Source organism: Euleptes europaea, chromosome 18, assembly GCF_029931775.1.
Source record: "Euleptes europaea isolate rEulEur1 chromosome 18, rEulEur1.hap1, whole genome shotgun sequence".
Taxonomy (NCBI): domain Eukaryota; kingdom Metazoa; phylum Chordata; class Lepidosauria; order Squamata; family Sphaerodactylidae; genus Euleptes; species Euleptes europaea.
In genome coordinates, this window is record NC_079329.1 from 25040472 (window position 1) to 25163992 (window position 123521).

General features: G+C 46.0%; 7 protein-coding genes across 8 annotated transcripts; 4 read left to right on the forward strand and 3 right to left on the reverse strand.

The window, feature by feature from the left end:
* Positions 1–215: 215 nt before the first annotated feature.
* On the forward strand, positions 216–3027 carry LOC130490816 (gastrula zinc finger protein XlCGF57.1-like; the record flags this gene model as incomplete). Its single annotated transcript, XM_056864624.1, has 2 exons — positions 216–1857; positions 2945–3027. Coding segments are annotated over 2 exons (1725 nt in total), but the record flags the coding sequence as incomplete, so codon positions are not given.
* Positions 3028–15709: 12682 nt separating this feature from the next.
* GIP (gastric inhibitory polypeptide) lies at positions 15710–20910 on the forward strand. The gene is made up of 4 exons (XM_056864625.1): positions 15710–15780; positions 18149–18280; positions 19255–19374; positions 20814–20910. Exons 1-4 carry the CDS (start codon positions 15710–15712, stop codon positions 20908–20910), a joined length of 420 nt encoding a protein of 139 aa, XP_056720603.1.
* Positions 20911–28279: 7369 nt separating this feature from the next.
* SNF8 (SNF8 subunit of ESCRT-II) lies at positions 28280–40865 on the forward strand. The gene is made up of 8 exons (XM_056863963.1): positions 28280–28333; positions 31810–31860; positions 32712–32850; positions 34259–34363; positions 34650–34722; positions 36710–36851; positions 39342–39416; positions 40690–40865. The coding sequence occupies exons 1-8, from the start codon at positions 28280–28282 to the stop codon at positions 40825–40827; spliced, it is 777 nt and encodes a 258-aa protein (XP_056719941.1). The 3' UTR covers positions 40828–40865.
* A 3909-nt stretch (positions 40866–44774) lies between these two features.
* On the reverse strand, positions 44775–62479 carry UBE2Z (ubiquitin conjugating enzyme E2 Z). The gene is made up of 7 exons (XM_056863955.1): positions 62115–62479; positions 55073–55145; positions 53276–53463; positions 48677–48788; positions 46776–46888; positions 46145–46235; positions 44775–44971 (listed from the first exon to the last, which is right to left on the reverse strand). The coding sequence occupies exons 1-7, from the start codon at positions 62477–62479 to the stop codon at positions 44801–44803; spliced, it is 1113 nt and encodes a 370-aa protein (XP_056719933.1). The 3' UTR covers positions 44775–44800.
* Positions 62480–68459: 5980 nt separating this feature from the next.
* ATP5MC1 (ATP synthase membrane subunit c locus 1) lies at positions 68460–76950 on the reverse strand. 2 transcript variants are annotated; one of them, XM_056863969.1, is made up of 5 exons: positions 76866–76950; positions 74923–74971; positions 72813–72890; positions 69990–70165; positions 68460–68704 (listed from the first exon to the last, which is right to left on the reverse strand). In XM_056863969.1, exons 2-5 carry the CDS (start codon positions 74959–74961, stop codon positions 68590–68592), a joined length of 408 nt encoding a protein of 135 aa, XP_056719947.1. In that variant the 5' UTR covers positions 74962–74971; positions 76866–76950; the 3' UTR covers positions 68460–68589. The 2 variants fall into 2 exon arrangements, with proteins under 2 accessions (XP_056719947.1, XP_056719948.1); XM_056863970.1 differs by lacking the exon at positions 76866–76950 and adding an exon at positions 76779–76796.
* Positions 76951–82197: 5247 nt separating this feature from the next.
* Positions 82198–112573, forward strand: CALCOCO2 (calcium binding and coiled-coil domain 2). Its single transcript, XM_056864626.1, has 12 exons — positions 82198–82220; positions 94768–94968; positions 96115–96211; positions 96725–96858; positions 100145–100270; positions 101509–101667; positions 101867–101994; positions 103195–103285; positions 107028–107123; positions 107560–107683; positions 110638–110666; positions 112400–112573. The coding sequence occupies exons 2-12, from the start codon at positions 94777–94779 to the stop codon at positions 112571–112573; spliced, it is 1350 nt and encodes a 449-aa protein (XP_056720604.1). The 5' UTR covers positions 82198–82220; positions 94768–94776.
* Positions 112574–116821: 4248 nt separating this feature from the next.
* LOC130490154 (uncharacterized) lies at positions 116822–117391 on the reverse strand. Its single transcript, XM_056863968.1, has one exon. The coding sequence runs from the start codon at positions 117389–117391 to the stop codon at positions 116822–116824; it is 570 nt and encodes a 189-aa protein (XP_056719946.1).
* Between the last annotated feature and the right edge of the window lie 6130 nt (positions 117392–123521).

The window sequence follows — 123521 nt, forward strand, 5'->3', positions numbered from 1 at the left end:
AATCCTATAGCTGCAAAGACTGTGGCAAGAGCTTCTCACAGATATCAGACCATTTTCAACACCAAAGGATTCATTCAGGAGAGAAGCCATTTATCTGCTTGGAGAGTGGAAGGATGTTCTCTCAAGGAAGAAAGAGCAATGCACTTTTTGCAAAGCATAGTACAATGAGGGCAAATAAATGCTTTCAGTGTGGCAAGTACTTCAAATACAGATCACAGCTCCTTGTGCACCAAAGAAAACACAAAAGGGAAAAAGCTTTTCAATGCTCAGAGTGTGGAAAGAAATTCAGTCACAGAGGCACTTTTCAAAGTCATCTAAGAACCCACATGGGGGAGAAGCCTTTTGGATGCTCAGAGTGTGGAAAGAGATTCAGTCAGAGTGGCAATCTTCAGGAGCATCTAAGAACCCACATGGGGAAGAAAGCTTTTGAATGCTCAGAGTGTGGAAAGAAATTCAGTCACAGAGGCACTCTTCAAAAGCATCTAAGAAGCCACAAGGGGGAGAAGCCTTTTGAATGCTCAGAGTGTGGAAAGAGATTCAGTCACAGAGGCACTCTTCCAAAGCATCTAAGAACCCATACAGGGGAGAAGCCTTTTGAATGCTCAGAGTGTGGAAAGAAATTCAGTCACAGAGGCAATCTTCAAAGTCATCTAAGAACCCACACAGGGGAGAAGCCTTTTGAATGCTCAGAGTGTGGAAAGAGATTCAGTCAGAATGGCAGTCTTCAGGAGCATCTAAGAACCCACACGGGGGAGAAAGCTTTTGAATGCTCAGAGTGTGGAAAGAAATTCAGTCACAGAGGCACTCTTCAAAAGCATCTAAAAACCCATACAGGGGAGAAGCCTTTTGAATGCTCAGAGTGTGGAAAGAGATTCAGTCACAGTGACACTCTTCAAAGTCATCTAAGAACCCACACAGGGGAGAAGCCTTTTGGATGCTTAGAGTGTGGAAAGAGATTCAGTCAGAATGGCCATCTTCAAAGTCATCTAAGAACCCATACAGGGGAGAAAGCTTTTGATTGCTCACAGTGTGTAAAGAAATTCAGTCACAGAGGCACTCTTCCAAAGCATCTAAGAACCCATACAGGGGAGAAGCCTTTTGAATGCTCAGAGTGTGGAAAGAGATTCAGTCAGAATGGCCATCTTCAAAGTCATCTAAGAACCCACACAGGGGAGAAGCCTTTTGAATGCTCAGAGTGTGGAAAGAAATTCAGTCACAGAGGCACTCTTCAAAGTCATCTAAGAACCCACATGGGGGAGAAGCCTTTTGGATGCTCAGAGTGTGGAAAGAGATTCAGTCACAGAGGCACTCTTCCAAAGCATCTAAGAACCCATACAGGGGAGAAGCCATTTGAATGCTCAGAGTGTGGAAAGAAATTCAGTCACAGAGGCAATCTTCAAAAGCATCTAAGAACCCATACAGGGGAGAAACCTTTTGAATGCTCAGAGTGTGGAAAGAGATTCAGTCAGAATGGCAGTCTTCAGGAGCATCTAAGAACCCATACAGGGGAGAAGCCTTTTGAATGCTCAGAGTGTGGAAAGAAATTCAGTCATAGAGGCAATCTTCAAAAGCATCTAAGAACCCATACAGGGGAGAAGCCTTTTGAATGCTCAGAGTGTGGAAAGAGATTCAGTCAGAATGGCAGTCTTCAGGAGCATCTAAGAACCCACACGGGGGAGAAGCCTTTTGAATGCTCAGAGTGTGGAAAGAAATTCAGTCACAGAGGCACTCTTCAAAGTCATCTAAGAACCCATACAGGGGAGAAGCCTTTTGAATGCTCAGTGTGTGGAAAGAGATTCAGTCAGAGGGGCACTCTTCAAAGTCATCTAAGAACCCACATGGTGGAGAATGCTCAAAGTGTGGAAAGAGATTCAGTCAGAGTGGCAATCTTCAAGAGTGTCCAAAAAGCCACACAAGGAGAAACCATGTAACTGCTTGGGAAAGGAGCTTTTCTCTTATTTCAAATCTCAGAGACCACCTCAGACCATTGAAGGGGCTGAGGCCATGTAAACTCTTGTAAAGAGCTTGCACCATGATTGAAGCCTCAAATAGATCCCACAGGGAACAAAGCAGGGGTGAGCTCTGAGGGTGGAAGGAGATTCAAGACCTATCTCCTTCAACATTGAGTAATCCATGCAGGTGAAGAACCTCATAAATGTTCAGTATGTGGCAAGAGCTTGAGGCAGAGATCTGATTTTCATGTTCCTCAGAGAATCCACATAAGTTCGTTCTGATGAGGATCTTTGAAAGCCCAGATGCTGGAGGCTCAGAAAATAGTTATGCAAAGAAGGGCCTTTTTAGTAGTTTTTCTCCTCTGTGAAACCCGCTACTTTAGGTAACTACCAACTGAATTCTTTCTGACATCTGCCAAACTGGCAAAACGTTTCTGTTTTCCAAATCCTGTGAAGAAGTAGACAAGTTAAGGATAGCAGGTATCTATAGCTACTGGAATAAACCTAATGTGAACAGCCAGCATCCTCAATTTACAAACATTTTTCTCTGACATAGAGTTCTAGAGAGGCATCCTGCAACCCTAATTCCTCCCTAGTCCATCCTGCTGCACCCTTTTTGGGGTCTCGCCACTTTGATTCCCAAAGAGTTCTGGCAGTAGGATTAATTTGGGTTGAGAGGGAAAAGTTTTGTCCCCCAACCCAACAACTCAGTAAGTGCACAAGGGTCAGACCCTTCCCCTCCCAGCAGCATACAATATTGTGGAAATGAGCTGGTCTCCTTGGAGTTGGCAGATGAACACTGTGGGGCGTCAGTTCCCAATCCCAGTTGTCCTCCCCACCCCCCACATACTCCTAAAGAGATAGTTTACAAGTTGTGGGATTTTTCTCTCTGGTTTGTGGTGTGTTTTTTTAATGAGTTGGGTTTCATTAGTGTTGGTGTGGCATATTTTTTTCAATGTGTCTAAAGTTGTATGAAAACAATCCTCTTGCAGATGCTGGGGATGGGGATCACTTGAGTTCAAGAGCCAGAGTGTTGACTTACAACTGTGTGGATCTGGGTTCAAATCCACACTAGGCCTAGAACCCCTTGGATGCGCTTTAGGCAAGATAGCTGTAAGGATTCAATGTGTGTGTGTGTGTGGGGGGGGGGAATTCTTCGACAAGTGTGGAAATCTCAGGACTGCCTTATATATTCATTTATTTATTGTTTGATTAAAATTTTTATATCCTGCTTTTCCTTGAGGTTCGAGGCATTGTACATTAATACTTAAAAAAAATAATCATTTAAAACTAAAAATGCCCATGGGCACATTTTAACAACTGATTTAATGAACCCACAGCCAATCTGTGTTTGTGTGTGTTGTGCCATCAAGTTGCTTCCGACTCATGGCGACCTTATGAATTAATGACCTCCAAAATGACCTCTTGTTTCCACCTAACGACAGCTGCAGGCATGTCAATGGTGCCATTGCAGCACTGGATTGCTGTAGCACTGTGACTCAAATCTCAGAATGCTGCCAAAGGCGAAAAAGAATGCACCGTGAAAAAAGACTGGGAGGGGGGGAGCGCAGTCCTTTTGGAAGCATTCCAGACATTTTCAACAGCAGACTGCAGCAATTCAGAAGAGCCAAAATGGGAGTTTTCATAAAAACGAGGGTTAAACCTCTCCAGGGTGCTTGGAGTTACTTACAAGCCGAGAAGTTTGGAGTAAATCTACTTTATTTGTACTTAATGTATAGACTTCAGTGCCCCAAGATGTGACTGTCATAACCTCCTAATTTGCTTCCCTTTACTCAGTGGTTCTGTATTATTATTATTTTTGCCATCCGCTGCATGCATTTCCTTTTGTAACCAGTGACTTTTTATACAACAATTTTTTTTCCTGTTTCTCAAATGGGTGCATGTTTGCATCTCTACAAGCACTTGGATAAAGCTTACCAAAGTACCAATGAAAGCAGCAGGACTTGCTGACTTGGGCATCTTTCTAACCAGTTTGATTCCCAAGGATTCCCTGTTTCCATGGCGGTTTGGGATGGGCGATAATCTGGAGAAAAGTTTCTTAAAGGCCTGCAGTAGAGAGCCTCTGGAGACCAGGCTATCGCCAGACAGACACACCTCTCACTCTTGGCCTGTTGGCGGCAGCAGAGACTCAGCGCCAGATGTCCTGGGGAATGTTGGAATCAAGCTGAAGAAGTGGACTCCTCAGTGAGATCTAGCAGCTTAAGTTCAGGGACAGCTGATTGCATGTTCCCGTGGTATATAGAAAGATGTAGACAAGCTGGAATGTGTCCAGACGAGGTCAACAAAGATGGTGAGGGGTCTGGAGACCAAGTCCTATGAGGAAAGGTTGAAGGAGCTGGGTATATTTAGCCTGAAGAGGAGAAGACTGAAAGGGGATATGATAACCATCTTCAAGTATAGAGGAGGGTGCTGAGTTGTTTTCTGTTGCTCCAGAAGGTCGGACCAGAACCAACGGGTTGAAATTAAATCAAAATAGTTTCTGTCTAGACATTAGGAAGAATTTTCTAACAGTCAGAGCGGTTCCTCAGTGGAACAGGCTTCCTCGGGAGCTCTCCTTCCCTGGAGGTTTTTAAGAAGAGGCTAGATGGCCATCTGTCAGCAGTGCTGATTCTATAACCTTAGGTAGATAATGGGAGGGAGGGCACCTTGGCCATCTTCTGGGCGTGAAGTATGGGTCACTGGGGGTGTGTGGGGGGAGGTAGTTCAGAATTTCCTGCATTGTGCAGGGGATTGGACTAGATGACCCTGGTGGTCCCTTCCAACTCTATGAATCTATGTAATGAGTGGCTGCATAGCCTGCTTTCAAACATTTGCAAACTCCATAACAGTCATATCCTGATAGTGTGGTTGATATTGATAGTCAACTACTAATATTAAGTCATATTAATAGTTCATTGAGTTATGTTTTTAAAAACCTTAGTGTAGTGGGCAGGGGCAGAGTGCCAGCTGCAGGGTGGGTGTGGGGGCTGAGGCAAGAAAAATGGCCCCTATGTAGGCAGGGCCTGCAAAAGTGTGCGTTTTCTTGCCCACATTGCAGTAAAATGGGGGGGGGCACAGAACAAGTACTCTTTGGGGATGAAGTCATGTGGATGCTCCAAAAACCTGTCTTTGTGGAAAGAGACAAAAAGCAGCTACATTTGAGTCCAGTAGCCCCTTAGAGACAAACCTGAAACCTGGCCTCACATCTAGTGGTTGTACTGAAGACCAACACAACTACCCTCTGCAACAGCCCAAGAGCAATATTCCCAGTGGAAATTCACCATTTCTGCAGATGGCTTTAGAAAAACGATCCTGCACTGCCCTCCACTGGCAGACAATATGTTTGTCCTGACAACTTTGCTTAATTTTAATGTTTTACATTTGCCACTGCTGAAGAAAGAAAAGAAGCTTTTCAAGCCTGACATAGCTTATGGGGGGTGGGGGGGACAGCTTTTAAAAGTGTAGAATTTAATATTTGGATTGCTTGCACAAACATGTTCTTGCCATAAAAGCTGTGTGTGTGTGTGTGTTAAGTGCCATCAAGTCACTTCCGATTCATGGCGACCCCGAGAATGAAAGTCCTCCAAAATGTCCTATCTTTGACAGCCTTGCTCAGGTCTTGCAAACAGGGCTATGGCTTCCTTTCTTGAGTCCATCCATCTCTTGCTGGGTCTTCCTCTTTTCCTGCTGCCCTCAACTTTTCCTAGCTCGACTGTCTTCTCTAGTGACTCTTGCTTTCTCATAATGTGACCAAAGTACGATAGCCTCAGTTTAGTCATTTTAGCTTCTAGGGTCAGTTCAGGCTTGATTTGATCTATAACCCACTGATTTGTTTTTTTGGCAGTCCATGGTATCCGTAACACTCTCCTCCAACACCACATTTCAAAGGAATCTATTTTCTTCCTATCCGCTTTCTTCACTGTCCAGCTTTCACACCCATACATAGTAATAGGGAATACGATGGCATGAATTAATCTAGTCTTGGTGGCCAGTGACACATCCTTACACTTCAAAATATTTTCTAGCTCCTTCATGGCTGCCCTTGCTAGTCTCAATCTCTTTCTGATTTCTTGGCTGTAGTCTCCCTTTTGGCTGATGGTGGAGCCAAGGAATAGAAAGTCTTGAAAATTTCAATTTCCTCATTGTCAACCTACAACCCATAAAAGCCATAGACTAATCATAATAGTTGGCTGGAAATCGAGCCCAGTGGTATGGACGTGGTCCTGGATGAATAGCATGCCAACAGAGTGCCAACAGACTCAGGTTCCCATAGAAAGGAGCCTCACAATTTGTCTATAAATCGAGTGTCATTTAGCACCCTGCTTCTGAGAATTGATCCATGGGGAATACAGTGAGCAGGCAGATTCCTGAACCTTTGCCTTGCTGCCAAGTCCACGGAAAAGGGTTCTACTTCATCTTGACCCTGTACAGCCAGTGTCTCCTGCAACCAAACTGCACAAAACTGTGCCTCATGCACAAGGTAAAGGTCCCCTGTGCAAGCACCGGGTCATTCCTGACCCATGGGGTGATGTCACATCCCAACGTTTTCTAGGCAGACTTTGTTTACGGGGTGGTTTGCCAGTGCCTTCCCCAGTCAACTTCCCTTTACCACCAGCAAGCCGGGTACTCATTTTACCAACCTCGGAAGGATGGAAGGCTGAGTCAACCTTGAGCCGGCTACCTGGAACCAACTTCCATCGGGATCGAACTCAGGTCGTGTGCAGAGCTTGGACTTGCAGTACTGCAGCTTACCACTCTGCACCACGGGGCACAACCCCTAAAACCAGTGTTTTCATATATTTTTTACGTGGAAGTACTGGTTTCAAGTTGCACTGCACCTCCTCAAAGGTGCTGGTACATAGTACCCATGCCATGAATACTGCCACAATAAAGCCCTACTTTTAGAGCATAGTTTAATTGTGGAACTCCCCAGGATGTGGTGATGGCTGCCAACTTGGAAGTCTTTAAGAGGGGAGTGGACATGTTCATGGAGGAGAGGGCTATCCATGGCTACTAGACAAAATGCTTTCTATTCTCTCCAGGATCAGAGGAGCATGCCTATTATATGAGGTGCTTTGGAACACAGGCAGGACAATGCTGCTGCAGTGGAGCTTCCTAGAGGCCCCTGGTTGGCCACTGTGTGAACAGCCTGCTGGACTCGATGGGCCTTGGTCTGATCCAGCAGGGCCTTTCTTATGTGATGTTCTTACCTTAAAATGTCTGCATCTATAAACAGTGATGTAAGGGATGCCCTCCCTTAGACCCCCCCCAACCTGAAAACAGTCATTTAAATGTCCCCCAAAGCCTCTGGGGGGCAGAGAAAGGGGCTAAATGAACTATCACTAAATTCAGCCACCGTACCAGAGGGCTGGAGAGTAGCAAATGTTACACGAATGTTTTAAAAGGGGTTCAGAGGGGAACCTGGAAATTATAGGCCAGTCAGGCAAATTAGTAGAAACTGTAATCCAAGATAGAATGATTAGGCACAGAGAGAAACAAAGCCTGTGGAGGGAAAATCAGCATGGCTTCTGCAAAGGGAAGTCCTGCCTCACCAACCGTTTGGAGCTCTTTGAGAAATCAAACAAACATGTAGACAGCGGTGATCCAGTAGACACTATATACTTGGATTTAAGGTACCTCACAAAGGATGCTTGAGTAAACAGAACAGTAGGAGTAAATGGAAAGTTCTCACAATGGAGGGAGGTAAGCAGCGGCGTCCCACAAGAATCGGTATCAGGGCTGATACTATTTAATTTAATTCGTTGCCAGAGGTTGTAGTTATGGCCCTAGGCATAGACGAGTTTAAAAGGGGATTAGATAGACTCATGGAAGATAAATCTACCAGTGGTGATGAAAGAGAACCTCCACACTCAGATGCAGTCAACCTCTAAATCCGAGTGCTAGAAGGCAAGGTCAGGGGAAGGTCTCGGCCTCTATGCCCTGTTGTTAGCCCTCCAGAGGAAGTAGTTGGCTACTATGCAAGACAATGCTGGAACAGATGGGCCACTGGTCTAGGGGTGCCAACTCTTGGAGATTTTTGGGGTGGAGCCTGAGGAGGAGGGTGGGGTTTGGGAAGGGGAGGGACTTCAATGGGGTGTAATGCCATAGAGCACACCCTCCAAAGTGGACATTTTCTCAATTGAGCTCTGTTGCCTGGAGGTTGGCAACCCTACGCTGGTCTGATCAAGCAGGGCTCTTATGTTCTGAAATCTCCAGGAATTTCCCAAGCCAGAGATGGTGACCCTATCTGATAGGGCAGAATCACAACTGTGAGAGAGATTTCCTTCAACAAAGAAAGATTTTTTTTCCATCAGAGGAAGTCTTTCTCCTTTGGAGGAAGGCTAAACAGAAGAAGAATTGGTTTTTATATGCCAACTTTCTGTACCACTTAAAGCAGAATCAAACCGGCTTACAATCACCTTCCCTTCCCCTCCCCACAAGAGACACTCTGTGAAGTAGGTGAGGCTGAGAGAGCTCTAACAGAGCTGTAACTTGCCCAAGGTCACCCAGCTGGCTTCTTGTGTAGGAGTGGGGAAACCAATCCACCAGATTAGCTTCTGCCGCTCACGTGGAGGAGTGGGGAATCAAACCTGGTTCCCCAGGTCAGACTCCACTGCACCAAACCACCACTCTTAACCACTACACCACGCTGACAGTCATCGGATCCAACTTAGAGAAAGGGAGACAGGGATACCAGATTCCAGCTGGGGCCTGGAGTTCCCCTGGAATGACAACTGATATTCCTTTTATCCCTTAGAAGCTCCTTGATCAATTGATCTTGAGCAGCATATATCTAGTGTTGGAGGGATATAAGGACTGAAACAAATCTTGCCACTGACAATGTAGCCTTGGGGTCCCTATCACTTAGTAAAAAAGGCATTATGTCAGTCACAGAGGCATTGGATTTGTATATTAAAAGGGGGGAAATATAGTGCGATTGAAGTTCCTCGTAAAAGCGGCATTCCAAAAGGGCATGGGCTAATGAGTCAATAGAGCCAGAAGAGCAAGGGCAGATCCTGTCTGAGTATGGTATATTCAGAATTCTGCCCTGCATTACCATACAAGGGTTAGCATTCAATCTAGCCAAGCAAAAAGCTCTACAGAGACGAGGAGTTGTTAGATAATATGTATAGGCAGGCAGACCACGTGGAGGGGGTATTCCGAAGAACTGGGATGAACAGACACGACGAGCACGAAAAGTAGTGCTGTTATAATCGAGCTCTTTAATGCGCTTTTTAATTTTGGCAAAAGCTTCAGTTTTCCCAAGATCTGATAACATATCCTGTGAGAAACCCAACAACGCCAGTTTCTCATCTAAGAGTTTTTGCCATGAGGATTTAAAAGGGTCATGCTTCAGAGAAGCTAGGAACCCCTCAGTGCTAAAGCACAGTTTAAGGTGTAGTTTAAAGGCGGCCAACCACGCCCTAGCTACAACTGATATTCAGGCTACAGAGATCAGCCCTCAAGGAAATGGCAGCTTCCAAGCACAGACTCTGTGGCATCCCATCCCTGCTGAGCTCCCTCCCCTGACTCCACCCTCCACAGACTCTCTCCCCAGTATCCAGGAATTTGCCAAGCCACACTTGACAACCCTAGCAAGGGAGTCATGCATTTATCGATTTATTTCCTTCATTTATATTTCGCCTTTCTCCCCAATGGGGACCCAACACAGCTGACATAATTTTCCTCTCCTCCATTTTATCCTCACCACAACCCTGCGAGGTAGATTATGCTGAGAGTGTGTTTGACGGGCCCAAGGTCGCCCACCAAGGTCTTCCATGGCAGAGTGGAAATTCAAACCTGGATTTCCCAGGTCCTTTATGCATGGGTACTTTTACTCACATTCTCCCCTGGACTGACTCAGTTGTTCCTTGGAGTTATGCATGAATTTCCACCCCTCAGAGATGACCTCACACCCAGCCCTTGCAATGTCCGGGTCTTCCCGATGCTGTTTAAACGCGATTCATTGATCTCCCCTGAGATCAGCCCAGGTCAAATCATCCTCATCTTGATGCATAAGCGTGGGATAGTAGAGCTGGGGAGGGGGAATACAGTTTTCTCACAGTAAGCAACACAGCCAATTACAAAGCAGCGTTTCAAGGAACAGGGACTCAAATGCTTCCTGATTTTTCTCTTCCAACCTGAGCAGACATTTGTCACATTAAAATGGTGCCAGTCCAAACAGATCAGCACTCGTCGGTATTGCTAAAGACTACCCAGACACACACCAAATGGTAGAAGATTTCTTTAAACACATCATTTATTTAGGAGTTATTTGTGACTGATTTAACTGCCTGTCTAAACGACTGCCTGGCTAACAGAGCAGTGGTGCAGCAAAGGGGGGTGAGATGTGGAACTCAATCGGGCCACGTGAGAATGCACATGCACGATAGTCTGATTGCTCTGTGCCGCACTGTGAGGAGGGAATACAGTGGAGCAACCTAACGAAAAGCTGCAACAGTCCATCGAACAAATAGTCCATCAAAAAATTGGCTTCCTGTTCGCCACTCACAAGCAGGACACGGGCTGATCTGGCAAGTGTCAGAGCATCCCTGTAATTCAGTGTTCTGTGCCTGCCACCCAGTAAGCCAAACACTCAAATGGTCACATCTCTGTCCATACTTTCCCCCCAGTCAAAGCCACAAACAGGGAAGGGAGGAATTGGCCATCATTTCAGAAGCACTCAGGAAAGTGCAAAATCAAATGCTTCAGGCTTGCCAGTGAGACTCCCCCCACCCCCCGGCGTGATATTAAAAGGATGCGGTATGGTGTTTGGAAAGCAAGGTTACCTTTCCAAAGCAAATCCCTCTAACGATAGCAGGAAAAGGGCAAACGACAGCTCCCAGCAGCAGGCCTGTATTTAATATTGCTGGATATTTATTTCATGCTATTAACTCCCCATCTCACCGAAGCACTTAATGAAGGGGAAAACAAATGCGCAAGTAACACTTGGTGGAAACGTGATCCTTGGAACACGAGGCCATAAAGTCATTGGGGCTAAACGCTTCCCACTAATTGATTAGCAACCCACGTACAGGGTGGCAGTTTGCTCGTTTTGTAGCAGCTCTATATTCTGGCATTAAAGCACCATTCAGAGGCAGGTGAGGCAGGCAGCAGATATCGGGAGACTGATTGAGAGAGGCAGGTCAGCCTTCTGATCCAGGAGGAAACACTCCGGATAGAAATGAAAGGGAGTTATGCAAGAGCACGATATCACTGCTTCCGTTATTAAAGTGGGGTTTCACCCATACATAATGAAACCGACTTATACTGACCATTGGTCCCTCAGGGCCAGTACAGGGGAAATCGGGGATTGAACCAGGGACCTCCTGCATGTAAAGCAGATGCTGTACCACTGAGCTACAACCCCAACCCTAAACTAATGAACAGATGAAGCTGCCTTATATTGAGTCAGACCCTCGTTTATCAAGGTTAGTCTTGTCTGCTCTGACTGGCAGTGGCTTTCCAGGGTCTCAGATGGAGGGCTTTCACATAACCTGCTACCTGATCTTTTTAAATTGGCGATGCTGGGGATTGAACTTGGGACATTCAGCATGCAAACCTGATGCTCTTCTAGTCAGCTATGCCCCACTCTCATCTACCCATTCATTCAATCTTAAATGTAGATCTCATAGAATCATAGAATCACAGAATCATAGAATCATAGAGTTGGAAGGGACCACCAGGGTCATCTAGTCCAACCCCCTGAACAATGCAGGAAATTAACAACTACCTCCCCTCACATCCCCAGTGACCCCAACCCTCCCCCCGCCATGCAGGATCCCACAATCAAAGCACTCCTGACAGATGGCCATCTAGCCTCTGCTTCAAGACCTCCAAAGACGGGTTCTCCACCACCCTCCGAGGCAGCACATTCCACCGTCGAACAGCCCTCACCGTCAGAAAGTTCTTCCTAATGTTTAGGTGGAATCGCTTTTCTCTTAGTTTGAATCCATTACTCCGTGTCCTAGTCTCTGGAGCAAAAGAGAACCAGCTAGTTCCCTCATCAACATGACATCCCTTCAAATATTTAAACATGGCTATCATGTCCCCCCTCAACCTTCTCTTCTCCAAACTAAACAAACCCAACTCCCTAAGTCTCTCCTCATAGGGCATGGATTCCAGACCTTGGACCATTCTGGTCGCCCTCCTCTGGACACGCTCATTTTTAATTAAAATCTCAATGTGGCTCGCAACATTGACAAAATACTGTCTTCAGTTACAAATCGGATCCAGCAAGGCATAGTGGTTCGAGTGTCTGACTAGGATCTGGAAGACGCAGGTTCAAGTCCCCACTCTGCCATGAAAACTTGCTGGGTGACCTTGGGCCTGCTACATGCTCTCAGCCTAAACTACCTCACAGGGTTGTTTGAGAATACTATGGCGGAGACGAGAAGGATGTAAGCCACGTTGGGTCCTCATTTGGGACAAAGGTGGGGTGTAAATGAAGTAAGTAAATAAATAAAATCATTCAGTTTAAAAAGGGAAAGTTATTTTTATGGGTCAATAGGCTGCCTAATGCCCTAATGTCAAATAGGAGCCCCGTGGCGCAGAGTGGTACGCTGCAGTACTGCAGTCCAAGCTCTGCTCACGACCTGAGTTCGAAACCGATGGAAGTTGGTTTCAGATAGCTGGCTCAAGGTTGACTCAGCCTTCCATCCTTCCGAGGTCGGTAAAATGAGTACCCAGCTTGCTGCGGGTAAGGGGAAGATGACTGGGGAAGGCAACAGCAAACCACTTGTAAACCACCCCATAAACAAAGTCTTCCTAGGAAACGTCGGGATGTGACGACACCCCATGGGTCAGGAATGACCCGGTGCTTGCACATGGGACCTTCACCTTTACCTTTTTAGGCTGTCTAATATCAACTACTTACTGTTTACATTATTTTAAATGTTTAACCAATTGTTCTTTTCTCACTAAATCAGGGGTCCCCAATCTTTTTGAGCCTGCGGGCACATTTGGAATTTTGACACAGCAAGAAGAATAGGAAGAGGAGGAGGAGGAGGTAGAAGAAGAGGAGGAAGAAGAAGAGTTGGTTTTTATATGCTGACTTTCTCTACCACTTAGGGGAGACTCAAACCGGCTTACAGTCACCTTCCCTTCCCCACAACAGACACCCTGTGAGGTAGGTGGAGCTGAGAGAGCTGTGACTAGCCCAAGGTCACCCAGATGGCTTCATGTGTATGAGTAGGGAATCAAACCCAGTTCTCCAGATCAGACTCCACCGCTCCAAATCATTGCTCTTAACCACTACGCCATGCTGGCTCTCACTGTACACATTGCTATTCTAAATAAATATTTAATAAAACCATCATTTTGTGGCCTGTTGTCTTTATAATCTTTTCAGTTTTATTTCTTTTGGTTTATTTCTCGCAGGCTGTACTTTTCATTAATTCTAGAATAAAACTTTTTGTTTTTTAAAAAAGACAAGTTGTTTTGGAGATAAATTATTTACGATGTGTGTATCCCTTTAAAATTCTGTGTGTTTTCAAATGCTGGTACCCAGGTCGGAATTAGAACATCACACAGAAATATAGAAGAACACATTACAGCAGCAGTAGAAGAGGTCAGGGATGCCTCCATCTTCTGTTGATGGTTACAGTGTGACATCTGAAGAGAGGTCACCCTTGCCCTGGAGGAGGAGGAGGAAGAAGAAGAAGAGTTGGTTTTTATATGCCGACTTTCTCTACCACTTAAGGGAGACTCAAACAGGCTTACAATCACCTTCCCTTCTCCTCCCCACAACAGACACCCAGTGAGGTAGGTGGGGCTGAGAGGATGTGACTGGCCCAAGGTCGCCCAGATGGCTTCATGTGTAGGAGTGGGGAAACAAATCCAGTTCACCAGATTATCCTCCGCCGCTCATGTGGAGGAGTGGAGAATCAAACCCGGTTCTCCAGATCAAAGTCCACCGCCCCAAACCACCGCTCTTAACCACTACACCACGCTGGCTCTCTGATAGCCTTATCGATGGTTGTCCAGCTCTCCAGTGGCTGCCATTTTGCTGTGGCACCTGCTGCAATCTTTTCAAAATTTCGAATGCTCTTATCGGTCCAACAGTGTTGAAGACTTCTGATCACTGCACATTAGCAACTTGTTTGCCATCAGTGACAATGGAACTTATGGACATAATTAAAACAAAGTTACTATGCCTCAACAATGATACTGTGGTTGCAGTAAAGCCCTGTACTTTCCTACCTTGTGAACAGCTGGACTGTTCCTAACCTGCCAGCTTAAAGGAGAATGGCCCCTCACAATGGCGAAAAACAGGAAAATTGGCAAAATGCAAGATATGTCAGAGCTCAGACAACTTGTGTGGATGTTGTCCATTGGGACCTGCTAATTAACAGAGAAATGGTTCTGGGGAAATCTGGATGGTTAATGGCTTTAATTATAGAAAACATACCGGATCTTCATTTTAGCAACTCGGCACAAGTTAAATTGCCATGAACGTAAACATACTTTAAAAGGGCATTTTCATGCTCCGTAGGTCAGTGAACCTTCTCGCAGCAGATCTAAATTGCTTTTAATCTGGTTTGATTAGGTGCCGAGCTTCCTGTTATGTTTCATGGAAATGGCTTCACTTTGTCGCACCCTCAGGTATATAAAGCATCCTCAGGGTGCCCGTAAGCTGCTGGATTCACTCTACTTCTCAAGAGCTGCTCTGAAAGATTCCAGAGGTAAGATTCCCAAGTTTGATTCATCAGTTGGAAGGCCAAACTATGTCTTAGATGCCAATGCATGGCTCCCTAGCCTGGTGGCCCTTTTGGAAATCAAGTGAGTAGCAAGAAGGGTGCTTAACACTTTCTCAATGCACTGTTCCCTCTTTACAAACTGATCCGCTCACTACAGAAGGGTCTTTTGCTGTTGTCCTGTCTGAGATCTTAAAACCTCAGCTGAGGGGGTCAGAATTTCATACATACAAGGCTTTGTTACTAAGCTATGGCTCCCCCCACCCTCATCTGGCTTAGGCTGGACCCGGCAACCCTACAGGAGGACTTTGGCCGCTATGCTCTATTTGTGAACCCCCCCCCGCCCCCGAGGCAATTGGTTGGCCACTATGTAAATCAGGATGGTGGCCTAGATGGCCCACTGGTACGATCCCGGAGGGTTCTTCTTATAGAATCATAGAACCATAGAGTTGGAAGGGATCACCAGGGTCATCTAGTTCAACCCCCTGCACAATGCAGGAAATTCACAACTACCTCCCCTACCTCTACCCAGTGACCCTTACTCCATGCTCAGAAGATGGCCAAGGTGCCCTCCCTCTCACGATCTGCCTAAGGTCATAGACTCAGTATTGCTGACAGATGGCCATCTAGCCTCTGCTTAAAAACCTCCAGGAAAGGAGAGCTCACCACCTCCCAAGGAAGCCTGTTCCAATAAGGAACCACTGTAACTGTTGGAAAATTCTTCCTAATGTTCCATCCATCCAACTTTTTCATTCATTCTCTCCTAATTCCCCTCCTTATTACAGCCCCCATGCCACAGGGTTTGTGTCCACGTAGGTCCCTTGATCCCTAGCATAGCCTTTTTGGTGGTCCTCCTTTCATCAACAAAAAAGCTGGTTGGATCCAACCCCAACAGGCTGACTGCCATAACTAACATCAGGGTTCACCTGGACCGCAAACTGCAGCGTTAGAATTTGTGACACCCTGCTTTTGTCCATTGTGTTTCATTTCTAAGGACGCTTGTTCTATAAACTCACATGCCACATGCTGCGTTTCAGTTGCAGAACGAAAGCCGGGAACAGGATGCCTTTCCAAGTGGTCTCCCTCCTCCTGGTCTCACTGAGCTTTGTGTTGATGGAGGAAAACGGCACCAGGTAAGCCTAGAAACCAACGATAAAGAATGCAGGAATTTTCCATGCCCAGGTTCACACTGCATCCTGCCTAATGCTCTCTTGCTAACCTCTTATCAAATAGTACCTCCTAAAATAAAATATTGCAATTATATTGTTAAGTACTGTTAACTAAAGGATGTATCTCAGAGGAGGTACTTTAACTTAAATTAAGAATTTAAACTAAGAACTTATTTACATATAATATTTTCTGTCCAGGTGCAGAGAAATATAACTAGAGAAATATAACTGAGGAAGTATTAACACGAAACAAGCTTATACCCAGGAACTTGTCTCAACATTACCTGTTGGAATACTACCTGTTGAACCATCTATTTGCCCCAGTAAAACTATATCATTTGTTAACTCTTTATTTACCCTATCAGACCTGTTAATATGACTTGTTGGAACTCTACCTGGTGAACACCACCTGCTGAATCAATAATTTGAATTGACATTGAATTGAATCACCTGTTGAATTCACCTGTAAGACTATCACCTATAAGACTATTGCATATACTGTTCATATAAGCTGATACTGTATGTTATATCCACAATTTATAAGTCTGTATATTAGCTGTGTTGAAATAATTTGATGTATATCTTATGGTGAGTCATATCCTAAAAGGTAAGGTAAAGGTCCCCTGTGCAAGCACCGGGTGATGTCACATCCTGACATTTCCAAGGCAGACTTTGTTTACGGGGTGGTTTGCCAGTGCCTTCCCCAGTCATCTTCCCTTTACCCCCAGCAAGCTGGGTACTCATTTTACCGACCTCGGAAGGATGGAAGGATGAGTTAACCTTGAGCCGGCTACCTGGAACCAACTTCCATAGGGATCGAACTCAGGTCGTGAGCAGAGCTTTTGACTGCAGTACTGCAGCTTAACACTCTGCGCCACGGGGCTCCTTGAGTCATATCTTACTTTTGTTGAAATTTTAAATAAATATCCTACTTTTGTTGAAATTTAAAAAGATTATATGTTTATATTTTATTTTAGGAGGTACTATTTGATTATAGCGTGTACAGCTGACAAATTTAGTACCTTCTTATTCCCCTTGTTTTCTTTCGCTCTTGCTAACCTCTGTCAAACAAAACATGTGCTCTTGTTTTACTCTGTTGTAACGGGCAAGCCATGCTAACTAGAACTAGCCAGGAACAGGATGCCTTTCAAAGTGGTCTCCCTGCTCCTGGTCTCACTGAGCTTTGTGTGGGGACCACAGCACGAGTTCAGCATCCTATTTGCTTCTGTGGGGACCGGTGGCATTAATGAACTTTGAAAACCTTCTGTTTGTCTCACTCCTGTCTCAATAACTTGGAACAAACATGTTGCCCACTGGGTGAAACAGGATGCTGTACTAGATTGGTGACAACACAATGGTGGTTATACCATGAATTGCCAATGTGCTGATTTCTCCTGTGTTCCTCCCACCCCCTGCAGTCCCTTTTGACCCCCATGTGAAAACCATGTCAACAAACAGCTGTGAGGGGCAGGGGGCAGTGAGGAGGGGGAATTGTACCCTCTACCCTCTTCTATCAGTGGAGCCGTCTGTTGTTGCTTTATAAGATGATGATGAAGAAGAAGAGGTGGTTTTTATATGCCAACTTTCTCTACCACTTAAGGAAGTATCAAACCAGCTTATAATTACCTTCCCTTCCCCTCCCCACAACAGATACCCTTTGAGGTACGTGGGGCTGAGAGAGTTCAGCGAGAACTGTGACTAGCCCAAGGTCACCCAGCTGGCTTCATGTGTAGGAGTGGAGATACCAACCCCGTTCACCAAATTAGCCTCCGCCACTAATGTGGATGAGTGGGGAATCAAACCCGGTTCTCCAGATTAGAGTCCACCACTCCAAACCACCGCTCTTAGCCACCACACCACGCTGGCTCTCAGTCTCCCTAGTCTCCCTAGTTTTATTAAGCTAGTATAATACCTGTAGTAGGTGACAACCTATCTTTGTGTACTCCCAGTCTCTTTTCTACATCTGATTGTTCCACAAACTAATGCCTTTTAGTATCGTAATATCATATTGACATTTCCGTTAGAAGTATGTCTAAATTTGACAAGAATCGTCACATTGGTTCCATAGAAACTGAGAGTTGGATCCAGCCTGCCAGCCTTTTCCCTCAGTGTCACCCAATCTTCCTCCTTACTATAGCCCCTTCCCGCATGGCTTTTGTCCACGCAGTTCCCATGATCCCCAGAACCTTTTTGTTTCGTCAGAGGGGACCCCCTCCTCTCTTTTTCACCAGCAGAAAGCTGGTTGGTTCTAACCAGCAGTTGAAGAGCTAGAGACATGGGAATTCCCAATCTTTTTGCTCTGTGCGGACACACATTTCCTCTCGGCTTCCAGGGCAAACGCAAAGATCCTGCAGAGGCGGTACTCCGAGGGGACGTTAGCGAGTGATTACAGCCGAACTCTGGACAACATGCTGAAGAAGAATTTTGTGGACTGGCTCTTGACCAGAAGAGAAAACAAGATGGAGTAAGTCTATAGCCCAGGTTGATTCAATTATATACATTCAGGAGAAGGGGGTGACCAAGCTGACATTTGGAAGGCTGGGTGGAAGAGAAGAGAGGCAAGTAAGAAGGGAACAGTCTTTCCCCAGTGCTCCCCTTCCCATCCCAGCCTAGCATTCCCAAGTATGTGCTAGTATTAAAGCACCATGCCTTACAATTTTCCTCCAGTGATGAAGAGTTGGGAAAGTCACTGAACTGAAGGTGCACCCACATTTTTTGGAACCAAGAACTTGCCTCCTCTCTGCTGACTGCCGTGCAAAACATGTGAAACAGAATTGTGTTCATCTAGACCCAGGGAAAGCAAAGAGAATGGATTTAGCAGCTGAAACATTTACAGCGCATTCCTGAGAGGAATGCCTGCGCCGGGGCTTAGGAGGCAACCCAGTGGCGTTGCCTCCTAAGGAGGTTTCGGCACTGCTGAAACCTCTACCCGGCGCAAAAAAAACCGTGCAACCTTCATAGGGTTGCACGGAACATACGCCAGCAAAAAGCTGGCGTATCTCAACAAAAAAAAGGGGGGTTCCTGAGCCGAAATGGTTCAAGAGGCAGACTAATGTCGGCCCCGGCTGGCGTGGGAATGCCCCAGGAACACCTCCAGGGGAGCCGGAATGCCTCCCGGGGTGCCAGAATGCCTCCCGGCTCGCCACTGCCACCTATGCTGGCAGCCGGCAAGAGGCTGTGGGGCGGCGTCCGGGCCCATTGCTGCGGCGGTGGCAGGCAGGGACTGGCGGCCGGGCCCGCACGCCGGCGCTGGGGCCACTCACACCGGCGTGTGCCTTCCGGACATCAAGGTTGTGGGCCCCTGTGCCAACGGAGGCCTTTGTTGGCTTCCTAAGGGCTTTGGGCACGCTCACTGGCGGCGGCGCACCTCAGGAATGGGCTGTAAGTGCTGTCTAATGGAATCCTGGCGTTTTACTCTCCTGTACATTTCCCCTCCAGTAACAGCGTTGACCTCTCCAAGAGAGAAGTTGAATCCCCAACACTAAATACAAACTCTCCAAGCTTTGAAGCTGGATCTCAGGGGACGAAGGATTTCTTTATTTGCCTTCTGCAACAAAGGTGAGATCAAACAGAGTTACTGGGCTAGGAAACGAGGCTACGTTCCAGCAGTTAGACATTATTCCCCACATTTACATGGGAATATGAAGAAGCAACCAGAACCTCACGGATTCACACGAATAGGAATGTGTATTCTAAGTTGTAGAGGCAGTCCTAATTAATAGTGCCAAACCCAAAATATCCTGTTTGTTCGTAGCATGATTATAATGAATCTGAATGAAAAAATTGCCAAATTGATAATATTTGGAAATCTTCTGATCTTGTTGTTATTATGATGCCTTGCTGTCTGGCTTAAAGCTCATAGAGGTCCAAGGAAAGGAAGAGACTGAGAAGATAAAGTAACTGATAGGAATCCTTTCTACCAGCAGAGTTATATATTTCTTGCCATTAAAGAGATTTGCAAGGACCTTTCCATGTGTTGGATCCAACCAGTTTTTCCGCTGGTGAAAAAAGGAGGGGTCCCTTTTGATCATCCAAAGATGCTGGGGATCATGGGATCTGCCTGAACAAAAGCCAAGCAGGGCTCTAATAAGAAGGGGAAATGGGCGAAATAGAGAAAAAAACATGGCTTGATCCAAGAAGGAAAAGAAGAAGAGGAGTTGATTTTTATACACTGCTTTTCTCTACCATAAGGAGTCTCAAAACAGCTTACAATCATGTTCCCCCCACCCCACCCACAACTGGCACCTTAAGAGGTAGGTGGGTCTGAGAGAGTTCTGAGAGAATTGTGACTAGCCCAAGGTTGCCCAGCAGGCTTCATGCGGACAAATGGGAAATCATACCCGGTTCTGCAGATTAGAGTCCACTGATCTTAGTCACTACACCATATTGGCTCTCCATATGTTCAGCTTAGATTAATCACATTGTTGTCTCACTGATTTGGGGACTGCTTTGATTCTATAGAAGCATGATGGCTTCAGTTGGCTTCCTAGTCTGATAACTGAGGCTGTGCCTGCTAGGCACAGTAGCAAATTTTGCTTGCACATGCTGATATACAGGCAAGCAGTGCTGCAGACTGGGGACAGGGCAGGATATGGTGGATGGAGCAAAATGTTTGCTTGCACCCCTGTTGGACTAGGATCTGGGTGGCCCAGGTTCAAATCCATGGTAGCTCACTGGATGACTGGTTTAGTTCCTCTCCTTCAGCCTGACCTGCCTCACAGGCTGGTTGCCATAAGGATCAAATGGCATTGGGGAGAACAATGTAAGCTGCTTTGGGATCCCACTGTGGAGAAAAGCAGTGTATAAATATCTAAGCACAAAATACATTTTTCAATTCCTAGGTAAGAGCACCAAGTTTCTAATTGCCTAGGCAATCAAGCACCAGTGATGTCTTCCATCTCCACCCATACAATCGCATTTTCACATCTTTCCATTCCCCTCCTTTCAATCGATGCTATCTCACTGACCACTGCAATGTCACAATATCTCTCTTGTAGCCTCATTCTGCCAAACGGTTCCGATCAGTGGAAGGACATCTGGAAGCAGGAATTTCTGGACTGGTTGATTTCTGCTGACCTCTGCAGGCCGATGTGAGTGAATCACTCTTCCCCCTTTTCCTTTTGATGGATGGGTCTGGTCAGATTGTGCAGGCAACCCAAGTCACCACGCAGGGGCAGCAATCTTTTAGGGGTGCCAATAGAGTTGCCGGGTCCCACTTCACCACCGGCGGGCGTTTTTTGGGGTGGAGCCTGAGGAGGGCAGAGTTTGGGGAGGGGAGAGACTTCAATGCCACAGAGTCCAATTGCCAAAGCAGCCATTTTCTCCAGGTGAACTGATCTCTATCGGCTGGAGATCAGTTGTAATAGCAGGAGATCGCCAGCTAGTACCTGGAGGTTGAGAAAAATATGCACAAGTACTACTGGGATATTGTCGAAGGCTTTCACGGTCAGAGTTCATTGGTTCTTGTAGGTTATCCGGGCTGTGTAACCGTGGTCTTGGAATTTTCTTTCCTGACGTTTCGCCAGCAACTGTGGCAGGCATCTTCAGAGTAGTAACACTGTCCTTCAGTGTTACTACTCTGAAGATGCCTGCCACAGTTGCTGGCGAAACGTCAGGAAAGGAAATTCCAAGACCACGGTTACACAGCCCGGATAAACTACTGGGATAGTAGTGGAAATATAGTACTAGGCTCAAACCAAATAATATAAATAATACACAAGCAAACTATGCAAACATATATTGTGAACAACGTGTAACATCTACAAACAAGTGAAAACAGCAGTGATAATGTGTACAAGCAAATCCAAGATAGAAAGTCTTGTTCAAGGTAAGTAAAAGTAAAACAACCTAGCGATAAGACTTTTACTTACCTTGAACAAGACTTTCTATCTTGGATTTGCTTGTACACATTATCACTGCTGTTTTCACTTGTTTGTAGATGTTACACGTTGTTCACAATATATGTTTGCATAGTTTGCTTGTGTATTATTTATATTATTTGGTTTGAGCCTAGTACTATATTTCCACTACTAGTACCTGGAGGTTGGCAACCCTGGGTGCTAATGAAGCAGCAACTAGTTTGAGAAATGCAGCATGGATTACTCTACTGTTGATACGTTGACTGCTGACTGTGTTGGCTCTCAGATAGTGGGTTGGATCCTACCAGTTTTTGTGCTGGTGCAAGAGGGAGGAGGAGCCATCTGGCCTGATTTTCCTACTTGCTCCAGCTCCATCCCATGTGGATTTTTTGCCCATGGGGGCCCCACAATCCTAAGGATGCCAGCCTCCAGGTGGAATCTCCTGGAATTACCACTCATCTCCAGACTACAGAGATCAGTTCCCCTGGGAAAATATGGATGCTTTGGAGGGTGGATTATTTGACATTGTACCCCATTGAAGTCCCAGTCCTCCCCAGACTCCACCTCCAAATTCCCAGGAGTTTCCTAACCTGAAGCTGGCAACCCTACCTCCGGCCCCCACTGGTAGTGAGGGGGTACCTGGCAACCCTATCCTAAACATTGCCTCGGGGTGTGTGTCAAAAGGCTGGTCTCCAGTACCAGCAGAAAACCTGGTAGGGTCAAACCCACTCTCAAATGTTACTGCTTTTGAAAACTCATTTAATTGCTGGCGTTGAATAACAGCCATTTTCTCCAGGGGAACTGAACTCTGCCGCCCGGAGATCAGTTGTAATTCTGGGACATCTCCAGTCTCAACCTGGATGTTAGCAAGCCTAGACCAGGGGTCGGCAAACTCATTAGTCAAAATAGCCAAATATCAACAGTACGATTGAGATTTCTTTTGAGAGCCAAATTTCTTAAACTATATAGGTAGATACACTGTTTATTAACTTAATAAACTGTAAATAAAGTTTTAAGTCTTAATTAAACTATAGGTACACTGAATAAAACTTGATATCATACTTAATAGTGATCTTATTTATTGATAAAAATTAAATTGTAAGTCCCTGACATTTCACCCTCCCCGTCCGGAGTCCTCGTCTGGAGGCCTGGTCTACCGCCATAAAAGCCTATTGGTAGACCTGGCCTCCGGCTGAGTCCCATTGGGAGGCCAGGTCTACCCATTGGCTTTCTTGGCAGTAGACCTGACCTCCGGAGGCCCATAGAAGCCAATTGGTAGACCTGGCCTCTGAAGGGGGACTTTTTCCCCATCCTCGGAGTCCAGGTCTACTGCCAAGAAAGCCAGTGGGTAGACATGGCCTCCCAATGGGACTCAGCTGGAGGCCAGGTCTACCAAAGGAAGCCCGCCCCGCCCAACAGCTGATAGGCGGGGGGGGCAGGAACCACCAAGCCACCCCGCCCAGCAATCGCGCGGCTAGAGGGGAGGCTTTAGCCTCCCAACCATTGAGGGAAAGGGAAAGGGGGACCCGGCCATTCTCCATGGTGTGGGGGGGAAGAGACAGCGCACCCGCTCGCCCGCTCTCTCGCTCTCTCAGGCGCCCTGGCTCCGCAGCCCGGCTGCCGGCGCAAACAGGCGCAAGAGCAGGGGCTCCAAACCAAGTTCAGAGAGCCGCACTCAACGGGCCAAAGAGCCGCATGCAGCTCTGGAGCCGCAGTTTTGAGACCCCTGGCCTAGACCATCACAATTTTGAGACTCTCTCTGTATAGTTGTTAAAATGGGGAAAAACCACAGTGACTTACTGTGAAGTAGAAAATCAGGGACAAGCATATTTTGTTAATTGAAAGGAAATCTAGAATCATTCTGAGGAGAATATAGATGGAGGGTTGGTTTCAGCTCTATTGGATACAGATGTGATTAATAATCATAGTGTGCTAGGACGGAGAGGGGAATGCCCCATCTAAAGCATTACAGAACACAATAGTGGGGCTATGGCTCAATCAAAGAGCACCTGCTTAGAATGCATGGAGGTCCCAAGTTCAATCCCTGGCATCTCCAGTTAAAAGGATCAGATAGGAGGAGATGTGAATGACTTGTGACCCTGGAGAGCAGCTGCCAGTCAGAGTAGAAAGTACGAACACTTGATAGACCTTCTCTCTTTTCCTTTCAAATCATCAGGCTCTTTATAAAACTTATTATTTTCCTCCTTCGATTTCCAGGGGTCAGTAGCTCCAGGGCTTCCTCAAGAAAGACGACGGATTCACTTCTATCCCTTCTTCATTTTGTACTTTTTGCTAATGAGAGTCACTTAATAATGTTGATGCAAAAATAATAAAAGAATCTATTCTCCAGCGGAGATGTGAGTCAGAGTTTTATTCAAGGAAAACAAAGCATGTTGCTGCTTGTTGTGTTCCAGAAGAGGACCCCCCATTTACCGTAATTAACAGGATTTGCTGATCAAGGGGCTGGCGAGCCAGTGAGGTGCTACTGATCAAAGGGAGGTGAGGATCCACTTTCAGCTGTGAAGCTCATCAGGTCGCTTTGATCCCCAGTTGGGATCCATATTCAGACCAGTCAACTGTACTGTGGAGCAGCGTGGTACAGTTGCTCATTTGCAACAGTGGGCCATGAAACACCCAGGTCCTGATCGTTGCTCAAACACACAGACTGACTTTATAAGATTTAAAACCTCCACCTTTCCACTTCACAGTTTTATGGCCATTCATAAAGTTGTTTTTGTTTTTGTTTTTAAAAAAGGCAGTACAATGACGAATACAATGACAATCAGTACACAGTTGAAAGTCTCTGGGTAAAAATAAAAGGAGTAAGAAATAATAGTGATATTATGATGGGGGTCTGCTATAGACTGCCACACCAGGCAGAGGACTTGGATGAGACACTCCCAGACCAGATTACAAAGTTCCCAAAGAGATGGGACACAGTGGTCTTAGGAGATTTCAACAGAGCATGAGAGAGACTATCTCTTGACATGTTGTTCTCCTTGGAAATATCTACGTTGAGGTCCTCAGCCAAGCTGAGCTCTGGGTACTTTTGCCTTTTTTAAGGAAGTGTTGAGAGTTCCACTACAAAATGGCTGTCCTGAACGGTCTTCATGAAGAATAGTTAAATTGTGGACTCCCTGCCCCAGGATGTGGTGATGGCTGCCAACTTGGAAGGCTTTAAGAGGGGAGTGGACATGTTCATGGAGGAGAGGGGTATTCATGGCTACTAGTAAAAATGGATACTAGTCATGATGCATACCTATTCTCTCCAGGATCAGAGGAGCAGGCCTATTATAGTAGGTGCTTTGGAACACAGGCAGGATAATGCTGCTGCAGTCGTCTTGCTTGTGGGCTTCCTAGAGGCACCTGGTTGGCTGCTGTGTGAACAGACTGCTGGACTTGATGGACCTTGGTCTGATCCAGCACGACCTTTCTTATGTTCTTAAGAAGAGGCTGGGTTTGACAGCATTAATGCAGAATATTTGAATTTTGCAACGCCACAGTGGTTCTGTTAGAACCGCACGTTTTGTGAAAACCCACAAACCCTCTCTTGCACATTGAAGCTGCTGGGAGATTTTCATTTAAGGAACGTTCCCCTAGAGGGCAATGTTACAGCGCATTAAACCCGTTTCGAGCCGAAAGGGAGAAGACACGCCTCCTCTAAACAGAGTGGCCATTTATGAACGGGAGGTTTTGCCTTGGATTTGCTGTTCTCTAGATGCACATTTCCCCCGTTCGAATTCTCAAAAATCTGAATGGGGGCTTACTGCTGAGTTTTGAGAATTTGGATGGGGAAAATGTGCATCTAAAGAGTGGCAAATCCAAGGCAAAACCTCCCATGCATAAATAGCCACAGTATTTTATCACCACAAACCCCTTTTAGACTACAAAGCGCACTCTCGTTTGCACTCCAAAGCTAAAACATCGCACACAGGACCAACCACCACTGCAGCCCAAGAAAGGTTATTCCCAGAATTCCCAGGGTGCAAAATTTGAGTGGGTTATAGATCAAATCAAACCTGAACTGACCCTAGAAGCTAAAATGACTAAACTGAGGCTACCGTACGTTGGTCACATTATGATAAGACAAGAGTCACTGGAAAAGACAGTCATGCTAGGAAAAGTTGAGGGCAGTAGGAAAAGAGGAAGACCCAACAAGAGATGGATTGACTCAATAAAGGAAACCACAGCCTTTAATTTGCAAGTTCTGAGCAAGGCTGTCAAAGACAGGACATTTTTTATTTTTGTAATTTTTTTTATAATACAAAGCAAAATAAACAAATACAATAATAACAGACAAAATAAAAAGAAAATACAAAAGAGTATCAATTATAATTATACAAAGTTATAAAATTCAACAAAGCAAAAATACCCTTTTGACCCTCCACCTTTTGACAGGACATTTTGAGGACTTTCATTCATAGGGTCGCCATGAGTCGGAAGCGACTTGATGGCACTTAACACACACAAAATTTGAAAACTGCGCACGCTTGGGTCCCTTTGCACAGGAAAAAAAAAATCTCCTTCGCCGCCAACCAGCAGCGCCAGCTTGCAACATACTGCAAAACATGCACGGGTTTCTATTATTATTTTCAGGCAGCATTTGGAGTGGATTGCTTAAGATCTTTGCATAATGAAAGCTCATACCCTACCAGAAAATATTTTTGTAGAAAAGGGCAAGAGTCCAGTAGCACCTTAAAGACTAAAATATTTTCTGGTAGGGTATGAGCTTTCGTGGCTCACGAAAGCTCATACCCTACCAGAAAATAGGTAGTCAAAAAGGGCAAGAGTCCAGTAGCACCTTAAAGACTAACAAAAATATTTTCTGGTAGGGTATGAGCTTTCGTGAGCTCAGAAGAAGTGAGCTGTGGCTCACGAAAGCTCATACCCTACCAGAAAATATTTTTGTTAGTCTTTAAGGTGCTACTGGACTCTTGCCCTTTTTGACTACTGCAAACAGACTAACAGGGCTATCCACAGAAAATAGGTAGGGAGCCCTGTTTTTATTTTTAAGTCTTGGGGGCACCTTTTTATCTTAAATTTTTTTTAATATGTTATTATTATTGTGTTTGTTTGATTTGTTTTATGTTATAAAAATTAATAAATTCTGGTAGGGTGTGTGTGTATAAATAAATAAATAAATAAATATCTTTGCATAATACCCTATGAACGCTCATACCCTACCAGAAAATATTTTTCACAGTGGGTAGCCCTGTTAGTCTGTCTGCAGTAGTAGAAAGGAGCAAGAGTCCAGTTGCACCTTCAAGACTAACAAAATATTGAAAATATTTGTGTTAGTCTTTAAGGTGCTACTGGACTCTTGCTCCTTTCTGCTACAGAAAATATTTGTGCTAGTCTTTAAGGTGCTACTAGACTCTTGCTCCTTTCTACTACAGAAAATATTTTTTGCTAGTCTTTAAGGTGTTACTGGACTCTTGCTCCTTTCTACTACAGAAAATATTTTTGCTAGTCTTTAAGGCGCTACTGGACTCTTGCTCCTTTCTACTACAGAAAATATTTTTGCTAGTCTTTAAGGTGCTACTGGACTCTTGCTCCTTTCTACTACAGAAAATATTTTTTGCTAGTCTTTAAGGTGTTACTGGACTCTTGCTCCTTTCTACTACAGAAAATATTTTTGCTAGTCTTTAAGGCGCTACTGGACTCTTGCTCCTTTCTACTACAGAAAATATTTTTGCTAGTCTTTAAGGTGCTACTGGACTCTTGCTCCTTTCTGCTACAGAAAATATTTTTGCTAGTCTTTAAGGCGCTACTGGACTCTTGCTCCTTTCTACTACAGAAAATATTTTTGCTAGTCTTTAAGGCGCTACTGGACTCTTGCTCCTTTCTACTACAGAAAATATTTTTTGCTAGTCTTTAAGGTGTTACTGGACTCTTGCTCCTTTCTACTACAGAAAATATTTTTGCTAGTCTTTAAGGCGCTACTGGACTCTTGCTCCTTTCTACTACAGAAAATATTTTTTGCTAGTCTTTAAGGTGTTACTGGACTCTTGCTCCTTTCTACTACAGAAAATATTTTTGCTAGTCTTTAAGGTGCTACTGGACTCTTGCTCCTTTCTGCTACAGAAAATATTTTTGCTAGTCTTTAAGGCGCTACTGGACTCTTGCTCCTTTCTGCTACAGAAAATATTTGTGTTAGTCTTTAAGGTGCTACTGAACTCTTGCCCTTTTCTACTACAGAGAATATTTTTGCTAGTCTTTAAGGCGCTACTGGACTCTGGATCTTTGCATATTCCACCAAGGGAGCCCAGTTTTTGTTTTTCAGCCTTGGGGCCACCTCTCCAGGTCTGGTTCCTGGTGCCTCTGCTCGGCTAGCCTTGCAGAGAGGCAGCAAAGGCCTCTCGCCCCAGATCTGGGGGTGGGGGGGAGGGAAGGCAGCCCCCCAAGCGGCGATCCCAGAGCCAGGAGGAAGGCAGCCAGCCAGCCAGCCAGCCAGCCAGCCCGGACCCGCTTCCTGCCTGACGCAGGCTGGTGACGGGCACGGGGCGGGAGGCTTTGCAACGCAGGCGGCTTTGCATCCTCCCCCTGGCCGGGCTTCCTGGCTCCCCGGGAGGAAGCAGCCGCGGCGCGCGGCTCCCCGTGCAAGCATGCACCGGCGGGGGGTGGGGGCGGGGGCCATCGCCAAGAAGAAGCTGGCAGAGGTGAGGTTTGCCCCCTCCCCTCCCCTCCGGGCTGGGCTGCTCCCCCTTCCCCTCCTGTCCTCCAGCCCTGCCCTTGCAGGAGGGGAGGAGGAAGGGGGTTCCCGGGGTCCGAAACCCAAGCGGTGTTCTCGCGTGTGGGTGTGACAGCTGGGCCTTGCAGAAAGCGGGGAGGAAGACTGGGGCCATTTATTCATGGAAGGTTTGGCATTGGATTTGTCACTCTTTACATGCACATTTTCCCCCATCTGGATTCTCAAACCTCTGCACGGCGGCTTCTTGTTGAGTTTTGAGAATAGGGATGGGGGAAAAGTGCATCTAAAGAGTGGGAAATCCAATGCAAAACCTTCCATGAATAAATGGCCTGGGTGAAAAAAGATGCTGGGACTAACTGAGATGGCGAGGCTTACAGCTTTGAAAAATCAGAATGATAATGATCAATTTTTTTGGGGGGGGGATGGGAGATTTGGAGAATGTATTGTGACAATTATGCTTTAACGCCCTGGTTCCCAACCGGGGCTCCGCTAAACGAAGGCCCGCGAAACAGAGTTATAAACCCATAATAAATTAATATTTTCAATTAAAAGTTCTCTATTATAAAATATCTATATTCAGATATTATTCTAAGGTTCATGTTTAACTGACAGTTGTGATTAAAGTTTATTTTCAAATTCTCTGAATTTTCATTTTGAACCTTGGGGTCCCTGCACCGAACAAAAAAGTCCTAGTGGTCCCTGGTCAAAAAAAGGTTGGGAAACGGGACCATTTGGATACTCTTTGATCTAATCCCTTATTTATACTTTGTATAAATTTCTATATTGGGTATTGCTTTAATAATGTTTGATACAATAAGAACAGGTTAATTAAAATAATATTTGGATTAGTTCCGTTAGCAAAAGTCTATGCAATTTAATTTTAGATGGAAGAGGGAGAGGGGGAAGTCCTTTGATTGTTAAACTAAAAATATTACTTGCTTTTTCTTTTTATTATTACTACTATATCTGTTTCTGTTGATATATTAAATGAAAAAAAATAAAAAAATAATTAAAATAAAAGAAGAAGAAAGCTGGTAGGAAGAAACGACATCCCTTTGAAATGTGGTGCTGGAGGAGAGTGTTGCGGATACCGTGGACGGCCAAAACAACAACAACAAATGTGTGGGTTCTAGATCAAATCAAGCCTGGACTGACCCTAGAAGCTAAAATGGCTAAACTGAGGCTGTCGTATTTTGGTCACGCCATGAGATGACAAGAGTCACTGGAAAAGACAGTCATGCTAGGAAAAGTGGAGGGCAGCCGGAAAAGAGGAAGACCCAACAAGAGATGGATGGACTCTATAAAGGAAGCCACAGCCCTCAGTTTGCAAGACCTGAGCGAGGCTGTCAAAGATAGGACATTTTGGAGGACTTTTGATTCATAGTAGAAAAGGGCAAGAGTCCAGTAGCACCTTAAAGACTAACAAAAATATTTTCTGGCAGGGTATGAGCTTTCGTGAGCCACAGCTCACTTCTTCAGAAAGCTCATACCCTGCCAGAAAATATTTTTGTTAGTCTTTAAGGTGCTACTGGACTCTTGCTCTTTTTTACTACTGCAGACAGACTAACACGGCTACCCACTGTACATTTGATTCATAGGGTCGCCATGAGTTGGAAGCGACTTGATAGCACTTCACACACACACACACACACACACACACACACAAATCCAAGTTGTATCTTGATGATTTCTTCTGCCCTGAATGGCAGATTGGGGCGTGGCAGGCTGTCGGGCTTGAAGGGGTGGCTTTTTGAGTTGCATTCCTAACATGGGGAAAGACAGAATGCCTAGAAAAAAATTTGATTTCTTAAGGACCTCTGTAATAGGGTTGCCAGCCTCCAGGTAGTAGCTGGGGATCGCCTGCTATTACAACTGATCTCCAGCTGATAGAGATAGTTCCCCTGGAGAAAATGGCCACTTTGGCCATTGGACTCTATGGCCTTGAAGTCCCTCCCCTCCCCAAACCCTGCCCTCCTCAGGCTCCGCCCCCCAAAAATCTCTCACTGATGGCACAGAGGGACCTGGCAACCCTAATCTGTAACTGTTCTTCCAGCTTCCTCAGGGGTACTCCTGGGAAATTGTTTTCCACCCACTGGGTAGACACCGTGCATACTTGCGCACCTGTATCCCACAAAGCTGACGTTTTGACTTGATTTAAGAAGCAGCAAATAATACATTTCTTCCCCACCCAGCTGACCATTCTGGTCTTTTGCTCAGGAGTGAGATGACAGGTATGTAGGGTTGCCAACCTCCAGTTACTAGCTGGAGATCTCCTGCTATTACAACTGATCTCCAGCCGATAAACATCAGTTCACCTGGAGAAAATGGCCGCTTTGGACATTGGACTCTATGGCATTGAAGTCCCCAAATCCCACCCTCCTCAGGCTCTGCCCCAAAAACCTCCCGCTGGTGGCAAAGAGGGACCTGGCAACCCTACAGGTGTAAGTAGTCCCCACGTCTTTCAGCCCTGTATTGGTTGGTTCGTCTCTACTCCGATTAGGTGCTTTCCATATGCATTGTCTTTGGTTGTCGGACCATGCTGTTCGATTGGCTGCTGTTTGTCCCCCTGGAGTGACCGACCATCTGTCATTTCCTGCCTGACCCCTTTCTTCACTGACAACCAAATCAGCTTTTCAAATAATGTATCATCTGCCACCTGGTTATTGTTTAAATAAGGCCTGCATCATGATTCTAACAGTATCACTCTGTAATCCTGTAAGGAAGGAATGCAGCAGCAGGTTTTGTACCAAGGCAATGTCATGCTTTAGGCCAGAAGTTGCCACTTGGGCAGCAAATAGAATTTGTCTCAAATCCAGCAATCTGACAAGGAAATATTGGGCTGACTCTTGGGATGCCTGTATTGCTTTTGGCAGCTCAAAGTGGGATAGCTTGCCCGTACAGTATTTCATTTATTCTGTACTGAGATGCACTTTACCTGTTCTACAAAGTACCCCAAAATTATTATTATGAGTCCACCTGACATTATCTGAAAACAAAACCTAAATTAAAACACACACACTCCAAAAAAGAACCCAGTTGTGAGAATGACACATGAACACATGAAGCTGCCTTATACTAAATCAAACCCTTGGTCCATCAAAGTATTGTCTACCCAGACCAGCAGCGGCTCTCCAGGGTCTCAGGCAGAGGTCTTTCACATCACCTACTTGCCTCGTCCCTTTAACTGGAGATGCTGGGGATTGAACCTGGGACCTTCTGCAGGCCAAGCAGATGCTCTACCACTGAGGCACGGCTCCTTCCCAAGGCCGTGATCTGGGTTCTGGCCAGGTCAGTTTCATGTGGGCCAGGTGTCAACAGCTGGGATTTTTGTGTTGATGACCTTGGAACCCAGTGAGACGGATATGGGGGGAAATGTGTTTTTTCTTTCATTATGTAATCAATGGGGGAAATCCAGCAACTTTCTGTTTTGTTTTTCCTCTGTAGGCCAAATACAAAGAACGGGGGACAGTTTTGGCAGAAGACCAATTAGCCCAGGTGAGATGGGGCAATACTTTATGGCAAGGAAGTAATGTTGCTTGCACGTAACTTAGGCTTCTGTGCCTGATGCTTAATTGAGCTGTGGAACCCACTGCCACAGCACACCATGAGGATTAAGGGCAGAAAATGAAAGGCAAGTTGAAGAAGAGTCCACACAAATGATAGACAATCAGTGGAATATAGGAAAATAACCAATGGGTCATGAATGATAATTTTTAATAAAAGGCTGGAATGTGTTTGTTTTTCATTGTGTCTTTTAAGTTTTGTTTGAACAACTCGATGCTCTGGTGAGATTGTAATCTGTGTATTACACCTCCTGTTTTGTGATAATTTACTGGTTTGCCATTAGTTAGGTATTTTCTTATGTTCAGTCGACTGTTTGGATTCTTTCGTAATTTGTCTCATTTTCTGTGTTGGGTTGGTTGAAGGCAATTCCTCCCTTCTTTTCATTGATGAGGATTAAGGGTGTGTGCTGTCTATGACGATTACCAGTCATCTCTAGAGTGGGAATTTCCCTCTGACTTGTCTGACTGGCTGCTGTCAGCAGTTGGGGGTGTTGAGATATAGATGAACCATTCTGACAGAGGGAGATGGACATATGGTCTCCTGCGCTTCTTGCAGGAAAGACAGTGTAAAAATGTATCGATTAGACTGGAACGATAAAATGCTTTGAGAACCAGTCTGGCTGCAAAACAGGATATAAATGTATCAAATAAATGGCATCCGGTTATATGTCCTATATGAAATACAAGTCTATTATAGCTTTCTGATGCGTAAATGGAGTGAACGGTATTTCAGGTCAGCCGGTTCAGTGTTTCTCCTTTTCTCTTTTGTGTCCCTGTTTACAGATGTCCAAGCAGCTGGACACGTTTAAAACGAACCTTGAAGAGTTCGCCAGCAAACACAAACAAGAGATCCGTAAAAACCCGCAGTTCAGAGTCCAGTTCCAGGACATGTGTGCAACAATTGGCGTGGATCCACTAGCATGTAAGAAAGGAGAAAGGCCCAGGGTGGGTTGGGGATGAGTCTTGGGGCACGTTCAGTGCCATCCTAAACACTGAAAGTTTGCCAAGCACTGACTTCAGCTTGTACTGCCCTTGTACAAATCTATGGTGAGACCACACTTGGAATACTGTGTACAGTTCTGGTCACACCTAAAAAAAGGATATTACAGAGCTTGCGAAGGTGCAAAAAGAGCAACCAAAATGATCAGGGGACTAGAGCAACTGCCCTATGAAGAGCGGTTGAAACGCTTAGGGCTGTTTAGCTTGGAAAGAAGCCAGCTGAGGGGAGACAGGATAGAGGTCTATACAATTATGCATGGTTTGGAGAGAGTGGACAGGGAGACGTTTTTCTCCCTCTCCCATAATACTAGAACGCGGGGTCTTCTGCTGAAGCTGGAGGGTGAGAGTTTCAAAACAGATAAAAGGAAGTATTTTTTCACACAACGCATAGTTAAATTGTGGAACTCCCTGCCCCAAAATGTGGTGATGGCTGCCAACTTGGAAGGCTTTAAGAGGGGAGTGAACATGTTCATGGAGGAGAGGGGTATTCATGGTTACTAGTAAAAATGGATACTTGTCATGATGCATACCTATTCTCTCCAGGATCAGAGGAGCATGCCTATTATCTTAGGTGCTGTGGAACACAGGCAGGATGGTGCTGCTGCAGTTGTCTTGTTTGTGGGCTTCCTAGAGGCACTTGGTTGGCCACTGTGTGAACAGATTGCTGGACTTGATGGTCCTTGGTCTAATCCAGCAAGGCCTTTCTTATGTTCTTATGACTTAGGGTGTACCTCTGCTTAGGATGGCACTGTTTGTATCTTTGCTGCCAGTCTAACCTCCTGTACTTCTGTACTGCTGTATTGTGGTCAGAACAGCAATAGAGTTGCTTCCCAAATAACTGATTTGACTCTGGCATAGTGTTGTAGTTAGCGCATTGGCCTCAGATGCGGAGATCAGGGCTGAGATCTCCACTCTTGCCATGAAATGTATTGGTTGACCTTTGACCTGTCACTCCCTCAGCCTAACCTACCCTTCAAGGCTCTTGTGAGACTAAAGAGAGGGAAGGGGGAATCATGTATGCTGTGCACACAAGTCTGATTGTAGCTGATGTTCAGTAATTGTGTAGTTGTGGTAACAACGGGGGAAGGGGGTTTGTAAAGATGGTGGGACAGCTTCTCAGAATTGCTGAGTGAGAGATCCCATTTGCCTTCTGAGTATGGACGGCCACAGCTAGAATCTCTCTTCTCAGATTCTGAGCCTTAGACAGACGTTTCTGAATCATGAGGACTAGAAGATTTTTAAAAACATCTATAGTTATTAAATTGTTTATCTGAGAGAATATGAAAACGTGCAGCCCTATTCACACTTTCCTTTTGCATTTTTTTCTGCAGCTGGTAAAGGATTCTGGTCTGAAATGTTAGGTGTTGGCGACTTTTACTATGAGCTAGGTGTCCAGATTATCGAGGTCTGTCTGGCTCTGAAGCACAGAAACGGAGGTGAGGTTGTTGGATGCACATCTACATACTCAATATTTCTGTTTCTCTTGTTGTGACTCTCCTTCTTGCCTGTTCTCCACTCTACAGGTTGATTGTTTGCAAGCTTTTTGGCTGAACGGGAGTGTCCTGCTCAAAATATTATTATTATTTGCTATTCTGTTATTGCCTATTCTATTCTGTTATCTGCTATTCTCGTTCTTGGGTGGCAATAGGGCAGCTGCACACAACAGAGCCAAGCGGAGGCTGCTCGATATTAACCTGCTTCTTGCCTGTTTGTTCCCGCTAGGATTGATAACCCTGGAGGAGCTCCATCAGCAAGTGCTGAAAGGCAGGGGAAAGTTCGCTCAAGACGTCAGCCAGTAAGTGTTGCGTTCCAGACCCTGTGTGCTCGGACTACACAGACAGAGGGCGAAAGAAATTAAACCTGTCCAGTGAGCGGACTGGCTTGAATTTGACTGTGGTTTCAGCCCGGTTTCAAGCCTTCCTGGGGCCTGAGCAGTCTTCATCTAGTGGAGCCTCTTCCGTCGGAGGAAGGCTCCTTGGGCCAGAGATGGGCTTCAGACTTGGTTGGATGAACCGGTAGGATACAAGTCAGTAAGCTCAGTTTGCAAAATTATTTTGCAGAACTCTTGTCAGTCAGTCAGTTTATTAGAACAGTACATGATTCGTAAAATATCCATTACATATACAGAATAAAAGGTATTAATTTTTAAAAGGAATTCAAGATGATCCAAAACATATAACTTCTAAAACATTATAAACAAACAAGATTAACCATTAAAATCCATGGATAATGATAGACACTATAATAAAATTAGAAATGCTATGACATTCAACCTACCTGAGGCCTGAACTGGAGAACTCTTGTCAGCAAAGCCCAGGGAGCAGGAGGGAAGAGAGGGTTGTGCACGGATCAGATGTGCACAATATGGAATCCCCTGGGTCAAGGCAGGTTGGGGGCACAGAAGGGACGCATGTTTTGTAGGAACCCCAAGACAAAAAAATTTGAGTCTGCAAACAAGTCTCCTTTGCAGAATGACACTCTTGAAAAATCACTCCTGGGGGACTGCAGGACTGGCTAGAACGGCAATGGATGCGGCATGGTGGGCTGCAGCAGAAAGGGGGAAGATTGTCAGACCAATTTCATTCTGGACAGTCTTCTCCAGGCACAGGACAAGAGGAGAAGTGTTCCTTAATGTGCGGGAATCTTTAGATCTGAATCCCAACCACTCAAAATTCTGCGCTAAGATGAGCTAAAGGGTGCAACTAAACGAATTGTGCAAAGAAAAACAATATTATTCTTTTAAATTTTGTTCAGTAATATTCTTCACTTTATAAACTACTGTTCTGTTCTTGGCAGTCATAAGGTTGTACAACCCCTTAATCCACCACCACTGAGGCTACTGTGATTTCAGCAGGTTTTACGCTCCCACCTTGAAACATAGTTTCATATCCATAAGGACTAGAAACGTGATTAATTTTTAAAAAATGAAAGCTTGAACATCTCAGGAAGCTCAAATGTGTACCTAGTGCTACTTTTTCTTTTGGCTTTCCTATGCTTTCATAGATTCACAGCATAAACACAGCCCAGGGTGTAGTCAAATTCAAATACCTTTATTGGCATAATACAATTTATAAAGTGTAGAAGGATAAAATTTAAAATAAAATGTATGTATAGTTCATTCCTAGATGGTATGGTCCTTCTTCAGACTAAGTTCCCATTGGTTGGCTGCTATCATCAGGAATCTTGCCACGTATTCTGTGATCTCAGGATCTCGATCGACTAATAGTTCATAAAGTGTTTTCCTAATGTTTGGGGAAAAGTTCGGAACTAAGGGTTTTATGAGGTTTTCTCTTGGGGAGTCATATAGGTGGCAATCCAAAAGTATGTGGGACAGGGAGTCAGGACATCCTGCACCGCATCTGCAGACTCTTTCTGCGTAAGGTATTTTCAAGAATCTGCCACGAAGGATCACCGAGGGCAATGTGTTAGTCCTGGCTTGCATAAAGATTTTCCTAAGCTTAGGGTTGTCAAGACGATCCCAATAGTTTAAGCAAAAATTTGGTGGGATTCCAAAATGTTGGGGTGAGCAAATTGGCGGAATCTGCGCTGGAACTCATGGTCAGCTGGTCTGTGTTTTATTAAGTTTAGAATGTAATTCTCACTAGATAAGAACAGGGAGTCCAGGTCAATGCCTAGCTGGGCAATTTTCTTTTTGATCTTGGTTGTCCATTCAGAACAGTCAGTCCAACAGGTGTCTTCCAGTAGATGTTTTAAGGGTGTAGTCAAGAACGGCACTGCTCAGGTGTCATCCTAGCCTGACTCTTCCTGTCCTGATTCCTCAGGGATGACCTCATCCGAGCGATTAAGAAGCTGAAAGTTCTCGGAAATGGCTTTGGGATCCTTCCCGTTGGTGGAACATACCTGATCCAGTCAGTGCCTGCTGAACTGAACATGGATCACACTGTTGTGATACAGCTTGCTGAGGTAACTGTGTCTGGAGAAGACCAATCAGAATGGAATTGGTCTGTCTCTCTTGTCTTAAGTCAGTGATCTCCAGTGTGGTGCCCACCATTGTGTTTTTCTGGTGCCCCCATCCTCCTGCTCCCAAGAATCTCTTTCCTAAAGTAAAGAGCTAATCCTGGCTTTCCTCCACATCGTTGGAGTAAGAGACATTGCCCTTGGGTTTTATTATTTATTAAATTTCTACCCCACTCTCTCCTGACCAAGGCTGAGCTCAGAGTGGCTCACAACCATCAAAACGCAACATATAACATGTAAAACCAATTCAATGAACACTCTAAGACAGGATTAAAATTAACCAACAACCAACTGGCACCTGTTTTGCACACTGGCCTGGGGACGGCAATCAGGAACCCTCCAAGGATTTAATAGAAGAAGAAGAAGAGTTGGTTTTTATATGCTGACTTTTTCTACCACTTGAGGCAGAATCAAACTGGTTTACAATCACCTTCCCTTCCCCTCCCCACAACAGACACCCTGTGAGGTAGGTGGGGCTGAGAGAGCATGACTTGGCCAAGGTCACCCAGCTGGCTTCGTGTGTAGGAGTGGGGAAATGAATCCAGTTCACCAGATTAGCTTCCACCGCTCATGTGGAGGAGTGGGGAATCAATCCCGGTTCTCCAAATCAGACTCCACCGCTCCAAACCACTGCTCTTAATCCCTACACCACGCTGGCTCTCCTTAATAGATGAAACAGAAAAAATTGGGGGGGAGGGGAAGCCAGCTATGATAACAAACCATTGCTACCCTCCACCATAGGCCTGACCTGTTTGGAAAACAGGAGGAAATGGGAGAACCCGCCAACTTTGGCAGCCATTTTGTGGTGTGGCTCGTTACCCTTTTCTCAGTATTCCAAAAGCTCCCGCAGGCTTAACAAATTTGAGGATCCCCTGCCTTAAGTCAATTGAACCTTGATATATTTTTTTTTTAAAGGTACAGCCTGATTTATTGGATAGCAGACTTTAGGTTTTTTTTTAAAACACAGGCATGTCTGTGATGCATGGAAGCATCTTCTTAAAAAACAAGAACGTGAAATTAAATCAAAATAGTTTTTGGCTAAACATTAGGAAGAAGTTTCTGACAGAGCGGTTCCTCAGTGGAACAGGCTTCCTTGGGAGGTGGTGGACTCTCTTTCCTTGGCAGTTTTAAAGCAGAGGCCAGATGGCCATCTGTCAGCAATGCTGATTCTGTGAGAGGGAGGGCAGGAAGGGTTGTGTCAGTGTTTGGCTCTCGTGGCCCTTTCTTACATGCCCAGGAAAATGCCAATCGCCACTTCGGGATCAGGAAGCAATTTTCCTCCAGGCCAGATTGGTCAGGGATCCTTGAAGATTTTTTTTGGCCATCTTCTGGGCACGGAGTAGGGGGTCACTGGTGGTTTGGGGGGAGGTAGTTGTGAATTTCCTGCATGGGGGGGGTTGTACTAGATGACCCTGGTGGTCCCTTCCAACTCTGATTCTATGAAGCATCTGTGTTTCTGAATTCATTTCCATACTTGATCAATGAATTTATTGATTAATTGTCCTGGTCCATTCGCAGCGCTGAGCTGTGATGGCCAAATGGGACCTCAGGTCAACAGCAGCAAAGGCGCCTCTGAATGGTGATTACTGGAGCTACCGGGGGAGGGGGAGATAGTAAAGCCCCCTCTCTGCACTTGCTGTCAAGTCTTCTGGAGTACCTTCATGCCCCCTGGGGAGAAGGGACAGCACTCTGGACTGGATGGGCTATTGGTCTGATTCAGCCAAGCTGCTCTTAACATTCTCAATACTTGTATGGTTGATCAGCTCTAGTGGCTTTAATGGAAACAGCCCTCCATGCAGGGAAGTGACAGATCAGCCGTTTTCAAAGAAGGGAAATTGTGTGAATGGGGCATTCAGAGGATTAGGAGTTGACATGAACACCCCAGCTTGTGCGTTACTTCTCTTAATAAGACTGCACAGAGGGAACGTCTCTGCAGGGGCATTTTAAAATGGACAAACCCAGGACTATACTCATGTGTGTTTGTCTGGTGCTGCAAGAAAAATGAGCAGTTTTTTTTAGTCTGCAACAGGTCATTTGGTGCCATCTGTACGCCATTATGGAACATGCATATCCCAGTGTGAATGTAATGTAGCATCACCTGGACAAGGTGTGCATGAAAAGATGACCATGTTCCAAAGCATGAAACTGCCTTGTACCAAGTCATCCTATTGGTCCATTTAGCTCCGCACTGTCTCCTCTGGCTCTCAGCAGCCCACTAAGGTTTCCCTCTGGATGCCTTTCCCAAACTTCACCTTTAGCTGGAATACCTTGGGCCCTCGGGCACGTGACACGTGGCCTCTACCACTGACCCTTTGACTTGGCTTGCATTAAACATCACTTCTGCCTTTAAACAGAGCCCAGAGCCTTCCGATTCTTGCTTGCAGTCTTTGCAAATGGCTTTTGACCTAAACCTGCTCACTTTGTTCTCCATTCCAGAAAAAGGGGTACGTGACCATCAGCGAAATCCAGTCTGGTTTGAAATGGGAAGCGCAGCGAGCCAAGCAGGTGCTGGTAGGTAAACTATTGGACGGTTGCTAGAAAGGGGACCTGAATTATAGGAAAAGCATGTGTTGCATTCAGAATATAAACGATGGAAGTATAATAATGCTTAACATGTGGATCGCCCTTTCAGTGTCCAAAGCACTTTTCAGATGTTACCACGGTCAGGAGGTAAGCAGCAAGTATTATTGCCCTGCTAACATAGCTGGAGAACAGAGGGCTTGGCAAAAGGCTACTTGGTGAGTTTATGGCAGAGGCAGGACCTGGGCCTGGGACTTTCCCAACTGCAGCTGCTTCTCGTAGCCATCACACCACACCAGCTCTTTTTGTGCCTGTATTTTAAGCATGTGATATACTGGGTGCTGGTAGTGTTGCTTTCTTTAAGGGATGGGAAGGGGGGCGAGCGGACATAATGAAAGGACTCACACTGAATGTACCCTGAATCGGACTGTCGGTCTTTTGAGGTCAGTATTGTCTGCTCTGATTGGCAACAGCTCCCTAGGGGTCTCAGGTGGAGGACTTTTACATTACCTGAAATCTTAGTCTTAACTGGAAATTTGGGAGATGGAACCTGGGACCTTGTGCATGCAAAGCGGCTGCTCTACCCAAAAAAGCACAAATACGTTAATGGGGCAGGGGAGGACCTGGGGGTGGGGGATACAAGGGAAGACAGAAGTATATGGTTTGCAAATCTCTACCCAGACCATTGTATCAAGTGCTGAGTATTGTAGCTGATAGACTTTCATTCCTTTATTGTGGGCATGCCATCAGTTAACCTGGCAGGCCAAGGTTTTGAAGGGACTAGCAGCCTTCTTAGAGATGCTTTACAGAAAGGGAAATGAGAGAGGCGAACTGTTGTCAGTAATCCAAGGGCGAACCATGCACAGATTTTTTTAATGCCAGCATGCTAAAATAATCACACAGGTCGCTCCTGTTTTTATTAGGAAGTGGCCACGCAAGGACAAAAAACTCACAACAGCCTGTGTTTGGGCTGTGAAAACTTGCCAGTTATCTGGAATGTTAAATTGTATAGCTCCAATGGGTTCTTACTTCAACTCTTTAGTGATCTGCTCTGAATTTTGATGTAGGTTGGCTCTAACGGTAAAAGGCTACAGACCCCTGGCATAGGCTATTAAATACGAAGCTTATCCAGCTTTTTCTTGCCTACGGTTGGGAAAAGACCTTTTAATGAGCAGATACCACTTGTGACTAGACCTCTTCCATAAACTCTGTGGCGATCTGGAGAACCACTTCCAAAAATATGTTTTATTGTGTGCGTTCACAGGACCACCTGCTGAAAGAAGGGATGGCCTGGCTTGACACGCAAGCCCCAGCAGAACCCCAGTACTGGCTCCCGGCCCTCTTCACAGAGCTTTACTCTCAGGAGATCACGCCGGAAGAAGCAAAAGAAGCGTTGCCCTGATGACCAAGGAGGAAAGAGAATTACCTGAGCTTCATTTAATGGAGTGGCGCTATTGTTGGTGTTTAATCAAATGAAACAAAAAAACAACAACTGAGTTGTATCTAACTCTCTTGTAAAAGTAAAGGGAAAAAAAGTCTTGTTAAGAAAATGTCTGTATGACCACATTCTTACCATTTCTGCCCTCCCTTCCTGTTCCCCTCGCTGCTGATTTATCTGATCTTCTAATAGGGGACCCTGACTGCTTCCCCGGGCCAGCTGCAGCCGTGTGTGCGGGTATACAAGCACCATTTGACTTTAATTTAGAGATTTTTCGGTTTTTAGCTGGGGGTAATTTTTATTGTGTCTTATGGTGTTTTTATCTGATGCTAGCCACCCTGAGCCCAATTTCAGCCAGGAGAAAGGGCAGGATATAAGTCTATAAATAAATAAAAAGGCATGGCCAAGCAGCAGCTTAAATGAATATTTAGGAAGACCTCTCTGGCTTAGAAAGAAGCAGCTGGAAGACTATAGGGATCGCTCTCCTTCCTGGGTCAATTAACTGTTTTCAGGATGGGGGTGGGAGTTGACACACTAGATGATGCTCTCCCCTCCCCCATTTCCATGACTGTTGAGTAAGATTCATAGGCCTTATTTTCGTCACTACTGCTTATTGGGAGCAAAGGTGCTATGTGGCTCTTATGCTAAAGTACAGTCCCCTCTTCTTTGGTTAAAAGAAGAAGAGTTGGTTGCACAGGAGACTGCTAGGAGGAAGTGCATGAGAGAAGATACAGGGTTGGGTCGAGCGAAATTGTCCACTTGAACGAGCGCTCTTGCGTTAGCAGAAATTTAAAGAACATGGCAGTTGCTTGTGCTAAGTCACACTTATTGTATCCCCACTTGTGCAAGCTCTTGGGCTACCAGTTTCTGGGTAGTATAATATATGGGGAGGAAAGTGCCAGATCTTGCACAGGCGAACCTGAGCGCAGCCAGTCTATATTTCTGCTTGCACATCGCTGGATCCGAGCCATAGCTTTTAGGTAATAGGGTATGTTTTTCCTCTTCAACACCACTGAATCAAATCTACAGTCACTCACCACCTGCAAATGTGTCTATACAAATCAGGCAAGTACATCCGTGAAACCGCGGAAAGGAGGCTTGGATACACTGAGAAAGAAGCTTTCGTTATCCGCTTTCTTCCTATGTTGCAATTGAACTTAAGATCTTGCGAAAACATGCATTCTTGAAGAAAACAGGCCCATCCTTTCTGAAATCCTGGTTTCGGCTTCTGAGCCATGCAGTCCAAAAGTTGGGAAGACATCGTTTTACCACTCCAGAAAGACATGGGGGGAAATAAAGAAACCTTCTGATCCTGCCAAAACAAACTTTATTGCACAAAAAAAACCTTTATGTACAATTGTATATAAACAAGGTTTACTTTACTTTATTACCCTTGCGCATTGTTTTTAGCTTGTTAGGCCTAAAAATTCTGTCACTAAACATTTGTCTAGCTCAGTCATCTAGGATTGTCACTTTGAAAATGGACACATTCAGAAAACAAATGGCTATGGGGCCAGCTAGAAAACCATATTCCTTTGTTCGCTTCTTACACCCACATGCGAGCTGCATTGTTTTTTTTTAAAAAAAGAATTAACCACATAAGGCATTTTCATGTTTTGTTCTGAAACAGAAATGTATATGAAATGGTTCAACAGCCAACATGCATCTGAAATGGAGATCTCTGAATCACAGGTACTCCGTACCCAGAGCGCCTCTATCCTTGGCGACTAGACTGGGGGGGGGGGGGGAAGCCAAATATACACATTGACGCAGTCCAGAGAATATTCGGCCTACCTAAGTCCTATTGACCACAGTGGGACTTAAAGAGCTTAGCTGATCGCTCAAGTCCCACTGTTTTCAACAGGGGTTCAAGCACGACTAACTTTTGCCGGATCAAACCCAAGGAGATTAAAAACAAACATGATAAGTTAAGCTTACCTCACGAAGTCTCCTCCAGAAGGCATCTAAATGCAAAGTTACGCTAGACATCTGGTTTTATTATTATTAAATTCCATCTGCTACTAACACCCTCGAAGATTATTTTCCCCTCTCTGTGGGGGTACATTTCCACCCCACTGCCAAAAGCAGATCTTTGCAAGCTGGCTTGCTAACAGGAAGGTTCACAAGTGGTTCTAAACCAAGGGGCGTCTCTCCACAAACCAGACAGGTGCGGGAGCAGCCGCAGGCCTGTGTGTGTAATGCTCCACCAACAGATAAGCAGCCCTGGCTAAGCCCATGGGCTTCCAAAGGCAGGTGGGAAAGGGGATAAAACCTGTGTGGCTCCATACGTGATACTGAGATGGCTGAATGAAAGTCTCCCTGCAGAAAAGGATTTGTGCAACCGCCACAGCCGATCTGCCTGCAAAAAACCTGCTTCCACAAGCAGACTTATTTGCTAGGACCAGAGGACATACCCTTAAGGTCGGGGACACTTGCCAGTTTCCTATCACTTTAAAAGCAGTATCTAGAAGCAAAATCAAACACGCACACCCCTGCAAGGCTTCGAAACTCACACTCTCTAGAAAGATGCACTTCCAGACCTAAAAAAGGTTTGCTAGGCAGCTGGATGATTATAACCGCTCCACAATTTGCAGAAGGCATGTTCTTCAGACTGCAACGTTCTCACTGCAAGGAAGTAATCTAAGAGAAGGGTTTCATGGCAGGTTATGCTCTCACTCAGACACTCTATGGAATTATGTACTTCAACCTGCAAAAAGAATACTCAGTTCTTCAAACACTGCGTTTTCAACAGTTCTGCTTTCTGCCTAGGCTTTACAGTGTTACTCAGACTGACATTTTCCAAGCTTCCCCTGCTTCTCGCATGCTTTGGACATCAGACTCCAGACTTGCGCCCAAAATATGGGAATACAAATGGCTCAAACAGCAAAGCCTGCCGTCACATCGTCAAATCTTCAAATTAGCACTGCCTTTTAAAACCGCGTTTACTAAACAACCCATTCTCTCCTGCAAGTGGCATCAATGGTTGACTAGAACTGGCTCTCTCTCTGTACCCTTCCCTTTTCCTGATTTGTAATGCTAAAGCGCCCCTTGCCCTAATTATATGGAACTTACAAAAAGGGGAAGACGAACCAGCAGAATGATAATGAGGACCACCAAACAGAAATTCCTAATCGAACCGGGGTAAGTTCACCTTTGAAGGTTGCTCACCAGGAAGAAATGTGTAAATGGAGAGTTTTTCCTGCTGTCTCTTCTACTCCTTTCCTGCCTGAATCTGCTACTGGGTTGGAGGCGGGGGAGAGGAAGGAGCTCTAGAAGAGAGTAAAGCTTCGAACTCAAAACAAAAACCACCTTAAAGCCCAGTTAGTGTCCAGCAGAAATGACTCCTCTTTGGTCTGTCTAGGGCAGGCAACACCAACCCCTACTGGGATACTATGACTAAACATTAAAAGGAGGGGGGGGCTCGTTATAAACTGTCAAAAGTGCTTTGAACAGGCTCTGGCTGTTGCGAGTCCACTGTGGTGCGGAGGCCAGCTGGGAGGGAGGCGCTAGGAATATGTGGTACGTTGTGAAACGAAGACGACAGGACGAGGAGTCATGCTCTACACAACCTCATGCTCTTTGAATCCAGAGGGGACCAAAACCTACTACCCCTCCCCCCCCCCACCGTAGGAGCTTCCAGAATACCACTTTACGCCAGGTGTTCTTAGGTCTCTGGCAGAGAATGGACCATTTTCCAAAAAAAGTTGCTTGTCGCAAGTTCAGTTCGGTTTAGCATCAAATCCTCTTTGAGTTGAGCGGTGTTGGGCCGGGGCACTGAAGGAGGCAAGGGGACAAAGTGACGCTGCTCCGTCCGTGCCCGCTCCGCTCTGTGTCCAGCCGGGTTCTCGGGTCTCTCTGGGGGCCTCCACAGTGCCAGGAGTCAGAAGCAACCATCGCCGCTTCCTGGGTTTCCCAAGCAATCCGGCAGGGGGAAGGGCTAGGCCTTAACGCTTCCTTGCGTGTCCGTCTCTGTTTCAGAGGAGCTGCTCTCTGAATCTATGTCCGGGTGTTCTTGCTGGTGCTTCTCCTGCACTTTCAGACGGATTCCTTGCAAGCGCACTAGGAGGGACTGATAGTCAAAATGTCCTCGCTTCTCGCCGAAGGGATCCTGGAAGTGGAAAGAGCACGGGAATCAAGTACTTGAGGAAAGACCTGCCCAGGCTACTGTGGGACAGAGCTGGGAGAAAAAAACCTTCCAAAGCCAGCTAGAACCAAACTCTGTCAAATAGCCTTCCAAGGAACCATATTAAGCCATAGGGGGGAAACCCAGAAACTTGGAGCAAAGTCCAACCGGAAAGCCATGTCTTGTACTTCACATCAATTATTCTCTGGGCTACTACTAATAATAGTAGTTCATTGTATAAGACCACAGGCCATTACAATCTAAAAATAATATAACAGCAATTTTAAAATGGACAGGCCAATATCATTAAAAAAGAAAAAGTACATTAAAATTTGCCTGTTCAATTCTATCCAGCTTTCCACAATTTATGTTTGCTTCTCTCTGATTTTCTTGGCTGCCAGGCCATGAAGTGCCATTTTTGGGGAAATACAGGGATCCATACCTGATAACCTGATTAATTTATCAGCATCAGATAATGATTGCAATGCAGATAGAATATTTGCCAAAAACTTATTTTGGGGCTCAACGTATAAAGGGCAGGCCAAGACATAATGGGTAAAGTCTTCTACAGCCCCATCACATAGGCAGATATGTTGAGCCAGGTTTTTTTTGAGAAACGACCGGCAAGAAGTTCCGTGGGCAAAGTTTGGAAGAGCAGTGATGTAAAGGCTGCTCTAAGGCTATAGATGGTGATATCTGCCAGATAGGAGGTTCTAACGTGATCTTTTTTATCATTTTAACCCATGGGGCAAATTTCGTCTGGGATATTCTCTAGGCAGCAATGTGTGCACCAGGAGCTACATTTTGTACAGGTAAACATTGCCTGCTATTGTTTGGGATTTTTTAGTGCTGCGTTTTGCTTCTTGTTTGTAGTGCGGCAGCAACACTCTGTACATGGCTCACAGTCAAACCAGCAGGAAGTTCTCTTGCACAAACCCCTCTTCAAGGAATTTGACATGGACCTTGCTTGAACAGGGGAACTTCCTGCTGGATTGTAACTTATTTTAGGGCTCCCTTCCTCAGGTTTTTTTTTAATGTTCCTCTGTAGGAAATCCTCTGCTGAGTCAAAACTCCCACACCTCAAAGGGAGGAACGATGTGAACTCCTGGACTGTTTGGGTTTTAGGGCCCCGTGATCAATGCATTGTCCAGTCCTTACCTGCATTGTCTGTCCTTGGAGATGGAGCCTCTCTTTGCACGCCCCCTCATAAAAATCGTAATATTCCATGAAGGATTTCTCCATAACTCCCCTGGCAAAGAAAAGCAAGAAAGCATAAGGCTTCAGCAGCACGATGGTTTAGCAAAGAGACTCCCTTTCACCGCCTCCTTACACGCGCATGCTGCACAACAGTTCCAAAAATCTCAGGAGACGCACCAGCGTCGCAAGGCAGAGGGGCTCGTGTTAGAATCCCCTATTCAGTCAGGAAGTTTGTTGGGTGGATCTGAACCGCCTTGGGAAGAGGATCTGAATTGCCAGGCTGGGTAGCACAGGAAGAGACGGTCCTTCATGTATCCTGGCCCCAAGCCATTTGGGCCTCAGAGGTATGAATTTACACTTTCAATGGTGCCAAGAAACACACTAACTGGACGACTAACACATACAAATTTGGACTTTGCAAAAAAAAAAAAAAAAAGACAGTATGCACAGATTTTGTTCTCTAAAATAGCAGCAGTCGTTAAAACGAGCCAACAGCTCGAGTAGCTGGCCTTGGCCTTTCCTCCACCCCAAAGCCCGGAGAACCCACAAGTTAAAGCCGTTGTGCCGTTCCCCCCGCCTTGGGCACACCTACCGCAAAGGCTCCGGACAAGGGCATTTGCCTTCCAGCATGTCACACACGGCGACTCGGATCGTTTCGTGCCGGATGCACTCGTTATAGTTCTTGCTGTCTCCTGGGTGCCGCTCCTGCAAGAGATCAGGTGCCCAAAGGGCGCTATTTTAAAAATCCAAATGAAACAGACAAAGATTCGGGGAATGTTCGGGGGGGGGGGGAATCATACACCGGGCTTCCCTCTTACCAGTCTGACTGATGTTCTCCATCAGGAAAATTAATCATTTACTTCCAACGATAATTTAAAAGGGAGCGTTTTAAATCCTACTTAAAACCTATACCCTGGAAAAAGTCAGCTCAGTATGCTGTCATGTAAGTTATGCTAGTATGGGAACTTTCCGCTCCTGCAAAAACCCAGAACCTCTCTAATGATGAGACTGTGGCTTCCCTGACCCACAGGAGAAGCAGAAGGTTCCATGCACGCTGCTGCATGGCAGATAAATAGTCCAACCTTGCATACTGGTTGCTGCACAAGGAAACCTATGAAGCTATTTAATATGCTATCCTGAGGAAAGAGGCTTTTATAACACACTCAGGAAGAAGATCCATCTGCGGGACTGTGCAGTGTCCCAGACAGGAGGGTCTGGCTAACAGGAGTGTCTGAGTCACTGCTTTTGGCTATTCCCATAGCTTTTCCAAAACCAGCTGTTCTATCAGTCTCAACTGGAGAGCCAACGTGGTGTAGTGGTTAAGAGCAGCGGTTTGGAGCGGTGGACTCTGATGTGGAGAACGGGGTTTGATTCCCCATTCCTCCACATGAGCGGCGGAGGCTAATCTGGTGAACTGGATGTTTCCCCGCTCCTCCACATGAAGCCAGCTGGGTGACCTTGGGTTAGTCACAGCTCTCAGCCCCATCTACCTCAAAGGGTGCCTGTTGTGGGGAGGGGAAGGTGATTGTAAGCCGGTTTGATTCTTCCTTAAGTGGTAGAGGAAGTCGGCATATAAACCACACCCCCCCAACAAAACCAACAACTGCCAGTGGCAGAGGGTTCCACAAGCTGCGTTAACTCTGGACCCAGGTGTTTATTCATATTTTAGATTTATATCCCCCCATGTCAAATATACACCTAAGAACAGAAACAGTTAAAATAGATTAAACTACATAAAATAATACAAATAATAAAGATGGCGCCCTGAGCTCCCAGCACAGCTGACTCCCAAGACTAACAGACTCTCTGCAAAGTAAGTGGGGAGGGGGACTGAGGGAAGCATATAGAGGGCTCTACCGGGTGACTGGTGGATGTAGTAGAGCAGCCCGAAGTCCTCAACCATGTGCCTGGCGGAACGTCCCTGTCTTGCAGGCCCTGCGGAAATGGGCCAGATCCACAGTATGGCCACAGTAGGGCCAATGACTTCACCACATCAGGGAAGGGCCGTGGCTCAGTGGTAGAGCACCTGCTTGGCATGCTGAAGGTCCCAGGTTCAATCCCCGGCATCTCCAGTCAAAAGGATTAGGCAAGTAGGTGATGTGAAAGACCTCTGCCTGAGACCCTGGAGAGCTGCTGTCAGTCTGAGTAGACACTACCGATTTTGATGGACCAAGGGTCTGATTCAGTATAGGGCAGCTTCATGTGTTCACATCAATTAAGGTGGGTTTTTTAAAAGGCTTTTCCCAAAACAGCTTTCTTTAAAACAATAAGATCACGTTTTAAGAACAGATCACGTCTTAGGAATAGATCATGTTTTAAGAACAGAAATACAGAAAATATGGGGGAGGGGAGGGAGAGATGGGTTGGATATAAATCAGAGAGAGGGTTCTGCCCACACAGATCCCCCCTGGCTCAAGGTGAGGGTAAGGAAATTATTTAAGAATTGTGTCCCTTAAGAGCGGAGAAACATTTCTGAACCCAGCCTCCCCTTACCTGTTCAAAGCCAGGTTCATTGTGATAGGGGTTCTCAGTCATCAAGGACTGTATAGAGATGAGGACCGAAGAGATGCTCTGCGCAGGACTCCAGGCCGGACCGGTCCACGTGCTGCCAGAGAGCAAGAAACTGGAGTTTATTTTCACACCCACAGGAATATAATTCTGTAACTCGGGATGGACGACATTTGGGACGCAAGACAGTTTTATGTAATTTTCCTTGAAATCGACCCAGAGACTCCAGCTGGTACAGAATGCCACAGCTTGGTTATTATCAGAAGCTAGCCAAAGCATGCCTGTTTCTCCCATTCTGCGGTCACTCCCTCGGCTGCCTGTCAGTGACTGAGCTCAATTCAAGGTATCGGCTTTCACGTACAAAGCCCTTCATGGCCTTGGACGCACACATCTGCAGGACCTCCTCTCCGCCTGTCTCCTGCCATGACTTTGCTCATCTGAGAAGGGCCTTCTGCAGATACCACTCCGCAGATGGGCGAGATCAACAACACATGCCCGGACACATGCCTTCTCTGTAGCTCCCCACACACACCATGTGGAATGGCGTGCCTGGGGAGGTCAGGAAGGCTCCCATGCTCCTGGCGTTTTGCAAACTGTAAAACGGAATTGTTCAGGAGGCCATTTTTATAAAGGAAATAACATAATGATCCAGGAAAATGCACTGAGTTTCTACTATTGTAATACCATGTTCTCCACTGTTTAATATGTCATGGATCCTGGAGGGTTCCCCCCCCCCATCTTCTGGGCATGGAGTAGGGGGTCACTGGGGGTGTGGGGGGAGGAGGCAGTTGTGAATTTCCTGCATTGTGCAGGGGGTTGGACTAGATGATCCTGGTGGTCCCTTCCAACTCTATGATTCTAAGTTCAACACTCATGATTTGTTCAAACAATAGCTCCCTTTCAAATTTCTGCAATTTGTACCACCGTATTGTTTGCATTGATTTACACTGTGTAATCTGCCTTGAGTCTCAGTGAGAAAGGTGGACTATAAATAATGTAAATAAATAAAACAAACATTTGGACTGCAAGGTCCTTTTATACAACTTGAGTTCTTGAAAGTTCCAGTTGCCACAGCAGCACAATAAATAAACAAATAAACATGACAACAAAAACCATCCCAGGCTTGGAAGAAAGGTCAGTACAAAGCCTAAAGTTCACCATGAATGTAGCGGCCAGGCCACAGATATAAAAGCAGACATTTATTGACCAATGTAATGTTAACGCCATCTTAAAAACTTGGCTCGTGTTCCAAGATATGAACAAAGAACAAAACACTTGTTGCAGTGGACACAGAATTCAGCAACCCAAGCATCTCAACGCTTTGTCTGAAGTAAGTTTCTAGTCCTTATGGCTGCACAGATAAAAAGCGTACCAGGGAGGCTTGAAATGGGCTCGAGCCTGCCAGCTTTCCCACCAGTGCAAAAGGTTGGCGGCACCCCTTTTGACCCACTTGACAAGTTATAAAGGGAATCACAAGATCCATACGGACAGGGCTAAAGTCAGGTGGGATTAGCCTACTGCCTTCTCGCCCAACCAGCAAAACTGGGAGAATTGAACCCACTGATGTTTCTACTGGTCAAGCCCCAGTGCTGCTATACTGATGAAGGTCACCCACTTTGTTCCACCCAGTCTGTTCATCAGTTCGTATCGCTCATTCAACATAGCCCACAGGAGTTTAACCACAGCCTGCTTTCACCCTCAGATGGAATAGCGAGAGCTCAAAATGGAAAAACTGGTTTCGTTCCAAAGCTGGAGAAAAAGGGCTCATTTTACCACAGCAGCCTTTTCCTTCTTTCCAGGTGCAGTAAAAGGAGAAAGAGGAAGCTGGAGAATGCCCGTTTTTGCTGGCAGGATAGAACAAGGGGCTCACTTGTCACCCGCATTTGGGCCCCAGAGCCGGTCCTGCCCAACAAAATAATGGACAGCAGACAGGCACAGCAAATTAAACGGGGGGGGGGGGGGAATGCACACTGCTGAACCTTGGGAGGAAAGAGCTCCTCTGCTACAGAGCAGTCAACTCCTCTTCCAGGTGCACGAAACAGAATTGGGCCCCAACTGGAGCACGTGCAATGGTCACAGGAAAAAGAGGCTGGTTCTTAAGCACGAGGAGGAGGAGGAGGAGAAGTGTTGGTTTTTATATGCCAACTTTCTCTACCACGTAAGGGAGAATCAAACCGGCTTACAATCACCTTCCCCTCCCCACAACAGACACCCTGTGAGGTAGGTGAGGCTGAGAGAGCTCTAAGAGAGCTGTGACTAGCCCAAGGTCACCCAGCTGGCTTCATGTGGAGGAGTGGGGAAACAAATCTAGTTCACCAGATTAGCCTCCTCCGCTCATGTGGAGGAGAGGGGAATCAAACCCAGTTCTCCAGATCAGAGTCCACGCCTCCAAACCACCGTTCTTAACCACTACACCATGCTGGAGCTGGAGCCCCCATGCTCTCCACTTTTATTCTGCGATCTCCTTGCAGTAGGGATGCAGGCCTCTGTTTTGAACCGAGTCGGAGGGGGAGAGACCAGCAATGCTGCCTCTGTGGGCGCAAGCATGGAAGGAGAGCGGCAGAATGCCACCGCTGAGTAAGGGAAGGCTCTGCCAAAGCCGCTGTTGACCTTCGAGAGAGGAGAGAGAGGTTGCATAGGCCTTGGCTCAGATAGGGGGAAAAAGCAAGTGAGTTGTTTTTGGATAGGTGGTTATTCTGGGGGCTGAAGGGAAGGCTGCATGGGCTGGGCCCCCGGGGACACCCCTTGCCAAATGGGAAACAGAAGCTTTCTTAGTGGAAGAAAACAAAACAGGGTAGGCTGCTTTTCAGCCCCACCCTGAGCAGAGGCAGGCCTTGGAAAATGAAAAGCCCCATCCCATCAAGTGCTCACACAGGGAAAAAAGGGCCACGCTAATTTTTTGTCTGTCCTGAAGGAGACAGGAAGAGAACAAGGAAAGGAGGATATAGTGCCACAATCATCCCTGGCAGGATCTTCCTCCAAGCCTCAGGGGCACAAACAACACCCTGAAAATGGTATGAACACGCTTTTAGGGCTCACTCTCTTATCAAGCACACTTGGGTAATCTTTGTACCACAGAGGTTCCCATGTGGTATTTTGGTTTGAATTGCTCTTAAATAGTACAGTGGAAGGGAAATCCACATACTAACAATGGGGGAGAGGAGTGCAAACTTTCAAAGGAAGAGCAGTGCTAAAAAAAAAGGCAAAAAAAATAAATAAAAAGCTGCTGATTGCCAAGCCATGCAATAAAACAGCTTTGGATGTAGCAGGAGGCGCTGCCAGCCAGAAGGAACAGCATGTGGTGCTTCTTGCAATAGCGGGGCTCATAAAGACTGTGCCCTCGTACCCTACTGTTCTGCCTCAGCTAAGTACAGGGAAGCGCCTTCCACCGGCAGAAGGAGCATTCCTCCATGGCAAGAGGCTCAGAGGAAAGCTCTTTATGCTGGAGGAAGGCTCCATGCTCAGCTGAGCTGAGCGGTAGAATACCACTCAGTATTAGATTTGATCCTACCATTCTGCTCGGCTAAGTATGGAGTCTTCCACTGGCAGAAGCAGCCTTCAGCCGCTGCAGGAAACTCGGACGAAGGCTCTTTATGTCACACTTAGCTGAGCAATGGGGTAGGATCAAACTGCATACCAAGTGGCATTCTGCCACGTGGCTCAGCTTCCTCCAGCATTAGGAGCCAGCGTGGTAAAGTGGTTAAAAGCGGTGGTTTGGAGCAGTGGACTCTAATCTGGAGAACCGGGTTTGATTCCCCACTCCTCCACATGAGCAGCGGAGGCTAATCTGGTGAACTGGGTTGGTTTCCCAACTTCTACACATGAAGTCAGCCGGGTGACCCTGGGCTAGTCACAGCTCTCTTAGAGCTCTCTCAGCCCCACCTACTTCACAGGGTGTCTGTTGTGGGGAGGGTAAGGGAAGGTGATTGTAAGTTGGTTTGATTCTTCCTTAAGTGGTAGAGAAAGCCAGCATACAAAACCCAACTCTTCTTCTTTTTCCTCTGAGTCTCTTGCAGCAGAGGAAGTGGGACTGGGGTGCAATCCAGGATGTGATCAGAAGACAACAAGGACAATTTCTGTATTAGGACACATGACAGCTAATCTGGTTCCTGGCTACCCTCACCAGCGAGCTGACTTCTGCAGTCACTCCCCCCCATGACCTTCTAGCCCAGGGTTGTCAAACATCCGGACCAGGGGCCACATCCGGCCCCTTGAGTTCTTATCTGGCCCGCGAGCCAGCCAAGGTAGCCACCACAACCCCAGTCCCAATCTGGGTTTGTGAGGCATGTCCCAGCCCAACCAAGTTACTTTTATATCATATCTGGCCCTCATAACAAATAAGTTCGACACCCCTGTTCTAGTCACTTAAATGAAACCCAGGCTGCTTGGTCACGAGTTGCCACCTCCAGCCTGAAGAGGTGTTCCTTTTCCGCTGCCGCAGGTAAGCCCACCTCCGTGCTCTGCGTAAGAACACACGCTCCCTGCAAAGACGGTACTTTTGGCAGCATGCAAATGGGCAAGACTTCCCGAAAGACCCACCGGGGCTGCCCCCGTGAAAACAGCTCAGGTCACTCCGCTCCTTACCCTAGAATACTGAGGCAGACCTTCCCATTGCGGTAGAAATTAGGATTAAACCTCACTGTGTTATTCCCGGTTGTCATCAGCTTGACCCGTGGCGGATGGATGGGATAATCTGGAGGACAGCGAAACAGGAACAAGAAGAAACCCCCTTCGTAAGGCGTGTCAAAGGGCCCTGTGATCAACGCATGAATCTGCAAGAGAAAAGCCCAGCTTGCGCAAACTCTTCCAACTGGGTGCGGCTCCCGTGCAGAACGCAAGCCCCCACCCCCCACCCCAGGACAAGAGTCAAGGGCAGCGCTGGCACCCACAAACAGTTAAGGGGGAAACCACCTGTTGAGAAGGCCTTGGGTCCAAGTCATTCACACAAACAGCACATCATACAAACACCTTTCAATCTGTGTAGCCAACCAGAATCCCTGCTGGGCACAATCCCTCCTGGCCCTGCCCACTTCCCCTCCCTTTTCTTCCCCTTCCCCATTTCCGGGTCTGACCAGATTCTATCCTGAACCCCCCCTTTCCATATGTCCTGTTTATCAGTGGTCCATGCCACCCCCTTCACGGGCATGATATTTTCACAACTGAGCCCGACCATACCAACATTGCTCCCTACATAGGAAATTGGGCGCCAGACCAAGAATCCTGGATTTACAGCATGCTAAGGTTTTACTCTGTTTTAAAAAAGGTAAAGGTCCCCTGTGCAAGAACCGGGTCATTCTGACCCATGGGGTGACGTCACATACTGATGTTTACTAGGCAGACTCTGTTTACGGGGTGGTTTGCCAGTGCCTTCCCCAGTCATCTTCCCTTTACCCCCAGCAAGCTGGGTACTCAGTTGACCGACCTCAGAAGGATGGAAGGCTGAGTCAACCTTGAGCCGGCTACTTGAAACCAACTTCCGTCGGGATCGAACTCAGGTCATGAGCAGAGCTTGAACTGCAGTACTGCAGCTTACCACTCTGCGCCACGGGCCCCTCTGGTTTAGAATGTTTTTAAACGTGCTGGAATGTTTTATCTATATTTTAAGAAAATGTTATGTATACTTAATTAAGTTGGTAGCCCCCTTGAGCCCCCCTAAGCCCGGCTTGGCCAGGGGCTCGAGAGGGGGGGGTGGCAAGATGAGGAAGAAAGCTGCTCTGCCAATTGTGCCTGAACAGGGGACCTGAACCTGCGTCTCTTGGGTGCTGATCTAGCACTAACCCCTACACCGCTGCTGGCTCTTTTGTGTGGGTTTCAGATTATAAACCTGAGTGCCTGTGTCTTATTCCGATCTACACACAGCACCTACGAGACCTAAAAATGGCAAGAAAGAGGCAGTATGTGCTTCCCACGGTGTGTGATTTTGCCGTCAATTCGCAGCTGACATATGGCCGCACCGCAGAGATGTTTGGAGGTGGTGTGCCGTTGCCTGCCTCCGTGAGGGCTGAGAGAGTTCTGAGAGAACTGTGACTGGCCCAAGGTCACCCAGCAGGCTTCATGCGGAGGAGTGGGGAATCTCCAGATTAGAGTCCGCCGGTATTATACGCTACACCACATGGCTAGCAAAACTCCTTGTTCTTCAACACACTGTTTGTTGTACCTAGAGTACTGCATGAGTGTGCTCGGGTGAAGAAACTTTGTGCGAACATCACTTTGCCTAACTTCTCCTGCGGCGGTTCCTCCCCTGCTCTTCTGATTGGCTTCTGACTTAATGGAATTTTAAGTCCCAGAAGGGCCAATGGCAATACGCCAGCCTCCCCCGGGGACCAGCAGGGGACTCCCCTTCAGCAGGAGGGCACAGGAGAGGGTGGCGCTCAGACCTACCTTGGTCATATCGTGGGGGTCAGGCACAACAAACATTCCGGGAGGCGGCTCCTTATAAATCGACATAATATCTCTGGGGAAACAAAAACAAATGCAGCAGTTGGTGAGGATCCCGGTAGAGCTCTTGCCGATCCCAAGCCAGACTGGGCTGTATTCAGCTTCTTACCCAATCCCCAAAGCTTATCCTGGGAAGCAAAGCAACAACCTAGTGCTTAATACACACACACACACAAAACCCCAAACAGAACACTCTAGTTTGAAGCTCCCATGGCTGCAAGCAAACAAGTCACCCCTAAAATTATCGCTCTCTAAGTATTTGAAGGGCTGTCACTTAGAGGAGGGCAGGGAGCTGTTCCTGTTGGCAACAGAGGATAAGGCTCGCAATAATGGGTTTAAGTTGCCGGAGGAAAGGTACTGGCTGGATATTAGGAAAAAATTTTACAGTAAGAGTTGTTTGAAAGTGGAATAACCTAGGGAGGTGGTGACCTCCCCCTCACTGGCAGTCTTTAAGAGGCTGGACAAGCACTCGTCAGGGATGCTCTGGGCTGATCCTGCAATGAGCAGGGGGTTGGACTCGATGGCCTGTATGGCCCCTTCCAACTCTATGATTCTAAAACCTCTAAAAGACCAAGAGAAAAACATCTCCTTTCCAGGAACTAACTTCTAAAGTAAATTATGCTTGTTTTTAAGACGCCTTCCCCCGGGGCCACACAACTGTACTGTTTTCGAACTTTTTGACCACAGAACTGGTTAGCCTAGCCCCCTGGTGGGGTCGTGCATTGTAGGTGGTCCCTAGAACAAGCCCACCTTGCAACACTGCTCAGGAAGGGGAGATGGGAATGTGGCAAGGTTGGCGTTCTGCAAATATTCGCATAAAACTCCGCAACTGAAAGCATGATAGGTCTACTATTATCTTCTAATAAATGAGGTAATGTCTCCGTGTGATCTGTTTTGGGGCCAAGGAAAAATTAAAGGATTTCAAGCCTCAGAAACATAGTTATATTCAAAAGTCACATCATACCGAGCGTCTATATTACCTGCACTGCAGTCGTATATTCTACTGGAGTATGGTATCTCAAGATTATTATTTTTTTGCCATCAAGTCACATCTGACTTATAGCAACCCCTGGGGGCGGTTCAAGGCAAGAGACATTCAGAGGTGGTTGCCATTGCCTGCCTCTGCGTCACGACCTTGGTAGTGACTTGGTAGTCCTTGGAGGTCTCCCACCCAAATACTTGCCAGGCTATTGCTGCTTAGCTTCTGAGATCAGGCTAGCCTGGGCTATCCGGGTCAGGGCTATCTTAAGATACCTCCCTTGCAATTTTGCAAATATTTCAACATGGACTTCAGCATTCCGCTAGGGTCCAGAAGAAAACATAACGCTGCAAGAAAAACCTTGCTGGATCAGACCAACAACGTGTTTCGCACAGTGGCCAATCAGTTATTCTGGAGGGCTAACAACAGGGCACAAAGGCCCGCAACATTGTCCCTAGCACTGGAATTTAGAAAATCACTGTTTATGAATATGGAGGTTTCCTTTAGTCACCATGGCAAGTAGCCACTGATGGACATATCCTCCACAAATTTATCTAATCCCCTTTTAAAGCCATCACTAGGTCCACCGGCAGCAAATTCCATATTTTAATCCCTTGTTGAGTAAAGCAGTACTTCCTTTTGTCCATCCTGCATCTATTTCCCATCTGCTTCATAGGACCCCCCCTCAAGACCTAGTATTTCGGAAGGGGGAGAAAAAGGTCTATCTACCTACTCTTTCTACCCTGTGCATTAATTTTATCACATCCCCTCCTTGGCCATCATTTTTCAACCTGGAAAAAACCACTCTCTTTTGCCTTTCCCCACAGGGGAGGTCCTCCAACCAGCGTGGTGTATTGGTTAAGAGTGGTGGTTTGGAGTGGTTTGGACTCTGATCCGTAGAACTGGGTTTGGTTTCCCACTCCTCCACATGAAGCCAGCTGGGTGACCATGGGCTAGTCACAGCTCTCTTAGAGCTCTCTCAGCCCCACCTACCTCACACGGTGTCTGTTGTGGGGAGGGGAAGGTGACTGTAAGCCACTTTGATTCTTCCTTAAGTGGCAGAGAAAGTCGGCATATAAAAACCAACTCTTCTTCTTCATTGTCTTTTTCTCTTGGGTACAAATTCCAAGCCACTCCACCCTGTAAAAGAAGTGCTCTTGCACACGGCCTTCTCTCCTTGCAAGTTAGGTACATTGCCAAGCAAAGGTGTTCTTCACCTGAACGGCACTGAGCAAGCACAGACCCACGCCATACGTCACAGGTGATGGTCACCGGCCCGTTTAAGAGCTGCTGCTTCTTCCTTGCTGAACAATGAACGAAGGGCAGCCACAAAGCGGCACCTCCTGCCCTGCCAGGAAATTATGTCAACAGAGTGCGGTAAAAAGAAGCAGCCCTTCCCATGTGCACGCCAACCTGACACAGATATCGCCTCTGGAAGTTAAAAGAACACCCCACCCTGTTAAAGGAATGGGGGGAAGCCCCAGCACACTTTGGAAAAAGGAAGCCTGCTCCACATTCACTTTCGTTCAGTGCTCCTCGACTGATGCCAACAATAAGGCTTTTGTTTCTGGCCTTGCGTAAGGCCTGGTGCCAATGCGCTCTTGCTTTATTACGAGAACAGGCCCCTCCCCCTCTTGGGCTTTCCCCCTGGCTAATTTTCCTGCTTTTAAAGTGAGGTTACAGAAGTTCCTGGCGACTGAACGATAAAAACCCCCACCAAAAACCCCTGCAGAACGACCTTTGCTGGGCTCATGCATTTTATCTGTCCAGTCTCTCCTGAGTGTGATTTTTGGCACCCAGAGTTAGCAACACTGGGAGAGATTCAACTTGGAGATGTTCATGGCAAAGAGATGCGTCCCCAGGGGAGGCTGCGGAAACCACGAGCAGGTTCCTAGAGGCAGTTTTGGGATGGATGAGGGCTAATAAGCTGAAACTTATGCGTAACGAAACAGGTGCTACTGGTAGGGAGAAACCCAGAAAATGGAAGCAAAACCCAGGAACTTGAATGTCTCTTCTTCTGGATGGGGTTGCGCTCCCCCAGTAAAGTGGGTTTGTAGTTTGGGGGTCCTCCTGGACCCGGCTGCACTGGCCAGCAATGGCCAGGGGCACCTTAACCAGCTCCAGCTGGTGAGCCAGCTGAGGATCTTCCTGGGTAGAAAACATCTTGCCACTCTGATGCATTCCCTGGTAATGTTAAGATTAGATTACTGCAAGGCGCTCTACATGGGGCTGCCCTTGAAACTACAGTTGATGCAGAATGCTGCAAGGAGTAGGTTGTAGGGACCCTATTACTCTAATATTGTTCCATTTACACCAATTCCCAAGATAATACATTTCCACTGCAACGGGCTGTCCCCTTTTCTATTGGGGCAGGGAAGGAACTGGGGAAGATACTGCCAGCAGCAGCTGACCAACATCTCCCCGAGTTTGTTCTCCTCTCTGCAAACTGCTATGCAAGGCCTGAGTGTGCTCAGATCCTAAGGACTCTTTATCCTTTGGCTGTTAGCCTGAGGGTTGGGCCTAGAGATTAGTAAGGAAGAAGACCTGCTTGTCCATCAGCAGCCTCCCTTACCTTTCTTGTTTGGTCTGTTTTTTCTCTGCGTATCATTAGCTGCTTTGGGCCCCTCCGGGAGAGAAAAGCAGAATATAAATATGCTCAATAAATTAAAAATGCATACAGTATTGCAATTTGCAGTGTGGTGTAGTGGTTAAGAGCAGTGAATTCTAATCTGGAGAACCGGGTTCGATTCCCCACTCCTCCACATGAAGCCTGCTGGGTGACCTTGGGCCAGTCACCATTCTCTCTGAACTCTCTCAAGCACACGTAGAGGCAGGCAAAGCACCCCCAAATGTCTATTGCCTTGAAAACCTTACAGGGTTGCCATAATTTAGCTGTGACTTGACGACACACACACACACTGCAATTTCTAATGCTTCCTGGGAGCGTCAGGATGCGTGGAGTCTATGGATTTGTCAACCCTACATCTATAGGTCTTTCATTTGCTGCTGCATTCGAATGGGTATGTTGGGTGTGGCCCTTTATCATAAGATGAAAAGGTTTTATAGAAACATTTCATTTCAGTACTAACAGCACACTAAGCACTGTGCAAAAGACAGAGCAACCCCATGTCACAAAGAGCTAAATGGCTCTCAGAGGCCTGGATTCAAATCCCATCTCAGTCAGGATCTCCCAATGCAAACAAGTTACTTCTGCTCTTTCAAATCCCATCATTCTCTTTAAAAAGCCACTTTTTTAAATACATGGATGTAGGCAAAGAGGAGATATCACTTTGTGTTACTGAATGTGAATTCTAAACCATGTGTTGATGACTTCTGAATTAACATGGAGCACCCTGGGTACATACTATGTTTTCCTACGCTTCACATTTGACATCTGGCAGGCAAACTGGAAGAACAGCTTAAAGAACTTACAGTAGCTCAGTTTTACGAAAGCTAATGTGAAGACTCCTACCCTACTGGAAGAACACTCCATTTTCATCATGGAGGGAAGGCCCTGCAAGCAAAACGTTACACCTTTCTGCATGCAAAGCAAGGAAGGTGAACCCTGGAGGGATAGGAGTCTGGCTCTTGAACAACAGGGGTGCTGTGGTTGGCTGTGTACCAGTTCCAGGAAATGGAGGGGGGAGTCTGCCTTACCTCCTTCAGGAAAATGACATGTTTGTTTGTAAAGCAAGCATGTGGGCGAGGGGCAAAATCAGTGTCTTGCGGAAGCGAGACGAGGCGTTAAATATGATATTATACGCCATCTGTTCACCCAATGCAAGACACGGAAACTGAGCTTGAGGTGGAATCAATCCAAAGGATGCCCTTAAGAATATAAGAAAAGCCACACTGGATCAGACCAAGGCCCATCAAGCCCAGCAGTCTGTTCACACAGTGGCCGACCAGGTGCCTCTAGGAAGCCCACCAAAAAGACGACTGCAGCAGCATTATCTTGCCTGTGTTCCACAGCACCTAATATATTCAACATGCTCCATTGATCCTGGAGAGAATAGGTATGCATCATGACTGCAATCCATTTTGACTAGTAGCCATGGATAGCCCCCTATCCTCCATGAACATGTCCACTTCCCTCAAATAAAAAATTGCCTTCCTACACTCAAATAAATCTAGAGTAGCCATGTTAGTCAGCTGCAGGAAAAAACAAACAGGAGTCTGGTGACACCTTAACAACATTTACTTCACAAGGAGCTTTTGTGGATCAGAGCTCACCTTTTCAGACAGTCTGAGTAGACCCTCGCCATGCAGAGATTTGAGGATCTGCTCCTGTGTCTAAAGAAGCAGGCTTCGTCCCCGAAAGCTTATGTTGCAATAAAACCTTGTTAGTCCTTAAGGTGTCATAAGATTCCTGCTTATTGTTCCTACAATGGAAACTTAACAGGCTCAGAAGAGAGCAGGTAGAGAGGGAAGATTTCTCTCATCTTCCATTCACAGTCCTGAGGAGGGCATCACATAGTTTCAGCACTAACACACACAGGAGCCAGCGTGGTGTAGTGGTTAAGAGAGGTGGTTTGGAGCAGTGGAGTCTGATATGGAGAACCGGGTTTGATTCCCCACTCCTCCATATGAGCGGCGGAGGCTAATCTGGTGAACTGGAATTGTCGGCATATAAAAACCAACTCTTCTTCTTCCTCTAATACTGTCGAAATGTTTCCTGCTCCATGTTCACAATGGCCATTTTTCCCTTCCCTTCTTTCTTTTAACAGCTGTGCAGCATGCAAAAACCTCATAAAGCACAGCTCCTCCTCATCTTTAGGCCTCCCCACTGAAAGAGCTACAGCAAATGAACCCAATGTAAGAACACAGCAAGAGCCAGATCAGGCCAGTTCGCCATCTAGCCCGGCATCTTTTCTACAATGGCCAACCAGTTCCCCCGAAGGAACAACAGGGAATAAAGGCCAAGCCCCCACCTCACACATACTGCTTCCCTGCATTTGGCATCCAGAGATTTATTGCCTCCTACTGACCTAGATGGCCCAGGCTAGCCCGATCTTGTCAGATATTGGAAGCTAAGCAGGGTCAGCCCTGGTTAGTATTTGGATGGGAGACCACCAAGGAATACCAGGGTTGCTGTGCAGAGGAAGGCACCGGCAAACCACCTCTGTTCGTCTCTCGCCATAAGTCGGCTGTGACTTGAAGGCACTTCACACACACACACACCCTGGCAATTCCCTTCCGTCGTCTTGAGGTGTAGCCACTGAGGACCTCTCTTCCACGAATCAGTCTAGCCCCCTTTAAAATCTTTCTATACCAGTGGGTGTTATAGATTGAATGCTAACCCTTCTATGGTAATGCAGGGCAGAATACTGAATATACCATACTCAGACAGGATCTGCCCTTGCTCTTCTGGCTCTATTGACTCATTAGCCCATGCCCTTTTGGAATGCCGCTTTTGCGAGGAACTTCGATCGCACTATATTCCCCCCCTTTTAACATATAAATCTAAATGCTTCTATCTCTGACACAATGCCTTTTTTATTAAGTGACAGGGACCCCAAGGCTACACTGTCAGTGGCAAGATTTGTTCCAGTCCTTATATCCCTCCAACACTAGATATATGCTGCTCGAGATCAATTGATCAAGGAGCTTCTAAGGGGTAAAAGGAAAGGAATGGGTGTTGCGAACTTTTTAGGCAGCGGGGTTCGCAAGCCAAATATGATGCAGCCTCCCAGCACCGGTACTCAGATGCTGCCTTTAGTCGTCGTGGCTAGTAGCCAGGGCAGGCCTGCGCCCTGCTTCGGGAAACTGCCTAATCCCCCCACCCCCATTTAAGCTACCGACGATCATACCTAACCCCGAGCCTGCAGCTGCGAAAAGTAAAATAAAATCCCGAAGGGTGACCTTGGCCGGGCCAAGACGGAAAGCTCTTCCTCTCCGCCGCCCAAGAACCCCGCGACAGCTCCCGGGCGGAGACCGCAGAAAGCACTCTGCACACGCCCAGAGGCGCCGCCCGGGTTCCCGCGCGGAGCGGGTGGCGGGTCTCACCGTTTGATGCGGAGCAGGCAGGCGGCGCTCGGCCTCTCTCCGTCCCAGTCGCCGCTGGTGGTGGGGTCCCAAAAGGCCGAGTGCGAGAGAAGCACCCCGGCGGCGGCGGCGGCCGAGGGGGGGATCCCGGCCACCGAGGTCGCGCCGGGCCCGGCCCCGCCGCCCGCCGCCGCGCCGCCGCCGCCGCCTCCGGCCGAGGCCAGCCCCGCCACCGCCCACAGCTCGGCGGGCAGGAAGACGCCCGGCCCGCCGCCGCCCGCTCCGGAGCCCGGCCCGCCGCCGCCGCCCCCGCCGCCCGGAGCCGCCGCCGCCAGCACCGCGGTCGCCGCCGCCGCCTCCTCCGCCGCCACCGGACTCTCCGCCATCCTCTCGCCCCACAGTCCCGGCGACGCTTCCGGGACCTCCGGCACCAGCGACTGGGGCGGGCAGAGCGGCGCTCGCGCTCTCGGCGCCGCCCAGCAGCGAGACGCACGCACGCCCGGCCACAGAGACGCGCGCGCCCAGAGCGTCGCCGGCCGTTAGGGAATGGGGGCGGGGCGGCGCTGGCCGGCCAAACAGCAACGTCATCGGTTCAACGGTTTTAAGAGGAGCCGTTCTCTTCCAAAGGAATTTCAAAGGGAGATGGGAAAGAGAAACGGCTGGATTACAGTTGATATTCAAACTAAAGTCAATGCATATTGTCGGAGGCTTTCACGGTCAGAGTTCATCGGTTCTTGTGGGCTATCCGGGCTGTGTGACCGTGGCCTTGGTATTTTTTTTCCTGACGTTCCGCCAATAGCTGTGGCCGGCATCTTCAGAGGAGTAACACTGAAGGACAGTGTCTCTCCATGTCAAGTGTGTAGGAAGAGTAATATATAGTCAGAAAGGGGTTGGGTTTGAGCTGAGTCATTGTCCTGCAAAAAGGATCCAAGGTCATGTGCAAATCATTGTCCTGTAAGTATCAAGATAATGTGCTAATGAGGGTGTGGTATGTTAGCACATTATCTTGATACTTACAGGACAATGATTTGCACATTACCTTGGATACTTTTTGCAGGACAATGACTCAGCTCAACCCAACCCCCTTCTGACTATATATTACTCTTCCTACACACTTGACACTGAGAGACACTGTCCTTCAGTGTTACTCCTCTGAAGATGCCGGCCACAGCTGCTGGCGAAACGTCAGGAAAGAAAATACCAAGACCACGGTCACACAGCCCGGATAACCCACAAGAACCAATAAAGTCAATGCATTTACCTGGGCTGAATAAAGACCTTGCAATCATGGCTCATTACCAATGCTGATTTCTCCACACCCATCTCTCCCCTGGACATCACAGACTCTTCTGCATACCACACCTAATCCCATCACACCTGCTATTCACATGTACATACTGTTAACATGTACATACTAATGCTTGTCTGAATTCACTCTCCTCTACTTAAAGACAGATGGATTCACATTCTAGCTGTATCTGAAGAAGTGAGCTGTGGCTCATGAAAGCTCACACCCTGCCAGAAAATATTTTTGTTAGTCTTTAAGGTGCTACTGGACTCTTGCCCTTTTCTACTATCGGTTCAAAGGGGGTGTGGGGGGGGCGTAAAAACAACATTGGAACACAAATCCGAAATCTGGAAATACCTTTTTTAAAAAATTAGGACCAGCTAAAGCGACCCATCAAATTAAGCCTGAACTGACCCTAGAAGCTAAAATGACTAAACTGAGGCTGTCGTATTTTGGTCACGCCATGAGACGACAAGAGTCACTGGAAAAGACAGTCATGCTAGGAAAACTGGAAGGCAGAAGGAAAGAGGAAAACCCAACAAGAGAGGGATGGACTCAATAAAGGAAGCCACAGCCTTCAATTTGCAAGACCTGAGCAAGACTGTCAAAGATAGGACATTTTGGAGGACTTTCATTCATAGGGTCGCCATGAGTCGGAAGCGACTTGACGGCATTTAACACACACACAAAGCGACGCACAAAACGTGGTGCAAGCTTGCGAGCTCATCAGAGCTCTTCACATGAACACATGAAGCTGCCTTATCCTGAATCAGACCCTTGGTCCATCAAAGTCAGTGTTGTCTACTCAGACCGGCAGTGGATCTCCAGGGTCTCAGGCTGAGGTCTTTCACATCACCTCCTTGCCTAGTCCCTTTAACTGGAGATGCCGGGGATTGAACCTGGGATCTTCTGCATGCCAAACATGCTCTACCTCTGAGCCATGGGTTGAATGGTAAAGATAAAGGTCCCCTGTGCAAGCACTGCGTCATTCCTGACCCATCCCGACGTTTACTAGACAGACTTTGTTTACATCCTGACGTTTTCTAGGCAGACTGTTTACGGTGTGGTTTGCCAGTGCCTTCCCCAGTCATCTTCCCTTTACCCCCAGAAAACTGGGTACTCCTCATTTGACCGACCTCGGAAGGATGGAAGGCTGAGTCGACCTTGAGCCGGTTACCTGAAACCAACTTCCGTCGGGATCGAACTCAGGTCATCAGCAGAGCCTTTGACTGCAGTACTGCAGCTTAAAAAGGGTGGGGGTGGGGAATCGGGCCACAATGTTAAGGTCTGAACGCGTTGAAAGTAAGGTTGCCTGGTCCTCCCCAGCCACTGGCAGGGTGTTGGTAGGTAGCATTGTCGGCTCCAGGTTGGGAAACTCCTGGAGATACGTGGGTGGAGCCTGGGGAGGCCAGGGACCTCTGTGAGGTACAATGCCATGATAGAGTCCACCTCCCAAGGCATCCATTTTCTCCAGGGGGACTGGTCTCTGTAGTCTGGAGATGTAGTCTGGAGATTCCAGGGGATCCCCAGGTCCCACCTGGGGGCTGGCATCTATAGTTAGCATCATGGTCTACAAAAACAAACAAACATGGTCTTGTGTCTTGTTGAACGTTGTACCATCCTGCCTGAAGAAGAGGTCTGGTGAACTCGAAAGCTTGCACAGCTGTGTCCATTGTAACCGTACCCTTACAGACTCCCTATAATAGGGACACCCTCAGATTTCTACATTTATGCATTGGAACCACTGCTGAGTGGCAGGGGAGGCACAGCAAGACACAGCACCACACTCCAAGGCACAGGAACGCCCCAGACACCCCGCCGGACATCGCTGTACCGAACCAGCAGGAACCTGAGAATGGCACACATCACCTGGGCCCGGAGAAAGGGACATGACCTGGATTCCATCTTGGAGGTGGATGCCAAGCAGAACAGAGGACTCCAGATTCTGCTCCTACCTCTCCCCACCTGTGACCCGACCCTGGAACAGCTGCCTTCCTGGACACCTTTGCATAACCAAAGAAAGCCAGCATATCAAGATCTGCCTAACGACTCTGGACTCTGAACAATGGAGGTTCCCCTTCCCCTCTTTGCATTTCCTCTCTGGGATCCTCCACTATATGCTAATCCCATTTTCTCATTCAGTCTCCTTGACTATCCCTCATCCCAGTTCCTGCCAGCCGTCAATACCGCAATCAATTGGTATCTGACAGTCATTGTAATCCAATCATATTCTGATCATCCTGGCTCTTACCTTTTCACTCCCCGATTTCCTACCGCTCATGAAGCAATCTTACCTTTGTGCCCCACTGCTCACATGCCCCGTGAGTCAGCCTGCCCCTAGGGCACGATTCATCCAGAAATATTGGCTCCCGGGCACATGCCAGTTGCTTCTGGTTTGGGATCCATCAGAACGCCACATGATGCTCTTCCTGGGTGTAACACGCTGGTTTGTGAAGCAGCCCCCTCCCCTCATAAGCAGCCTCTCTCGCTGAAGACCTTCATTGGATAGGTAGCTATTGATTCTTTGTGCTATCCCTATAAGATTCTTGTGTGTGTGTGTGTGTGTTTCACTGCATTTTGTGTGTTTTGTACCCCCTTTAATTTCCCCCAAATACATTCCATTTAGTTCACTTTGAATTGGCTTCTCCTAGTGTTGGTTTCTCCTCGGTTTGCTCACCTTTGCTATACATTGGGAAGACCCTGCTAAAGCCTCTTGTTAGTGCTCTAAATTTGTCTCCAAATTGACTCATTCCATTTAATATTGGAGACCCCAGCATTCCCCTTAACATCATGTATTCAACTCGAAAGCTGCACAGAGTTGCCTGTCAACGTCATTCTTGTTTTTGGATTTTACGCTGACCAATATGGCTGTACAACTTTGTCTACTGTCAAACTCCACTTCTGCTCTCAAGGCCGGTTCTGATCAGCAGCCACAGGGCGGCGTAGCGCTTAGCGTGTCTGAGGAGGTAACCTTGCAAACCGGGGGGTCCCAAACCCATAGGCTGCAGCGGGTGATGTTTGAGTTAGCCCTGACTCACCAAAGCTCACACTTCAATCAGCGTTGCTAGTCTTTAAGGTGCCACCAAACATCTCTTTTACTTGGAAATGTGTGCCTTTAAAAGACGACTTAGAAGGCAACTGTTGACAGCCCCCCCCCCATCTCTTAGCAGTTGCTGGATTGAGGGTGAAGTAGTTGGCCCTGGTTAGTACTCGGATGGGAGACAACCAAGGAAGTCCAGGGTCGTTATGAAGACGAAGGCAAACCACTTCTGTTAAGTTTCTTGCCTTGAAAATGCTACAGCAGGGGTGGGGAACATCGGGGCCGTATAAGGCCCGCGAAATCATTTGGTCTGGCCCTTCGTGGGTCCTGGGCAGATCTCTAGCTCAGAAGGATTTAAGACTGGTGATCCGCCCCCTCCCTCGGACAGCAATAGCCTCTATTCAAGGCGGATGTTTGTTTTGCTGAGAAAAGGAACCTTCTTTCCCCCTTGCAGAAGAGTCATTAGCTATGGAGCTGCTAGGACCGCCCAAGAAACTGTGTTAACCCTTTCCCACCCTGGCCATGGAGAAACACGGCAGACACTTGGAGCCGTCTCCAGTCGTGCCTCTTGGAGAAATGTTTGACCGAATAGAGCAGGCTTATTTTAAAGTTGATAATTTTGTATGGCCTGCGAATGATGTTATATCCAAATGGCCCTTGGCAGAAAAAAGGTTCCCCACCCCTGCGCTACAGGGTCGTCATCAGAGACGTAAGCCCCACCCACAGCTGCACCTCCGGTCCCTCGAGAGCCGTCTGCCACCAGAGCCACCGCCTTCCTAGACCGGACTCTAAGTCGACCATAGAGTCTACGGCCTTCGCTGTCCTAGAGCGTTCCCAGATGAGCTTGCTATTACTCTTAAGCGGACTGAAGCGCGTCGTTGTCTGACACCGTCATCGCCTCTTCCCACCCCCCCAAAGATTCTTGACAGAAGAGGCATCAAAGACGCATTTAAGACCCACCCACATGTATAGGTGGGGGAAATAGTCCGGTTTTGGCAAAGGTGTTTGTATGGGTCTGTCTGACCCATGAAAACTCATACTAAAATAAGTGCAGCTAGCCTTTCAGGTCCTACTAGAAGATTGTTGGGCTAATCCAGCCACTGTTCCCAAGATCACACAGTTGCTCTTACGAACTTCACATACACACCACCTCCGACTGCTACCTTCTTTTCTGCTACCCTCTCCAGCCACCTTTCTCTGTCCTTGTTGCAGACTTCTTACTAAGTGACACTAGGCTACTCACATTCTCAGCTGTCAAAAACGGGTCTTGTGGCTTTCAAAATCTTATTCCATAACTAAGTCAGATGCCACAAGACTCATCAAACGGACTTTTGTATACCAGAGCAGAAGCTCATGACTGACCCAAGGTATTTTGCTCCATCTCATAGATGCACCTTGCCTGAGCCCCTGTAGGGCCAGAAGCAGTACAGGGGCTTGTGTTGGACCCAGCTGGATAGCATAGGTGTAGGAAGCAATAAAATAGGCCCACCCCTTACTCCCATGCCACTACCTACCAGCTAGGAGAAAGGGCACTCCCTGTCCATGCCCTTGGAGCTCACCTTGGACTTGTGTAACTCTACCTGTGGCCTCCTCCCCTACCCCAGCATTCTGGAAAAACACCAGCCTCAGCACCTCTGTGCTCCCTGGAACCTGATTCATCACAACAGGAGCTAAACTGGGGGAAAGGAAGAGAATGGGTACTCTAGCAGAATGCAGCTGTCCAGAGAAACTGCATTGGAACAGTATGATCTACTTGTGCCAGTTCAAAAAGGCACATTTTAATAGCTGAAGAGATTATCTGGGTGGGATTGTAGGTGCAAAGACCCATTTTCCAGCTTTGTACCAGCCTGTCTTCCCGTCACCAGATGCAGGAAGTGTTATTCATAGCAGGCAGATGTGTGCATGTGTTCATGAAGGGTTGATTTGCTGGGACAAACTTTTACAACTCTTCTTCCCCTTCTGCCTATTCTGCACACATTTTAAAAATTCTTTTAAAAGATGTGGAACACGAGAGGGCAAAGAAAAGAAACACTCAACAAAAAGAAAAGCCGAATCTTGTTTATTTAGAGAAATCTTCTTTAAACGTGTAACGCTCTAGCAAGGGAGACAGGCTCAGACCCGAGACGACACACAGACCACACGGGGACAGCAGTGTAGCTCCAACGTGGTTACATGGCAAACAGGATGAGAAATGCCACCATCAGACAGAACAACCCCATGGCCTCTGAAAGGGCAAATCCCAGGATAGCGTAAGAGAACAGCTGCTGCTTGAGGGATGGGTTCCTGTAGGTAGGACACAGGGGAAGAGCTGTTAGGAAAAATCCTACTGGTATAAGAAGCAGCTTTAAAATTATCTGCTAGAGAAACAAGAGTGAACTAGCAGAACTTGCATGGATACATCCATTGGATCATGCCTTGCTTTCCAAGGTGTTAGAATTGTTGTCTATCATACTAAAATGTAAATTATAATCAAAGACCGTCATATGAACTTATAGCATTTTTAGCCTAATTTTTGTAATGGTCTTTGGCCATATGTAATAAACTTGTCTATCACCTGTGGGTTGTTCCTTGCTTAAGGCTATACAGCTTAGGAAACTGAAGCCCCCACCCCCCACAATAGAAATTCTATAATACAGAAGGAGCAGCCACTGTCTTTTAGTGCTAATTCCTGTATACCAGTTTGTGAGTGTAAGGGAACAAAAGAAGACATGAAACTGGGATAGGAAGCTAGTCATATGGATATATTCTAAGAGGATGTCCCAAACTATGAAGGTCTACAAGACTGAGTTTATGTATGCAAGACTGCTGGTTCCTTGTTGCTATCTTCCAAAAAGAAATGCATATTCAAAGTTCTGGACCATGACGCACCCCCCAGGAAAGCATGTGGAGACCCTTAGGGCTGTTTCTTCAGCACCATGGAGAAAGGTAATTGTAAAAAGGGTTGCCAAGACGTAGTAACCAAAACGCTTCTCTAACACAATGTGGCTTCTTCGCAAAACACGTGTACAACTTGTCAGCAAGTCAAGAATTTCCATCAAAAAATAACTGTGAAACCCTTCTGTGAAACTTGTGTGATGTATTTCTTCACACAACACATAGTTAAATTGTGGAACTCCCTGCCCCAGGATGTGGTGCCAACTTAGAAAACTTTAAGAGGGGAGTGGACATGTTCATGGAGGAGAGGGCCATTCATGGCTACTAGTAAAAATGGCTACTAGTCATTATGCATTCCTATTCTCTCCAGGATCAGAGGAGTATGCCTATTACACTAGGTGCTGTGGAACACAGGCAGGATAATGCTGCTGCAGTCTTTATTTGTGGGCTTCCTAGAGGCGCCTGGTTGGCCACTGTGTGATCAGACTGCTGGACTTGATGGATCTTGGTCTGATCCAGCATGGCCTTTCTTATGTTATGTTGATCCCCTCTTCCTTAACTCGGGTGCTTACTCGTGATCAGCTGTACCCAGAAATTGCCTCCAGTAAGGAGGTGTGAGTGTATAAGGGATTTGGGCTTTTGTTTCGTCACAGCCTTTTTAAATTGCCTGCTTTCTAAATCCATGCAAACTTACCTGGCATAACCGATGATTAAACTGCCAAACACTGTGCCAATACCAGCTCCTGAGCCAGCCACCCCCACCGTGGCCGCGCCAGCACCAATGAATTTAGCCGCGGTATCAATATCACGGGAGATGGCGCTGGTCTGGAAATCCCGATGCGCCAGCTGAAGATTGGAAGCACCAAAGGGCTGAGGATGAAAACAAGTAATTAGCACAGTTTGGGCTGAATATTTGACGGCTCCACATTGTTTCCTTGCCCCCTTCCCAAGCACATTTGACATACAGCTGGATTTTCCTGTTCTTGATGTATATGTTGCTTCTATGTAACTGTGTATGTTTTTCAAAATAGACTTCTTATTGGTAGTGGGTAGTTGTGTTCTTTCTCCCTTTTGTACTTTTTTGTAGGTCAAGGAGAAGAACGGTTCTCCTTTTGTGTCTGATTCCCCTTTCAGACTTGGATGCTTTGTTCTTATGTTCTTTTTATATATAATTTTTTATTATTTTTATAATAAGAAAAAACAAAACAAATTATAAAAATCATAAAACGGAAAACAAGAAAAAAACATAAAAGATACAGAAATACAAAAAGAGCACTTATACAACCATCAAAAATTACACCATATATTATAAACTGTAAAATACACAGTGCTCTAAAGCCCACCACCCACCTTAACAGTGTGTCCCATCACCAAAAAACATCCGGAGAAGTGTTTTGACAGTATTTAAAATTACCTTATACTATTATTATTATAAAAAACATTACATTTTATCTATAATTCATTAACTATACTTGTAAAATTCATTTTCGCCAGTTTATCCCAAAATGCGACGGCCTTTAACCATGTTTTTTTAAACTCTTCCATATCTTTACCATGTAAAGAATCTGTAAGTTTGGCCATCAGCATATACATCCACAATTTCTCTCTCCAGCTTAACTGAAGGTTTATTTACTTGCTTCCAGTTTTTCGCTATTATAATTCTTGCTGCCACAAAGCTATATTGACATATAACTCTATCACATCTATCCATATTATCTTTAGGGATTCCCAATAAACAAAAAAGCAGGATCTTTTTTTACTTTTATATTAACCAAATTATTAGTTTCCTTTAATATTAGTCTCCAAAATCTCTTGATTTTTTTACAAAACCACCATACATGCATAAACGTGCCTTTTTCAGTTCCACACTTCCAACATAAACCCATATCGTCTTTCTTCCTTTTTCTAGCAGTACCGGGGTTATGTACCATCTATAAAACATCTTATATAAGTTTTCTCTTATTTCATTAGTGATTGTAAATTTGTATTCCCTCTTCCACAGATTTTCCCATATTTCCAAATCAATATTATAACCTAACTCCTTCATCCATTTCACCATCACTGGTTTTATCCTTTCTTGTTCTAAATTCACTTCAATTAGTAACTTATAAATTCCAAAATCAGGTTCACCAAGGCTTATGCATCTTCTGATCCAGAAGACTTTTTTTTTTTGTAAATTAGGAGGGTGATCAGTTGAGATACGTGCTCAGAACAGAAAGGGCCCTGGGTTCAGGCAGATTCTCAACATCCTGTGCAGGAGCAGCGTGGCAAAGCCCAGTAAGCTGGGGAAGGCAGACGACCACACCAGCACTCACAGTTACCTCTCCCTGCCTATATCTATTTGTACCGTTTAGTAGGCACAGAGTACTATTAGCCACAGCTCAAACAAGAGCCTCCAACAATGCCTGCTTGAGTACATCAGGTCCCTTGGTGAAAGTCACACAAGGCAGCTGCCTCTGCTAGAGGTCCCCTCTTAACCGTGATATTTCTGCCTACAAGTCCAGCATCGCTCAGGTAACTCAAGGCACAGGGCAGGGACCATGATGTTGCTTCCACCCACCGCACTCATTTTTGGAAGGGGTGATGGCTGCCATGTAGTAGGAATTTCTATGATGGAAGCTTGCTGGGTGGACCTCAAGACGGTCACAAACTCCCAGCATAACCTACCTCACAGGGCTATCGCAAGGAGAAAATGGAGAGGCAAACAACGTAAGCCACCTGGGGTTGCCACTGGAGAAAAAGGTGGGGAAGAGAAGAAGGAGGGCTCCTCCCAAGAGACCTTGGTCTTCTAAGGGCTCCTTCATCGTGAATATAATACAAAAAGGGGCCCCTGGACAGCCCAAAGGAGGTTCCTCCAATTAAAAAGCCAGCTTGATGGTGCCCCTAAGGGCACAAGGACCATTCCATTTCTCCCCTTCTTCCTATCCTAAACAGAACATCATACTTGAATTTACAGAAGGCAATCAAAATACACATTTCATATTGATATGCTATCTACACATCTGGGAATTCTGAAAGCTTATTAGGGAAGGGAGCCAGGGAGTACACTATAGAGAATGTAAGCATGGAGAAGCAGAATCCAAGCACCCAACAAGAAATGTGATCCTCGCCCCCCCTTCTGTTTTTTTTCTTTCCAATCTTCAGCACAGCAGGTACAATGATACTTTCCCAAACATTATATCAGATTTCTGCACCCAGCGGACAAGACTATTTAGATGTCTGTGTGTAATCTTAATGCAGTTTCAAAGCAGCAAACCCATGCAGATGTTTATCAGAACCATCCCAAAGAAGATGAATGGAAATCTGGCTTCCCATTGTAAAATCCCTTCATTCCATCATAATGTTTGACACACACATTCATCTTTCATGGGACAACCTTCTGCTGCAACTAGCCTGAGGAAGAAGGGGCTACATCTCCATGTGCTTCTGGCAAGCAATGAGCTTTCCTGGACCAAGAAGTTAGCCTGGTTCTCCAATCACATGCAAGCATGAGAGCAGTAAGGGGTTACATTCTTACCTGTACAGTCTGAGTCTCTGGCCTGCTCAGTATAGACAGGGAAACTGGTCTGCTCAGAGCCCGTGAACAGCAGCGAAACTGAAGAGGAACACATTTAATTTGAATCAGAAGAGAAGCAGGTAGCTGGTACTGTCTGAGACTTAGGTCTATAGGCCTTTAATTGGCGATGTCAGACCTGATACGTGCAAAGCATGCTCTCTAGCAATGAGCTATCTATGGCTTGACACGAAATGTATAATAAAACTTCTGTGCTTTGTTGATTGGATGGCGGTGACGTGGGGTGGAAAAATGTCCAAAACGGAAAACTTTCCTGCAAATTTTCTAAAGCTAGGTTTTTCAATAGAAAATTTTCTGCCACATATGTGTAAATATAGTTGTTAGGGCTGAGTAACTGAAAATCGTGTTAGATGACCTACAGGCTAGACATGAAGCATGGACAAGTTCCCAACCTTCCACATGATGTATTTTCTGTCTTTAGTTAGCTTATGTAAACATTTAAATTACTTATTTAAATGTGCCATCAGTGATGTGGGTTTTCTGGGAAAGTTTTCTGATTCAATGTTCTTTGATTACCACATTTTCCCATTTGGCAGGGGATATCAGGTCCTATGTGCCCGGCTCTCATATTGAGGAAGAAGGGGAAAAGTTTCCTGCCTGGAAATCCCGGGTACAAGGAATGTCCCAGGATGACTCAGATGTTCAAATATCTATACTTCCAAAATAGAACTCATCCTAACAGACTTCTTGAACTAGCATACAACAATCACCTTTCTTCTCTAAATAGGGAAATATTGCTCAGGTTATTATCTAAAACATTGGAGAGAATCACCAGGGAATACAACCCAGACCATTTGGAGCGCACAAGTATATTTGGAGGATTAGAGCACTTTTATTCAATGAGATTTGTATGTCTACATTTCATAAGGTAGTCACTATCAATGTGGTTCGGGATAGTTTTCAATGTCAGCTCCAAAAGACCAGGATAATCTTAATTATTATTATTATTATTTTTAGTTTTACTGTGTCTTTCTTTCCTTCCCACCCAAGGGCAGGGCTGTGGTGCCATGAACTCAAGCCAAATTGGGGTATGTCAAGACTTCCCATTTTATCAGTTGAGTTAGAATACCTTCAGTGCTACAACAAATGCTGTAATTTCACACTGTCTCCTCTTCCTTCTGACAGTTCGGTGACTTTACGTTATAGAAACGTCCCCCCAATTCACTTTCACATCCAAGAGCCATAACACCACAATTGTCCAACTAATGGTTTTAATCGCAACAGGAACCACACAGGAGCCCATCACACGCTATGAATTCGGCATGCCCGGAAGCTACAGCACCCTTGATGCGTTCCCCTGCAGGCTTCAAGAGTAAGTTTGGCTGAATACACCCGGCTGCCCTAACAAGTAAGGATCACCTCCAGCCGGCCAGGGAAGTTTATTTTTTAAAACCTAGAAGGGCTGTTAATCACTAATGACTAATACATGAACGAATGGTTAGGAGGACTAGCATACATTAGCTGGCTATTAGCTAAGCTAGTTTGGCATACCCTTCAGAAGCCATTGTAGTGTAGCCTTTGACTTATGTTCAAAATATACCTTTATTAAAGTTCATCGGCTGGATTTGGACAAATTACTATGCTCTCTAACTGTAAAATGGAAATAGCTGGACTGTCTTGGAGGAATGAAATAAGGAGTCTCCTAAGCAAAATTAAACAATTCGAAGTTCACTGACTTCAGTGGGCATAGGGTGTAACTGCACTTAAGATGGCTCTAGAAAAAAGTAGGAGTCCAGTAGCACCTTAAAGACTAACAAAATTTCTGGTAGGGTATGAGCTTTCATGAGTCACAGCTCACTTCTTCAGCTCACTTCAGATACACTAATTCAGATTGGAATCTGAAGAAGTGAGCTGTGACTCACGAAAGCTCATACCCTTACAGAAATTTTGTTAGTCTTTAAGGTGCTACTGGACTTCTACTTTTTTCTACTGCTAATGACAGATTAACACAGCTGCCCATTGTGATCTATTAAGATGGCTCTGTTAGACACTTTAAACAGAACCTGCCTGTTTTTTTTAATAAAGGCAAAAGGTATGCCAAAAAGTTCCTTACCAGAGCTGGCGAGGCCAGGAGAGCTACTGGAGCCTGCATTCTGATTACCCTGAAAGAAAGAAGCCACATTTATACATACATACACCCTGAATGTGGGCAAAGTAGGCCATTCCTAAAGAATACATTGATTTTCCATTTTCCATTGGAGGTATTCCTTTTTTTTTGCTTTTTTGCGTTCTGCAAGCGGGGCGACACGTGCCTTGTTCCAGCCAGCCGGAGAGCTTTTGCAAAGTGTCAACCCAAACATAAACTAGAAGGTCACGCTAGCTTTGGAGGTACACCTTTAAAGATGGATAAGTTAGGGTTAGGGTATTTTGAAGAAAAAGAGTTGGTTTTTATATGCTGACTTTCTCTACCACTTAAGGAAGAATCAAACCGGCTTACAATCACCTTCCCTTCCCCACAACAGACACCCTGTGCGGTAGGTGGGACTGAGACAGTGTGACTAGCCCAAGGTCACCCAGCTGGCATCACGTGTAGTTGTGGGGAAACAAATCCAGTTCACCAGATTAATGTCCACCACTCAAGTGGAGGAGTGGGGAATCAAACTCAGCTCTCCAGATCAGAGTCCACTGCTCCAAACCACCGCTCTTAACCACTACACCACGCTGGCTCATCCTTCTGCCATTATCCCCCAATACATCCCGACTCCTACAAAACAGAGCATCTCAATATACAGAGAGCTTCTTTCTCTCACAGCATTCACTTCAAGACCCCCCTCATGGCTCTTGAGCTCATCCGTATAAGCTGGGCAGGACTGCCTTCTACAAACCCAGTTATCTCCCCCAGTAACTTTCTCCTTCCAAAATGTTTGTCCTTCAGCCCTTCCCAGACAGCCTTGAAGAAACTTTCCTATGACCTTCCCCACTCATTTCACAGCAGTGGCACATCAAGTTTGACATGGCCTAGACACAGGACACTTAGGAACTTAGGAAACCATCCCCAGATTTATGCTCCAAGGACAACTTGAGGCTCTCAATGGAAAACACACACAATGCTTATGAAAAGGCATCCATTTTACCTGGAAAATCCTTTCTCCAAGAATCTCAGAGTGCCATACATTGTTTACCCATCTTCATTTTATCCCCGCAACAAGCCTGTGAGGTGGGTTAGGTTGCAGGAAAGTGTTTGCCCCCAACTCAGCAGTTTTCAAAGCAAGCAGAAATTTGAAGCCAGGTCTCCGCAGTCCCAGCCCACTCTAACCACTACACCACACTGGCATCCCTGGAGACTATCCCCACCCTCATCACTCAAACGCTCCCCGAGACTCAACCAAGCCCAAGCGATGCAGAACTGACACTGCTAGACTAGAACCAGGGTGACCTAAGTGCAAACCCCCATTTGGCCATAAGGCTCATTGATCGACCCCAGGCTGCTTGTTCCTTCTTAGCCTAATCCACCCCTCCTTGCCATTGCGAAGCTAAAACGGAGAACAAGGTTCAAACTCCTGCTTGCCACGGACCTATCCGGGTGACCTCAGACCAGTCCCTCGCGCAGCCTCACCAATCTCACAGGGCTGTTATGGGGAGGAAGGGGAAAGAGCCCACGTACGCTGCTGGCAGCTTCCTTAGAAAAGCGATTTTTAAACGATTAAAAATTGCCGAAGGCAATTAATTAAATTAATTATTAAATTAATTAAATCTGATTCATTAAAGCGAATCAGCACGTCGGCGTTCTGCAAGCGGGGCGACACGTGCCTTGTTCCAGCCAGCCGGAGAGCACCGTTTGCAGCAGAAATAAATGGAGCTGCACATTAAAACGCGGATCAACGGAGCTGCTCTGCCCCCTGAGTCTTCCCAACGGGCTCCGTTCCCAGGCCCCCTCCCTGGGAGAAAATGCTTGCTCTCCCGCCTCACCTTCCAGGGCCAAGAGAGCTTCCACCGAACCTCCAAGTCGCAGCGCCCCAGCCCAGACACCGCCAGGCCCCTCCCGCTCTCGCTCACCTTGCCAATGTTCCACCGCGTCCTCCGCTCCTATTGGCCGCCGCGGCGCATGGAACGTTCCCCGGACAGGGCGCGGTGGCTCACGGGAGGCGCAGCTTCTTCTCCGCCGGCTATTGGCTGACGGCTTCCGCGCTGGTCTCCTTTGCTCGCGCGTGGATTGGGCAATGTCGGGGAAGCCGCGGATTGGCCCGTGCGCTCTTCCTTGGACGGGCTGGAGGTCACTGGCAGCGCCGCCGTCCTAAGGAGAGTTACTCCGGTCTAAGGCCGTTCATTGCAGTAGTAGAAAAGAGCAAGAGTCCAGTAGCACCTTAAAGACTAATAAAAATATTTTCTGGCAGGGTGTGAGCTTTCGTGAGCCACAGCTCACTTCTTCAGATACAGCTAGAACGTGAATCCATCTGTCTTTAAGTAGAGGAGAGTGAATTCAGACAAGCATTAGTATGTAAATGTTAACAGTATGTACATGTGAATAGCAGGCGTGATGGGATTAGGTGTGGTATGCAGAAGCGTCTGTGATGTCCAGGGGAGAGATGGGTGTGGAGAAACCAGCATTGGTAATGAGCCATGAAATCAAGGTCTTTATTCAGCCCAGGTAAATGCATTGGCTTTAGTTTGAATATCAACTGTAATTCAGCAGTTTCTCTTTCCAATCTCCCTTTGAAATTCCTTTGTAAGAGAACTGCTACTCTTAAATCTGCAACAGAATGTCCTGGAAGGTTGAAATGTTCTCCCACTGGTTTTTGAATATTGTAGTTTCTGATGTCAGACTTATGTCCATTTAATCTTTGTCTAAGAGACTGACCTGTTTGTCCAATGTAGATTGTGGACAGCATTGCTGGCATGTGATGGCATTGCAATGGGCTTAGAATGGTGTAACTCTGCATAGGATTGCGCTGTGAGGCGTGCAATGCTGTAGAAGTCATGTGGGTGCTGGTGACGTGGGTGGGACTGACGGACCGTGTTGACAGTCATGGGTGAAGATTGGACACGTGTCTGTTGCTGGGAGTTCGGTGTAACCGTAAAGCTTTTTCAGTAAAGCTTTTGACAGGGTTTCCCCATGCTGTTCCAATGGGTAAACTGGAGGACTGTAGACTGGACCCTAGGATAGTTAGGTGGATAGGGAACTGGTTGAGGAACCCCACCGAAAGAGTGGTTGTTAGTGGCATGCCATCTGATTGGATGGAGGTGTCCAGTAGGGTGCCACAGGATTGGGCCCAGAACTTTTCAATATTTTTCTAAATGATCTGGATGAGGGGTATTTCTCATTAAATTTGCAGATGACACCAATTTGGGAGGAGCAGCAAAAACACGGAAGACAGAGATAGAATTCAACCTGATCTGAACACACTGGAAAAGTGGGCAGGTATGAACAAGATGCAGTTCAGCAAGGCTAAATGAAGAGTTCTACATCTGGGTAACAAAAATGAGAAACAGGCATATTGGATGGGGGATGCACTTCTGGGTAGTGAACAAGTGTGCGTGAACAAGATCCTGGGGTACCGGTGGACTGTAAGCTCAATATGAGTAGCCAGTGTGATGCAGTGGCAAAAAAGGCTAATGCGGTCTTGGGGTGTAAAAACAAAGGCATAATATCCAAATTGCAAGATGTCATAGTCCCACTGTACACCACATTGGTCACACTGCACCTGGAGTACTGTGTGCAGTTCTGGAAGCCTCACTTCAACAAGGATGTGGATAGAATGGAGTGGGTGCAGAGGAGAGCGACGATTGTGCTGCCAGCTGATCAGTGCCAAGCAAAAACTTTTCTGTTTCAGAAGGCTTTTCCATTTTAGTCCCTGGGTTTTACCTGCAGCCTGATGACCCCATAGTAGGGTAGAATGGAACTGCTTAGTCCAGTTTTATCTGCTGTCTGTCTCTTTTCGGTTTTGTTGGTGCCAGTTATTCCCATGTTATTGCTACTGATTTATATATATTTTATACTGATTGGTTGTATGCCATCTCATGCTGAATGGTGGGAAGGCAGGATCTAAATGTTGCAATGGAATTACTATTCGGGGGTCTATATTCCCCGACAGCCCCGACTCTGATCTCAGTCACAGTTGTCTTTTTCCTGAAGCAAGAAGGGGGAGGGCAGAGAAAAAGAGAGTGAAAGGAGAGAGGGGAGGTCTGATGGGAAAACCGCAGGAGAAATAAGCCTGTGAGAGCTGCAAAGACACCACTGGGGCTTGAGGAAGTTTAAGCAGAGGATCTGGACTCCTGCTGTCAGACTGTTCCAGGGAGACTTGCTAAATTTACTCTGCCAGGAGAGCCCTGGGAAGAAGGGCCTGGAACGTGTGAGGGCATTCCCGCAGCTTAGCTAGCAACCCTAAAAAGCCTAGTTAAAGATTTACCTTTGGAACCAAGTTACTATTTCCCACCCCTTCTCAGTTGAAGCTTCCTTGTTTACTTAACTATTTAAAGTTCTTGTTGATACTAATTACGTGTCCCTACAGTTGCTGGGCGTGGGACACATCAGGGTGACAAAAGAAATGCCATCCGGATGTGCCTTCCACACTTGCTTCAAATCTTTTTTTGCCCAAGCACGCTACTCATTTGTATTGATTCAGCATTTTAGATTTATTTATTTTTATTTATAGTCTGCATTTCTCATTAGGACTCATGGCAGATTACAACTACGCTAGAACTATTCAGGAAATCAGTAAGCCAATTACAAAATATGGTAACATTTGAATCTAACAGCAAAGATTCCTAGTAAAACAACATAATGTAGTGGGTACTGAAGAACTGGAAGATTAAAAAAAAAGAACACGTTATCCCTAATGAATGAATGAAGTAATAGAAATCAAATAATGTGCACTGCACTTCTAAAGGCAGGGAGAGAGATACCTGCCTGGAAACAGGAGTTCCCATGGTCATGGTGCCCCCACCAAAAAGACCCTGTCATATATTACCATCCAACAGAGGAAGAACAGAGTAGGGCCTCTGAAAGTAACTTGAGTATATGGGAGGAGAATATACAATCAATGCAGGTCTTTCTGCCCCACACGCCTGCTGGAAATGAGGAAAACATAATTCGGGGGTCCACTTGGGAAAACGACCGGATGTAATCGAATATACATTTGATTCTCAAATAGCTCTCTGCTGCTTGCTGCCTTGCACTGTCAGTGTTCACCTAGTGACACTTTGCAGACACACTTTTTTTTTTTAGACCAGGAAGGGGCCGTGACAAAACTACTAGCCTCCTTTTCCCATTGATCATGTGACATGACTCGAGAGCTGCCAGTTCCCCCGAAGCAAACCCGCTGGACTTTGCTCCGTGACTCGCATGTGCCCTTGGGCAGCCTGACTGTTGACCAGGGTTATTTAAAGGAAGCGTGAAAGCTTCTCCTGCTTCTAAAAGGGGAGGGGCTGTGGCTCAGTGGTAGAGCCTCTGCTTGGCATGCAGAAGGTCCCAGTTTCAATCCCCAGCATCTCCAGTTAAAGGGACTGGGCAAGTAGGTGATGCGAAAGACCTCTGCCTGAGACCCTGGAGAGCCGCTGCTGGTCTGAGTAGACAATGGCTGTTACCGCACTAGGTATTCCCAGCGATGTATTAAGAGTTTGAAACTGTTATAAAAAATACTGTTCACACTTTGTTTGGCCCCTTTAGCTGTGAAGGCGTCTTCCAACCATTTTTTAGCCGTGGCATCCAAAAACCCTTTTAAAGCGATGTTTTTTATAACATTTCCAAACTCTTGATACATCACTGGGAATACCTAGTGCGGTAACAGCCTAAGTATTCCCACCGATGTATTAGGAGTTTGAAACTGTTATAAAAAATACTGTTCACACTTTGTTTGGCCCCTTTAGCTGTGAAGGCGTCTTCCAACCATTTTTTAGCCGTGGCATCCAAAAACCCTTTTAAAGCGATGTTTTTTTTTATAACATTTCCAAACTCTTAATACATCGCTGGGAATACCTAGTGCACTAGGTATTCCCAGCGATGTATTAAGAGTTTGGAAATGTTATAAAAAATACTGTTCGCATTGGTTCTCATAGGTTATCCGGGCTGTGTAACTGTGGTCTTTGTATTTTCTTTCCTGACGTTTTGCCAGCAGCTGTGGCCGGCATCTTCAGAGGAGTAACACCGAAGGACAGTGTCTTCAGTGTTACTCCTCTGAAGATGCCGGCCACAGCTGCTGGCGAAACGTCAGGAAAGAAAATACCAAGACCACGGTTACACAGCCCGGATAACCTATGAGAACCAATGAACTCTGACCGTGAAAGCCTTCGACAATATTTTTAATACTGTTCGCACTTTCTATGTATTCCCAGCGATGTATTAAGAGTTTGAAAATGTTATAAAAAATACTTTGGCCCCTTTAGCTGTGAAGACGTCTTCCAACCATTTTTTAGCCGTGGCATCCAAAAACCCTTTTAAAGCAATGTTTTTTTTATAACATTTCCAAACTCTTAATACATCGCTGGGAATACCTAGTGCGGTAACAGTGTTACCGCACTAGGTATTCCCAGCGATGTATTAAGAGTTTGGAAATGTTATAAAAAATACTGTTCGCACTTTCTATGTATTCCCAGCGATGTATTAAGAGTTTGAAAATGTTATAAAAAATACTGTTCGCACTTTCTATGTATTCCCACCGATGTATTAAGAGTTTGGAAATGTTATAAAAAATACTGTTCGCACTTTCTATGTATTCCCAGCGATGTATTAAGAGTTTGGAAATGTTATAAAAAATACTGTTCGCACTTTCTATGTATTCCCAGCGATGTATTAAGAGTTTGGAAATGTTATAAAAAATACTGTTCGCACTTTCTATGTATTCCCAGCGATGCATTAAGAGTTTGAAAATGTTATAAAAAATACTGTTCGCACTTTCTATGTATTCCCACCGATGTATTAAGAGTTTGAAACTGTTATAAAAAATACTGTTCGCACTTTCTATGTATTCCCACCGATGTATTAAGAGTTTGAAACTGTTATAAAAAATACTGTTCGCACTTTGTTTGGCCCCTTGAGCTGTGAAGACGTCTTCCAACCATTTTTTAGCCGTGGCATCCAAAAACCCTTTTAAAGCGATGTTTTTTTATAACATTTTATAACATTTTTTATAACATTTCCAAATACATCGCTGGGAATATCTAGTGCTGTAACAGACTTTGATGGACCCAGGCTCTGATTCAGTGGGAGGCAGCTTCATGTGTAAAACTACACCTCCCAGCGTGCCTCGCGAAGGGAGGCGGCTTCGGCTGTAACTTTCCAGCTTGGGGTTGGTCTGATGATCAGAAGCATCACGTTGCTTCTTCTGTTTGGAGACGCCTGGGCTGCTGTTCGTCGCTCCGGGCGGCTGCATCTCTGCGGGAAGGGCTTTTCGGTCCTCCGGTCTTCGCGGAAGGGTGAGTCTAAAGGAAGTTAGATTTTAGCAACAAGTTAGCCAACGGGAGAGGATCATGCGCAGCAAAGAAGCGAAGTTTGTTGAAAGGGAAAGATCTAATATAATGTAACTTTGATGGTTGTGTAAGTGCTCATTTTGTACTTGTGTATTTTTGTATTTTTTTATGTTTTCTTTTTTGTATCTGGATTTATGTTGATTATAATTTGTTTTGTTTTTCTTTTTTCTTTTCTTTTTTATTATAAACAATAATAAAAATTTATATTAAAAAAAGAAAGAAAGGGGAAAGGGAAGGCGGGGTACGAACCGATGCTTCTTGCGTTGTGCTTTCTGGTATGCTTGGTGCACGGGAAAGCGGATTAATTCAGCCGTGGCGTGTATTCAGGGACCGTTTTTGGAAAGTAAAAAGAAAGGATTCTTATTGTTACTAGAGAAATGCTTGTTAACTAAGTACTTAAAAAAAAATCCTACCCGTTTTCGAGGGAACTCAGCGAGGTGTACGTGGCTGTACTTTTCTCCATTTTATTCTCACAACAACCCTGTTAAGTAGCTTAGACTGAGAGAGTGATTGGCCCAAGGTCGTTCAACAAGCTTCTGTGGCGGAGTGGGGATCTGAACCCAGATCTTCCAGATTCTAGTCTGATACTCTGCCTGCTACCAGGGATGTGTGCAGAGAAAGAACTTCTATATTTGTAAAGCCCCCCCCACACAGAGGATCCCTTGAATCCTTTTAGGATCTCTGATAGCTAGGCTACCCGATGGCTGTGGTTTGCTTGCTGCATGCACTGTCCCCTGGACTAAACATTTAAATTATGATGTTAGCCCACCTTTCATCCAAGCAGCTTGGGAAAAGAGTGTATGGCTTCCCCCTCCTCTGTTTTATCCACACAACAACCCTGTGAGGTAGATCAGGCAGAGAGAGAGAGAGAGTATGGTTGTCTTAAAGCCACCCAGTAAGCCTCACAACTGAGTGGGGGTTTGACCCTGGTTCTGTCCGTTCCTAAACTGTATACCACCCCGGCTCTTCTCATTTTACATACTGAGCCACTGTGGAAGATCTCTGCCTGAGATGCTTGGTAGCTGCTGCCAGTCAGAGCAGACAATACATGGATGGAACAGTGGTCTCTGTGTTCGTGTGTCTTCTAGGAGGTGGGCGCAAAATGTGCTCTCTGGTGACCCCTACCCCACCTCAGTTGTTGAGATTCCACTGTCCTATTTGTATTCTTGGGTTATATTTCTTGGTCATATTGGCATGCAAAGAATGTTGTGGGGTGGAATGTTGGCTTTAATCATAAAGTTGGAAGGGACCTCCAGGATCATCTAGTCCAACCCCCTGCACAATGCAGGAAATTCACAACTACCTTCCCCCCCCACACCCCTAGTGACCCCTACTCCATGCCCAGAAGATAGCCAAGATCCCCTCCCTCTCATCATCTGCTTAAGGTCATAGAATCAGTGTTGCTGACAGATGGCCATCTAACCTCTTCTTAAAAACCTCCAGGGAAGGAGAGCTTACCACCTCCCAAAGAAGCCTGTTCCACTGAGGAACCATGCTAACTGTTAGAAAATTCTTCCTAATGTCTAGATGGAAACTCTTTTGATTTAATTTCAACCCATTGGTTCTGGTCCGACCTTCTGGGGCAACAGAAAACTCGGCACCCTCCTCTATATGACAGCCCTTCAAGTACATAGACTCTAGAGCTGTAGCTTGTGATAATAGGGCAGAAATACTTTTAAGAACAGTCCTTTTTTCAAGGAAATAAAAAGGGGGGGAGTCCTGATGGGAGTTGCCCTTTATGCCAGTGTGATGTAGTGGTTAGAGAGTTGGACTAGGAATGTTTCCCCCCCTCTTAAGTCACATCTGACTGATGGTGACCCTGATGGGGTTTTCATGGCAAGAGACTAACAGAGGTGGTTTGCCATTGCCTGTCTCTGCGTTGCAACCCTGGTATTCCTTGGTGCTCCCCCATCCAAATACTGGTCAAGGCTGTCCCTGCTTAGCTTCTAAGAACTGACGAGATCGAGCTAGCCTGGGCTATCCAGGGCAGGTTGGACTAGGATTTAGGAGGCCCAGATTCAAATCTCCACTCTGTCATGGAAGTTTGCTGGGTGACCATGGTCACGTCCTCTTGGCCTAACCTACCTCAAAGGGTTGTTGTGAGGATAAAATGCAGGACAGGAGACTGATGTAAGCTGCACTGAAGAGAAAGATAGGGCATAAATGGAGTAAATAAAACAGTAAAATAAACATTAGCATTGTTAGCGCTTAATGTTAGCCAAATCTGGGGCGGGGGGAGGGGGTTGGTGTGACTCAGGGAGGGGCTAGCCCAATGCAAATTCTAGAGCTTACCTGGGATTGAGCCTGTAACATAATATTGCCTTCTGGAAAGCTGGCCACTGAGAGGGTTAGATCAGCCAGATAAACTAACCATGAAGAAGAAGAATGTGCCGTCTAAGTTGCAGCTGACGCATGACGACCTCATCCATGGGGCATTCCAGGCAAGAGACGAGAAGAGGTGGTTTGCCATTGCCTTCCTCAACATCCCAACCCCAGTTTTCTTTGGTGGTCTCCCGTCCAAGTACTAATCCTGGCCAACCCTGCTTGGCTCCCAAGTTCTGATGAGCTCAGGCTAAGCTGGGCTATTCAGGCTGCTAATCATAGCTGAATGAAATCTTTTAAATACCCATTCTGGAAAGACTGGTGTACAGCGTTCGGAAAGTTTGTGTAAGGGGAGAGGGAAACCACAACCAAATAGATGGGCATTTTAGCATCAGAGAGCGAATATGTACTGTTTGAAGATAATGCAGCAAAAATAAAGCTCTCCTCAAAATGATAGTTCATTCTTGTGGGGAGGGTATGGAATGTTGTCCTTCTTTCCAGCTCTGAAATAGATACAACATCCAACAAGACAGCGCTCTCCCTCTAAAGCATTAATTATAGATCGCTTGCGTCTTAAAAGTCACAGCATGGTTCAGATGTATTTTTGATGATGGTGGTTCAGCTATGCAACATGGTTACTATCCCTCAGACTTTTCTGTAACTGTGGTGTGCTCTGCAATCTCAAATTTGCAACAGATGTGTCTTCTGAGAGGAAGAAGCTCCTATTCTCAGTTCTGCAAAATAGCAGCCATCTAGTGCTGGGAAGATGCAGTCTTGCCCTAGCAGCAATATCTGGACAGTGCAAGGAATGAGAAATAACAGCTGTGTGTTATTTTTTAGGCCCTGAAAGGGGCCTTAAAGATAACGGGGAAATAGAAACAGAAAGACCTGGCAAAGTGGCAGGCTTGTTGGCTGCAAAGTCCTCTGATTCAGATGTCACTGTACAAACTCACCTTAGTGACTTCAGGCAAACTATCATCTCTCATCCTACATGAAGCTGCTCTATGTTGAATCAAACCTCTGGTTCACTGAGTTCAGTACTGACTGGCAGCAGCTCGCTGGGGTCTTTCACACAACCTACAACCAGATCCTTTTAACTGGAGATGCCAGGGATTGAACCTGGGACCTTCTGTCTGCAAGATGCCCTGCCACTAAGCCATGCTCCTTCCCCTGATGTAATACTCCTGTTTTCCCACCTTGTTGCAGAGAGGTTTTGTGGCATCACATGTACTTTGCATATATACGGACCTTTGTTTGACTCTCGGGTTGGATCTCTGCCTGAGATATTACAGAGCCACCACTGGTTTGAGTAAAATGTTTTAGGCTAAATGGATCAGTGGTATTTTGTAGGGGAAAGCAGATGCCCCTGTTTGTAGTTAAGCAACTAAACTGAGAATCGGGATCACCCTCTCTCAAATCTTGGTGCTTGCTTGAAGATCTTAAGCAAGCTATTATTTCTCAGCTTAAAGTCCCTGTCTGCAATAGGGGGTAATACTAAGATTAACCCTACCTTCCAGTGTTATAAGGATTATTGAGGAGTGTTTTGGAATGTTCCTAATTGCTGTGTAAAGGTTAGGATTTATTGCCTTTGGTGAGTCAGAAGCATGCATGTGGATTCGTAGAAAAAAGCACTGTTGGCAAATATTATATATTTTTACCTTAGTTGTTTGTATTGGATATTTTTCTAGGAGGAGACCCTCTCTTCTCTTAACCCTTATCCCTCTTTATTCCTTTGTTTATTTTTCTTCTTTCATTTCTGTTCATCTGTGGGTCACGTGGCCAGTGACCTGAGGCTGATCAAAACAATCCAACACATTTGGAAGCCCACGCAGGCAAAGCGTGGGGTGGTGGAGAGAGGTCGTCTGGTGGCCAGGGCAGAAAGCCAGTGGGGTCACCCCTTCTGAACTCCTGCTTCTGTTTTTCCATCTTTAGCATCAGGAAGTGATTTCAGGCTAAGAATGGGGGTTACCGCACTTGTATTCTCAGCGATGTATTAAGAGATTGAAAATGTTATAAAAAATACTGTTCGCACTTTCTATGTATTCCCACTGATGTATTAAGAGTTTGAAAACGTTATAAAAAATACTGTTCGCACTTTGTTTGGCCCCTTTAGCTGTGAAGACGTCTTCCAACCATTTATAAGCCGTGGTATCCAAAAACCCTTTTAAAGCGATGTTTTTTACAACATTTTCAAACTCTTAATACATCGCTGGGAATACAAAGTGCGGGAACCCCAAAAATCTTGGCAATGAAATCAGCTACTAGAGAGAAGGGAAGGCTAATAGGAGCCCAGGAAAAGATGTCATGTTTCTTGCGTTATAAGGCCATAAATGGCTTGGGGGCTGGGGTTCCTGAAAGACCATCTCCTCCTGTACTGCCTTCCCAAGCCCTTATCTTCCGTTCTTCTGTTTGCAGAGATGAGGTGGGTGGCTGGCAACCAGAGACGGGGATTTTTTCAGTGCCCTGCCTTAGGGCCTGGTCAGTCCTGAGATATGAAAACAAGGGGGCCACAGGTGGGTTTTTTTTTTACTTGACAGTGGCACCTCACCTTTGTAATGTGCACCTTTGTAATTTAAATGTGAACTCCCACTTGAGCCTCACATGGCCTGTATTTTACTGTCCTTCAGCCCAAATTGTTTATTTGTACCTAGACTTCTGTGGGGTTGAATAATCTTTAGCAGTTTTTATGCTCCGTTTCTCGTCTGTTTTATGGATAACATTTGGCGTTGCTGAATGTTTTTTTTATTCTTCTTTTATGGCTTAATTTATTTCTGAATTGCCCAGATGGGCTGCACTAGCAAAACAAAAGGTGCACAAAGAATCTTCAAATTCGTAAACAGTGGCTGTTACTGTACTAGGTATTCCCAGCGATGTATTAAGAGTTTGAAAATGTTATAAAAAATAACACACTTTTTATGTATTCCCACCAATGTATTAAGAGTTTGGAAACATTATAAAAAATACTGTTCGCACTTTGTTTGGCCCTTTTAGCTGTGAAGACGCATTCCAACCATTTTTTTAGCCGTGGTATCCAAAAACCCTTTTAAAGCGATGTTTTTTATAACATTTTCAAACTCTTAATACATCGCTGGGAATACATCGCTTTAAAAGGGTTTTTGGATACCACGGCTAAAAAAATGGTTGGAATGCGTCTTCACAGCTAAAAGGGCCAAACAAAGTGCGAACAGTATTTTTTTATAACATTTCCAAACTCTTAATACATCGCTGGGGATACCTAGTGCAGTAACAGCCTATTTATTTGATGATCCCCGACATCTTTCGCATCAAAACGCTTCCTCAGGGGATCAAGCCTTGCTTTCAACAAACAGCTCCAAAAGTTTCTCAAACAACAACCAATTGTTTGCTGTTTGGGAAACATTTTGAGCTGTTGTTGAAATCCCCTGAGGATAATTGGTTATGTGGTGTTGGGTGTAGGATGTGTGGGTGCATGGAGGGCTACTGGAAGCCACTGATAAATAAAAATTGCCACTTTTGAGAATGTAGCCTCTTGGTGATAATTCCAGAATGGTAGCTGCGCTAGTCTGTTGCAGAAAAATCATACCTAGATGTTTGATACTCCAGTTCATCTGAATAAGCTCGGATGAAATAAGCTCGGATTCATTAAAGCTTATAATGAAAAATGTCTTGTTAATCCATACCCGGTGGGACTTTAAAGACTACGATATGTTCAGGCAGTGTGGTGTAATGGTTAGAGTGTCATACTAGGATCTGGGCTACCCAGGTTTGAATCCCTACTCTGTACTGTTGCCGATTCTGGGTTGGGAAATTCCTGGAGATTTCTGGGTGAAGCCCGGGCAGGGCAGGGCCGGGCTTGGGGAGGGCTCAGTGGGGTATAATGCCATTGAGTCCACCCGCCAAATCAGCCATTTCTTCCAGGGTAACTGATATCTTTAGCCTGGAAATCAGTTGTAATTCTGGGAGATCGCCAGGCCTCACCTGGAGGCTGGCAACTTTAAGATTGGAAAGAGGACCAGAAGCCGCCTTTTGCTGCACAAGCCTGCTCCTGCTGATGGCCTCCTTGTCTAGAGGCATAGCTAGCTGCAGGAGTCCCGCCTGTGCTATGCATCAAAGACCATTCCTGGGATTGGACTTGGGTGTGTCGTTGCCTTTTCTGTGTGTAGAAAGCGAAAGCGGTCAAATGATCCACTAGTTGGCCTGAACAAGAACCACTGAGAATTGCATTGTTTTTAGGGCAGGAAGTATGAAAAAAGCTGGCAGGCCGCCCTGTTACATGCAGCCGTTATCTTGTGTACTTTATCGGAAGGGAATGGAAATGACAGGGAATGGAAATGTGTGCTGGACTTTGTTCTGGTGCTTCTTTGAATCTTTGTGGTGGATACTGGAAGGACTGGAACTTAGCATGGGGGTTGGGCTCAGGACCTTTCTTTCTGTGTTCATTTTAAACACCTTTTTATTTTTTATTTTGCAAATGCAGCCTCTGGGATGGCTTCATCAAGAAAGAGAAGGCCTTGGGGAAGAAAAGGAACCATACCCCTTTCCTCTCCTGCTGTATTTTTGCATTTATTCATGCTGCGGGACCCCTGGCTTGGAATCTTCCAAAACATAGTGGATTTCCCCTTGTTTCTTTGCTTCCATTTAAGGCTGAAGGACTGCTCCTCGAAGCAGCTTTCTTCACCACAAGCAAGACATGTCTTATATTCACGCTCCTGTTTTTCTTTGTTATTAGCCTTAAGGTGGAAAGTACAAATTTTAACTTTTCAGTGGTGCAGAAAGTTCACTCTTAAGTGGTTCCTGTTAGTTTTTAGTAGAGTCTGTGCAGGAGAACCTCCCAATGGATAGTGTTGCATGGGTCTCTTGCTCTACTGCCCTTAAGGATGTCCAAATCTGCCACTGGAGGTTCTGTAAGACCACCACAGTCTATGCCCCCCTGCACCTTTATAGGGACCCTAACCTTATCAAGAATCTGTGGTCACTTTTGGTTTTGGAGAGTAGGTAGTTAGGTACCACCATGAAATGTGTCCCCCAACCTTGGCAGCCATCTAACCACAACATGGCTGCCGTGGAGACTGAAGCTGTCACAGAATGCTGGGGTGTTGCAAGCCAGGCAGTCTCCTATGGGGGAAGCTACCATTTCCAAATCAGGTGCTCTCTATAGACACAAAGGTGCTACCTCCTGGCCTCTTTTGAAGCACCTCCTTCTCCAGCCAGCATAGTGTAGTGGTTTGGAGCGATAGAGTCTGATCTGGAGAACCGGGGTTGATTCCCCACTCCTCCACATGAGCAGCGGCTAATCTGGTGAACTGGATTTGTTTCCCCACTCCTACACATGAAGCCAGCTGGGTGACCTTGGGCTAGTCACAGCTCTCTTAGAGCTCTCTCAGCCCCACCTACCTCAGAGGATATCTGTTGTGAGGAGGGGAAGGGAAGGTGATTGTAAGCCGGTTTGATTCTCCCTTAAGTGGTAGAGAAAGTCGGCATATAAAAACCAACTCTTCTTCCTCTTCCCTCAGAACTCTCTCAGCCCCACCTACCTCACAACGTGCCTGTTGTGGGGGGTGGTGGTGGAAGAGAAGGTGATTGTAAGCAGCTTTGGGTCTACTTTCGACAGAGAAAAGTGGGGCTATAAAAACCAACTCTTCTTCAGAGAGCTGGAGGAAACCCAGGGTTGCCTCTGCTTTGGGAAAGAAGGAATTGGGGCTGAGAACACTTCCTTAGTGTTCCTTTGGGCATCCTGCTGGGAGGGGGTGGGTCACTGTGTTAGAAGATCTTTGGGTTTGTCCTGAGGTGCAGGGATGATTTCAGGCCAAGCTAAAATGAGTCGGGGACTTTCCTGGCATCCCGAATTAGTTGATCAACATCTTTCCCAAAGTATGTCAGTTGTACGCTCCGGTTGTTCAAATTTCTGCTATAAATAACTCCGAATCCTGCAATCAGATACACAGGGAAACTGCAGTCAAAATAGATTTTTGGCAAGCTTGATGAATTGGCTTGGCTGGGAATGTATGTTCGATTGAATCTGCTGTTTGGGGAGAAAGCGATAGCAAGGGGGATCCAATACTCCAAAGGTGAGACTCCCCCTACACCATCCAACACTGCTCATACCTTCTCTCTAGAACCACTTGTATAAGAAATACAAGGGTACTGTTTGCTTTGAGACAGAAAGTGATGTTTCTCTCAGGACCCTTTAAGAACCTCGCCTGTGCTGTCCAGGGTGAGAGCCAAGCATATTTTCAAATCCGTTTCTCTCGCTCTTAAATACTGAAGATTTGTCATGGTGTGGAGTCTGATTTGGCACAATGATGAAGCCAGGCAAGCTGTGGTCTGAAAAACAAATCCTGTGTGTTAGAAAGCTGACGCCCCAGACTGTGACCCCTTTTCCATCAGTCTCTGCATCTGTTACCTAGAGAGGTCATGTCTCCCTAGGTGGTCACTGCTCTGAGGATCAGCCGGAGAGCTCATGCTTCTAGATTCCTGGAACTGGAATAGTCTCGGATTGTCAGGAAAGCTGGGCAAGCTCTCCCCTCCCCTCTGGTCAACAGCCAGGGCTTTTGGAGCCTGGGAGAAAAGCCTGTGGTTTTCCTCCGGAGTTGACTCAGGACAGGCTGCTGCCTGACCTGGAAAGGTCAAAAGCCTTCTCTTCCTTCTGATCAAACATGGACTGTAATCTACGGGGGTTTTCTGCAAGTGTGGGGCCGTGGCTCAGTGATAGAGCATTTGCTTTGCATGCTGGAGGTCTGAACTTCAATCCCCGGCATCTCCAGTTAAAAAGTATCGGGTAGTAGAGTGTGGAAGACCTCTACCAGGAGAGCCATTGCCAGTCAGATTCCACAATACTGACGTTTATTTCCTCATTACATTTGTTTTTATCCCCACCTTTTCTCCAAGGAGTTCAAGATGACAATGCATCATTCTCCCATTTTCCTTTTTATACTTTCCACAACCCTGTGAGTAGGTTGGAGGAGGGGAGAGAGGAAGAGAAACTGGCCCAAGAGTTATTTTTATTTATTTATTTCATTTATGCTCTGCCTTTCTGCCCAGTGGGGACCCAAAATGGCTTGCAGCGTTCTCCTCTCCTCCATTTTATCCTCACAATAACCCTGTGAGGTAGGTTGGGCTAGGCATGCCATTTGCCCACTTTGGGTGGGCCTTTTCCCACCACCACTGGGCCCTCCTATTCGCCGTTGCCGCTAAGTCTGGTGGGAGAATGGTAGGGGGAAGGAAATGATGTTGCGCTATGTGTCGAACATCATTTCCAGGCAAAAACCTGGACGTGACATCAATGTATCACCCGATACTCTAGAAACTTTCTGGTATTTCGCCCAGACAACACACAGCACAATGCCACACCCGCCCTGTGCCCCACCCCTAAAGATCCTGGGGGTACCAGGTGGCAGCCTGTCATCTCTAGATGTGGCTGAGAGAGAGTTAATGGTCCAAAGTCACTGAAGCTTCCATGGCAGAGTGGGCATTTGAACCTGGGTCTCCCAGATAGTGCTCCGACACTCTGCTATACCACACTTAACAGCAGCTTCATTTCATTTCATTAACCTTTAATAGGCATAGTTCAAAAGACATCTCATACAGATTCTCACAATCAAAATAAAATCATACCAACCCAAGATGAACAAACCCAGGGCCCCTGTCAGGCTCAGAAATATGCAAAATATATAAATTACAAATAAATATAAAATATACCACATTATAAAAATTAAACAAAGGTTAAAATGATCTGCCCATCCAGCCGGACAGTAATACAATAAGCAATAATAGTCGTGGGGCGAAAACGCATGGTCGCTTTAGCCTCCTTTAATCCCGGTTACCGCACATCCCAGCGATGTATTAAGAGTTTGAAAATGTTATAAAAAACATTGCTTTAAAAGGGTTTTTAGATACCACGGCTTATAAATGGTTGGAAGACGTCTTCACAGCTAAAGGGGCCAAATAAAGTGCGAACAGTATTTTTTATAACGTTTTCAAACTCTTAATACATCGCTGGGAATACAAGTGCGGTAACAGCCCCTGTTTCAGCCACTATTCAGCCAGGATCGAACTCATGCGTTTCGCCGAATGTGTGCTGGATCCTGGCTGAAACAGGGATTAAAGGAGGCTAAAGTGACCATGCGTTTTTGCCCATAATCATTGACCATTCACTAAATCAAGTCACAACCGCAACTTAAAATATTAGACAGGCTACAGTAGCTTCATGTGCCCTCTGTGAGCCCTGTTGAAATGAACATTTCATTTGAATGAGACTTGTCAAGGGGAACATCCGTTTGATTATGCCCATGGGTGAAATCTGTCTGTTTGGCTGCCCTTCATAGTGCTCAGACTTCTCTTGCTTCATAGTAAAGCCCTCTCTGTATGTATGCCTCATGAGTTAAAAACGTGGATGGACATGCACTGTGGCATTATATAAATTCATGTTTGTTCTTGTAGTTGACAACAGTTAGCCTCAATGATGACTAATCAAATGGGCAAGGGCATATGATGATGTTTGCACATGTACTGGCATGGTAATCTTAATAATGGGAGGAATATCTCTTGTTGTCTTGAACTACAATTTATTTACTTCATTTATACTCTGCCGCCCTCATGAGTTCCCCAAGTGCCTGACATTGTTCTCCTTCATTTTCTTCTTACAACGACCCTATGAGGTAGGTGAGGCAGAGAGTGTGTGACTAGGCAAGGTCATCCAGCAAGCCTCCATGGCAGAGTGGAGATTTGACCCCAGGTCTCCCAGATCCTACTGTGATACTCTAACCATTGCACCACATTGGCTACATACCAGAACTGATGAGAAGCATCTTCAGGTCAATAACTATGTTACAGATATGGTGGAGTTATCACTTTCCCTTTGGCTGGATGCCTGTGACGCCCCACTGATAGTTGAATAGCAGAAGTTTGGGATGGGCAATTCAAGTGGCTCATTCCCGTATCCATGTGGCCAGTCCTCAAGGTGATGTTGTGCTGACATGAACTGAATGGAGCAAGAATAAAGCTGTGTGTTGCCATACCTCCCTTATTCCTTTTTTCCCCTTCCCCCTTGGCCCTTCTTTCCTCCCTTTTCCTGGTTGTATTTTCCTGTCCCTATGTCTGTCTGTCTCCATCCTTTCTCTCCCACCCTCCGATTGTGGGTGACATCAATGATATGCACTGATACACAATCACCTTTGTGACATCGTTTCTAAGGTGGAGTATTTTAGGTGCCATCTGTACAGGATTTATTATTAGTGATGTTTTAAGATTATTTTAGATTGTTTGACTTGTATTTATATTATGTATATTAATTTGTTGTTTGCCACCCAGACCCAGTTCACCGGGGAGGGCGGGGTATAAATAAAAAGTATTATTATATTCCAGTCTATGCATAACCTATGCATAACTATAACATAAATATAAATAAAATTTACGTACTTTGTAAGTTCTGTACTTGAATTTGGAATCCCAGAGGGAGAAAACTGGTTTGAGGGGTACAGTTTATTTTATTTACTTCATTTATACCTTGCCTTTCTCCCCAGTGGTGACCCCAAGTAGCTTACATCATTCTCCTCACCTCTGTTTTTTCCCCATACCACAATCCTGTGAGGTAGGTTAGGCTGATTGTGTGTGACTGGCCCAAGGTTACACAGTGAGTTTCTGTGGCAGAGTGGGGATTCGAACTTGGGTCCACCATTAACCACTATACCACACTGGCTGAAGTGGAGAAGTTGTGAGTGGGGGGAAGGGTTAAGCAGCCCTAATGTTTTTTTCCACTACAGTTTCCCCTCACTCCCAGTTGCGTTTTTGTTTCTTAAAAAGTTTAGGTGATCTATAACATATTTGTGTAATGTGTACTTGGTTTGAGAAAGTGCGCTCTCCTCATCCCCCCCCCCTTCTGTATGGCTAGGTATGTGCTGACTCGGATGAGTAGGCCTCAAGCCCACGAAAGCTTATGGTTCAGTAAATCTGCTAGTCTTTCAGGAGCCATGGGGTTCCTTTCTATTTTGACTGCCAGCTAGCCCGCTAGAATTTCCTTCCTTGCCTTGTAACCTGTTGCATTGATGCAGCAAACTTTCTTCTAGCCCTTAGTGGCATGAAGGCCCTGTAATAAGATACAACGGATGGGGGCCTCAAAGTAGAGGTCAGAATTGACGGTGGTTGTTTTGAACTGTCTCTCTTTCTACTTCCCTCCCCCTCTGTCCTTTCACAGAACGCCAGCATGGAAGGCTTATCACCCAGTACCTCAGATGACCCTCCAACTTCCACAGTCCTCTTGGACAGCTGCCACTTCTCTCAAGTCATCTTTACAAACGTGGAGAAGTTCTACATCCCTGGAGTGGACATCACCTGCCACTACAACCTTTCCGAGTACATCACTCCCCGCAGGAAAGACTGGGTGGGCATTTTCAAGGTGAGTTGGTGTGTCTGGAAGCCACAGGTCTGGGTGGCGCAACATGGATGTTGAAATTTAACTCTAATGCATTCAAATCTGTTGCTGTGTTTTGTAGAGGCCTTTTGGGGTCACAAGGGCTTTTATCCTCTGGATCTTTGGGCATGGTTACAATTTGAGAAAAGGGTACCGGACTGTTTAGGTTGGAGTTCTGTTGTGAGGCCCATGGTCTTATGTGGGGTGAACATAAAAACGTAAGAAAAGCCATGCTGCATCAGACCAAGGCCCATCAGATCCAGCAATCTGTTCACACAGTGGCCAACCAGGTGCCTCTGGGAAGCCCACAAACCACTGCAGCAGCATTGTCCTGTCTGTGTTCCACAGCACCTAGTATAATAGGCATGCTCCTCTGATCCTGGAGAGAATAGGTATGCATCATGACTAGTATCCATTTTTACTAGTAGAGTGGGAAGAAGAGGTAACGTGGTTATAGGATTTTTAATGTTCTCTTTGAGAGCTTGTCTTGAAGCTCTCTCCCTTCCCCTGGGAACAAATCTTTCACCACTGGAGCCTAGATGGAGACACAAGTAACATTTTTCAAAATTTTCAGATGCTATAACATCAATACAATTCAGTGTACTTGCTTAACTTTCCTAGTAGCTGAGAGACTGTTGTTCTTTTAGAGGCACGTGGAAGGGCTTTTTCAGTATCTACACTACCAGCTTATCTTTGCGTGTACCTGTTTGGGTTTCCCCTCCTCCAAAATAATCCTGGGAACTGTCATTTGGTGAAAGTGCTGAGATTGTTGTTTGATATCCCTTGTGTCTCTGCATGGGCAGAATGACCATGAAATGTAGCCTATTGCCCAGTAACACTGAATGTGTATAAATACAGCACATGAAAAATAGGATACAAAATTGTTTCATGTTGTAAGATTTTATGGCAAGGCCAGGGGAGAATGGTGTGGAGTTACTTTGCAAGTGGGTTTCGAAAGGTACTGACATCAGTCCCAGTTCAGAAAGTTTGAGTACCATTATATTTAAATCTGTGGTGCCCCTTGTTCTTGTATGGTTGAAAGCATGAACAGATGGGCCTTCTATTCCACTGTGAGTGCCTTCGTCCTAACGGTTAACCAAAGACCAATGCAGGAAAATGTTGCTGTTGCAGGTGGGATGGAAGACGACGCGTGAATATTACACGTTCATGTGGGCGCCGTTACCGAGCAGCCCCGACAATGCTGAACATCAACAAGTCCTGTTTAAGGGTGAGTTGTGGCATTGAGGGATGCAAATGTGCCACTGGCCACTTCTTGGTAGAATCACATGCCTTCCAAAGCAATTCTGTACAATGCTCTGGATGGATTGTGGGGTGGGGGGAGTGACTGGTGACTACTTCCCAATATCTTCAGAGCAGATCAAGCTTTGTTGGTGGTTCCTTCTTGTATGGCTCGATAGGGTTTAATGTCGAATGCATTCGCAGGCCAACTAGTAAGGTGGTGGGAAGTGCCGTCAAGTCGCAGCCAACTTATGGCGACCCCGTAGGGTTTTCAAGGCAAGAGGTGTTCAGAGGTGGTTTGCGATTGCCTGCCTCTGCGTGGGCTGACAGAGTTCTGAGAGATCTTTGACTGGCCCAAGGTCACCCAGCAGGCTTCATGTGGAGGAGTACTTGCTGAGATGGGCCTGCCTGCTATGGCTTTGTAGGTGGTGTTTTTGCTTGGGCTGTGGCCAGTTTGCACGCTTGAGAGGCTAGAAATACGACCTGACTTTTTGTCCTCTAGCTTACTACCTGCCGAAGGATGATGAATATTACCAGTTCTGCTATGTCGACCAAGACGGAATAGTCCGTGGAGCCAGCGTCCCCTTTCAGTTCCGTGCAGTTGCCGAGGATGACATGCTGGTGGTTACTACACAGGTTTGTTTCCGTTCCTGTTTCCTTTCCTACATAAGTTTGTTTCCTTTCCTTTACAGCTGTACTAGCAGCATTGCTACCATGTGTATCAGTGTGCGGTCACCATGTTGTCTAAACAGGGGCAGCATGTGTTTTTTGTGCGCTTACTGCTTTGGTACATGCAAACCCAAACTGTGGAAAATCCAGAGGTCATTTGTGTGTACCAGAGCTGTATGTGCATGTAATACCTATATGCATGACCATGCATATTGGGAGGACCTGTGCACCGCTGCAGGCCTCCTGGTAAGTGTGGATATAAGGTCTGAAGGGGAATCTAGTACGGTGCTTGCAAGCCTTTGCCAGCCCATTATGCCCCCTAGCTGGTACCTGGCCTGTCATTTTATTACCGGACCCTTGATATCACTATCTAACCACTAGGTTAGCTTGGTTGCAGGTTGGCACTACTGCTTACTACACTAATCTGGTTTTCAGAGGGAGGGGAAAGTTGCACCCTATTTCCCAAAAGAGAAATCCATGTGCATGTGGTAAACTCTGGTCCAGTTCATGGTATTTGTCACATTTGTGTCACACCCTTCCTCTTAAGGAATGCAGGGCCATAGATCAGGTCCTCCCCTCCTCCATTTTAACATCAACAGCAACCCTGTGAGGTTGGCTACGTTGAGAGTGTGAGAATGGCCCAAGATCACCCAGCACACTTCCATGGCAGAGTGGGTATTCGAACATGGGTTTCCCACATCCTAGTCTGACACTCTTAACCGCTATATTATGGTGTCTCTTTGTTCGCACCAGTGAGTACCTCTATTACGATCACGTTCCTGATGGTGTGGGAAAGGATTACTGGATCCAGGTGATGCATGTTTGTGTTCAGAAATAATGTGCTACCTTGAGTGGAGGTGAGGCAGGATGGCAACGAACACCTCTTGCAGACCAGCAGCCATCTCTGTAATGGATTTCATCCTTTTAAACAAAACTATATGAAGCCAGGAGCCCCGTGGCGCAGAGTGGTAAGTTGCAGTACTGCAGTCAAAAGCTCTGCTCACGACCTGAGTTCGACCCCGACGGAAGTTGGTTTCAGGTAGCTGAAGGTTGACTCAGCCTTCCATCCTTCCGAGGTCGGTAAAATGAGTACCCAGCTTCTGGGGGTAAAGGGAAGATGACTGGGGAAGGCACTGGCAAACCACCCCGCAAACAAAGTCTGCCTTGGAAACGTCGGGATGTGACGTCACCCCATGGATCAGGAATGACCTGGTGCTTGCACAGGGGACCTTTACCTTTTTATATGAAGCCAGTGGAGTGGCCCTGTGTCTGCCATCCTGATCCCCTCAGAAGAGGTTGTTTCAGAGTAGTAGTGTGGTAGTTAATTGGCCCTACCCAAGGGAACTGAGCCTGAATGAAGGAGGATTCTCTCCAGAGACGTCTTTTCTCTTTCAAGGACCTCAATAACAGAGTCTTTGTCCTTCCAGCTGAACTTTCAAGGAATTCAATAACAGAGTCTTTGTCCTTCCAGCTGAAGTGGGCAGGGCCATCCTCAAACAATGCTAATGAAAGGTCTTCCAGAGGTAAGCAGGCAGGGTGTCGGTTGTGATGGTGGATGGCTGACCGATGACCACATGGACAGTCACTTTGGTAGTCGGACCGTTTCCACGGTAGTCCTAAAGATGAGCCAGTGATGGCCACAGCAGGCCCGTGAGTTGAAGACACAAAGCGCAGATTCTATTGGCAAAGTTATGTGCTGAAGTAATCACAGATAAGGACTTACAATGCTTGTGGTTTTTGCTGTGAGCTGATAAAGGCTAAAAGTGCCAGAGACTAAGGCAGATTGCTGAACCATCAGTGCTATTAAAAGTGTCTACCAGCATAAAGAGCAGTGTGAAACGTAATTCCGCTTTGTTCCATTTGCGCTTACAATTTTGGAATGATTTCTATAGTGTGATCCATTCACATGGCGTTCTTGCAAAGTAACACAGGGAAGAAATGGGTCCCTGCCCAAAGATCTTACATTCCTACTTTTACCATTGGAGGGCAAGGGGATGATGAATGGGGAGAGGCAAAGATAATGGGATCTGGATCTGTGCGAGAGCCAGTGTGGTGTAGTGGTTAGACAGGCCCGGGTTAGAATCCCCATTCTGCCACGGAAGCTTGCTGGATGCTTTTGGGCCAGTCACACTCTCTCACCCTAACCTGCCTCACAAGGTTGTCGTGAAGATAAAATGGAGAGGAGAGCGATGTAAGCTGCTTTAGGTCCCCAGCAGGGAGAAAGGTGGGGTAGAAGTAAACAGTCAATCAGTAAATGTGCACCCTTGCAGTTCATAGGGGTTTGATCTTTTCAGCTGGGAAATAAAGACTAAGGGGTGGAGCCAGGGATCAGGTGGGTTATGAGAAGGAACTTGCAGGGGGGCAGAAAGGAGTAGTGTGGAATTCTAGGCAGCAAGAGACAAGCCTCTGGGCATGAAAGGTGTTTGTTTTTTGGAGGAGCATTGCTCTGTGGTGCTTCGCCGTGTTCAGCACTGTTGTGTGACTGTGCGAGGGGGAAAAAACAACTTGCTGACTCGTCTTTTTCAGCCAGCCCCATTTTAAGAATCAGTCCCCGGTGAGGTCGTCTGTCCCTCACGCCAAATGTTTTGATTTAACAGGAGCATTTGACATCTGAAGCAGATGTACTCTCTGGAGGGCTCTTTTAAATTCCTCCCCTCGTCACACAGTGTCTTGGCTCAAGATCGGTAGTGAAATGCATGTGCTTCTCTACCTGTGTTCCCCATGCCACCATTTTTGCTACCTGGCTGTGGCCCTCCTGTGTTTGCTGCGGTTCTGGGAATCCCTGTGTTTCAAAGCCTTTCCATCCAATGCAGGCGTCCCTTGTGAGATGTTTGGACACAGCTGGTGTCTTCTAGCTGCCTGCTTTCAGCAGCTGCCTTTGCAGAGTTCCTATCGATGCAGCCCTTTTCACATTGCTTCTTAGAGAGCCAGCGTGGTGTAGTGGTTAAGAGCAGTGGTTTGGAGTGGTGGACTCTAATCTAGAGAACCAGGTTTGATTCTCCACCCCTCCACATGAGCGGCAGACCCTAATCTGGTGAACTGGGTTGGTTTCCCCACTCATACACGCGAAGCCTGCTGACCTTGGGCTAGTCACAGCTCTCTTGGAGCTCTCTCAGCCCCACTTACTTTACAGGGTGTCTGTTGTGGGGAGGGAAAGGGAAGGCGATTGTGATCTGGTTTGATTTTCCTTTAAGTGGTAGAGAAAGTTGGCATATAAAAACTAACTCTTCTTCTTCGTCTTCGTCCTCCCTAGGGAGAAGTAGAGGAGATTGAACAGAAAAATAAATCTCTGCTTCACGAAAACCAGAAACTGAAGGAAAAGTTAACAAATCTCCAAAAGCGGAATGAGGATTTACAGGAGCAGATAGACATGGCAAAGGTTAGCAATTCTCTTTTTAAAAAAAACAAAGCCCTGAGATTCTCACATGGATCAAGGGAACTATCTTTTATTTCCTTGGAAGGATATGGAACTTATAACCGAATATGTGAAGTTGCATTATACTGAACTGGACCATTGGTCTGTCAAGGTCAGGCTTGTCTACTCTGACTGGCAGCAGCTCTCCAGGGTCTTAGGTGGACTTAATCCACATCACCTATCACCTGGTCATTTTAACTGGAGATTGAACCTCTGGGACCTTCTACATGTCAAGCAGATGCTCTGCCATGAAGCCACAGCCCTGAACTAATGAGCAGATGAAGCTGCCTTATACTGAGTCAGACCATTTATCTATCAAGGTCAGTATTGCCTACTCTGGTTGACAGCATTTCACCAGGGTCTCAGGTTGAGATCTTTCACCAAAATATCAAATGTATGCAAGATAACTGACCACAGTGAGGATTCACAACATTAGGTTTCCAGAGCTAATTTAACATTTATGGTGTGAGAAGAATTCCAGGTGCTGAATCAGCTTATTAAGACTAGCAAGACCATGCTGTCACAATACTGTTCTAATGAATTACCACTGTGGACACTACTTCTGTATGTTTGAGCTTTGTAGAGAAATGTCACAGGCTGTACTTCTTGTATTTTATTGGCTTTTGACCCCACTGTTTGCTAATCCCCCCCATATCCATGTATATTTTTACTTGGCAAATGAGAAGGGGCTGTGGCTCAACAGTAGAGCATTTGCTTTGCATGCAGAAGGTCCCCAGTTCAGTCCCCCATCTGGGGTTGAAGGGATCAGGTAGTGCTTGATGTGAAAGACCTTGGCCTGAAACCCCTGGCAAGCCCCTGCCTGTCAGAGTAGACATTGGTCACCTTGACAGATCAATGAACTAACTTACTAGAAGGCAGCATCTGGAGAAGCGAGGAATTGAACCTGCAACCTTTCTGTGTGCCAGTCAGATGCTCTACCACTGGACCATGGCCCCTGCACTTCTTCAAGGAACGTGTCTGAAAGCAGAGTTGGGTAGCTAAAGTAACATCTCTTAATCCAGAGTGAATGTTCCACAAAGCAGAGCTTGCAAAAAAATTATTTAAAAACCTGACATAAGGACAGGGGGAGAAGAAATCTTCAAGAAAGATTTCAGCATAGCGTTGGTTGCAACCGACCTTGCACCTAGACTCTTAATATTTTTACTCTCCGTTCCTCCTTACCCTCTATTTTGTGTGTCCAGGAGACAGCGAAAGAGCTTGAGGACAAAGTCCATTTGTTGCAGAGTGGAACCATGGAGCTTCAGAGAGCTCAGGATCTCCAGGCTTTAGAGATCAGCTCTGCCCACAAGGAACTGGCTGCCGTTAAGGAGGATAACGTTAAACTGCAAGAGGAAAACCAGGTAACTGTTGAAATTGCTGACGGATCAGGAGATGCTTGCCAGCAGTGGGGAGGTTAAACAACGGACCATCCAGCCTTTAAGCAAGTGGTAATGGAGTTGAAGGAGAGTGTGGGTATTGTGTCCTTTGCATATGGGCTTTCCATAGAAGCCAGATGCCAAAGTGAGTCACTCCCATGACTTTATCCTGTTGACTCTTCAGGATCTTAAAAGAAGATTGGAGGCTTTAAGGAGTGACAGCGAGACCCTCAGTTTAGACGCAAAACTTGCCAAAGGGGAGATCATTCGTCTGGAAATCCAGAACAGCGACAAGGAGGCAGAACTACACCAGTGAGAACACCTTTATGTCTGTCTGTCTTTTTTGCAAACCCATGGACTTAAATGGGAAGAGTAAAGTCTGGTTGTTCCATCTGTGCCTCCTGCTCAGACATATTTATTCTTTACTTCCTGTCTTTTTCTCCCCAATGGGGTGGGGGGGACCCAAAGTGGCTTACATCGTTCTCCTCTCCTTTATTTTATTGTCACAACAACCCTGTGAAGTAGGTTAGGCTGTGACAGTGTGCCTAGCCCAAGGTCAACCATCAGGCTTTCATGGCAGAGGGGGGATTTGAACCTGGGTCTCCCGGATCCTAGTCTGACACACTAACCACTACACCACGCTGGCTGTCCATGACAAAGTTGGGAGTGAGGGTCTGAGTGCAAGGGATTAGAGCCTCTTGCCATTTATTGATATGTTTGAATTTTGGTTTGAATTTTGGACAGCGGTTTTAATGCTCCTGTAATTCGGGGGGAAAGTGGCACAGTAATAATTTAAAGGTCCTGGATGGCCCAGGCTAGCCTGATGTCATCAGATCTCAGAAGCTAAGCAGGGTCGGCCCTGGTTAGTAATTGGATGGGAGACCACCAAGAAATTCCAAGGTTGCTGTGCAGAGGAAGACAATGGCAAACCACCTCTGTAAGTCTCTTGCCTTGAAAACCCTACTGGGTTGCGATAAGTCGGCTGCGACTTGATGGCATGGCACTTTACACACACACAAATTTAAATAAATAAATAAACTAGGCACATGTAGGGGCAATGAAAAATATCTGAAGTTGTTTCCCTCTCCAAGCTGCGATTAGTCCAAATGAAAAAAGAAACACAAGTAAAGATGTGAGCTAGCTCTTCAAAGCTCTGATTTAGATTTGGCATTCACAGTCTGCAGTCGATGTTGCTCAGGGAAAGGTGACATAGCAACTCTGGCAGTTGGAAGGCATCCAGCCCTTACGCAACTTCATATTTTTCTGTAGGGAGAGGTTAGTGGGATGGGGGCCAAAACTCCAAGCCAGCTGCCTCTTGTGTAACTGTCCGCGAAGAACTGAGCCGGCTGGCAAGGCTGCTGACTTTTCTTTCGTGTTGGAAAACTTATAATTGCACCGTTTTGGAATCCCCTGGAAGACACATGGAGTTTTTGAGCGTTGGCTGGGGAAGCAGGTGGATGGGTGTGTGAGCGTATACCACTGCAAGAATATAGCCTGTCTTTTCCCAAACAGGATTAAAGAAGAGAATAAACAGCTGTTGACTGAAAAGGAGCACCTGGAAAGCAAATTGAAAGCTACCCTCAGTTGCGTGGATCAGCTTAAGGTTGGCTACTCCTGGATCCTGTTTCTCAATCTTTCTCTTGAATGGAGACCCTGGGCAATGGAATGGGGGGATTAGAGAGCCAAGTATATTGTGGAGAAAAGGGAAGTTGTGCCCCTGTGGATAGGGCTGAATACACTGAATGCTGTCACCGATGGTTGCTCTCTTTTACACACCAAGGCCCCTTGCTTGAGCCGCCCAATGGATATCTCACGTGCAGTCAGAATTGCTGTCAAATTTCAGAACTGTGCCCTCTGCCCAGTCCCTGATTATTACAGTGCAAGCTGGGATATCAGTAGTTTTAAATAGTGGTAGTAATGTGATAATATCCGCAACGTCTTTGAACTAAACTATGTGTTACGCAAAACGAATTCTGAAAATTCTGGACTGTACAACTTCAGACTGGCATTGGGGGGGGGGACTCATATTTTCAGAATGTTTCCCCACCTACAAAAGCTCCATTCATGTAGCGATACATCAAAGGTAGGGGTGCTGGAAATTTCCTCTCATGTGTAGAAGGAGTGTGAAGTTTAAGCAGTCTGAAATGGTAGAGGCCAGAATTCTAGCACTTCACTGAACGGGTTTTTTTATGTTCATGACTCATGAAGTTGACTTTTACTGAGTCAGACAATTCATTCATCAATTGGTTCAGTATTGTCTACTGGGGCTGGTAGCAGTTCTCCAGGGTCTCAGGACGAGGCCAATCACATCTTCTACTATTTGATTCTTTTAACTGGAGCTGCCAAGGATTAAACTGGAGACCTTTGGCAAGCAAGTCACATGCTCTCCCACTGAGCCATGTTCCTTCTCTGTTACTGCAGGGGGTCTCACATCACTGGGGGTAAATAAGAACTTGCTCGTTTCGTGTAATATGTAGCTCTTTCATCCTGGAAACCGGCCAGTCGAACCAAGCAAGTCTGCAATTTGCAGAGGCTGGGGGGAGTGACCCGGCTCTCAACATCTTTCAGTTGCTCCGGACTTGGAGGGGGGAAACGTTTGAAAATTAAAAGAAAAAAACAACATTCCTGGACATTCACACATAATGTAAAGAATGCCACTGGGATGCCACTGGTAACTAAAGCCATCGCTTTAGGCTTGTAGGGTTAATTTTTGTTGTTGTTACTAAATTTTATTAAATCTAATCTCATAGTCGCTGATCTGGAAACATTACCAAAACATCATGGGTTGGATCCAGCCAGCTTTTCTACCCATCTCAGCCATTTCCCCTCCTTATTACAGGCCCCATACCACTTGGCTTTTGTCCATGCAGGTCCCATGATCCTCAGCATAACCTTCTGCAGTCAAAGGGGAACCCTCCTCTCTCTTTTTTTTTTTTACTAGCAGAAAAGTTCCAACCCCATGGGGATCCATCCCCATGAAGGATAACCTAACTGCCCAGCATTCCCTTAACTGTCTGGGATTTGGAAGCCATGTGTGCCTCTCATTCCATTTCAGTCCCAGGTGCAGAAAGAACAGAAGGAAGTAACAAAGCTCCAAAATGCAGACGGGGACACAGCCAGGCTCCTGGAGCAGCTGAAGGAAAAGAATAATCAGTTACATGCCACCTTGCTTAGACAGGTAAATACCCCTTACTGTGGGTTGGATCCAGTAGTGTGCAAGGGGAGAGGAAAATGTACCCTGCACAGTTGCACTTGCACAGTTGCACTTGCACAGACAAAAAAGGGCTGCAGCAACACAAAGGAGCTTGATTATAATTTTTAAATAAAATAACAGTGTGTGTGTACGCAGCAACAAAAAGGTACATGATTTTATTTGCATGATTTTATTTAACTTGCTTTCAAAATTGTCTCAGAAGGAATACCTTATGCTGTGTCAAGCGCCTGCGGAAACCATGGTAGAGAAACAGTAACTCTCGCTTACCACAAGCTGACTGCAAGGTGTAATTTTAGTGTTTCCACAAGGGCTGTTGCACATGTGGAAATCCTCTGTGGGCTTCAATCCTACTCTTGCACACTGGGTTCTGGGGGATCCTGGGGAGTTTGGGGAGAAGGGCCTCATCTCATTGGCAGAGCATTGTGTATTAGCATGTGTAATGGTGCAATTTCAAACCCCGGCGCCTCCAGCACAAGAATCTGAGGGAGCAGGGCTAGGGAAGACCTTTCTGCCTGAGAATTTGGAGAGTTGCTAAGTGTTAGCATAGGTGTACTGAATGGACCAATGCATGGCTAGGCATGGCAGTTTCATAGGCTTAAGATGTTAGTGTGTGAACAGACTGCTGGACAGACTGCTGGACTTGATGGGCCTTGGTCTGATCCAGCATGGCTTTTCTTATGTTCTTATGTTGAGGTTCCTCAGTAAGACCTCTAATGACAGACAAGCTTCCCCTGCAGCTTGTTATGTGTGTTGTTTGTACATGTGTATATATTTACTCACCACTTCTCTCCCCATAGTGGCTTGTGACATTGTTCCCTCTCCGTGCTGTCTAGTCGCAGCTGATTTATGACAACCCAGTACATAGGAGGTTGGAAATAGTAAGAACAGAGGTTGGAAATAATAAGAGCAACCTCCAGTTGTTCACTTCTGTGGCTTTCCCTGCTTTGGTCTGTTCCCCCGCCCCCCAGTCAGCAATAATTCTGGAAAAATATCACTCAAAGTGGACATTCAAACATGGGCCTTGCACACAGGCATGCTGCGTTGTTTCACTTCTCAGTGTGGGGGCAGCAGTGTGCCATATCTAATGAAGCTGTTCATAGGCGTGTGCTAATCCAGATGTCTGTATTATTTCTCATCCTTTTATGGGAATTGTATTTGCAGAGCCATTCCGTCTGGCAGCTTTTTTTTGTTAAGCTGCTGTGCTTCACTGTAGAGCAGTGAAGACTTCCACAAGCCCCCAATTAATTCACTCCACACCTCGTTTGATCTGGTCTCGCATAACTTTTGTTCCTCTTATCTCTTGGCATTTTTTTGACCTTGGGAGAGGGGCTGTGTTCTTGCAGTAGATTCCTTGCATGGTATGCAGAGGGCCTCAGATGCAGTTCTTGGCAATTCCAGTGCACGGGTCACAGGTACTGGGAAAGGCTTTCCTCTGAGGAGCTTCAAGGGGCATAGAGGGTTCTCCTGTCCTCCCTTACATTTAACCTTACAGCAACCCTGTGAGGTAGGCCCAAAATAAAGTGACTGGCCCAAAATCTCCCAGTGAGCTTCATGGCTCAGTGGGGGATTTGAACCTTGTCTAGTACTTAGGGTTGCCAACTTCCAGGTGGTGGCTGGGGATCTCTTGTTATTACAACTGATCTCCAGGTGAGAGAGATCAGTTCACCTGGAGAAAATGGCCACTTTGAAAGGTGGACTCTATGGTATTAAACCCCTTTGATGTCCCTCCTCTCTCCAAACCCCACCTTACTCAGGCTCCACCCCCGAAATCTCCAGGTATTTTCCAGCCCGGAGCCGGCAACCCTACCAGTACGTTACCCACAGAACATCAAGATTTTTAGTCTGTACAAGAAAATATAAACATGTTTTTATAGCTAACGCTTGTCTTATAGGTTGCTCATTACAACAAGCAGTTATCTTGTGTATTCACAATGTTCCAATGTTCAGCTCTGCCTCTTTGGCAGGCTGATAGGCCCAGATTGCAGCACCCAGGATCAAAAAGGTTGGGGGCCCTGATATAGAAAGTACCTCAATCAGCATAGTTTTAATACTGTTCTGTGACTGTGGGCAAAAGCTTTGATACCTTTTCGGTATTTGGTTACAACTGTAAGCTTTTTTCCCCTTTTCTCAGAAAAATTATGGCAATTTGAAAAAGGAACTGGAGGAGAAGGCACTCTTGCTTCAGACCCTGCAGAAGGAAAAGGATGAAATGGACATAGAGTCTCAGGTGCGCAAGTGCCAACAAGAGTGGACGGAGGAGGGCCGTGTGCATGTTCTCCCCTCCCACTTAGGGCAGAAATGCTCCCAGTGCTGTGAAAATAGAACATCATTTTGAAAGAGTTATGGAAACCGTTACTGCAATAAATGGGAATATTGACCAACTCTGGTCTGCTGACCAAAATCCCTTCAGTCAGTGGAGATTTACAGCCATATCCAAGCCCCTGTATTCATCTGTTTCCCCCACTCATTACAACAAGGTATTTGCTTTAAAAAAAAAAGTAGATAGGGGGCTGAGAGGGGGAAAGTTCACTTTCTGCAGCGAATAAAGAGTTTGCCATTATTTTCTCGGCTTATTTGGAGGTGTGAGCAGCTGCATGGATTCCTGCTGATTGCAATTATGAAAACGCTAGGCTTTTCCCGACCTCCCCTTCCTTTCTCTGCAGAGATTAAAGCGGGAAAATGAGGATCTGATGGCACACCTCCCTGAAGTCCTAGATAATGTACCTGCTGGAGCCTTCACTCAGTCATCAAGAAATGCTGCTCTTGTGTTCGGGAACCCGTATTCTAGTGAGTATACAAGAACCTTCTAACAGGAGGCTTCCAGAGGTGAAAGTGTATAAACATCATTTCCTCACTTAAAACATTTATTCAATCCTCTTGACCCAGAGAAGTTGGATCTGCAGCAGTTCAGGGTTTTTCTGCAGTGGCTCCATCCTTATTGGAATGGGCTGTCCCGGTGGAATGAGGGCTTTTTGTAGCAATGTTGCTTTTTAGAAAAAGGTGTGCAGCAGAGCTCTTTAAAAGAGCTTTTTTCAGAGTAGCTGCAATCTTTTAAACTCTGCTGTGATGCTCTGATTTTAATCTGCACATCCAATCAAAAGCCAGGCTGTTAAAGAGCCCTACCTGGCCCCACCCACCTTCTGAAAACACTTGGTGGGCACCAGGAAAGGTGTCAGCGGGCACCATGTTGGGGACCCCTGCTTTAGATGATCATTCCTTAGCCACTGCAACGCATTACTCATCTGTTCACGTCAGCAATGCAATACAAGTCAGTTTTGGACACGCCAGAACTAGCTTTATGGATCATTGGCTCATGGACAGCATACAAATGTGTTTGACTGTCTTCACCACGTACCAGTTGAAGCCTGCACATGTTTGTTTGCATGGGAAAGTTGTAGCATAATTACCTGGTAGTTGTACAGGTGGCTATGACATACATGGCCAGCACCAACCCATGGAAAATCAGGCAGCTGTCCAAGGCCTATGGATGCTGGAAGGCCTTGGTTTTTAGTGGAGTCTTGTGACACCTTAAATAAATTGATTATGGCATAAGCTTTGTCAGATGCCATTTGTTTGGTGCATTCAGTGGGCTGAGAGATTTATACCCACAGCTACAAGCAATAGAAAGGAGGGTGGGAGGGAGAAGATGCGAATTACAAAAGGAAGTCAAAATGCCTGGTTTCTCATGATACTCCAGGGAGGCACTATTTTTTAAGTCAAGCTAACCATCCCCAATAGGGTTGCCAACTCCAGTCTGGGAAATTCCTGGAGATTTGGGGGTGGAGCCTGGGGGCAGTTTGATTTAGAGAGGGGAGGGACCTCAACAAGGTCCTTAGAGGCTGTCATCCAGAGCTGCCATTCGTCCAGGGAACTGCTCTTTGTCGTCTGGAGATCAGTTGACATTCCAGGAGATCCCCAGGCCCCATTTGGAGGCTTGCAACCCTAACCCAGTCCCTGTTGAGTTCAGCACCACTGGTATCAAATCTGCATGTGATTTCTGACTGGGAAGCTTCTTGTGGGAGATTTGAAACATTTCTGCTGAAACGCAGGCATGGATAGTTATTTATTTCATTTATACATCATCTTTGACCCCAATGGGGACCCAAGGCAGCATACATCATTCTCATCTCCTCCATTTTATCCTCACAACATAGCCACAACAACCCACTGAGAGGTAGGTTAGGCTGAGAGGGTGTGGCTGGCCCAAGGTCACCCAGCAAGCTTCCATGGCAGAGTGGGGATTTGATTCTGGGTTCCCCAGATCCAAGTCTGCCCCTCTAACCACGACACAACACTGTACACTTTGGAGATCGCTTTCTTTCATTTGAAGTGCCAAGGCCTTCTGGGAGAGGGTGAACCTATTGAGGGGGGGAAGGGTTGAATTTGTGGGAAAGAGCCAGCAGCAATACCCTGTGGTCACTTCCATGTTCTTGTAGGTACAGGAATATTGCTGGTCAGTTTTTCATTAAACATGGTTCCAGCCTGTGATTCCCAATCGAAGCGTGTATGGAGTGTTTTAAAAAGCATTGCCAAAATATGTAAAGGTCCAGATAGTAAATCATAAATAAATTTTATTTGCGGCTAATATGCCAGCTAAAACAGAAAAAACAGAAAGTGACCATACAGAGTAGATGTTTACAACCAAGGCCAACAAAATTAGGAATCACCCAATTTTACACTTCCACAGATTAGGGAACATTGAGGCGACGTAGCTTCGGTCCAAATAGCATGTAAAGATTAGGGGCCACTGTGGTGTTGTGGTTTGTGGGAGGGATCTGGAAGGCCCAGGTTCAAATCCCAAATCTGCCCTGAAAGCATGCTGGCCAATACTGAGCCAGTCCCTCTCCCTCCCACCAGGATTTGCTTGTTTAAACATTTATGCCCCACTTTTCTTCTCAATAGGGACCCAAAGTGGCTTACAATATCATCCCGCCCTCTATCATTTTATCCTCACAACAACCCGGTGAGAGGGTTTGGCAGTGTGTGTGTGTGTGTGACCGGCCCAGTGTCACCCACCATGCTTCCAGAGCAGAGTTAGGATTTGAACCTGGGCCTCCCAGATCCTAATCTGACACTAACCACTATACTATACTGCCTGTTGAACTAGGATCCGGCCTTTCCCTCTTTTATTTAGACCGTTCTCCCCTGTTTTCCCTGGATGCCCTTGGATTGCTGCCTTGCTGGAGCCCTGCACAAAAGGGTATTTCTCAGCACTTGCTGGATATGCTGGGGATTGAACCTGGGACCTTCTGCATACAAAGCATATTCTCTGTCTTTGAGCCACAGCCCCATCCTTGAGCTGAGACTAGGGGTGACAGCCTCCAATTGGGACCTGGGGATCCTCCAGAACTACATCTCATTTCCAGACTACAGAGATCAGTTCCCTTGGAGAAAATGGATGCTTTGGAGAGTGGACTGTATGGCCTTGTACCCCACTGAGGTCCCTGTCCTCCCCAGGCTCCATCCCCAAATCTCCAGGAGTTTCCCAACCATGATCTGGCAGCCTTACACCCTCATCCCCCGTCAGCAGCTACAGTGGACCTGGCAACCATAGCTGAGACCAACTCAGCCAGTGACAACCAGAGGCCCTTAATCTGTGTTAGTCCTTCTATGATGAGCCAGTCACAGCCATAGACGGTTTCACCACCACAGAATCCCATGGTTCCCTATACAGAACTCCAGTTAAGGACTGGTTTGTGTCATGTTCTTGCCATGGTTAAGATGCACTCTTTGTTTTGCAGGCACCCCAGAGCACCCTGATCCAGACTTGGTAAGTTAGGGTTGTGTGGACTTTTGGGAATTTGATAGTTGGATTCCACAAAGGTGAAGTATTTCCTATTTGATTGTGGGGGGGGGGGGGGAGAATTTCTTGGTGCTAATAAGAAAGCTAGAGTTTTTATTTTCTCCATCCAGCATGGTGTGGTTTTGATACCTTCACAAACCTACACAAGTATTGTCTGAATATAGCAAGTGGTCTGTACAATGTGGTTGGAGTCAGGTCAGGTTCAATTGCTAACGCACACACTATGGAGTACACAGTTTGGGCCTGGAGCCCTCACATGAACACAAATGAAGCTGCCTTCTACCGACTCAGACCTTTGGTCCTCCACAGTCAGTATTGTCTACTCAGACCGGCAGCGGCTCTCCAGGGTCTCAGGCAGAGGTCTTTCACATCACCTACTTGCCCAGTCTCTTTAACTGGAGATGCCTGGGATTGAAGCTGGGACCTACATGCCAAGCAGAGGCTCTGTCACTGAGCCACAGTCTGTTCCCCTGTGTTGCAGTCAGATGTGAGTTGGCGGTTCTCAGTTTGTATTGGGACTACAGCTAATGTGGAAAAGGAGCTTCAGCCCTCCCCCCAGACTCTAAGCCTGCTGGGTGACCTTGGGCTAGTCACAGTTCTCTCAGAACTCTTTCAGCCCCACCTACCTCACAAGGTGCCTGTTGGGCGGGGGGAGGAAGGGAAGGCTCTTGTAAGCCGCTTTGAGACTCCTTACTGTAGAGAAAAGTGGGGTATGAAAACCAACTCTTTTACTTCTTCTCCTGGGAAAGGCCTCTGCCTGAGACCCTGGAGAGCTGCTGCCAGTCTGAGTAGGTATTACTTACCTTGATGGACCAATGATCTGGTTCAGTATAAGGCAGCTTCTTGTGTAATGTGTGAATCGGTCTTCGTGAGACTCAGGGGATGCTGTGGAAATGCAAGGATGGGATGTGTTTCCTGCATTGTGCAGGGGGTTGGACTTGATGACCCTGGTGGTCCCTTCCAACTCTATGATTCTATGATGTGTTAGAGCAGAAGGCAGGACCCAACACTTGAGTTTTTAAAAATAGAGATCTTCAGATTCTCCATGTATTTACCAATGTGAAATTAATGCTTTGTTTGCTCTATATTCTCAAAATATATTCATTATCTTTTCTATGGTGTTGCTCCCTTCAACAGAAAAAGAAAGGTTTGGGTGATTTAAAAAAAGGATGGTGAATTAATGCCTGAAACTTTAGATTGGAGGAAGAGATGTGGTGCGGTGGTTAGTGGGTGAGACTGTGACCTGGGAGAGCTGAGTTCAAATCCCCACTCTGACAAAAAAAAAAGCCCAGTGACTTTTGGTCAGGCTCTCAGCCTAACCTACCTCACAGGGTGCTTGTGAGTATAAAAATGGGGGGAGGAACCCAATATGCTGCCTCCTGAGCGTCTTGGTTTTTGTAATGCTCATTTTAAAAAAAATCAACCAGATTTTGAAAACTCGATTGCACAGAGCTGCTTCAAAACAAAGTGGAGGCAAATAGTTCTGTTTATGGGCACTGTGGTCCTTAGCCTCTGTCCCTTGGCCCTTACTGTCTTGTGCCTTCCCTATATATTCTCTAAGCCCAGGCCGATCCATCACTTGCCTAAATGTGTAAATGCCACCAAAATTAACCTCATATTTCCCGCAGCATAGATGGATAACATTTTACAGTGCTGAAAATTGGGGGTTTTCTTTTTGCATTCCCCCATTCTCTCTGTAGGACTCCATGAAAAAATGTCCGATGTGCTATGAAGTCTTCCCTCCTGACCTTGAAGAGCGGTATTCAGTCCACGTGCGAAGCCACTGTCTTGAATGCCCGTATTGCGAGGAGACTTTTGATGTATCTAACAAGCAAGTGTACGACGACCACGTCTTCTGCCACGGCTTAGACTAAGCTGCAGCCTGCCAGTGGAATGATCCACGAGGGATAGTGCCCTTGTTCTGTTTCTTTGTATGATTGGGTGGAACGATTTCTGTTGGGTGTGCCGCTGTTTAAACGTGCTGTGCCGAGGGGACATGTGAAACCTGCTTATTGGCAGAGCAGCACTGATACTTTCCTTCCTTCCATTTTGCGACACATGAATTAAATGAGCACAGAGCTTTTGCTATCTAAAAGGATAGGTTGACTTAAGTACATCCTTCTACAGCATGAATAGCACTGTATGTTATTTTCAAAGGGAGGAGCTGTTTTCTTCTGCTGTGCCTTTCACTGGGGATGGTGATTTGCTCCCTCGCTGTTTCTAAATGGCAGAAATCTCTCTAGTGTAAGAGAGTGCTCGTAATATGGCTCTTGTCTAGCTACGGAAACTATAGAAACTCTTCTTGCTTCCTCGCCCCTTAGTGTAACCTGGATACAATCATGAAATGGTGCAACCTCACCAACCTCCATCTTCATGTAGGTTGTATGACAGAGGCAGATCTGTAGTGTGTGTAAAGGTGGGCCTTTCGGTGTTGTGAAGAGGCTAGAGTGTTGGACCAGGGTCTGGGAGGCCCAGGTTCAAATCCCTGCTTTGCCATGTGAGCTCGCTGGGTGACCTTGGGTGAGCCACTCTCCCTCAGCCTACCCTACCTGACAGGGTTATTGTTGTGAGGATAAAATAGAGGTGTGGGAAATGATACTGCAAGCCACTTTGGGGTCCCCCTTAGGGAGAAAAGTGGGGTGGAAAATAGTAGTGGGGTTGCCAGTAGCTGAGAGGAAGAAAAAAAGGGGGCACCAATTTTGTCTTCACAGTTCTAAGTTAAGGTCATCCCCCATGATTTCACAGGCATGATGATTTAACTCGAAACTGACTAAATATGTGTCCCATGAAATCATGGAATCCCGCATGATTTCACATTCTGGATTTAGCGATGTCCTCCTGCCAGTTTGTATGTCAACCACAGTTTTCCAGGCGGAAGATTCTTTTCTATACAGCTCATGGAAAGTGAGGCACTCAAGATCCCTTTCTTAGAAATGGCCTCTTTATTGTACCTCTTGCCACTAAATGCTGATAGGTGACTCAGGAATTAAAGCAATGACATCCTGAACTAATCTTTCAACAGAAATCTGTGTGCCTGCATTGCCGCTTTGGACTTTCTAGGCTTGGTCCAAATGTCTCTGAATTTTTTTTTAAGAATCCACATTCAGGGCATGTATACTTAGAAAACTGAACTGAACAAGTGCCTAGAATTCTTGCACTGCTTACTATGAAAATATGTTTTAAAAACATTTTGATGCTAACAGCACATTCTCTATGCAAGACCAAAAGCTGCAACCACAGTTAACTTCCCTGTAGGTGTTATATTTGTGCATTACCGTCCCAACGAATGCCTCTAGAGGAATCTTGATTGTAGGATCCTGTTTTCAAGTATGTTTGATATTGCTTTTAAGAAGTGGAGCCTGTAAAATGTGCTCTTCAAGGTCTAAAGTTGGGTTGGTTGGCCTCTACAGTTAAATAAATGGACTTCCTGTTGTCCTTATTTTAAGCTGTGACTGAGGATTTTTTGTTGTTGTGCGCTGTCTCTTTTGTTGGAATGTTTTATTTATTGTATTGAAAACTTTAATGCCCGTTCCGCCCCCTAAACAGCATCAAGGCCAGTTCAACAAAGGAATCCTGAAGTAAAACCAAGCACCAATCATATACTGGTGTCTTCAACATGGTGCCCACTGATTCCATTCTTGGCACCTACCAAGTGTTTTTAGAAAATGGGTAGGGCCAGATGGGGTTTTTATCCAGCACGGCTTCTGATTCGCTATGCAGAGAAAAAAGCATTGCTTCAACAGCAGCTGCCACCACAGCACAAAGAACTTCACTGCATGGCTGAAGATAAGCTGTGTGTGCACAAGAAAATATTTAAAACAATATGCTCAATTAAGAAGGCATCCTGATAAACCAAACGTAGCTATAATCTCTCTGACATGCTGTGCTTAGCTCTGCCTCTTGTGGCAGCCATTTTAAAGAAATTGATAGTAGATATCACTAGAGCAATATTCTAAGGCAAAAGCCAGCGGGGGGAGGGAGAAATGGTAGGTACTAGAGAAAGGAACCAAAAAAAAAAAAAAAAAAAATCAACCCCAGCAGGGGCTATGACAGCAAAACAGGAAATTGCTTCTATGTGCGAGCAGCCTAAGCCCATGGAAATCAATGGGAGTTGACTGAAACAACCCTGCATAGGCTTGCACAACCTATGCCCAGCTGGGTAGAAAAACACAAACATGGTCCAAAGGCCTAGAAAGCAAAGGTATGCCTTTCCCAAAGAATCTGTTAAGATGTAGCTCACTGCATCATGTGATTAATTAACAAGCTCCTAATACAAACTAGCTTAATACAAGGTAGTAGGGCCTGATGTTTCTGAAAAACAGGTCTGCTCTAAGTCTCCCTCAAGACAGGCCATCCCACACCATTTGTCTCCACCCACCCAAAGATCTTCCTACCTGCTTGGCCCAAGCTCTTCCCACTAAAGCCTTACCTGTCAGTCAGGATAGCTCAATGAAGCCTACCTCTGAATATCACACACTGGGGCAAGCAACAGGAGAATGGCTGGTCATTTTTATTTACTTATTTTAAATACTGATGCTCTGCTTTTCTCCTCAATGGTCACCCAAAGCGGCTGATGCCATTGCTTTTCCCCTCCTCCATTTTATCCTCATGTTAACCTTGTGATGTAGGATAGGCTGCGAGGGTGTGAGTAACCCAAAGGCACCCAGCAAGCCTAAATGGTGGAGGGGGCATTCCAGCCTGGGTCTCCCAGATTCTTGGCTGACACGCCAACCACTACATCATGTTGGAATTGATGAAGACAACAAATATGCCCAAGGTCATAAAGTGCCAACGGTGAAGTCTGAGATACCAATGTGACCCTTCCTCCCAAATCTATTTTCTTTTTAATCAGTGCTCGCCCATAATCATTACACCAAGATTTTTGGCTGCAAAACTATCAGGGTCATTCCTTCAGCAGCATTCAGCACAATGAACTCTTACACAGCTTATAAAACCCATCTCGAAAGCATTGCTATCCACATAGCATAGGCATGCTTTGCTTAGTGAACTGTGGCAGTCTAGATGTAATTGACAATATGAAGATATGGGAAGATCACTGTGAACTGCTATTTGCAGTCTCTGTGAATGGGCCTTTATGATTTCGCCAAAATACAGAGTGTGAAAAAAAGAACCTTCATGTTCTCTAATGCTTGTGCATCTTTCCTGGATGGGGAGTTCACCTGCAGAGAGGAGGTCTGCAATGAATGCTTGAAAGATTATGTATGGAAAAAAAGTTTTGAACTGGGAGACAGGCAGAAGCTGACTGAGGAAAATATGAATTGGCTGAATCAACCTTCACTATTGCTCTGCTTATGTATTTGTAAATAAAACAGACACTATGGGTTGGAGCCAGCAAGATGTTTTTTTTCACCTAGTTCCCCCCCTTACTACAGTCTCACCTAGTTCCCCCCATTACTACATTTTCTGTACCCTCTGTTTTTTGTCCATGCAGGCCCCATGATCCTCCGCAGAGACTTTTTGGTTGTCCAGTGGGATCCCTCCTCCCGTTTACACCAGGGGAAAAGGTGCCTAGATCCAGCCCCGTACATCTGTAGAGCTCTTTGCTCCAAATGAAAAAAAAAATGGCCCTAGCGCTTCTCACTGTAACAGGAATGAGGGAGTGCATAACAATAATGAGAGGTACCACAGGATATTAATTAATCAATAGCTGTTATTATTCCCCAGTTGGACTTTGAATGATATGAAGGAATAAACAGGCCCTTCCAGTTATCCTGATGGAACTATCAATAATAGAGACAGAGAAAGAATTAATCAGACTTTTATAATGAAAGAGATTACTCTGGTCAAGAGTCCAGGGATGATTGTTCCGGGTCTGATACTTCAGTTTCGGAGACCTCAGCTTGGCTTTGTATCCCTGCAAGGAGTATCATTTTGAAAAAAGAAACTCCAGACAACGGACAGTCCTGTATAGCTGTGTCCAAAAAGCACCTGAGGCAATCACATACATCTCACATCACACAACGGCAACTGCTTATAAACCAGATAATGTCCAGAAGGCCTTATGCAAATCAAACAGCCAAAGAATCATGGCCAGACCAGGGGGTCACTGACAGGCAAGAATTCTGCAAGATGAAAATTCAACTACTAGGCCTTTTAGTTGATTACATACCCCGGGCTTTGCGATACTGCTTGACCATTTCGGCGAACTTAGTCATGGCCTCTGGGATACCTTCCCCGCTCACAGCGCAGCAGCCCTGCACGTGCCACTGAAATCCTTGCAGCTTCCTCAAACCCATCTCTTCCGCCACCTGCATGGGGGGCCAGGCTCCGGGCAAGTCTTGCTTGTTGGCCAGCAGCAACAAGGGTGCTCCACGCAGCAGCTCGGCATGCAGGAGGTCCTCCAGCTCAGACCGGGCCTCTGCAAAGCGACTGCTATCCACGCTGTCCACCACAAACACCAGCCCGTCTGTGTTGGGGTGGTAGTGCCTCCAAAGGATCCTGATCCGCCCTTGACCACCGACGTCCCACATGGTGAAAGTGACGTTGTTGATAGGCTGGATCGTCTCGACGTTGAAACCCACAGTGGGGATAGTGATTATCGTTTCGTTCAGTTTCAGCCGATAGAGGAGAGTTGTTTTGCCGGCGGCATCCAAGCCCAACAGGAGGATACGAGCCTGCATCCCATAGAAACCCCGCAAGGCATCTTGGATCCTGCTGAATAACAGCCCCATGGCACTCTCTCTTCTGCTGTGCTCTGCTGTGCAGCATGTACAAGAATTGCTTTCATTCTTATAGACACCAGGCTGTCTTTTTATTGGCTCACCTCTAGAGGGTGTGGTGTGGGAATTCCCTTATCGTGCTGGAAGCAGGCTTGCTGGAAGTTTTGCCGACTAGCTTCCTGATGCAGGAGGTTTTGACGTCACGTAGATACAAGGAAGTATTTGACTGGAGTATTTGACTGGAAGTATTTGACTGTGTGCTGTTTTTTTCATTTTGTTTTGTCTGCACACCATGCTTCCTGCTTAACTGGAATGTTCTGCTCTTCCAAACACTGCCGTTTTTGTGAGCCAAAATATGTGTATTTTTCAGTTTTAACTCATTTCAGATATTTCCCTGTAAATGCTGACTGTGCTCAGAAAATGAGGCTTGAACTGGAAAAGAGCATAGGGGGTGAACCCTAGTTTATAGCCATAATCTGAAGGAGGAACTCCAACCATTGCTATTTAAGCATTTTAAAAGCTTGGCAGATTTATTCACAGATTTCTTAAAATCTCATAACATGTAACTCTCTCTTTTTAAAAAGTGACCCTGCAAGGCATCTTAGATCTGGCTAAATAAAAGTCCCATGGCACACTCTCTGTTCCTGGGCAGACGCAATTGCTTCAATATAAAATGCTGCCATTTCACTGGCTTACCTCTAGAGGATGTGGTGTGTTGGCTGCAGAGTTGCTGGAAGTTTTGATGGCTTACTGTCTGACGCAGGAGGTTTTTTCATACCCCAAACCCAGAACTGTGCAACCTATTCACTGTCATCTCTTGCTGCTGACACCAATTTTTAATCCACATCTACTAATTTGGTTGAGTAGAATTAGTATTGTTGACTTATACGGCAGGGTACATAAAAAATAATAACTTCAGATCCTGTAAGCCAGTGATAACGGGTATACAGCCACTCAGAGGGCAATCTACAAACCTTGAGATACATTCAGAAATGTGGGGAGAGGAAGTTTGGGGCAGCATAAGCAGCAGAAAGAGCAATCTCGGCAGATTCTCCTCATCGCAGCTGTGTCTCTTATCCTGTGGTTCCCACCATGGCCTTTTGAGGGGGGGTCAAAAGACACCCTTTCTCCTGAGACAGTGGGAAAGCTGGTAGGATCCAGCACAGAGACTGCAGGTGGTGGTCAAAGAAGTAAAGAGTTGGGTGTCATCAGTCTACTGATAACACACAGCCCAAAAACTCTGAACCTATTCAAAGGTCTAACATAAAAAATATACAACTTTGGTGAGAAAATCCACCTCTGTGGAACCTATGGTTGCCAATTCCAGGTTGGAAAATTCCTGGAGGTTGGGGGTAGGATGTCTGGGGAGGAGGGAGCTTAGGGAGGGGAGTTCTGCAGGGATGTGATGCCAGAGTCCAGTGGTTGGCCACTGTGTGAACAGACTGCTAGACTTGATGGGCCTTGGTCTGATCCAGCAGGGCCTTTGTTATGTGCTTATGTTCTTATCATCCGAAGCTGCCTTTTTCTCCAGGGTAACGGATCTCAATAGTCTGAAGATCAGTTGTAATTCCCAGAGAACTGCAGGCCCACCTGGAGGGGGCAACTGTATTGGAACCCCAGAGGATAGATACCACATCACCAACCCATAGTTGCCCACAGTTACTTTCTGGTTTCACCCAAATAAAAAAGACTGTACCCTTTTAACACTACACTTTTGAAGCTCACTGTGATCTCAAGGCGTCTCAGTAGAACTATGTGGCTTACCATGTCAAAGGCAACAGACAAGCTAAATCAACAAAGATGCATTTCCATTCTCACTCTGTTAATGAGGATCTCATCCACCAAAGCAACTAATAACGGGGTCAAAATGCAAGAGAATGAAAAAGAAGATAGTATTCATTATTGTAACTTTGCAGTTTGTTCACAGCAAATGTCTACATGCCCTCTGAATAATTACACTAGCGATCAGCACAATGCTAATTTACTGTGAAATAAAAATTCTAATAGAGATAGGCAAGAACTCTGTAAACAAAAGCTCATTTTAAATTGGGCTCGAAGGACCGAAGCCCTAGGAGGCGGGGGAAGGAAGAGTGCTCCTCAATATTCAAATCAGCCTAGCTCTGATTGGCTGCCTCTTCCCCTCCCTTCGCCACCCGAGAGTCACAGTTGGAGACCGTTTGCCTCGCGCTAATTTTTTATGCAGCGGGAGGATGGGCGGGAGAAGACTCGCTTGGAACCAGAAGTACGCATGTGCAGGATTGGGAGCGGGGGGGGGGGACGCGGGACCAGATTGGGAGGGGAGTGGGAAGAATAGAATCCTACGCGCAGCCGCATTTTAGGAGCCGGAGGCCTAGCCGTCTCCATGACAACCGCGTCACCACCACCCACTTCTCGTCACATCCACACTTCCGATCCGACGTCAACTGATTATCCACCCCCTTAAACAATACGAACTGCCTAGTAGGATTAAAGTTAGGCCAATAGGAAAGCAGCCTGTTTGGTTGCTTTTTTTTTTTTGTCAAATAGAAAGCGCATCTTGGTTTGAGCCAATCCAATCAAGCGCTGAGCGAGGAGGAGCAAAGGGGAAGCTTTTTTTGGGGGGGAAGGACTAGTGGGCGGAGAAGATGCTGGTTGGTTGAGAAGGATAAGGGGGGCGGAGTTAGGGGGGCTGATGGGATGGAGGGGTAGAGCTGCGGCGTCAAGATCCAAGGAAAGGGTTGGTTTTGGCCACGCCTCCTTCCTGGGTGTCGTCTCGCCATTACACGAGCTAGTCATAGGTTCACTTTGACTCTGTAGGGTGCTGCGAAGTAATGCCATTTGCTGTAAAAGCCTTTCCTCCAGATATATAGGGAAGTGCACCTTATTAAAGAGCTTTAATTTGCCTACGCTCAGGGGTTTTAATAATTTTTTTTTAAGCCAACTAAACTAGACGATAATTCACAGTGGGTAGCCGTGTTAGTCTGTCTGCAGTAGTAGAAAAGGGCAAGAGTCCAGTAGCACCTTAAAGACTAACAAAAATATTTTCTGGCAGGGTATGAGCTTTCGTGAGCCACAGCTCACTTCTTCAGATACAGCTAGAACGTGAATCCATCTGTCTTTAAGTAGAGTGAATTCAGACAAGCATTAGTATTGGTTCTTGTAGGTTATCCGGGCTGTGTAACCGTGGTCTTGGAATTTTCTTTCCTGACGTTTCGCCAGCAGCTGTGGCAGGCATCTTCAGAGTAGTAACATTAGTATGTACATGTTAACAGTATGTAAATATGAATAGCAGGCGTGATGGGATTAGGTGTGGTATGCAGAAGAGTCTGTGATGTCCAGGGGAGAGACGGGTGTGGAGAAATCAGCATTGGTAAAGGCTCATTACCCTTGCATTCATGGCTCATTACCAATACTGATTTCTCCACACCCATCTCTCCCCTGGACATCACAGACTCTTCTGCATACCACACCTAATCCCATCACGCCTGCTATTAACATGTACATACTGTTAACATTTACATACTAATGCTTGTCTGAATTCACTCTACTTAAATACAGATGGATTCACATTCTAGCTGTATCTGAAGAAGTGAGCTGTGGCTCACGAAAGCTCATACCCTACCAGAAAATATTTTTGTTAGTCTTTAAGGTGCTTCTGGACTCTTGCCCTTTTCCACTAAACTAGACGAGAGAGAGCCAGCGTGGTGAAGTGGTTAAGGTGTCTAAGATCTGGGAAACCCAGGTTTGAATCTGCACTGGTGCCATGGAAACTCGCTGGGTGACCTTAGGCTAGCCACACTCACTCAGCCTCGGCCCTGGCAAGTATTTGGATGGGAGACCTCTAAGGAATACCAGGGGCGTGATGTGGAGGCGGGCTATGGCAGACCACCTCTGAACCTCTCTTGCCTTGAAAACCCTACGGGAGTTGCCGTAGATCAGCTGTGACTTGAGGGCAAGCAAATTAATAAATAGGCAAAGCATGAAATTTGACCTCACCACTGCCATTTCCCCTATCCTACGCTTTGTTTCCCCAGTTTTTCCTCTTTTAATTCCCCTGTATTCCAAACCCAACGTTTAAATTTCTTGGTGTGCATCTGTCAGGTTTCCCAGATGACCACACTCTCCCCAAACAATTACAAACCCTTAAAATACACTGCCACAGCATAAATTCGGCAGTCTCTTATCTCGCTTTCCCTGTTGCCTGACATTTCTTTTAACCATTTAGCCCCGAGGCCTTTCAAAATCCCATCTGCCAGTTTCTGCCTCTCTTCTGCCCTCATTCCACTGGATGGTGGTCAGCAGTAGGACGTAATTCTCTAGGTTTCCCCCTATTCTTAACTTCGTTTCTAAATTATTCCTGTTGACATTAAATATCTGATTTCTCTAATCCTAACCTAAATAGTATAGTTTAAAAATTGGGGTTATTTTCCCCAATCCCAGCAGGTCCTTAAATAGCTGGAGGTGGGGGAGCTGGAACCAAAGGCCACTGATGATTAGGGTTGCCAACCTCCAGGTGGCACCTGGAGATCTCCCACTATTACAATTGATCTCCAGGAGACCCAGATCAGTTCCCCTGGAGAAAGTGGCTGCTTTGGAGAGTGGACTCTATGGTATTATACCCTGCTGAGGTCTCTCCCCTGTCTCCACCTCCAAAATCTCTGGGTCTTTTCCAACCCAGAGCTGGCAACCCCACATGGTGTGAATTCCCTAGTTTGGATTTTCTCTCCTGCCTTCCCCTCAGGGAAAATTGGCCTGCCCCAATAGAGTCAGTCACTCATGACCAGGGACGTTTTACTCAGATGCTTGTAAACCACGTGGTTTAGTGGTTAAAAGTGTTGGTCTAGGCTCTAGAAGATGGGTTCAGAACCCCACTCTTCCATAAAGCTCACAGAGTGATCTTAGGCCAGTCACTTTCTCAGCCTAAAGTGTCTCACAGCATTGTTATAAAGATAAAATAAGGACATGGAGTATGATGTGCTCCACCCTTAGCTCCTTGGAGGAACCGTGGGATAAAAATACTAAATGATAGCTGTGACCTGATTTTGAAAGCAGGTTCACTGGTGCGTATTAGATTGGATCCTACCAGATTTTCTGCTACTTCAACCCTTTTGACACTCCTCAATGAATTTGGGGGATTTGGGGTCCTATGTGTGTGTGTGGGGGAGCATGTGAAATGAGCTATAGTGACAAGGGGAGTCATAAAAGATTGCCCCTCCTCTCTCTTGTACCACTTAAAAAGCTGGTAGGATCCACTCCATTGGTACCTCAAAATAAGCTCAAGAACTTGTTTTCTCTTTATTCCTCCACCCCCAGTGATCTCTCCTATAGAACAAAGCTACAAATACTTTTACTTATTTTGCATGTTTTAATATGTTTACATTCATGCAAATGTAATATTGGCCAAGAATTTATTTTGAGTTTATTTCTGCTTCTAACTTGGAAGGTTCTAATGGTTGGTAATACTACTATATTAAAAATATATAGTATAATATATATAAGGAAAATATAAGGAACTGTAGCAAATTAAACAAATAGTTCTCTTAGCCTGTCAACCCAAATCAAATTTGAGCAGAAAGATCATGAAAATAACCCTAAGAGTGTCTATTCAGAAGTCCTACTGGGTTCAAAGCAATGTTCTTCCAACTCAGTATACATACGGTACTTATTTCAGCCTTTCAGCCTGATTCAATTTATGTTTACGTATGCATAAGGTAGAGTTGCTAACATCGAGGTGGGGCCTGGAGAGCTCCCAAAATTACAACTGATCTCCATACTACAGATATCTGTTCCCTTGGAGAAAATGGCTGCTTTGGAGGGTGGACTCTATGGCATTATATCCTTCTGAGGTCCCTTCCCTCCCCATACCCTGCCTTCCCCAGGCTCCACTTCCCAAATCTCCAGGTATTTCCCAACCCAGAGCTGGCAACCCTAAGTGAGACCCATAAAACATGGTTGGAGTTACAGAGGCTGCCTCACCCTCTCTACTTTTTTTTTTTTTTTACATTCAGCATTGGTACACAGATAGCATACCTAGCAAGGCTTTCTGGGTCCGTATTTATCCTGAGCTAATATAAAATGAAAGAGAAATCTACATACCCTGAAGGAAAAGGTGAGCTCTTAACTACTGCAAAGGGTCACACCAGTGTCTTGTCCTATTCACCAG

Coding starts and splice junctions, on each gene's coding strand:
- CALCOCO2 (XM_056864626.1), top strand. CDS start 94,777: ATGGAAGGCTTATCACCCAGTACCTCAGATGACCCTCCAACTTCCACA. Junction 96,212..96,724: donor TCAACAAGTCCTGTTTAAGG/GTGAGTTGTGGC, acceptor TTTGTCCTCTAG/CTTACTACCTGCCGAAGGAT. Junction 96,859..100,144: donor TGCTGGTGGTTACTACACAG/GTTTGTTTCCGT, acceptor CGTCCTCCCTAG/GGAGAAGTAGAGGAGATTGA.
- UBE2Z (XM_056863955.1), bottom strand. CDS start 62,479: ATGGCGGAGAGTCCGGTGGCGGCGGAGGAGGCGGCGGCGGCGACCGCG. Junction 53,464..55,072: donor ACCCCCACGATATGACCAAG/GTAGGTCTGAGC, acceptor TTTCTCTTGCAG/ATTCATGCGTTGATCACAGG. Junction 46,236..46,775: donor CCTTGTCCGGAGCCTTTGCG/GTAGGTGTGCCC, acceptor TTTCTTTGCCAG/GGGAGTTATGGAGAAATCCT.
- SNF8 (XM_056863963.1), top strand. CDS start 28,280: ATGCACCGGCGGGGGGTGGGGGCGGGGGCCATCGCCAAGAAGAAGCTG. Junction 28,334..31,809: donor CCAAGAAGAAGCTGGCAGAG/GTGAGGTTTGCC, acceptor TTTCCTCTGTAG/GCCAAATACAAAGAACGGGG. Junction 34,723..36,709: donor TTCGCTCAAGACGTCAGCCA/GTAAGTGTTGCG, acceptor CTGATTCCTCAG/GGATGACCTCATCCGAGCGA.
- LOC130490154 (XM_056863968.1), bottom strand. CDS start 117,391: ATGGGGCTGTTATTCAGCAGGATCCAAGATGCCTTGCGGGGTTTCTAT.
- GIP (XM_056864625.1), top strand. CDS start 15,710: ATGCCTTTCCAAGTGGTCTCCCTCCTCCTGGTCTCACTGAGCTTTGTG. Junction 18,281..19,254: donor AGAAGAGAAAACAAGATGGA/GTAAGTCTATAG, acceptor TTTCCCCTCCAG/TAACAGCGTTGACCTCTCCA. Junction 19,375..20,813: donor ATTTGCCTTCTGCAACAAAG/GTGAGATCAAAC, acceptor TCTCTCTTGTAG/CCTCATTCTGCCAAACGGTT.
- ATP5MC1 (XM_056863969.1), bottom strand. CDS start 74,961: ATGCAGGCTCCAGTAGCTCTCCTGGCCTCGCCAGCTCTG. Junction 72,891..74,922: donor TCCTGGCCTCGCCAGCTCTG/GTAAGGAACTTT, acceptor GTTCCTCTTCAG/TTTCGCTGCTGTTCACGGGC. Junction 70,166..72,812: donor CAGAGACTCAGACTGTACAG/GTAAGAATGTAA, acceptor TTTCATCCTCAG/CCCTTTGGTGCTTCCAATCT.